This window comes from Theobroma cacao, chromosome 7 (genome assembly GCF_053813885.1).
Source record: "Theobroma cacao isolate CCN51 chromosome 7, ASM5381388v1, whole genome shotgun sequence".
In the NCBI taxonomy this organism is placed as follows: Eukaryota; Viridiplantae; Streptophyta; class Magnoliopsida; order Malvales; family Malvaceae; genus Theobroma; species Theobroma cacao.
Genome location: NC_142645.1, coordinates 8,400,698 through 8,544,876, shown reverse-complemented (window position 1 = coordinate 8,544,876; position 144,179 = coordinate 8,400,698). Strand labels below are relative to the sequence as shown.

Here is a 144,179-nt window from a genome sequence, read left to right as displayed (position 1 = left end):
CTAATTGCCAAAACCAAAAGTTTGAAGGCTGGTAACAGTAATTCTAGGAGGACTAATCCTGAAAAGAAAGATAAAGGGAAGAAAATTGATGAAAAGAGACATGGGGATCATAAGAAATCATTTCCACCATGTTCTCATTGTAAAAGACAAATTATACAGAGAAGTAGTACTGGTTTAGACCGAATGTTAAGTGCAGGAAGTGTCACTAGCAAGGAAATGTAGAAACAGTAAGCAAAAGCAAAGGTAAGAATGCTGATGAGAAAGCAATTGTGGTTGAGGAGCTTCAAACAAAAGATGAAATTTTGTTTATGGCTAAAAAGTTAGATAGTGAAGAGAATAAGGACATCTAGTTGCTGGATAGTGGCTGTTCAAACAACTTGACCGGTTACAAGGAAAATTTTATCAATTTGAATGAGAGTTTTAGAACTCAAATGGAAATAGGAAATGGTGATATGCTTATAATCTTTAGAACTAGTATAGTGGGAATGCAGACACCTGGTGGAATCAAATTAGTTGCAAATGTCTATTATGCTCCTGATGTGAGTCAAAACTTACTTAGTGTAGGTCAACTTGTGGATGAAGGCTTTGAATTAAACTTCAAAGACAAGGTTTGCACAGTGAAGAATTCAGCTAGAATAGAACTCTTCACAGTAGGAATGAGAAACAAATGTTTCCCATTAAACTAGATGAAAATTAAGAACACTGTTTATAGTTGCACTCTGACGAGGCTTGGTCATGTGAATTATGGTTCACTTAAGTTGATGGCATCTAATAACTGGGTTGATGGGTTGCCCTTCATGGCAAGCTTGAAAAAGGTTTGTAAGTTGTATCAGTATGGGAAGCAGAGAAGAGTTTCATTTCCAAAAACTAGAACCTGGAATGCAACAAGTAAATTGCAGCTATTGCATATAGATTTTGGAGTTCTTGTGAAGACTCCATCCTTGAATGGAAGTAAGTACTATATACTTTTTATTGATGATTATTCAAGGTTCTATTGGGTATATTTCATGAAAATGAAATATGATGCTTTAAGTGTGTTCACTAAGGTCAAAGCCTTAGTTGAAAATCAAATGAGCTTGACTGTAAAAGAGCTCAAGACTGATAATGGGACTGAGTACACTGCTAAGGAGTTTGAAGACTATTTAAGCAAGTTTGGCATTGTGCATCAACTGACTATTTCATACAGCTCCCAACAAAATGGTGTGTCAAAAAGGAAGAACAGGACCTTAATGGAAATGGCTAGGTGCTTACTATTTGAAAAAAAGTTGCCAAGTCATTGTGGGTAGAAGCAATTAACATTGCTAACTACTTGTTTAATTTGACACCTACTAGAGCCTTGGTTGGCAAAACACCTTTTGAAGCCTGATATGATATAAAACCTTTAGTCAAACATCATAAAGTTTTTGGATGCATTTGCTTTGCTAAGATTCAAGATGCAAAGGGGACCAAGTTGGATAGTAAGTCTCTTTTAGCTATCCACCTTGGATATAGTGAAGTATCAAAGGGATATAGACTCCTGGATGTCAAAAATATGAAGTTCTTTATAAGTAGAGATGTAGTGTTTGATGAGAATAAGATGTGGAATTGGGAATCTAAGTCTATTGAAGGCATAGAAAATTCTGTGGTTATTGCTAATTTGTTTCTAGAAGATGAAGTTGACTTAATTTTAGATGAAAATTAGATGAGATCTCTATGACAGGAACTAGGAGCTTGGAAGACACATATGCCAGGTGTCATTTGGCAATCACTGAACCTGGTTCCTATGTTGAAGCTATTTTTGATGAACATTGGAAACAAGCAATGGAAGATGAAATGATGATGATTAATAAGAATATGATCTGATTATTGGTAGACAGGCCTAAAAATCACTATGTTATTTGTTAAGTGGGTTTTCAGAACCAAATTAAATCCAGATGGATCTGTCAACAAATATAAAGCCAGACCTGAAGTTAAAGGTTTCGCACAGGTTTATGGTGGAGACTACTCGGAGACATATGCACTTGTGGCCAGACATGACACCATTAGGTTGCTGGCAGCCTTGTCTGCAAAAGAAGGATGGCTTATCTATCATTTTGACATAACATCTGCCTTCTTGAATGGTTACTTGAAGGAAGATATTTATGTAGAACAACCAGATGGATATGTTGAGAAGGGTTCTGAAAGCAAGGTTTGTAAGTTGGTGAAGGCACTATATGGTCTCAAATAGACACCAAGGGCTTGGCATGAAAGGTTGGATGATCACTTGCTAAACCAGGGAATCATCAGAAGCACTACTGAAGCAACTTTCTGTATAATGAAGGTAACTGATACAGTTAAGTTGATACCGGCATTGTATGTTGATGATTTGCTTGTTACTGATCCGAAAACTAAAAGCTTGGCTGAATTTAACTCACAGATGCTAAAAGACTTTGAAATGACTGATTTAGGACTGATGCTTTATTTCCTTGGACTGGAATTTATTCAATATTCCAGTCACATAATCATTCATCAATGAAAGTATTGATCTGTTGAAAAAGTTTCACATGAGTCACTGTAAAGTTGTCAGAACCCCATTAGCCACTGAAAGCAAGTTTTGTATACAAGATGGGTCATAAGAGGCTAATGAGAAACTGTACAGAAGCATTATTGGCTCTCTATTATATCTTGCTGCAACCAGACCTGATTTAATATATGCAACAAGTCTTCTGTCCAAGTACATGCAAGCTCTAACAACTATACACTTCACTGCAGCCAAACGAATTCTAAGGTATGTCAAAGGCACTGCTGATTATGGTGTTAAGTACTTGAAAGTTGAAAGTGGTGAGCTTCAGGGATTTACTGATACTGACTGGGCTGGCTTTCTAGATGACTCTAAAAGCACAAGTGGATATTGTTTTTCCCTTGGGAGTGGAGTGTTTTCTTGAAGTTCAAAGAAGTAGGATGTAGTAGCTCAGTCATCTGCAGCAGCAGAGTACATTGCTATTGCTTCAGTTGCAAACCAAGCACTTTGGTTGCGGAAGATTTTAGTTGAATTGGGTTTTTCACAAAACAGGGGTACTTTATTGGATATAGACAATCAATCTGCTATGGCAATCGCCAAGAATCTAGTGCAGCACGGTTGAACAAAACAAATCAGAGTGAAGTACCATGCTCTGAGAGATGTAGTGAAGGAAAGTGAAATGGGGCTGAAATATTGTCCTACAAAGGAGCAACTAGCTGATATTTTTACTAAATGGTTGAGCACAGATCGATTTGATTTTCTAAGGAACAGACTGGGAGTGATATTTCTAAGGAGGTGTGTTGAGAATTCAGTGATTCCAACTGGTAAAAAAGAAGAGGAATTGGGAGCAAATCAACAGCTTGTTGAAGGAAGAAAGGAGTTAGGGAACGATGTCATTTTAATTCTTGAGTTAATAAGTGACTGAAACACTTAAAAGTCATGTCGTTTTGTTTTCTATTTTTAAGTTGGCTTAAACGCCTAATACTGGTGTTGTTTTGCTTGGTTCCTGTAAGGCTGAAAAGCTACGTGTTTTTTTTTTAGTCTGTTTCTTGTAGCTGTTAGAATGTCCGTTGTAAAGCATAGTATTCCATTTCTAGAATCCTGTGCTCAGCTATTTTTCATCATTGTTTTTCATTCTCCAATGCCGATTTACAAGGCTTATGTTTGTTACTGTCATATAAATACTAATATGAAAATAAGTGAGGGTGGTTTTTTTCACCCAATCTGTTTCTTCCCAAATTTTTTCTTAGCTCCTTTGGTTCTTGTTTTTTTGCTCTCTCTGCTTCAATACCATCCCTGATTTATCAGGAATTTCTACACTCTTTATCTCTCTTTACACATGCACACACTTTTATTAATGCATTCACGTTCATATGCACATAACATACTTCTACTTCATTTAGTTGACATTTTTACTATCAATCAAATAACAAAAATATCAATCAAATGGAACCTTATTAAAACAACACTCCTCTATATCAAATTGAGTGTTAACATTTCCATTTTTAACTATTCTAGTTTGGGTTCTTAATTTCTTTTTTTTTTTTTTTGAATATCTAAAATTCTTGATATCAATTTTTCATTTTTCTTTTACATTTTGGTACTCAAAAACCATTTAAACTCCCATATATGAAAAATCGTGTTATACAAATCGGATAAAAAGGAGAAGAAAGATGATACCTGTCAAATTGTTATACTTTAGATCAAGTAATGTAAGAGAAGTCAAGTGTCTGATAGTTGATGGAATTACACCTGAAAAATGGAATAATGTCTTAAAATTTTAACTAAAATCTGAGCTCGTGAATAAAAATAAATGCCAACTAATCATTTTAATTTGTGTAAAAAGAAAGTCCACAATAAGTGTACCTGTTAGGTTGTTCCAATAGAGAGACAAATAACTTAATCTAGTCAAATTCTCAATTGCTTGAGGCACACTTCCCTCCAAGGCATTGCCATATAAAGATAAAACTGTTAACTCTTGACACTTGCATAAACTGGTTGGAATTCTACCAAAAAGGTGGTTGGATCCCAAATGTAGATATTGTAATTTATGAAGCTGATCAAATATAGTTAATGGAAGTTGACCTACAAGGAGATTATGAGTGTTGAAATCAATATTTACAATAAAGATATATTATTGACTATCAAGAAAGTTATGCAATCTGGATGCTGATTATATCCTGAATACAACCATTTTAAGTTTGCAAGATTTTAGATTGGTATAGGAATTTACCCTTTCAGATAGTTTTCATATAGGAGTTGTTAGATTTTCTCAACATTAAAGTGTGGACTTGCGTTATTTAATTTATTTTATCTTTTATAAAAATAGGTTAAGCTTATTTGGTCTTGATAAAGTGACAATTTTATAGCCTATTATATGATCTAATTAAATGAGTTAGGCTTCAATATTAAATGTGGACTTAAAAGTGTAAGCCTAAATAGGAAATCCGAAATCCAATGATGGGTGGGACTAGGAATTCACTATATGAAGGAAAGGCTAAGTCTCCTCTCTTTTCTACAACGGCATTAAGATCTCACCCATTGGAGAGTCATAAAGAAAAAGAGAAGAAGATCCTAGTGCACTGAGTACCAACAGTTAATCTGACTAAATACTATTTTTGTTGTCAAACCATTGATGAGAAATCAAGTACGCTTTGTATTCTGAAATTCAACTGTGGAGATTTTGGGTTAAGTGTAAATTGCTTATACATAAGATTTTATCATGAGCAACTTCTCAAAGTTTGACAAAGAGTCCACAGAAAATGGATAATGCCAGAAAAGTTGTTACCGAACAGAAAAAAAACTCTGAAGTAGAGTAGAGTAACCAAACCATGATAGGATTTCACCAACGAAGCTGTTGTTACCAAAGTTTCTATATATATATATATATATATTTCAACCAAGACAAACTAGCCAATTCTATGGACAATGAGCCATGAACATGTTTAAACGGGATGTTAAGCTAAGTGAAAACATGATAGATTTCCCAAGTGAGGTGGGATTGTGTCTATAAGACCCATGTTAGAAAGATAAAGAGCGATGACTATTGATGATCGAATCCTCAAGTGGCACAATTTCAATTGCAAATGGAGGTAGCACTAGTCCGATTGTTTGCTACTAGGTTTTGAGATCATGAGTGATGTGGGTTTTTAGTCCAAGAAAGCCAATTGGTCGATGACGATGTTGGTTGATTTCGTAGATGAAAGCCACAGTTTTATGCAACAACACCACAACCATAACATGGAGGAGGAAACCAATGTTTCTCCAAGGCAAATTAAGAAAGAAACAAATTAGTTAATTTGTTTCATAATTTTGCGCTGATTTTCATTCTTTAAATAAAAGTGGATATTTCGAAATTGGTAATTAAAGAAGTAATCAACGTTTTGAAAGCAATCAAAATGAAAACTAAAACTATAAATCAGAACTTATGAATAAAAATATATTGTCAACTAATTATTTTAATTTCTCTAAAAGAAAGTTCAGAATTAACATAGCTCTTAGGTTATTGCCATCAAGATATAAGTACTTTAATCTAGTCAAATTCTTAATTTTTTGAACCACACTTTCCTGCATGGCACAAACTTATGAATACAAATATATATATATATATATAATTAATCCAGAAACCTTATTTTTTTTCAGCTTCATTGTTTTGAAGTAAAGAAGCTACTTCCAAAACTCTTTTAAAACGGTATTCGCAATTCCCTATTCAATCAATCAATCGATCTGAAATATATTGAATCTAAGATTCTAAGATTCAAGAGACTTGGATTGTATTTTGGGGATGTGAAGTACATTTTTGTATTTTTATATTTTATCTTCTTCTTTTTCCATTTTTTTTGAATATTTACAAGTTTTACTTTTCCTACTTTTCATAGTAATTTAATAATTTTTTCATTTGGACATTAATATTTTAAGGTATAATGATTGAAAAAAATTCTTGAACTATTTGAAAAAATTCAAATAAACCCTTATTCTTTTATTGCATTCAATCAAGTTTTTATATTTTTATTTTAACTCAAATAGGTCCTTATTACTAATAGTTGACTAAATACTATTAGTCAAAATATCACTTATCATTTTATACCTATGTGACATTAACGTGGAAAGTGAAATGTCAAATGACCATATCATCATGCCACATCATCATCCATTATAGTATTTTAACATGCTATGTCGCATAAAATGACAAATAACATTTTAACCAATCACAATTAGTCAACCATTAGTAATAAGAATTTATTTGACTTAAAATAAAAATATAAGAGTTTAATCAATAATTTGTTCCTAGGTTTCTTTTCCTTAGTGTTCATAGCTGCCATTTTTTTTTTTTATGCAGCAGGTACTTGTGATTAATTTTTCTCTTTTGGCTATGGACTTCTTTTGCACAAGTGTAGACCTGTTCAACATCTAGAAAATCCCGGAAAGTCGTTCTTTGGGCATGGAACAGTCTCATGTTTTGTTCTTGAGCCTTGTGGCATTCTTTTTGTTAGCCACTGCTCTGTCTCACTCTTTTTGTAAAGCGATATTTTGATTTTGAAAGCAATATATACCTATTATCGTCTTTCAAAAAAAAATTCAAAAGTTTAATTGAATACAATAAAAAAATAAAGACACATTTATTTAAATTTTTCTAAATAATTTAAGGAGTTTTTTATTATTATTACAAATTATAATTGGTCAAAGTACCCCATAGATCTCTGTATTATAAATTTTTTATCAATTTAGTCTCTCTGTTTTAAGATTTTGTGCAATCGAATCTCTCTGTCTAACTTTGTTCAAATTGACTGTTAGTGGTGTTGACGTGTTAGAACAAAAAAAAATCAAAATTTTTTGAAAAATTATTTCCAAAACTTTTTTTTTTTAAATTTCAAAATTTGTTTGCCATGTCAATTTCTTTATGCCACATCATAAGGACCAAATTAAACAAACGGTAGAATATAGCGACTAAATTGAACAAAATTTTAAAATGCAAGGGCTAAATTGAACAAAGCTCTATCGTATAGGGACTAAATCGAGTACTTTTACCATTTTTGTTTAGCATTGCATTTATACCAAAAATATATTTTTATATATTAGAGGCTCTTCTTTAGTAATTAAAAACCATTAACTTTCTATTTACACAAAAAATTTCAGTCAGCAAATTAGTTTCTTCTCAAATTAAAATTTAGATTAACAATATAAACTTTGACTTTAATATTGAAGAAGAGATCTGCAAAAGTCAAAATTATGACTTCTTATAATAGCTAGAGAGATCATGGCAACCTCAACTTAAGGTTCAGAAAACCCCATATTTTCAAAATAATTCGAAGAAATGCTATTGATTATGCCAAAATTAAATTTTGTTTAATTTGATCCCTATGGGGTGGCACAAAGAAATTGACATGGCAAAAAATATTTTCTAGAAGAAAATTTTTTTTGGTTTAATACATCAGCACCACGTCAACACCACTAATGGTCAATTTAAACAGAGTAAGGCAGAGGGAATAGATTGGACAAAATCTCAAAGTAGAGGACTAAATTAACTAGTTTTGTGTAAAGGGATTAAGTTGATAAAAAAACCTACAGTGCAGGGACTTATGGGGTATTTTGACCAATTATAATTTATCAATGTTATAATTTTTTAAAAAAAATTAAATACACTAAAAGTTAAAAATATTTTTCTAAATATTTGCTCCAAGTCAAAATTGGAACAGAAAGAGAAATAATAAAGAACATAAAAACACTAACAATAAGAGAAACAAAGGAATTCAAACAGCTGGGTGAAAGAAAAAAAAAAAGGAATTCAAACAGCAATGCAAAACACGCATATTGTGAAATTGTAGAAGCAAAATTGGATTGGAGTAGTGTTACCACTTCAAAATTAACGAAGACAAACATCCGAATCCCCAAAACCCCAAAATTATGACCATGGATAGATCCAAACTATAATCTTAACAAATCACTATTCATATATCACAAATCATAAGTTGAATCAGAAACTTCTAATGGAACTAAATAATATTCAAGCACAAACTATGGGAAAAAGATTACTGCATTAATTTGTCATGAATTATTTGTCATTATTTAACTTTCACAAAAATTGACAAAAAAAGTATTGAAATATTAAAATTTAATTTTTTTTTTATAAAATTGATGCATTCTGATTTTTAATGTCAGTCTTTTTTAAAAATATCATGAACATATTGTTCTTTCTCAATTAATCTTCACATTTACATTTTTAAACTGTTTTAAATTCAGGTTCTTTCTTATTTTTATGAAAATATAAAATTTTTAATTTTACTTTTACATTGTGGAATTAAAAATCAGCTAATAGAAAATCTTAAAGTAAAAAACGTTTTTTCTTTAATTAAACACACATATGCACGCACGCTTGCACTCACACATGCACACACGCATGTTTGATTGTCATTTTAAATACTTAAAAAGTATTGCTGATTGATATGCATATATCAGATGTAAAGGAGGAGAACGATAGGGGGAGAATGATGGGGGGGAAGGTTTTATCAAGGGAATTGTTTCTTTGCATTTTTGTGAGGGTGACTCATGTGTCCTAAGATTGTGTTCATGAGAGCTAACGTGGGAACTTAAGGAATGAGTGAAAGAGTGACCTGGTCCGTGGGATAAGGGATTTTTCATTCTTTGTTGGTTTGATTTTTGGAGGTGTTAATGTTATGTTTTGAACCTATGTTGAATCAGGACAAAAGGTAGTTTAGGATAGCTTATGTGTTTTTATTTTTCTCAGCTGCCTTCTTAAATGTTTTTCAAGGGGCTGGACCTGCTAAGAACTACTTGGACGGGTTACTTTGAACGCCACTGTTGTCATGGTGGCTGGGTGTTTTTGACAATTGCACAGTTTCTACTTGCCCAGTTCTTGTTTATTCCATGAGAGTCCCTAGCAATATAAGCAAGAGACTTGAAGTGGCATTACGATGCTGAGGATTAATAAATTTTATAATTTTCAAAAAAGAAAAAAAGGAAGAAAGATGATATTATACCTGTCAAGTTGTTGTGCCTTAAATTAAGGTTCTTAATAGAAGTCAGATTTCCAACAGCTGATGGAATGTCACCTGAAACATAAAATTCAATCCGTCAAATTAAGTTAAAATTTAACATGGCCCTTACTTTCTACGTTGAGCACTAGGTATCTATTTTATTTATCTTAATTTTTCAACAGAACAGGTGCACTCATTTTCCTGTTTTTACCTTCTTTAAATCGTACTTTTGCATGGTATTTTACAGCTTAAATGAAGCCTAATTAGTCAGTGGTTAAAAAGTGAAAATGTTAAAGTTTTGTTAAAATTTCTTAAATGAAAATTGAAATTAGGAAGAAAATTTTAAATTACGAATTAATGGATATAAATTTTTAACTACTCATGTACGCCGTCTTAATTATTATGCCATTTTCCTTTTAGGCACACCAAAACGATATCCAATGCCTTGAGCGAAGTCAAATCCCTAACTTCCCGTCGCACAGTCCTCTCTAATTGATTACCAAACAGTTGTATACATTCTAACTCTTTGCATTTAAATAAGCTTGTTAGAATTCCAATTCAAATCAAGTCATTGTAAATAGGAAGGTGATCAAACACTAATTATCTAAAATGTAGTTAAGATTAAATATGGGTATTTGAGAGTGTATAGGCAATTGAATATCAAATTGTCTAAATTGCATTTTAAATTAATCCACCACTTAATGGAGATCTCATAAATCCAACGAATTCAAAATTATTAAGAACGTCCTGTTTTCATAAGTTCTATCATCCACATTTATAGTAAATTTGAAATTTAAATCTTTTCTTCTTAATTCAAGTTTTCAAAGTTCAATCTAAATAAAAACCAAAATCTGAAATATGAACATATGAATAAATATAAATTGCCAACTAATCATTTTAATTTGTCTAGAGGAAGCCCATAGTAAGCATACCTTGTAGGTTGTTCGCACCAAGATACAAGTAGTTTAATCTAGTCAAATTCCCGATTTCTTGAGGCACGCTTCCCTCCAAGGCATTCTCCAATAAATTTAAAGTTTCTACTGCTTGACACTTGAATAAACTAATTGGAATTGTACCCGAGAGATGGTTGTTTCTCAAATTTAGATATTGTAATTTAAGAAGCTGATCAAATGTAGCCGATGAAAGTTGACCTACAATGAGATTATTAATATTAAAATCAATATTTGCAATAAAGATATATTGATGATTGAGAAAGATATGCAACCTAAAAGCTGATTATGTCCCAAATACAAACAATTCAAGTTAGAAATTAAGTGATCTGATTGCTATAGGAATATGCCCTTTCATGTCATTGTCGTATAGGAGCAACTTCTCAAGGTTTGATAAAAGCTCAAAGAAGATGATAACACCAGAGAAGTTGTTACCATACAGAAACAAGCTTTGAAGGTGAGTGAAGGAATCAAACCATGATGGGATTTCCTCACCGAAGCTATTGTTGCTGAAGTTTATATAATCCAACCAAGATAATTTAGCCAACTCCATGGACAATGAGCAATGAAAATGATTAAATTGGATGTTAAGTTGAGCAAAGAAAAGACAGATTTCCGTTATGTAATGTCAATGATTATGCCCCTTTTCTCTTATCCTTGTTCTTGTTAAACGACAAGACTTATCTTTGTAGTCGAACTTTCTCTGCCTTTTCGGATAAATGAAACTTTTATTCATACAAAAAAATTAAAAATAGAGAATACATGATTAAAGTATAAATTAGGAATTAGAACATCATAGTATTGAGGAATGAAAGAAATGTAGATTTGGAATAGGCCGTAACAATATAAATGACTATATAAAATAAAAAATTATAAATAATATTATAACAAAAATTAAATTCATAGTTAATATTATATCATCCCTAACTTAATTATCACTAGTTCTTGATGTTATATCGAGAGAAGAAATTCATCATGTAATATGAACTTCAAATGTAGAAATAACAAGTTTATCATTCAGCAAAAAATTTCACTACAAATTAAAAATGGGTTATATATCATGTCTCAGTTATATTTGTAAAACCACAATTACTCGTATTATCTTTCCCATTCACCTATCTTTGCCATACGAAATATGATAATTTTATCTTTTCTTTCCCCCTACCTCTTTCTTATCATCCAATTATTTTTTAATGGTACCAATAGGCGAGAATGTTTGTTTAATGGTACGGAGTACCACCAGGCGATATCTATTTTCTATTCTTTTTTATACTGTCATGATCCCTAAACTTGGGTTGATCCTCTTGCTGTAATCTTCAGTAATATTGATATGATATTTGATTGGTTGAAAAAAAAATCCCCAAAAAAATAATACTCCTTCTATTCATATATTGAATGTCCACCTTCCTTTTAGTTTGTTTCAAATTCTGTCCACTTCTCTTTTTTAAATATTTAAATTCTTAATTTTTTATATGTTTCATAGTAATTTTTATTTATTTTTTTACCTTTCGATATTAAAAATTAAACTTATTAATGTTATAATTTTTTTAAAAAAAATTATTAAATATACTAAAATTAAAAATTTTTTCTTAATTTTTGTACTAAGTCAAAATTGGAAAAAAGAGAGAGAGAAATTATAAAGAACGATGAAAGCACTAGCAATAATATAACCAAAGGAATTCAGGCAGCAATGTAAAACAAGCATATTATGAAAATATAGTTGTAAAAAAAAAACATGATTTTATGTTTTTTTTTTTTGGCTTCTTTATATTTGCATACACACACACACACATATATATATATATATAAGCATTGTTCTGGATCCTATTGAAGCAATTAAAGCTTTAGCCAAATCCAAAAAAAGGGAAAAGCAATAGTCCTCTTAGCTGTACTTTGCTTGGAAATTAAAAAAAAAAAAAACCTCTTCAAATTCTAATTTGTTCTTTCTGTATTTTTTTTACAATTTTTTTCTCAGAATGGTTGAATGAAGAAATATTGCAGAGGCCAAAAGGTGCAAATGCAATGGAATAGAGTAGGGTTCCCACTTCAAAATTAACAAGACAAACATTGATATCCTCAAAAACCCAAAATTATGTTCTCTCTCATTTTTTTATGAATATCTAAGATTTTTAGTTTTTCTGTATTTGATATTGATTTCTCATTTAGGTTGTTGTATTAAAAATCAATCATTCAAAAATCTTAAAAGTGAAAAACGTTTTTCTTTAATTATGTGTCAAAGCAAATAATTTTTTAACAATTAAAAAAGTATAATGTATATATACATACATACATACGTATATGTATATATATATATTTACGTGTTTAATTTTCATTTTAAATACTTAAAAAGAATTGCAGATTGATATGCATATATTTGATGAAAGGAGAAGAAAGTTGATATAATACCTGTCAAATTGTTATTCGAAAAACCAAGGCGGGTAATAGAAGTCAGGTTTCCAAGAACCGATGGAATTTCACCTGAAACATAAAATTCAATCCCTCAAATTAAGTTAAAATTTTACCTAATCATAATATAAATTAGCCACCTTCATGAGCAATGAGTCGTGAAAATGACAAGTGAGATGAGATGAACAAGAAAAGATAGATTTCCACAAGTGAGATGAAATGGTGTGTATAAGACTCACAAAAAAAAAGAAAAAAGCCAAGACTCTTTGATAATCCGCAAGTGACATCAATCCAATTGCAAATAAAAGTAACACTAGTCCAGTTGGTTGACAATGCGTGGGCTTTAAGTGCAAGAAAAGCCAATTGATTACTACCATGGGCTTTCAGTCTCTTTGATAAATGTGTTGGTTGATGCACATTCTTTAAATACAATTGCATGCTTCAAAATTGTCAATTAAAAAAGCAACCAACATTTCCAAAAGTAATCTAGATGAAAACTGAAATCTTAAATCTGAACTCAAAAATAAAAGTAAATCGTCAACTAATGATTTGAATTTTTTTAAACGAAGACTCACAGAAAGCATACCTGTGAAGTTGTTGAAACTAAGATCCAACTTGTTTAATTTAGTCAAATTTTCGATTTCTAGGGGCACACTTCCCTCCAAAGCATTGTCATATAAAATTAAAACTTCTAACTCTCTACACTTGAATAAACTGTTTGGAATTTTACCTGAAAGATTATTCAATCTTAAAATTAGAGACAATTGATCAAATATATTTGATGAAAGTTGACCCGCAATGAGATTATTAGTGTTGAAATCAATATTCACAATAAAGATATATTGATGACATAGAAAGATATGCGACTTGAAAGTTGATTTTGTCCAATAAACATCCATTTTTGTTCGAGTGTACCCAACAAAAAAATAAAAGATAATAAAAAATATAAGATTACAAAAATTACAAAAAACAGAAAAGGTAAAAAAATTAAAAAAATATTACAAAAAATACAGAAAATTAAAAAATATTTATATAATGTTAATAAAAAGGGAGATTAGGATCGGATTGCAATTCTCTCTTAGCCAAAAAAAAAAAGTCTAATAACTTTATGGAAAGTCATCTTTTTTCAAAAGTCAAGGCATGACAGAGACAGTAAGAGGGCCTGGAACTAATAAATTGGAATTCATTTAGCAACCACAATTAAGTCATACGAAGAAAAATGGGAGCCCTTTTATGGAAGTTACTTATCGTATATATAAAGGCATGAAAATTGCATTTTTTTTTCCATAATTAAAAGTATCCCACGTGGTTGCAAACCTATTAAGAGCCTGTTTGGTTTTGATTCTTTTTAATTATAAATCTTTTATAAAACATAGTAGTTTTTAAAATTAAATTAAAATTATTTGATAAATTTACTTTTGTAAAATCTTTTTTATAGATAAGTTATTTGGCAAAATAATATATATAAATTTTAATTTTAGTTAAAATTACCATAAAGGGTAATTTTGAGATTGTTTTTAAGAGATGAGAATACTTTTAAAACAAAATGAAAAATTTTCTTGAAAGGCTAACGTGTTTTTTTCTTTAAAAAAAAAAAGATTTTCCTAAAGCACTTTTTTTAAAATTTTAGTTTTTTTTTAAATTTTAATTGTTTTAATTTTTATTTTTAAGAAGTAGATAAACTAAAAAAAATTAAGCCAACAGATACTACGTAAAAAACACTTATATTTGTTTCAAGACTTTCTTTATCACTTATATTCATTCATAAGATTTTCTTTTACTTTCTTTCGTGATCAATTTTTGTATATCATTCGTAAGATTTTCATTTACTTGTATAATTAAAACTAAAATTATAAATCTAAATTCAAGAATAAAAATAAATTGTCAACTAATCATTTTAATTTTCTAAAAGAATGTGCCCACGGTAAGCATACCTGTTAGGCTATTCCGATCAAGATACAAGTTTTTTAATCTAGTCAAATTCCCGATTTCTTGAGGCACACTTCCTTCCAAGACATTGCTAGATAAAATTAAAGCTTCTAACTCTTGGCACTTGAATAAACAAGTTGGAATTCTACCTGAAAGATTGTTCAACCCCAAAATTAGAAATTGCAATTTAAGAAGCTGATCAAATATATCCAATGGAAGTTGATGTACAATGAGATTATTAGTGTTGAAATCAATTTTTGCAATAAAGATATAATGAAGATTGAGAAAGATTTACACCTGAAAGGTGATTCTGTTCCAAATTCAAATATTTCAAGTTAGAAAGATCTCCGATTGTTATAGGAATTTGCCCTTTCAAATCATTGTCATGTAGGAGCAATTCCTTAAGGTTTGACAAAGAACCCAAAGAAGGCGGGATAACACCAGAGAAGTTGTTACTGTACAGAGACAGCTTGTGAAGTTTAGTGAAGGAATCAAACCATGATGGGATTTCCCCATTGAAATTGTTTTGACTGATGTCTATATACTCCAACCAAGACAAATTAGCCAACTCCTTGGGCAATGAGCCTCGAAAATTGTTGCTTTGGATGTTAAGTTGAGCAAGAAAAGAGAGATTTCCCAAGTGAGATGGGATGGTGCCTATAAGACTCATGTTAGAAAGATCAAGAGCGATAATTCTTTGCTGATCGGATCCACAAGTGATACCAATCCAACTGCAAACAGAGGTAGTCATAGACCAGTTGGTTGCCAATATGTTTTGAGGGTCATGGGTGACATGGGATTTTAGTGCAAGAAGAGCCAATTGGTCAGTGGTGATGTTAGGTAATTCTGATGACAAAGCAGCCCCAAAGTTACTCAACACCAGCACAAATACCACAAGAGGGAGGAGGAAGCCAATGTTTCCCATTAAGCTTATACTCGTGGTTGAGACAAATTAAAAAAGAAATAACTGAGTTTGTTGCATCATTGCTTTGGCTGATGCTCATTCTTTAAATACTAGTACATGCAAGTTTCAGAAAGTGGTTGAAGCATTCTTTACGAAGCTATGCGGTTGACTCCACGTAATAAAGTATTTTTATAGATTTTTGCACCGTAGAAAGGCCCTACTAATCGATAAAAACAAAAAGAAAAATGGACAAATGGTCGTCTCAGTTAGGAATAGCACATGTTTGAGATGTTAATGAAGCATAGGTCTCCACACGTCATAGAAACCAAGTACATAATGGCTGTATTGATACTTTCCCACCACTAGATTGTTATTGATTGAGCTGTAATTATCAAATTAAAAAATTTTCTATTTAAATATTGTTAAAACTATTTATCATTTCTTCATTGAAAATCTTTGAGAAATTATAATTTAGCTAAAAGTTCCATTTAATTAGTGCCGTCACCCCCTGTTGAGTACCAGGAAAATTGTTGTAAGACTTAATAAAACACATCAATCCTTCAAAACTACTTTTTTTTTTAAAAAAAAAGGATAAAGTTCAAATTTATTACTATACCGTGCCTGAATATCTTGGATTTTGTCATTGTATTACTTCAATTTTATCAAATTTCATCACTAAACTTTTGATTTTTGGAGAAAAATATAAAATTAGAATATTTCACAAAATATTTTATCAATGCAAGTGACAATTTTTATTTTTGTAAATTTTATTACTTTTTGTCGAAAAATCAACAAAATTAAAAAGTATAGCGACAAAATTCAATGAATTACATGGAGTGTTTGTTGGATCACTTGAATCCATTTTTAGTTTCTGCCATCTGTTGTTAACATGTCTATTTCACAAAGAGCATCCACATGACATTATTGCAGAGAAAATCTGCGCAATGTCCCTGTAATTTCAGTGCACTGTTCACACTTCTCGCTTAGCCAAAAAAACCAGAAGTCTAATAAACTTGTCAAGAATGCTTGCTTTGTTCCAGTGTTTACACTTGTGTATTATGCATCTTGCCAAGAAAACAAGCCCTAAGCTGTCCAAAGTCTAACAGAGTTATCTTTTTTCCAAATGTTAAGGCATGAAAGGCACGGTGAGAGGGTCCGGAGCTAAGAAATTGGAATTCCTTTTGGCAATAGTTTATCAAATCAATGTAGACGGACAATGAATGAAGTGAGAAAGAGTGAAGAAATGAAGAGTCAATGGAAGAAATGGAAGCTGCTTATATTCGTCTTCTTTATCAGATATTTTTGTGGATTTTAAATCTTTGCGCCTGTTTCGGGGTTGATTATTATTCCCTCGGTCAGTAATAGAGACTAAGTTTGTGAAGTAGGTGAACCTGGGATTTTTGCAAAGGCTGGTTGACAATTAAGCTTTTGAAAAATTCTTCCGTTATTTAAAAGACTTTTACGTATGACATGGGCACAGACCAAAAGGTCATCAGCTTGGTTGAATGGGCTATTCTGAACTTTGAATTCTGTAGATGACTTGACTTTTGATTAAAAACTCGATTGTAATTAATTTATTTTCAATCATAAAAAATAAAAAATAAATAAAGATTTATTATTATTTTCAATGGCAATACTTAAATGCACCTTAAGTCAAGCCTAATGTTAAAGAAACATCGAGAAAAAATCGTGGGGGCTGGAATGGGTAGGAAAGCAATATCATCTTACACCCAAAATTTTATAATTATAAAACATACACCTATTGTTGTTTGCCTTTTCCTTTAAAATTTTGGGTATAAGGTAGCGTGATTAAAAGTTAAACTTTAGATCTCTTTGCTCAGTGATTTTTTTTTTTAAAATCACTTTGCTCAGTTCTGTATCAATTATTCAAATTTTAATTTAATGGTGTCACAACGTGTGGATCCGAAAACCCGACCGCTAGATATGGAAATTACTAAGAGTTGCTATCAATCTTTTTTTTTAGGTGTGATTAGTCATCTATTGACTCGGTTTTAATCGATGAAATCTTAAGTTAAATTTAAGTCCGTTGAAAAAACGTTAACTGGTCTACGATTTTAGAGTTGGGTATGGGAGTACAGTTACGTATGAGGAAGGATTAACACCCCATGACACCCATTCCACAATGGTACCATTTAATTGTAGGTTATCCAATTGGAGCCTTAATTAATAAATTTATTATATTTCTTTAATTATTATTTATTTATTTTATTTTCTATTTTATTAGCAAATTAAAATATTTTATTTGGCTTTATGAGTGTGAAGATAAGGCGTTTTTGAAAATAACTTTCCTTTTAATTTTAATTTTTTTTAACCAAAAGAAAATATTTTTGAACAAAATTGCTCTTAATGAATTTGCTTATATTCAAGTGCACATGTTGAAAAATATATTGTTACATACCAAGTTGACAAAAAAAAAATACGTGTCATATTTTATATGATTATAGAAAATGTAACAAATAAAGTAACTCCAAAAGCTAATTATCCAAATTTGAAAATTTTGAATAATATCTTTTTGTCCAAATTCATTTCATCTAACATTGACGTTGAATAATTTTTCAATACATCTTACTTTTCATATCAAATTCCATTTTAATTATAAACTTCATTTTTACCGTGAAGGTGTTTAACTTCAAAAGTTTATATCTTAATGAAATACAAAGATTGAGACCAAATTCTACGCTATGTTTTAAAAATATTATTATTATACATCATGTTCAAAAAATATTATTACAGTTAAAAAAAATGAAATACATAAGAATAAGTTACATGTTATGTTTAAAAATGTCTGTTACATTCAGTGTTAATAAAAATTTTGCTATACATTATTTTGAAAAAAATATTGTTACATGCAAACATGTACAAAAACGTGTTGTTACTGTAAGCATCCACTTTTACTACATTATCTTTTTAATTTCATATTCAATTAGGAAATTAGTTTTAAAATGGATTAAAACATAAATAAGCCAAGATTAGGGTAAAATCAAAGAAGAAAAGAAATCTAAAAAAAAGGAAAAAATAAAAAAAATTAAATTGCTGCCATGCGAAAGACTGGACTGTCGTGACAATCAGCAAAGGCTGGATTGTCAGCCAGTCATCCTTTCTCATCTCCCCAGGACCCAGCGCCTTCTTGACCAAAAAACACCATTTCTTGCTAAGGTTTTTACCATTTCATATTTACCCTGGTTTTTTCCCTTTCCCTCGTATGATGAAGAACCAAAAGTCAATTTTAAAAAGTCAAGGGTTTGGCAGCTTGATGCTGCCATTGGCAGCATACAACCACCAAGGCGTTGCCGATGGTAGCAAACAAGGAAGAAGGATTTTGAAAATCCTTCCCATGTTCATAATAGGGCCGAACCAAGGGTGAAAGAAAGGGGAGCAAAGAAGACCTTAAAATATTTCCTTAGCAGCAAGAGCCAATTTTTCAAAAAATTGTAAAAATCCCTATTTCAAAAACCCCTAGAAAATCCCTATTTCAAAAAACGCTAGAACAAAAAATCCTAGCCTTCTATCAGCAATCAAAGCCACAATCAATAGATTAAAGAAAAATCAAAGAAACAACAACAACAAAAAGGGCAACCCAAAAAGCCCCTAGAATCCGAATCTAGGAAGAACATGGGGTTTTTTTTTATTATTCTTTCTCTCCTTTCGGGGTTTTCATATGATTTGAAGGGTTAAGGTTTGATTTTGGAGAGAAGTGAGAGGGAACCAGTGGCGATGAGAGAGATATAAGGGATTGAAGGTTTTGCGGGTAAGGGTTTGATTTTTAGAGAGAAAGAGGAGAAGTCACCAATAGAGAGAGAAAACAAGAAGGGAAAATGAAAGGGAAAGCAGAAATTTTGAAGGCTTTTATACCTAGGTTTGGAGGCTAAAACGATGCCGTTTCATAAGGCAGAAATTTTGAAGGGAACAACGCCTATACGGCGTCGTTTGGAGGGGTTCTTAAAGCACCAAGGGGTGTGCCTTGAAAAAGGCTTGTTGAGCTTTGGTGAGCTGTTGTAACCCTTCATAGCCAAGGTGCACTTGGGCTAGCCCAAGCCTAAATCAGGTAAAGCCCTATCCTTTGTTGTTGGGTCTGGATTGAGTTTATTGGGGCTTGCCCATTTATTTAGTTAAAAGTTTGCTGCTTGAAATAGATGATTTATTTAAGTAGGATGAAAAAAAATACTATGAAAGATTTACATGATGTTTAAGAGTAAAAAAATAAATGTAAAAAATAGAAAGCTGTATACAAAAAAATAGATAAATATTTAGCTATAAAAAAATAGGTTTAATTAAATAAAATATATGTATATGAAGAAAATGCATGTCTAAAAATAATGATAATAATAATAAACTTACTAAAAAAAAAGATATATGGAGAAAATTAAATAAATATTCTGTAGTAAAAAAAGAGATGATTCAAATAAATGATAGATGAAAATATTTAGTTGTAAAAGAATAAATTTAAATACATGAAAAATAAAACAAAAATAATAAATATATAAATGTGTTTAGTTACAAGAAAAATAGAATTTATTTGGGCAAATAAAATAGATATGGGTAAAAGTAGACATCTGTAACTAAATACAAAGAATAATAAGAAAAAGAAATAATACTAAAAATAAAATAGATGTTTAAGGTTACTATTAATAAATAGGAAGGCATATAGGATTGGTTGAAAGGATGTCATAATATTAATCACGGGAATAATATATAAGTTATATAAATTGCTTCGATGATGGAATGTTCATTCGGAGCGCAAGAAGTCACAATTCTGAATGAATTTTCTAGATTAGCGATTTCGATTAAGACCCCACTAGTGTGATGGGAGGGTTTTAATTTTGAGTCCCAATACTTACAATTCTAAGTAAATGAAAAGCGTATTAACTTAATTACTAATCAATCAAAAAAACATAGAAACAAAAAGAAATAATAATAGTGATGATAATAAATATAATAATAATAAATACAATAGGGAATAGGTGAAATATATACTTACAGTTTTAAAGTATATACTATCGTAAAGAATAAGCATCTACACGATAATAAATAAATAAATAATGATAATAAAACTTTTTAAAGATGGTAAGATTATAATAATAATGAACATAGAGAATAATCCATAGTGACCATAGGAGTTTGTAGCATGCCACCATCATCATTGCATTGTTAAATGTCATGGCATGTAGACATATTGTGTACACGAGTTAAAACCCCGATTATGGGACATTTTGAGGGAGCTTGCGAAGGTGAGTTCCCTCGAAAAATTCCTTAGGTGAAAAGATGCTTTTGAGTCCCATTAGTATGATGGGAGGGCTCGAAGAATATCCTCAATAAAAGGCTTCTGCTCGTATTAGGATATGCATTCGTGAAAATATTGTTTTTATGTGCAAACAACCACTCCGATGATGGGATTTACCTGTTAAACTTGCGAAGGTGAGTTTCTCGGGTATTTTCTTAAGTGAGAGAGTATCTCCGAATCCCATCAGTATGATGGTAAAATCAGAAAATATACTCAATAAAAGGTTTTTGTTTGGCATTATCTAAATTTTATGCCATGCATTTCATAATTGCATTATGTGCATGTCACACCCATAAAATCGATTAAAATATTTAATCTGTTAATAAAATAAAGAATAAAATAAAAAAGTAATTTGAGAAACATAAGAATAAAATCAATGGTTTAGCTTATAATAAGATAACATATAATTAAATGGTATCATTCGTGGAATAGGCATCACAGGGTACTAATCTTTTTCCATGTGTAACCGTATTCTTAAACTCCAACTTTAAAAATTTGCAAATCAGTTTATTATTCTTTAGACAGACTTAAAATCAATTGAGGACTTCGTCAAATGGAACAAATTTAATAAGTGACTAATCACACCTAGATAAAAAAAGATTGGTGGTGACACCTTAAATTTTTCATGTCTAGCGGTCGTATTCCCAGACCTGCCCATTACAATAGTTTGCGACTCCACTAGGGGCAATAGAGAGTTGAGCTAGTAATTAATCCTAGATTATCCTAAGCCCTAAATAATTTAGTGTTTCTTTTAATTTTCAGCATTTGTTTATGCATTATTGTTTTGTACGTTATCATCGTCATTATTTTATTGCTTTTATTAATTGGGGAAAATTTAGAATTGAGGGATGTGAGATTGTCCATCAAAGGTTGGTACGTTCCTTCACACACACGACACATGTTGCATTCATGCATAAGCCTTCTTCCTGGGCTTTGTCTTTCATTAGGAGAGAGTTTAGTAGTTACGCTCCCATGATGTGATAACCTCCGTAGGGGCTAGTGAATACTTCGACTAAAATTGAACCTAGTCCGTTTGAAGCCTGTAATGAGTGAGGATTAAGGTGCCTTACTAATCCGAGTGGACGATAGTAAGGAACAATTTGGGAACCTTTAGAATCGTTCAAAACCAAACCTAGCATATAGAATGTACGAAGTTCCCTTCCCTTAGGTAGAGCTTCACCCGTGTGTTAAATAGTATGCCTTTGAATTAGCCACACGTGAAGAAACTCCTTTTATACCTTCTACTTTAAGTTCCTCACCAAAAATAATAGTAAGAATCGTGGAGTAGATTACATCCAACAATGTGATAAATACCCATGATAATAATTACCATTTTTATCTCTAATGCAAGTTAATTTAATTCACCATATTGACTTGAATGTTTTTTTCCTTTTCTTTCTTTCATTTGTCATTTCATATGCACCCATCTACATCCATCGTGTTGCATATAGAGGAAATATTACCTATACAACAACTATTGACTGAAGAAATCTTGATTACATCAATGGCATTGAGTTGGCCTTTTCTTTCGAAACTAATGATGTAAATGTTAATGTGGACGTAATTGGATGCTCAACTTTTATGAATCAGGATTTCTTACAACAATTATTGTTGGATGGCCAATATTTTCAGTCACATCACTTGTGCACAATTTGCTCCATGAAAGCATATAAAAAGCACAACAATTTAACTCTTGTCATTATCAGTTCCTAATTCTTTGAAAACAAATAAAACAATAAAATTAAATTAAATAAAAAAGCTTGAGAATCTTATCCCTTTCATCACATTCATGAAATAGAAATGCATCTAATTCATGTTCATGGTTATAAAAAGGTTTCCAAAGTAGCTCGACCACCTAAGCCTTGTGACTAATGCACTCATAATACCCGTCAACGAGAAAAAAGCACGAAGGAAGAGCAAAGGATCAAATGGATATGATGGAAAAAAGGTTTAATACCTTTTTAACTCTACTGAAATAAAAATGCATCTAATTATTCCAAGAAAGGTTTAATACCTCGAAGAATCCAAGAATTTTTAACTCTGTTGGAATTATTCCTCCAAGCTTATTTGATGAGAGATCTAATGATTCTACCTTAGACAAATTACTTAAGGATGATTGGATAGGACCTGTTAAACTATTATGTGAAAGGTTGAAAACTTTAAGTAATTGAAGTTTTCTAAGAAAAGTTTAAGGATGGCAACCCATTAGGAGGCTATCACCTCCCTGCTACATAGAGCCACCCCTGGCTCTCTCTCCAACCCACCTTTAGCCTAGAACACATGATTACCTCCTCTATCTATTGTCCAAAAATATGGACAACTGGGTTCTATAAGAATCCATAAATTACAGAAAAAAAGGGGAAAAGATGATAGTATTTTTTAAGAAAAAAATCTTGAAAAAAGAGGAAATGATAGAGATGCTATACTTGGAAAAAAAAAAAAGTAAAGACCCTAGCTTCTAGCAACCTCATAACCATAAACCAAAAAATAATATTCTTTTTAAGTCTTGTTTTTCTTAAATCTAGGAGAAAAGAGAGGTTTTTTTGAAAAAAGTAATCCGATTAAAGGGTAGAGGAGATTGAAAGGAATCTTTAGTGAAATTTTGAGGATTTTTTGGTGCCAACGAATGACAGCCTGCGATGACAATGGTGGCCGACGGTGGAGGTGACAACAGTGGTCACTGGTCGGTATTTGTGGTGGCCGGATTTCTTTCAAAAAGAGAAAGAAAGAATGGTGGTTATAGAGAAAAAACAAGGAGAAGGAAATGAGGGTGGAGAGAGAAAAAGAAGTTTAAATAATTAGGGTTGGATTAGAAAGGGCACCAAAACAATGCCGTTTAAGGAAAGTTAGGGTTTAAAAAAAAAGAGCAGGAAAGAGAGAGAAAGAAGCGGGAATGAAAACAAAGAAAAGAAAAAAGAAAAGAAAAAGTGGAGGCTACTAGGGCACAAAAAAGAGAAAAGAAAGAAAAAAAGGGAAAGTGGGCCATCCAAAGGATAAAGCCCAAATAGAGAGAAAATCCAAAAAAGAGAAGTCGAGGGAAAGAATGGGATGGCCCATAGAAAAAGCCCAGTGAAAGAAAAGAGAAAAGAAGAAAATAAAATGGGACCAACAAAAAAGGAAAAAGGAAGTGAAGAAGGCCCAACAGTGGTGAAAAATAATGGACTCTTGCCTTGTACATTAAAGGTTAATTTCTTGGAGCACTTATCTTATTTTATTTTAAGTCTATTCTATTTCATTAGTATGGTTAGGATTAAAATAATGACTTAAATGTACTTAGACAGATGAAAAAAAATAGACACAATAAAATATTTAGTTATATAAAATATACATAGATAGACATGAAAAAGGTAATTATAAAATATTTAACTATAATATATATATATATATATAAAGAAGAAATATGATAAAAAATTCTTTTGGTTATTTTGAATAACTTGATGATAGGCATTCGTTTGGGACGCGAGAAGTCTCAATCCCGAATTACTTTTCCTTGGTGAAGGATTTTGATTAAAACTCCACCAGTATGATCAGAGGGTTTCAATTTCGAGTTACAATATTTATAATCTTAAATAAGTGTAAAAAAATTCTAAAAAAAATATAAAAATGATAATATTGATAATCATAATAAGCACAAAAATAATAGATAAAATACATAAGACAATATAGAGTTTTGCAATGATAAACATAGAAAATTTAAAGGGTAGATACAAAAAAATAATAAAATGTTTAGCTATGTAAAACATTTATAGGAAGAAAAGTAATATAATAAGTAAGTGAATAATTTTTCTTTCTAAAAGATATATGAAAAAGAGAGCAACAAAACCATAAAATAAATTAAAGTTAAAAAAAAGAAATAAAAAGAAAATTTTAAAAATGGTAAAATTATAGTGATTGTGATTAACAATAGACATTGGAATTTGTAGCACGTCACGCACCATTATTGCATCGTTTAAATGTCATGTCATGTAGACATATTGTGTGTATGAGTCAAAACCCCAATGATGGGACATTACAAGAGAGCTTGCGAAGGTGAGTCCTTTCAAAAAATTCTTTAGGTGAAAAGATACTTTCGAGTCCCACCAGTACAATGAGAGGGCTCAGAGAATGTCCTTAATATAAGTCTTTTGCTCATGTTAATGATTTCATTCACGAAAAATATTATTTTTACTTACAAATGACTACCTTGATTATAGGATTTACTTGTTAAACTTGCGAAGGTGAGTCTCTCAAGTACTTCCTTAAGTGAGAAATACTCTCGGATCTCACCAGTATGATAGGCGAATTTGAGAAACTTCCTCAACAAAAGGTTTTCGTTTGTCATTATTTAGATTTTATGCCATATATTTCATAATTGCATCATGTGCACGTCACACCAGTAAAACCAAATAAAATATTTTAATTTGGTAATAAAATAGAGACTAAAATAAATAAGCAATAACTAGGGAAACATAAGAATAAAATCAATTATTTAGGTTATCATAGGATAACATATGATTAAATGGTATTGTTTATGGAACGGGTGTCACAGGGGTGCTAATCCTTCCCTATGCATAACCATACTTCTGAACCCACTCTAAAGCCCGTAAACCAGTTTATCGTTTTTTCGACGGACCTAAAGTCTTTAAGACCTTGTCGATTAGAGTAAAGTTAATAGGTGACCAATCACACCTAGATGAAAAAGGATTGGTGGCGACTCCTAGTGTTCCATGTCTAGTGGTCGAGTTCCCGAACCTGCACGTTACGACAAATGGTACTAACAATCTCTTTCTAAATATAAAAAATAAGTGAATAATTAGCAAGAAAATCATTTTCTATCTTATTATGCAACTTCGTCTTTATAATTTTCTAACTAAAAATGCACGTTCTGTAGTTGTTATAGAAACTAGAAGAGTTAAGATAAGTCAAACTAAACAATCTAAGAATGGATATACAATTGATTTTTCTATTTTTGACATTAACTGGCATAGCTTTGAGGGAGTTGAAACACTTTGCAAATATGGATCTTGCCTAATATCAAGTTCAAAATGGTCGAATTCATATTTCATATGCAATTAAATGATATAGGAGAAGATATACAGCTGATTTTTCTGCTTTTAACATTAACTAACATAGCTTTGAGAGAGTTGAAACACTTTGCAAATATGGATCTCTCTTAATATCAAGTTCAAAATACTATAATTCATGCTGCTTATGCAATTTTTCTTGATGAGTGAAGTCATCAAGATAGAACTTTTGAGCAAGCTTGCAGATGTCATCAATCTTGAATAATTAAATCCATTTTTAGGATCAAAAGATGAGTTAAGGTAAAAAAAGAAAAGAAAAATAATTTCAAAATTTGAGGTCCAGAAAAAAAAGAAAAATAATTGTCATCAATCTTGAATAATTAAATCCATCTTTATGATCAAAAGATGACATAAGAAAAAAAAAGAAAAATAATTCAAAATTTGAGCTAAGAAAAAAAGGGAAAAAAATCTGTAATCTCTGGGATGAAAATCTTAATGCTATGCATGAGGTTGGTCGTGTTAGAGCAATAAAAATACTCACTTGAAAAAGAGAAATATGCTTAGAAAGTTGTGCTGAAACTTATTTTTCTCTAGAAAAAACCTAGGATATTTGGAACAACTTCTCAATCGATTCCAAGGCTTTAATTAATTCAGTGAAATATGTGCGTAATTTGACTGCAAAAGATCGCTTTCTTGAAGGAAGTGACATGCAAAACCAATTTGAGAAATGTATCCAATTTGAAGGACAACAGTGCTCCTTAACTATCAAAACTTTTTTTTTTCCTTCTACATTGAGCATCAAGAGAGTTGAAGTATTAACATTGAAGATATATTGCGCTTAACAAAAGTTGAAGATGTACACACAAAGCAATAACCAGAGAGAGAGAATGCATGGACTCATACTTAAGATAGTTGAAGATATATATCATGTTGAAAATACATACCATAATCTCAAAAAGGTCACATGAAAATCATCTATAAAATAAATAGGATAAGAATAATACAACTGAAATTATTGACTAACAATCTAATAATCTGAAAAAAGAAAAGGAAATCATCTCAAGGGTCGAACAAAAGCTGTGAGAATATATACAAAAGAAAGTTCACGACAATATATAAAATGATAGAACCCGTACCACACAAGGCTTGAAATATCTCCTTGTCAGAATCCTATTTTTGCCAATGTCTTATTGGATGATTTGGCTTCCCTTGGGAGTATTGTCCTTAACTGGAACACATCCAACCTGGGAAATTTTTTAACCTTGTCAAAGCTAAACCTTACATCTTGTTAAAAGGAAAAATGGTAATGGTAATTAAATACTGTTATGCTTTTAGAAGTACTAAAACTCACCTGAGAGCATTAATTATGTCCTTCTAACATATTTTTGCTGAACTCTTTTGGTCATCTTAATGAACCACGACGGTTTTCCAGTTGTGAACACGATGTATCCCATACTCAATCCAAATACTAGCCCACATCCATACCCCATCAATATAGAAAATCTCCAGTTCAATTCTTTTGTTGTATCATCATCATCATCATCAAATATTGTTGGAGGTGGTTCCAAACCCTGATCGTTTCCACAGCTTTTTGATAATGGGAGTCCACATAAACCCAAGTTCCCAATGTAGCTATCATTTGTGAAAGTATCAAATTGTTTGCCTCTAGGAATGGATCCGATGAAATTATTCCAAGAAAGGTTTAATACCGCTAAGAATCCAAGATTGTTTAACTGAACTGGAATTCTTCCGTCAAGCTTGTTTGATGAGAGATCTAATGATTCAACCTTAGACAAATTACTTAAGGATGACGGGATAGGACCTGTGAAACTATTGTGAGAAAGGTTGAGGACTATAAGTGATTGAAGTTTTCCAATTATTTCAGGAATATGTCCACTGAATTGATTATTTGAGAAGTCAACAACCATCAAAGAGGTTAAGATTCTCGCGTACTCTATCTCCAACCCTTTTATTGTAATATAGAAAGATTCATCATAATACACAGAGAAACCGTCAGTGCTACCAGTTCTCATGAACTCTACTTCACCTTTCTTTTCATACCCATTGCTTGTAGCATTCAAACTTTCTAAAAGTTTTGGTGGTAAGCAACCGCTGAACTCATTGTGAGAGAGATCAATGATCCGCAAATGAGAGAAGGAAGATGCAACTTCAGAATTGACAATGTGACCATGGAATCTATTGAATCTTAAGCCGAGAACTTGTAGATTCAATTTACCTAACCAACTAGGAAAGGTGCCACTTAAGTTGTTGTTCCCCAAATCTAGAAGTGCCAAGTCCTTGCAGTTAACCAAGGATTGTGGTATTGGCCCTTCAAGCTGGTTGTTGTTGATGCGAAAACTTATCAACGAACAACTTTTAGGAAACAAAGTTCTTGATAATTTTCCATGAAAGTTATTCATAAATAGATTCATCTGTAAAAGAGAGGAAGTTAAATTTCCAAAACATTCTGGAATAATTCCGCCCAAATTATTCATAGCTAAGTCGAGAAATTGAAGGGAGCTCAAATTGCATATTGAGGAAGGGAATTCTCCAACTAACTGATTCTCTGATGCGCGGAACCAAAGTAATGAAGGTGGTAGAGTTGGAAGCGGTCCTTGAAGAAAATATGAACAAAGGTTAAGAGATTGAATATTTTTTGGAAGAAGTCGTTTTATAAAAATACAAAAAATGATACTTCCTTTTGCTCAATTGGAACTTACTTTAACATCACTCCCCAATCATAAGTTGAATAAGAACATTCTAATGAAACGAGTACAAACTATGAAAACCAATTCTTCATTATTATTTTTTTTTTTTTGGCTTTTTAAGTCAACATCCACTCTTATTCCATCTAACAAAAGGAAACCCTCAAATAAGAAATTACTAGTATTCTACATAGACACAAATAATTTGCTCTAACTAAATGATTTCTGATGCGCACATAGAGTTAAAGAAAATCATACACTCTCTGATGTGTCATTGTTTTTTTTTTCTTTTGTTTAATCGTTGATATATAATTATAATAATCTTTTTATTGTATCGTTTTCTACTTTGTAACCGAGAATGAAAATATTACAAATACTTAAAACAGGATTGCATATATATATATATATATATATATATATATATATATATATATATATATATGTGTGTGCAGAAATAGGATAAAAAGGAAAAGAAAGATGATACCTGTGAAATGGTTAGACTGTATGTGAAAGGCTCCAAGAGAAGTCAAGCCTCTAGTAGTTGATGGAATTACACCTGAAAATGAAATTCTCCCCTTAAAATTTTACTACAAATAAAGCCTTTTTTTCTTTCCTGAGCACTAAGTTACTATTTTATTCAACTTTTAGTTTTTTAAAAAAAGATTATGCACAATATATTTAATTTTTTAAGATGACAAAACGGGTGGTTCTATTTTTATATAGATTAATTATATTATAAGTAGTACTAACTTTTCATTATATATTTTAAATTAATTATTTTGTTTTATAAAAAATTGTGGAAGAGGGGAAATGTGGTGAGAGGAAGAATGGACTGTTTTTAAAGAAGGAGGGTGATAGCATCTAAGGGAGTGGTGCGATGGATCCCTGATGGATGGCTCGACATAAGGTCTTGGATGATGCTGGAAGAGACATCTTGCATATTATGAGAGAAAGGGATAATGAGAACAGTTGAGTTCTCATATTCATACCTTTTGATTGTGTAATATTTTCGTGTGATCTTCATTGTCCTGGAAAATGCTTTAGGGAATGGTTTGTGTACAGTTTTGTGAGCCATTCCAAGTTAAGTGACTGAGGTTAGGAATGTAAAGGCAGTGGATTAACAAAGTCTAATAAGGAAGGAATTTTTGTAACAATGAGGTTTAAGTGGTGTTGCAGTTCTTTTGTAAGTGGCACGCTGATGCAATTGTACAGTGTTCCATACCGAGTAGCCAGGGTCCATATGCCATCAGAAGTCTCCAAGCCCCCTTGGCTAGAGACTTTAGATGGCACAATGGCTGCGGTTCTTAATAAAAATACTTAGGCTTTTCAAAAAAAAACATTGATACAAGTATTTTGGAGGGTATAAGTAATTGGATATCAAATTGTCTAAATCTGATAAATTCTACAATAATTAAGAAAGTCAGCTTTTTCACGAATTCTATCAGCCATATTTATACTAAATTTGGAATTTAAATTTTTTACTTTTAATTTAAGTTTTCAAGTTCAACCAAAGTAAAAATTGAAATCCAAATTTGAACTCATGTATAAAAAAAATGACAGCTAATCATTTCAATTTGTCTAAAAAGAAGGCCCATAATTAGCGTACCTGTTAGGTTGTTCATGTCGAGATGCAAGTGGATTAATTTAGTCAAATTCCCAATTTCTTGAGGCAAACTTCCCTCCAAGTCATTCCAACCTAAAGATAAAAATTCTAACTCTTGGCACTTGAATATATTGGTTGGAATTCTACCAAATAGATTGTTGTTATGAAAATCCAAACTTTGCAATTTCGAAAGGTGATCAAACATAGTCGATGGAAGATGACCTACAATGAGATTATTATTGTTTGAAATCAATATTTGCTATAAAAAAATATTGATGATGGAGAAAGATATGCAACCTGAAAACAAATTATCTCCCAAACACAACCATTTCAAGTCAGAAACATTTCCAATTGCTATAGGAATCTGCACTTTTAAATCATTGTCATATAGGAGCAAATCCTCAAAGTTTGACAAATTAAGAACACGAAGAAGACTAGATAACATCATAGATGTTGTTACCGTATAGAAACAAGCTCTGAAGTTGAGTGAAGGAATCAAACAATGATGGGAATTTTCCCCACCAAAACTGTTGTTACCAAAGTTTATATATTTCAACCAAGACAAACTAGTCAGCTCCATGGGCAATGAGCCATGAAAATTATTAAATCGGATGTTATGTTGAGCAAGAAAAGTTAGATTTCTAAGTGAGGTGGGATAGTGCCTATAAGAACCATGTTAGAAAGATCAAGAGCGATGACTATTTAAGGATAAATCTTTTAAATGAAATTTTTAACGAGGGGTACAAGTGTTAACTTTTTATAAAAGTTTTTTAGAGTAAAAATAATTATGGGATCTTACCATAAGTATTGTCATAAATTATTTTTACAGAAAAGATCTATTTTTATATAATTATCACAAACATAAAAAACAATAAATCATGCAATAGAATATGATGAAATAGTAAAATAGATTTTAATAAATAGAAAAAATTTATAATTATTTAAGGAAAATTATTTTAAATGAAATTTTTAAGGAAGGTTATAAGTGGTAACTATTTTACATATTTCAAAGTAAAAATAATTATGGGGCCTTGCCATATGTGTTGGAGGGTAATTTCATATATTAATCTTACAAAAAAAGGTTCATTTTTTAAATAGTTATTACAAATATGAAATATTAATAAACAAAATGTTTTGTAAATTAGGAATAGAGCCATAACATTCATGTGTGTGTCAATTTAATAGAAACACATATAAATAAAAATTCTCCAATGATGGAATTTTTGAGAAGGTTATAAGTGATAGCTTCTTGAAATTTCTAGGTAAGATATTTTTCTTGAATTTTGTCTAAGTGTTGGGGTCTTCAACGAAAATTCAAATACCAAAGAGTTTTATTTATTTACAAAATGATAAAATAAAATAAATTAACAAAGACAATAAAAATAACAAAATAGGTGAAGAAAATAAAATTAAATGTTGAATTAAACAGGCTAAAAAGACAACCTATGATTAATTAGCTACCAATTAAATAAATGTTGTGAAGGTGCTAATATCTTCCTCATATGTAATACTTTTGAAACTGGTTTGCTTCGTAAACTGGAATCTATTCTTTTTAATGAACCTAAGTTAAGCCTAAGATTTCATTAGAAAAAATAGATTCAACTAGGTGATCAATCGCACCTAAATAAAAAAAAAATGATGGTGATTCTTTTTTACATCAAATAGCTAAGTTTTAGGAATTCCACATTATGCCAATATTCGTTAACCGACACAAACATTAAAACTTAAAACTTTTATATTTGAATCTTAAGATATGTAGAGGACTACCTCTATTTGTATAACTCAAAAGTTTATGGACAAACAAAAAAGTAGAAAAAAATTATTAATATTGTCATAACGTGTGGGTCCGAAAACCTAAACACTCAACTTGTAATGGAGTCGTCATCAATTTTTTTTTATTTAGGTATGATTGGCCACAATCTACTAACATAACAAAGAGAGAGAGAAATAATAAAGAAAGATAAAAGCAATAGCAATAATATAACCAAAGGAATTCAAACAGCAATTCAAGACACGCATATTATGAAAGTATAGAAGCAAAAAAAAAAAAAAAAAGAACATGATTTTTATGTTCTTTGGCTTCCTTCTTATACATAAAAGCTTTAGCCAGATACTATAAATTCTATAATTAAAAAAATTCTATAACTTCTAATTTCTTTCTTTCTATTTTTCTTCTATAATTTTTCCTCAGAATAGTGGAATGAAGAAATATTGTAGAGGCCAAAAGAAGCAAATCCAATGGAATAGAGTAGTGTTCCCACTTCAATATTAACAAAAGACAAACATCCATAAGCTGAAAACCCAAAATTATGACCATGGATAGATCCAAACTATAATCTTAACACATCACTATCCATATATTACAAATCATAAGTTGAATCAGAAAATTATAATGGAACTTAATAATATGCAAGCACAAACTATGGAAAAAAGATTACTCCATTAATTTGTCATGAATTATTTGTCATTATTTAACTTCCAGAAAAATTGACAAAAAAAATATTGAAATATTAAAATTTTAATTTTTTTATAAAATTGATGTATTATGATTTTTAATGTCAAGTTTTTTTTAAAAATATCATGAAAATATAGTTCTTTATCAATTAGTCTTAACATTTACATTTTTAAATGTTTTAAATTTAGGTTCTTTCTCATTTTTATGAATATCTAAAATTTTTAATTTTTCTGTATTAGATGTAGATTTTCATTTTTCTTTTACATTGTGGTATTAAAAATCAATTAATAAAAAATCTTAAAGTGGAAAACCTTTTTCTTTAATTATGTGTCAAAGCATTGCATTAATTAATACTTTTAACAATTAAAGAAGTATAATGTATAATTTTCATCTCAAATACTTAAAAAGGATTGCAGATTGATATGCAAATTACAATTGAAAAGGAGAAGAAAGATGATATTATACCTGTCAAGTGGTTACCCCAAAACTCAAGGTGCTTAATAGAAGTCAAGTTTCCAACAGTTGATGGAATTTCACCTGAAACATAAAATTCAGTCCCTCAAACTAGGTTAAAATTTTACCTTGCATTTTCTTCTATGAGCACTAAGCATCTATTTTATTTATCTTTATTTTTCAAAAAAACAAAATTATTCAAATTCCCGATTTCTTAAGGCAAACTTCCCTCCAAGGCATTGATTTCTAACTCTTGACTTTTGAATAAATTGGTCAAAATTCTACCAGAAAGATGGTTGGATCTTAATTAAACTTAGAGGAAGCTGATCAAATATAGCTGATGGAAGTTGATCTACAATGACATTATTAGTGTTGAAATCAATATTTACGATAAAGAAATATTGATTATGGAGAAAGATATGCAACCTGAAAACAGATTATCTCCCAAATGAAATAATTTCAACTTAGAAAGATTTCTGATTGCTATAGGAATTTACCCTTTCATATCATTACCATCAACATCTCAGTGTTTGACCAAGAGCCCAAAGAAGACAGGATAACACCAGAAAAGTGATTACTGTACAAAGAATAGTAGTGTCAAAAGAAGAAGAAAAAAGAAGAAATTGCTCAAGTTGCGCTGAAGGAAGAATGGTAGTGTCAAAAGAAGGTCGATGTTGGTGCTGTAAGGGTGTCGGAGGGAAGCTGATGGTGACAATGGTGCAATAATTGTTATTCCTGAAAGTTGTCTAAGGCTTGAGGAATCAGAAGACATTGAGATTAATAACTCAGGTGAGGAGTCCAGATTATTGACTACCGAGCACTCTAATAAGGAGACGGTCGAGGAGTCAACTGAGGTTCATGATGTGTTAGCGGGTTCAAATGATACGAGAAATATTGATAATGAGGCATTAGCTTCAGTTGAAGGATCCTTCCAAGAAGCTGATTTGGTGGATGTTCTATTAACTGAACAAGAAGAACGATTAATGGATGCTGGTGGATTTGGTTTATTTATGTCTCCTGTTGCAGAAAGGTTGGGTAAAAACTTTAAGTCTCCTTCGTCTGGTTTTAGAAAAAATACAGGCCTTAGTGTTCGCATAGGATCTGGTGTGAGGAAGAGAAGGAAAATCAGAAGAAATCTCAGGGATATTATGTCAGGTAGGAATTCATATGACTCCCTTTCCGACAGCGACATATTGAGAAGAAACATGATTATTATTCAAGAACCTGAAACAACCTGGAATGTGTCATCTCGATTGGGATTTGTTTTTGAAACCAATAGAGGTGAAGTGGTCTGTGAGTTTTCTAGATTGGAGGAGGAAAATAGGGCGAAAGCAGCACAATAACTTCTTGTGAGTTTTGTGTGTTCTATTGTGATTAAGATTTTTGTAACTTGGAACGTAACAGGTTTAGGCAGAGGAGAGAAGAAGCGAGCAGTTAGAAGACTTGGTAGGACAAAACCGGATGTTGTTTTTTTACAAGAGTCGAAGTTGAGTAGAAAGTTTAGTAGATATATCAAGTTCTTAGTGGGGGCTCAAGACTTTAAATTCAAACAATCAGAGGTGGTTGGAGAGAAGCTTTTTTGAGTTAGATTCAAGTATAGTGGAAAGGCACTACATCCTGTTAGTGGATCGTATCAGAAAAGGGGATTGAAATTGTGGTTTGGGCAACATTTATGATCGAAATGAGGTTGAGGCCAGAAGTGAGCTACGGCTTGATTTGATTGATAAATCAAGGGATCTAAGTGTTAAGTGGTGCATTGGAGGTGACTTCAATGCGGTTATGAACAGTAGGGAGCGTAGTAGTGGTTTGGATGATGATAGGAGCTCTGTGGACTTTGTTGGCTTAATTAACGCCATTCAAATGATCAATATGCCTATGGTAGGGGGCAAATTCACTCGGGGGAAGAATTAGAGGGAGTTCATCCTTCAGCTGAATTGACAGATTTCTGGTGAATCCTATTTTCTTTGATTGGCAAGATAACATGATTCAAAATGCCTTCCAAGATCTTTATCAAATCGCAATCCAATGTGATCTAGTGGAGAGGTGCTTAATTGGGGTCTGAAACCATTCAAAATATTTAACCACTTGTTGGATAATGGAGAGTTCCAAAAAATATTTGAGTTTGCTTAGTAGAATAGTGATTCAGGGGAGTCGAGCAATAGCGGAATTTGGCACAGATTGAGAGCCATGAAGCCTAAAATTAAGGAATGGCATAACAACCTGAAGAGATCGAGAAGCTTGGATTGTCCATTCATGAGAAAACAATGGCTACTCAAGATGGGGGTGAGGATATTGAAATAAGGAATGAATTAGTAATGATGAAATCTAGACCGTCGGAGCTTTGTAAGGCTGAAGAAAGATCGTAGTAGCAGAAATCTCGAATTAGGTGGTTCTTGGGAGGAGATCATAATACTAAATTTTTCATGCAGTAGCTTCTGGAAGAAGGGTTAACTCTATTAATAGTTTAATAATCCAGGGAAGGTTAGTGGACAACCCTGGTATGATTAAAGAAGAGGTTGCGAATTTTTATGAAAATCTTTATAGTGGGAAAAGCGTTGCTAAACTCAAGGAGTTGCACTGCAGCTTTAAGACTTTGTACAAAAATTCAACAAATCAGTTGGAAAAACCATTTTCCATGGAGGAGGTTTAGGAACCGATTGAGAGTTGTTGTGATAGTAATAAAGTTACAGGACCAGACGAGTATAATTTGAACTTCTTCAAGAAGCAAAGGAGATGGATTAAAGACGGTGTGATGTAGCTTGTAGGTAACTTTTCTGTTACAGGGTTTATGGATCAGAAGATCAATGCTTCCTTCGTTACTCTCATTTCTAAGGTATGTGATCTTGAAGGACTGAAGGACTTTTATCCGGTTAGTTTGGTTAGTAGTTTGTACAAGATTATGGCAAAGGTTTTGGCTAATTACATGAGGAGGGTGGTTAAGGAGGTGGTTGGTAATAACCAATTTGCATTCATAAAGGGTAGACAGATTCTTGATTGCTCCTTGATCACAAATGAAGTTGTGGATAATATGCGAAAATATGGTAATCGTGGTTTAATACTTAAAGTTGATTTTGAAACGGCTTTGAACAGTGTTAATTGGGGGTGTATGGATCTTGTTATAAAGAAAAGGTAATTTGGTGATAGATGGAGGAATTGGATATCAGTTTTTGCGTTTCTTGTATTGTTGTCTCGATTCTTGTTAATGGCATTCCTACTCGCCAATTTAAGATGTATAGAGAATTGAGACAGGGTTGCTCAGTTTCTCCTTTTCTCTTTAATTTAGTGGTTGAGGATTTTGGGATTTTAATGTATAAGGCGGTTGACCTCAGACTGTTCAGAGGTGCTGTTATTGGGAGAAATGGTTTCATAGTTACGCATCTACAATATGTTGATGACACACTTGTTCTCTGTAAACCTGATTTCAAGGATCTTACTAAAATCAAAAGGGTGTTAAGATGTTTTGGAGCTGTGGCAGGTCCGAAAATCAATTTTCAGAAAAGCGTTCTTTATGGAATGGGCGTGGATTAGAGCACTCTAAATTCTTGGGCCAACTACGTGCTTGGGCCTCCTATTGGGTTCTAGGGCTCATTCAGTTAATTTTTGGTGTCTGTTGTTGGAGTGTTTTGAAGCCAAGTTAGCAAGCTGGAAATCGAAGCTACTCTCTATTGGTGGTCGTACTACTTTAATCAGAGTTGCTCCATCTGGTCTCCATGTTGACTAAATGTCTTTGTTCCAAATGCCAATCTTGGTTAGAAATGAGTTAGACAAAACTCAGAGGTGCTTTTTATAGGGTGAGTCAAACGAGAAAAGGAAATTACATCTTATTAATTGGGAGAGAATTTGTAAACCAAGGAATTGCAGTGGTGTGGGTATTACTGATCTTATTCTTAAAAACAGAGCTTTACTTCATATATGGGTATGGACATACTTCTCTATTAGCCAAAAAACAAAAGTCTAATAAACTTGTCATGAATGCTTGCTTCGTTCCAGTTTTTACACTTGTGTAACTTGCCAAGAAAAACAAGCTCTAAGCTAGTGGAAGTCATATTTTTTCTAATGTTAAGACAGTACGAAGGGCAGGAGCTAAGAAATTGGAATTTATTTCTCCATAGTCAAAAGTATCCCACACCATTAGAAACCTGCTAAGTCTAGAACACTTATATTCGTTTCAAGACTTTCTTTATCGAATAATTTTGTGAATTTTAAATCTTACTAGTGTTTGAGCCCGTTTCGTCGTATTGTCAATTTTTATATATCATTCATAAGATTTTTATTTACTTGTGTAATTAAACTGAAATCTTAAATATAAACTCACAAATAAAAATAAATTACCACTTAATTATTTTAATTTGTCTAAAAGAATGTCCATGGTAAGCATACCTGTTAAGTTGTTTGAACTGAAGAACAAGTTGTTTACTTTAGTCAAATTTCCGATTTCTTGAGGCACACTTCCCTCCAAGGCATTGTTAGATAAAATTAAATCTTCTAACTCTTGGCACTTGAATAAACTGGTTGGAATTTTACCTGAAACATTGTTCCATTCCGACATTAGAAATTGTAATTTAGGAAGGTGATCAAATAAAGCCAATGGAAGTTGACCTCCAATGAGATTATTAGTGTTGAAACCAATATTCACAATAAAGATATATTGAAGATCGAAAAAATATATGCAACCTGAAAGCTGATTCTGTCCCAAGTCCAACAATTTCAACTTAGAAAGATTTCCGATTGTTACAGGAATCTGCCCTTTCAAATCATTGTCATATAGGAACAACTCCTTAAGCTTTGACAAAGAACCCAAAGAAGATGGGATAATACCAGAGAAGTTGTTACTGTACAGAGACAATCTCTGTAGTTGAGTGAAGGAATCAAACCATGATGGGATTTCCCCAACGAAGTTGTTGTTACCGAAGTTTATATATTGCAAGGAAGACAAATTAGCCAACTGCATGGGTAACGAGCCTTGAAAATTGTTGTTTCGGATGTTAAGCTGAGTAAGAAAAGAGAGATTTCCCAAGTGAGGTGGGATGGTGCCTACAAGACCCATGTCAGAAAGATTAAGAGTGACGACCCTTTGATGATCGGATCTGCAAGTGACACCAATCCAATTGCAAACGGAGGTAGTAGTAGACCAGTTGGTTGCCAATATGTTTTGAGGGTCATGAGTGACATGGGCTTTTAGTGCAACAAGAGCCAATTGGTCAGTGGTGATATTGGGTGAATCTGCCGAGAAAGCAGCCACAAAGTTGAGTAACACCACAAGAGGGAGGAGGAAGCCAGTATTTTCCATACGGTTATATTTGTGGTTGAGACAAATTTAAAAAGAAACACCGGAGTTTATTGCATCATTGTGTTGGTTGATGCTCTCATTCTTTAAATATTAGCACACGCACGTTTCGAACTTGGTTGAAGGCTTGAAGCATTCTTTGCGAAGCTATGCGGTTGACTAGTTCTATAGATTTTTGCACCGTGAAAAGGCCCTGCAAATCAAAGAAAAGCAAAATGGACAAATGATCGTTTCAGGTAGGAAAAGCAAATGTTTGATTGTTAATGAAGCGTCGGTCTCCACACGTTATGGACACCAAATACATATTGAACAAGAAATCTGTAAAATGCTCCTGCAATTTCAAAAACTGTTCCAGTGTTCACACGTTTCTCTTAACTAAAAAACAAAGTATAATAAACTTGTCATAAATGCTTGTTCTGTTCCATTGTTGACGCCTCTGTATCGTGCCAAGAAAAACAAGCTCTAAGCTGTCCAATTCTAACAGAAGTCTAATTCCAAACGTTAAGGCATGACAGACACGGTCAGAGGGGCTGGAAACTAAGTCAAGAACGCTTATATTCGTTTCAAGTCTTTCTTTACATTTCTTGAAATTCTATCATTAATAAGATTTTCAGTTAATTGTATAATTAAAACGCATATGATGTAAACAAATATAGAGTTATACAATTTCTAAATTATTCAAAATTTAATTTCTTCTTAGTTTACCTTTCTTTGTATAGTCAATTACTTTCATTTTTATTCTTTTATATTCCTTTGTTTCAAATTAATCCATGTGTTGGAATAATTTTCTTAGGAATATTTTTTCGACAGTTTGGTGGAAGCTAATGAAAGCAGAGACCAGCTAGAAAATGAGTATATAAGAAAATAAGCAATAATAAAAAATTGTAACTTGTACAACGATTAGAGAGAAAATTGTTGATTATTCCCATTGTTAGCTGCAGTATGTGGACTTGGGAATTTTGCAAAGGATGGCTGGTAATTAAGCTTTTGAAAAATTCTTCCTGCCATCATTTAAAATGCGTTTACGTTTGAAGATGGGCAGAGACTAGAAGGTCTTCAGCCCGGTTGAATAGCCTCGTTCGAACTTTCATTTCGGTCGACGACTTGACTTTTGATCAAAAAGTCGATTGTAATTAATTTATTGTCAGCCATAAAAAATAAATAAAGATTTATTATTAGTTTCAATGGCAATACTTGAACGCACCTTTTCCTCAAGTCATGGGACCCTAATTTATTGGTCTCTTGAGAGAAAATTCTTTCAATAAACTTCACCTCAAATCAAGCATTTTTGTTTTTTCTACTCTTATTATAGACCTTCAGCACCCCCAACCAAAACTAACAAGTAATTACAAAATGACTAAACATTAACTTGATTTACTTGACACAGTATATAGTTGTAAGGTATAAGGTTCCTTTTCCTTTTCTTGTTTGGAATTAATGGGTAAAATTCACCAACATTTTTCTTCCTTAATTCCTAATTACAGGATGCAGTCGAACGTATTCTCTAGAGTCTAGACAGTGTATATAGGAGGATGGAATCAATAATTGATATTATTACCTTCCACACATTCTTTATTCCTTCTTAAATGCTTGATAGTAATATGCCCGCATTCAACATGGAGTACACAAGATTTTAATTTTTTTGGTGATGCTAGTCCTTCGGGGTAAACAAAAGAGAGAACGTATATACTTTTGTTTTTTTCTTCAGCAAATCTTTTTTTATGTCTTCAGTGGTGCATTACTCGATTTCCTTTATGTAATTTCAATGATTATGCCCATTTTCTCTCATCTTTGTTCTTGTTAAACAATAAAGGTAGATTTGAAATAGATCATATATAACAATATAAATGACTATATAAAATAAAAATTTTACACATTATTATATCCAAAATTAAATTCATAATTATACTATATCATACTTAACTTAATTATCACTGATTCATAATATTATATGTCATTTAAATATCCTCGGAAGAAATTCATCAAATGTACAAATAAAAAGTTTATCATTCAGCACAAAATTTAATTACAAATTAAAGAACGGTAATCCTATCAGAGATTAAGTGATAAACCCAATATTTACTAAAAGAAACTACTACCATTTCATCCTTCTGAAATGAAAATATGGAATTTGAATGTATCTTTCTTTTTTAGTTGAAGTGAATAATAATTATTTTTCATTTGAATGAACATGCTGATATATCTTTTTCCAATCAATTTCAATGCATGCAGCCAAAGAAATCAGTCATGTCTGGGATGAAAAACCCAACTGCCAAACTAATACTATGCATGAGGTCGGTCGTGTTAGAGCAGAAAGAAAGGCCTAACAAAACTGAAAAGAGTCAAGAAGAGAAATTAAACTATACTCAAAAACATTATTTTTTTTTTAGAAATAAATAAAAATTTTACACTTATGTCAAAATAACACATGGAATGAAATTTTCATATCGTTTAATAAAATTGAAGCACTAACTTTAAGAAGATCCTGGAGAAGTTTCGTACCAACAGGATATTAAAAAGTCACATTTACAAGAAAATTTATCAAATGATTGGATTAGTATTTAATTCATCTTTTTCTATTTGAATCAACTGTGCAGCAGATTTGTTATATATAGTCAACATCACCTTACGAAATCCCTCATCCCATGCTATCGACAAATTCCAATAAATAGTTCATAATTTTACTCTATATGTAGAACAGCTTTCAAGTTTGATCAAAAAACTGCATTTTCAATTTCCAAAGTGGTCACGAAAGACACCGCTCGCAGTCCACTGATGGCATGGAGTTAATCAGCAGGAAAAAGCAAGACCATTATATGTGTTACAGCTTGAAAATTTTGAATGACGTGCAAATTTTTACCTTTAATTGAGGCTCCAACACCTTGAAGATCAAAATATAGAAACAAAGAACCAGGGATTTTTCTCCATTTGCTAATTGATGGTTCTGTTGCTGAGTCTTCCTTGCCAAAAGCGTTGATCCAAACATCCAAATTTAGGCTAATTACCAGAAGAAAGCAACGGCCATGTAAGCCAATATTTCTTATAATTTGCAAAATTTATTTTCTTCAGTAATCTGTTAAGACAAGTTAATTTCTTAATTAACATTAATTCTCTGTTTTCTTTTTGTTTTTCCTACTTTGAGATTAGAATATGTGCAAAACCTCCAAGAAAGGAAACTAGTTCAGGGCATTCACCCCAAATCAAACAAGTGCCGTCGACCAGGGGTGTAAGCATGACAGAGAGGATGATGTTTATTCACAAACCAAAGAATAAAAAGGAAAGCAAGAAAACTGATGGAGAAGTAGATGACCATGGCAGCACCGCAGAGAAACCTCATCGGGCTGCTGACTAATTAAGGTCGTTTCAAGAGGGGCTCTTATGCCTATAGCATCTTGTAAGAAAGTTATGGTCTGATGAAATTAGTGGTTGACTGTTGTTCTTATTATGGTAATGCAGATGTTAGGTTTGGTTGTTTTTATTAGTGTAATTCAGTGGTTAATTGCATTTGATATTACTTGTAAAAGCTGCAGTTAGTTTAGTTATAGTAAATGCATTTCAGTTTAAATCTTGTGTAATGATATTATGAGAATTGCTGAATTGGATAGACTCGCATACTGGAGCAAGGTTGTACTGCCATGCATGTGTTGTGCTTTGCTAGATATATGATGAGTATGAAAGCAAAGCAAGTGAAAGATAGTTTTTGGAATAACAGAAGCTTCATATTTCTGATATGCATTGACATAGTTTATATACATAGCAAAACTTAACAAGTAAGCTTTCATCAGAAGCTAGGCACAAGAATACATGCTAATCATCACTTAAGTCATTCACTAGATGCATAGCTATCATGATTTGATAAAAGACTAGCTATCTTAATACAAAATGGTCACATATGGTCCTAAGGTTAATAGCATGCACTGATGTGGTTTTCAATGCAAGTCTTATTTCAACAGTCCTCCTTAGGACTTGCTTTGCAAACCACTAGCATCAATCTAAGGTCTTCAAACCTCTCCTTTGGTAATGCCTTGGTGAAGATATCGGCTACTTGCTTATTTGAATTACAATAGCTGAACTTGACTTCCTTCAATTTTTCTGCTTCTCGAATTGCATGGAACTTCACATTAATGTGCTTGGTTCTGCCATGATTTACAGGGTTCTTGCCAATAGCCATTGCTGATTTGCTATCCAAGAACAATTCAGTTGCTTCTTGTTGATCAAACTTTAAATCTAGAAGCAATTTTCTGAGCCAAACTCCTTGGTTTACTGCAGCTGCAGCAGCAATATATTCTGCTTCAGCAGTATACTGAGCTGCCACTTCTCGCTTTCTAGTATTCCAGCTAAATGCAGCACTTCCTAAGAAAAACACATAACCAGAGGTGCTTTTGAAGTCTTTGACATCTCCAGCATAATCACTATCACTGTAACCATATAATTTTACTTCATCCAAGTATTTGAAGTGTAAGCCAAGGTCAAGAGTGCCTTGCAAATACCTCAAAATCCTCTTGGCAGTTGAAAGATGCTAAACAGAAGGACTTTGCATAAATCTTGAGAGATAACTCACTGACAACATGATGTCAGGCCTTGATCCACGTGGATAAAGTAGACTACCAATTAAGCTTCTGTAGATAGAAGGATCAATGAGTTTAGGAGAGTTAGCATCATTGAATTTATCATTTACAACCATTGGAGTTGCAACTGATTTGCATTTCTCCATGTTAAACTTTTTCAAAACTGTAGCAATATAGTTTTTCTGATAAAGGAAGATACCTTGGTCAGACTGATCAATTTGAAATCCAAGTAGTACCTCATTTATCCCAAATCGGTCATGTCAAACTCAATATTTGTGGTTGCCTTGAATTGAGTTATTAGTTTTCTTCCAATGCTTGTAACAAACAGATCATCTACATATAAAGAAATCATCAACTTTACTTGATCCTAGACCTTTAAGACATAAAGTGTAGGTTCATTTACACTCTTGTAGAACCCTTTTGACTCTAGATAGCTATCCATCCAGTTGTACCAGGCCCTAAGGGCTTGTTTAAAACCATACAAGGCCTTATGCAACTGCAGGCCTTATTGACCCTATCATTAACTTTCAGCCCTTCAAGTATTTCAACATAAATATTGTCTTATAGGACTCCATTCAAGAATGCTGATTTGATATCAAGATGATGAACCTCCCAACCAAGACCACCAGCTATTGCAAGCAAAAGTTTAATTGTCTCAAATCTGGCCATTGGTGCAAATGTATTAGTAAAATCAATTCCTGGTCATTGAGCATAACCTTTTACAACCAACCTAGCTTTATGCTTGTTGATTGAGCCATCAGCATGGAACTTGGTTCTAAAAATCCATTTGGTGCCAATGACATTCATAGAATCTGTTCTATCAAGCAAGGACCAAGTTTTGTTTTTGTCAATCACACTTAGCTTCTCCTTCATGGCAGCCTGTCAGTGAACTAATTCTTTGGTTTCTGAGTAACTTGTAGTATCTGTAATGGCCATATTGCATCTGTCATAGATGCTTTCTAGAGTCCCGGTGCCCTTGACGGTAAATTTTTCATCATTAGGATCTTCAAAGGTTAATGAACCAATTCTGGTAATGTCCCTAGACCAATCAGCCTGTCTTTTGAAGCCTCAATCACTTTTGACTTCCAATTCCAATAAGTTTGCTCATCAAATTTAAAATCCCTTGCTACTGGAAACTTTTTGGAGCTCAAATTGAACACCCTATAACCTTTGGATTGCAAACTGTAGCCAAGAAAAACTCTTAACTTGGCTCTTGGTTCCAGCTTGGTTCTTTTGGCCTCTAAAACATGCACATAACAAATGCATCCAAAGACTTTAAGATGGTCAACAGTAGGTTTGATATTATTCCATGCTTCATAGGGTGTCAACTTCTCCAAAGCCCTTGTTGGAAGAATATTTTGTAGATAAACAGCAGTATTTGTTGCTTCTACCCAAAAATGCTTAGGCATTGATTTTGCAAACAGCAAGCACCTAACCATATTCAATATTGTTCTATTCTTTTGGTCACAAACCCCATTTTGTTGAGGTGAAAATGGAACAGTGAATTGATGTTTAATACTAGTAGTAAATAAAAACCCTTCAAACTCATCTGAAGTGAACTCCCTTCCATTGTTAGCTCTTAAAAATTTCACCTTGCACATTGATTCAAGCTCAACAAAGGCTTTGAACTTCTTAAATACTGAAGACACATCAGATTTAAGCTTAATGAAATGAATCCAAGTATCTTGGTGTAGTCATCAATGAACAACACAAAGTACTTACTACCACTGAGTTATTCAACACTCATTGGACCACAAACATCAGAATAGATCAATTCAAGCTTTTCACAGGCTCTCTTAGTGCTTTTCAAAGGAAATGGCAACCTTGTTTGCTTTCTTAGTTGGCAAACTTCACAAATATCAGTGTGTTCATGTATGAAGGGTAATTTTGTCACTAAATTGTTAGATTTCAGTAACTTCATTGTAGAATAGTTTCAATGCCCAAATCTCTTATGCCATAACTCAAACACATCATAACCATCCTTTTCAACAACTTTTAGACTCATGTGATGCCAATCTAGAGGGAAACATCTATTTCTCATCTTGAGAGACATTAAAACATTGCCTAAAGGCTCAATGATAGTGCACACTTTGTTTTTAAACAGCAAGGTATAGTCATTGTCTACCATTTGACCAACACTAAGTAAGTTCTGACATGCTTCAGGCACTAGAAAGACATGTAAGACATACTTGGTTCCTTTTGATGTTGATACAACAACTATACCTCTACCAATGGCATTCAGAAACTCTCTGTTCCCAATTTCTATCCTTGCACATTGATTATGATCAATTATGGTGAACAGGGATGCATTAGGTGATATGTGGCTTGAACAAGCACTATCAATTAACCAAGTCTAATGTGTCTTTCCCGTTTTGCCTTCTGATGCCATAAATAACTTTTTTATTGTCTCAGCTTCCTCTGATACTTTAGCTTGCTGGTTTTGTTGAGTAGCCTTGTATTTGCATACCTTTTCCACATGACCAAGCTTATTACACTTCCTACACTTAACATTTAGCTTAAACCAATAATATTTTTTAGCATGGTTAGACTTTTTGCAATAGGAGCACACTATATTTCTAGTTTTCTTACCCTGTTGCCTCTGATTTGAAGTTGTTGCCTTCTCTTTGTTCCTTGTATCATCTTGAAACTTGTTGTTGCCGTCATGAAGGACATTCTTGTCCTCAAACTTTGCTTTCAAAGCTATCTCAGTATGCTCATCAAGCTTGATTTGTCTCCTTGTTTCAGCAGTTTGAATAGCATTTATCAACTCTTACACTGTCATTAAGGTGAAGTCTCTAGATTCCTCAAGAGTTGCAATCTTTGACTCAAATATTTCATGAATACTCACCAGCACCTTTTCCACAATTCTTGCATCTGAAAGCTTAACTCCCAAAAATCCTAACTTGGTTGACTATCTTCATGAGCTTATCCACAAAATCTTTCACAGACTCATTCTCTTTCATCTTCATCACTTCAAATTTCCTCATCAAATTCAGAACTTGCATCTTTTTGGTTCTGTCTGACCTTTGAAACTCCTCTTTAAGTATATCCCATGCTTCCTTGGCTGTTTCACAAGCCATAATTCTTGCAAATATAGACTCTGTTACAGCAGCATGAATATGAGATAGTGCCTTGTACTTTTTGGCTACTTCTTCACTATGCTATCTTATTTGGTTTATAATGGATTGGCTTTCAACTTAGGGGTTTCTCCTCCATGTTCAACAACTTCTCAAAGATCAAATGCTTTTAGAAAAGCCTTCATTTTGACAATCCATGATGCATAACCCTCACCATTGAAGATTGGTACAAAAAAACTTGTTGTACTGCCACTTGATGCCATACTTTGTTGAATGGAAGGTTGTTTATGTGCTATGAAGGTTTTTTAAGCTTGCTAACAGGCCTCTAAGATCATTAACGCTCTAATACCATGTTATGCTTTGCTAGATATATGATGCAAATGAAAGCAGAGCAAGTGAAAAATAGTTTTTGGACCTGTTAAACTATTGTCTGAAAGGTTGAAAACTTTAAGTGATTGAAGTTTTCCAAGAAAAGTTTAAGGATGGCAACCTGTTAGAAGGCTATCACCTCCTTGCTACATAAAGCCACCCCCGACTCTCTCTCCAAATCACCTTTAACCTAGAACACATGATTACCCCATCTCCCTATTGTCCAAAAATATGGACAATTAGGTTTTATAAGAACCCTCAAATTACAAAAAAAAAAAAAGGAAAAGAGGATAGTGTTTTTTAAGAAAAAATCTTGAAAAAAGAGGAAGAAGTGATAGAGATGCTATCCTTGCCAAAAAAAAAGGAAAACATAAAAAGTAAAGACCTTATGTCACGACCCGGAACCTGCCTCAAGCCCATGACAATCGCCGCGACGTCCCGATTGACACTCATTATTCGGAATGCCAACCAGAACCCCGCAAGGTTTACATATCAGTTTCTTTCCTTTCCTGTGAGCAATCGTTATTAAATATCGAGTTTTTAGAGAATATACACTATTTTAGATCAAAAACAATCAAAATAAAATTTTCGCCACACAGGGGTATTTTGGTCATGTTTTTTTCAAAAATTTCGAAACTGGCTAAAACGTAATATACAAGTACAAAACACATAAATCATATTCAAAATGAGTTTAAAAGTCTAAAATCTTCATTTAAAACGAAATTACGGTTATTTGAATATAATAAGAAAATAAAAGAAATATTAAGGAAAATATTCTATTTTCTTATAAAACATTATTTATAGAGTTATACGTGAATAATTTTTATAGCGTAAAAGCTAAATAAATTTATACATACTGAAATACAGTAAGCCAAAATATTTAATTTAATTTACAATAACAAGAGGGCCCCCGAATAAACAAAAGTAAAGAGGACTGTGAACCTACGGTTTGGAAAATACAGATCCAATGGTAGTCCTCGATGAGATCAGCTATCTACAGTCTATACTGAACCTGAAATGGGTGGAAAGGAGTTGGGTGAGATTTTGCAATCCCAATGAGTAAACAGACATTATCATAAATATCTAAAGGCGAGTAAAATGGAGGCAAGTTTAAACAACAAATTTTAACCTATTTCATAATGTTTTCAATTTGTTTCTTAAACCATAAAATATTTGTAATTTACCAAAACAGTTGTTAAGGCTTATATCTTTTATTAAAACAAGGCTCAAGCCAAAACTAATCTTCGGGGATACCTTGGCCGAGGCATCTAACCGAGTCCGCCAAGGGTGTTAAAATATTCACACGTGAAACACATTTTTATTTTTAAAACCAGTCGTTCCTTGGCGTTGACCGAGTTACACATTCACGTGGGGGTTCGACGTGAAGTGAGCTCTAATACTACCCCGGGAGTTACCCTCCTCTCCTCTACAACCGGAGTAACTATATAACTGGGTTTACCGTGCCCCTCTAATAGGCAGTCCACGAAAACCCGTCACTGCAGTGACTAACCCACCAATTTTAATAAAATTTCGACAGTATAACGTGGTTTTTATTTATTTATCCAGCCCGCATAGTAAAAATAACTTACATAAATTTCCCAATGCACTCACAGAATATAGCCACATATACTCATTTCTCATAAGCCATTCCTAGGAAAATATATATTTTTCAAATCAATTTGCAGCCTCCAATTACTCAATTTCATAATCAATACAATATATTTTTATTTGTCACATTTATTCCTAAAACTTTAAAAATCTCGTTTTAATCTCGTTCTCATTTCATAAAATACATAAAGGGCATTTAAAAATAAACTCTAGATAATTTACAATAATAATAAGTTTACTCACCTTTTGTACAAACTAAAAGCTTTCTAAGCGCCCAGATCACTACTTGTCGGGTACAACTTCTTTACCTTTTCCGGAAGGCTCTCCTCCTAGACACATTACAAAAATTTACACAATTCATCACATTGATGCTAAATCACTATATAATTAACTTAAATCCTATACTAATACATGGTATGAAATGCAATAGCCTAAAACGGCTTAAACGCGGTATTAACCTATTTTTGGCACTTTGCCCAATAAATTGCTAACGCGCTCCATTTTAGCTCTAAATCATCCCATTCTCTCTCCAACATTTCTAACCATTAAATATCAGCCAATAACCTTCTAAAAACAACAAAATCAGCTCACTCCCTTCCTTGGAAAATTCGGCCAAAAATGGGACATTAACTCGGTTAATTTTCTACTTTGTTTTTCTATCACGTTTAATCGTTTTTCATCATTTTCTCTTCATTTCCCCTAAAATAAAATCAATTCATCATCATTGTACAGCATTGAGCATCCAGCCAAGAGTGGGTATTGTGAAAATTTAATGATTTCTTGCCCAATTTAATTTCTAAACACATTTAACTAACTAAAACTATCAATTTAACTAAAAATCAAAACCTAAAAATTTCAATTTCTCTCCCCTAGAATTTCGTCCAGACCTTGATATCACTTTTTGATCTCTCTCCTCAAGCATGCTAAATGGAAATAAAGGCATAGGAAAGGTAGAAATCAAGGTAAAATCGAAAAATCTTACCGTTAGACGCGTAAACGTTCGAAAACCGTGAATTTCCCTTTGAATTTTCTTGTTTCTCTTTGGTTTTTCTTTTTTTCTTCCTTACCTCTCTATTTCCTCTCTTGTTCTTCCTTATGGCTGGCCAGCACTTAAAATTTGGGTTTAAATGGGCTGATTTTTCATTAAAATAATATTATATCATTAAAAAAATGCCACATGTCACTTTCCCATTGGCCCATTTTTAAAATTTCATCCATTTGTTTCCAAATTTTCACCATACACTTGTCTCATATATTCATAACTTAGATAAAATTCTCAGACTCATCCAAAGTCTCGGTGGAGAAATTTTTGAAATTTACACTTTTACCCCCGTAAAAGTCAAAAATTACATTTTTGCCCCAAAAATTGAAAAATTACCCATAGACATATTTTTCATCCCTTATACTCATACCATTCTCAAATTTGTCAAATTTGATCTAAATTCTCTCAAAATCTCAAATTTTATCTGTGGGTGGCAAAATTACGATTTTGCCCCTACACTCCAAAAATCACCAAAATTAAACTTTTTCACTTCCTATCATTAAATTATACTCCAAATAGTTAATCTTGGTCAAAAATTTCACTCCATGATCAAATTATTATCTTAGGTGGCAAAATGACGATTTTGCCCTTGAATATCAAAATTTCTAATTTTACCCCAAATGAACCCTCGAACTCCGAATAATCATTTTTAGTCATTCTTGGACTATAAAATATTAAATTTCATCCTAAAATTCTTATTTGAACTAGTTCGAGGTTAAATCAACTCAAGTGTACCATTAGGTACAATACCGAGTTTCGTATATTCTTAGGTGCTTTTCCTAGCATAATAACATACTACTCAGTGCATGTATGTCATGACATGTATTTATAGGGTCGGGTTTTACACCTTAGCTTCTAGCAACCTCATAACCATAACCCAAAAAATAGTAGTTTTTTAAGTCTCATTTTTCTTAGATCTAGGAGAAATGAGAGGTTTTTGGGAAAAAGTAATCCGATTAAAGGGAGATTGAAAGGAACCTTTAGTGAAATTTTGAGGATTTTTTTGTGCCAGCAAACGGAGGCTTGCGATGACAGTGGTGGCCGACAGTGGTCACTAATACCGATCGGTATTTGTGGTGGCCGGATTTCTTTCAAAAAGAGAAAGAAAGAATGGTGGTTATAGAGATAAAAGGGGTGAAAGAAATGACGGTGGAGATCGAAAAAAAAGTTTAAATAGTTAGGGTTGGGTTAGAAAGGGCACCAAAACGATGTCATTTAGGGAAAGTGAGAGTAAAAGAAAAAAGGAGTGAGAAAGAGAGAGAAAGAAGCGAGAATGAAAACAAAGAACAGAAAAAAGAAAAAACAAAGGAAAAAAGAGAAAAGAAAAAGTGGAGGCGACTAGGGCACCAAAAAAGAGAAAAGAAAGAAAAAAAAGGGAAAATGGGCCATCTAAAGTATAAAGCCCAAATAGAAAGAAAATCCAAAAAAAAGAAGTCGAGGAAAGCAATGGGATAGCCCATAGAAAAAGCCCACTGAAAGAAAAGAGAAAAGAAGAAAATAAAATGGGACCAACAGAAAGGGGAAAAGGAAGTGGATAAGGCCTAAATTTGTGAAGGCCCAACAATGACAAAAAATAATGGACTCTTGCCTAGTCCATTAAGGTGAATTTCTTGGAACGCTTATCTTATTTTATTTTAAGTCTATTCTATTTCGTTAGAATGATTAGGATGAAAATAATGACTTAAATGTACTTAGATAGATGTAAAAAGCAAAAGAAAAGATGAAATATTTAGTTATATAAAATATACATAAACAGACATGAAAAAGGTAATAATAAAATATTTAGCTATATATATATATATATAAAGAAGAAATATGATAAAAAATTCTTTTGGTTATTTTGAATTGACATGATGATGGGCATTCGTTTGGGATGCGAGAAGTCTCAATCCCGAATTAATTTTCCTTGGTGAAGGATTTTGATTAAAACTCCACCAGTATAATCGGAGGGTTTTAATTTCGAGTTTCAATATTTATAATCTTAAATAAGTGTAAAAAAAATATAAAAATAAATATAAAAAATGATAATATTGATAATCATAATAAGCACAAAAATAATAGATAAAATACATAAGACAATATAGAGTTTTGCAATGATAAACAAGGAAAATTTAAAGGGTAGATACAAAAAAATAATAAAATCTTTAGTTATGTAAAACACATATAGGAAGAAAAGTAATAAAATAAGTAAGTGAATAATTTTGCTTTCTAAAAGATATATGGGAAAGAGAGCAACTAAAGCATAAAATATATTAAAGTTAAAAAAAAGCAATAAAAAGTAAATTTTAAAAATGATAAAATTGTAGTGATAGTGATTAATAATGGACATTGGAATTTGTAGCACGTCACGCACCATTATTGCATCGTTTAAATGTCATGTCATGTAAACATATTGTGTGTACGAGTCAAAACCCCAATGATGGGACATTACAAGAGAGCTTGCGAATGCGAGTTATTTCAAAAAATTCTTTAGGTGAAAGGATACCTTCGAGTCTCACCAGTACAATAGGAGGGCTCAGAGAATGTCCTTCATATAAGTCTTTCACTCGTGTTAATGATTGCATTCACGAAAAATATTATTTTTACGTGCAAACGACTACCCTGATGATGGGATTTACTTGTTAAATTGGAGAAGACAAGTTTCCCAAGTACTTCCTTAGGTGAGAGAATATCCTCGGATCCCATTAGTATGATGAACAAATTTGAGAAACTTCCTCAATAAAAAGTTTTCACTTGTCATTATTCAGATTTTATGCCATGTATTTCATAATTGCATCATGTGCACGTCACACCGATAAAATCGAATAAACTGTTTTAATTTGCTAATAAAATCAACAGTTTAGGTTATCATAGGATAATATATAATTAAATGGTACCGTTTATGGAACGGGTGTCACAGGGGTGCTAATCCTTCCCTATGAGTAACCATACTCTTGAACCCACTCTAAAGCCCGTAAACTAATTTATCATTCTTTTGACGGACCTAAAGTCAATTTAAGACCTTGTCGATTAAAGTAGAGTCAATAGGGGGCCAATCACACCTAGATAAAAAAGATTGGTGGCGACTCCTAGTGCTCCATGTCTAGTGGTCGGATTCTCGAACCTGCACGTCACGACAAATGGTGTTGACAATCTCTTTCTAAATATAAAAAATAAGTGAATAATTAGCAACAAAATCATTTTCTATCTTATTATGCAACTTCGTCTTTATAATTTTTCTAACTAAAAATGCATGTTCTGTAGTTGTTATAGAAACTAGAAGAGTTAAAATAAGTCAAACTAAATAATATAAGAATGGATATACAATTGATTTTTCTGTCTTTGACATTAACTGGCATAGCTCTAAGGGAGTTGAAACACTTTACCAACATGGATCTTGCCTAATATCAAGTTCAAAATGCTCCAATTCATATTTCATATACAATTAAACGATACAAGAGAAGATATACAACTGATTTTTTTGCTTTTAACATTAACTGACATAGCTTTGAGAGAGTTGAAACACTTTGCAAATATGGATCTCTCTTAATATCAAGTTCAAAATACCATAATTTATGCTGCATATGCAATTTTTCTTGATGAGTAAACTCATCAAGATAGAACTTTTGAGCAAGCTTGCAGATGTCATCAATCTTGAATAATTAAATCCATTTTTAGGATCAAAAGATGAGTTAAGGTAAAAAAAGAAAAGAAAAATAATTCCAAAATTTGAGGTACGAAAAAAAAAAGAAAAAAAAAGAAAAATAATTGTCATCAATCTTGAATAATTAAATCCATCTTTACGATCAAAAGATGACATAAGAAAAAAAAAATAAGAAAAATAATTCAAAATTTGAGCTAAGAAAAAAAGGGAAAAAAATCTGTAATCTCTGGGATGAAAATCTTAATACTATGCATGAGGTTGGTCGTGTTAGAGCAATAAAAATACTCACTTGAAAAAGAGAAAAATATGCTTAGGAAGTTGTGCTGAAACTTATATTTCTCTAGAAAAAACCTAGGATATTTGGAACAGCTTCTCAATCGATTCCAAGGCTTTAATTAATTCAGTGAAATATGTGCATAAATTTGACTGCAAAAGATTGCTTTCTTGAAGGAAGAGATATGCAAAACCAATTTGAGAAATTTATCCAATTTGAAGGACAACAGTGCTCCTTAACTATCAAAACTTATTTTTTTCCTTCTACATTGAGCATCAAGAGAGTTGAAGTATTAACATTGAAGATATATTGCGCTTAAGAAAAGTTGAAGATGTACACACAAAGCAATAACCAGAGAGAGAGAATGCATGGACTCATACTTAAGATAGTTGAAGATATATATCATGTTGAAAATACATACCATAATCTCAGAAAGGTCACATGAAAATCATCTATAACATAAATAGGATAAGAATAATACAACTGAAATTATTGACTAACAATCTAATAATCTGAAAAAAGAAAAGGAAATCATCTCAAGGGTCGAACAAAAGCTGTGAGAATATATACAAAAGAAAGTTCACGACAATATATAAAATGGTAGAACCCATACCACACAAGGCTTGAAAAATCTCCTTGTCAAAATCCTATTTTTGCCAATGTCTTATTGGATGATTCGGCTTCCCTTGGGAGTATTGTCCTTAACTGGAACACATCCAACCTGGGAAATTTTTTAAACCTTGTCAAAGCTAAACCTTACATCTTGTTAAAAAGAAAAATGTTAATGGTAATTAAATACTGTTATACTTTTAGAAGTACTAAAACTCACCTGAGAGCATTAATTATGTCCTTGTAACATATTTTTGCTGAACTCTTTTGGTCATCTTAAGGAACCACGACGGTTTTCCAGTTGTGAACACGATGTATCCCATACTCAATCCGAATACTAGCCCAGATCCATACCCCATCAATATAGAAAATCTCCAGTTCAATTCTTTTGTTGTATCATCATCATCATCATCAAATATTGTTGGAGGTGGTTCCAAACCCTGATCGTTTCCACAGCTTTTTGATAATGGGAGTCCACATAAACCCAAGTTCCCAATGTAGCTATCATTTGTGAAAGTATCAAATTGTTTGCCTCTAGGAATGGATCCAATGAAATTATTCCAAGAAAGGTTTAATACCGCTAAGAATCCAAGATTATTTAACTGAGCCGGAATTCTTCCGTCAAGCTTGTTTGATGAGAGATCTAATGATTCAACCTTAGACAAATTACTTAAGGATGACGGGATAGGACCTGTGAAACTATTGTGAGAAAGGTTGAGGACTATAAGTGATTGAAGTTTTCCAATTATTTCAGGAATATGTCCAGTGAATTGATTATTTGAGAAGTCAACAACCATCAAAGAGATTAAGATTCTCGTGTACCCCATCTCCAACCCTTTTATTGTAATATAGAAAGATTCATCATAATACACAGAGAAACCGTAAGTGCTACCAGTTCTCATGAACTCTACTTCACCTTTCTTTTCATACCCATTGCTTATAGCATTCAAACTTTCTAAAAGTTTTGGTGGCAAGCAACCGCTGAAGTCGTTGTGAGAGAGATCAATGATCCGCAAATGAGAGAAGGAAGATGCAACTTCAGAATTGACAATGTGACCATGGAATCTATTGAATCTTAAGCAGAGAACTTGTAGATTCAATTTACCTAACCAACTAGGAAAGGTGTCACTTAAGTTGTTGTTCCCCAAATCTAGAAGTGCCAAGTCCTTGCAGTTAACCAAGGATTGTGGTATTGGCCCTTCAAGCTGGTTGTTGTTGATGCGAAAAGTTATCAACGAACAACTTTCAGGAAACAAAGTTCTTGATAATTTACCATGAAAGTTATTCATAAATAGATTCATCTGTAAAAGAGAGGAAGTTATATTTCCAAAACACTCTGGAATAATTCCACCCAAATTATTCATAGCTAAGTCGAGAAATTGAAGGGAGCTCAAATTGCATATTGAGGAAGGGAATTCTCCAACTAACTGATTCTCTGATGCGCGGAACCAAAGTAATGAAGGTGGTAGAGTTGGAAGCGATCCTTGAAGAAAATATGAACAAAGGTTAAGAGAGGAAGAAGTCGTTTTATAAAAATACAAAAAATGACACTTCCTTTTGCACAATTGGAACTTACTTTAACATCACTCCCCAATCATAAGTTGAATAAGAACATTCTAATGAAACGAGTACAATTCTACATAGAGACAAATAATTTGCTCTAACTAAATGATTTCTGATGCGCACATAGAGTTAAAGAAAATGATACACTCTCTGATGTGTCATTGTTTTTTTTTTCTTTTGTTTAATCGTTGATATATAATTATAATAATCTTTTTATTGCATCCTTATCTACTTTGTCACCAAGAATGAAAATATTTCAAATACTTAAAAAAGGATTGCCTATATATATATATATATATGTGCAGAAATAGGATAAAAAGGAGAAGACAGATGATACCTGTCAAATGGTTAGACTGTATGTGAAGGGCTTCAAGAGAAGTCAAGCCTCTAATAGTTGATGGAATTACACCTGAAAATGAAATTCTCCCCTTAAAATTTTACTACAAATAAAGCCTTTTTTTCTTTCCTGAGCACTAAGTTACTATTCTATTCAACTTTTATTTTTTAAAAAAAGATTACGCATAATATATTTAATTTTTTAAGATGACAAAACGGGTGGTTCTATTTTTATATAGATTAATTATATTATAATTAGTACTAATTTTTCATTATATATATATATTTTAAATTAATTATGATATTATTTTTTACCTACTTTTCTTTTATAATAAATTTTCAAATATTAAAAAATTAAAAACAAAATGTAAACAACAAAAATATCAATAAAATGAAACCTGATGAATGTAATACTCCCTCTCTGCTAAACTGGGGTGTCAACATTTCCATTTTTAACTAATCTAATTTTGGTTAATTTTTTATATTTGAACATCTGCAATTCTTGATATTGATTTTTCAATTTTCTTTTACATTTCGGTACTCAAAAACCAATTAAACTGTCGATAATATGAAAAAACTTAGCTGTAGAGAAATAAACAGAAGGAGGAACAACTCTTAAGGCAAGGAGGGAAGGGCTTAAGATGCCATGAAGAGCAAAGGGTTTGAAGCAAAAATTGTGGAAGAGGGGAAATGTGGTGAGAGGAAGATGGGACTGTTTTTAGAGAAGGAGGCTGATAGCATCTAAGGGAGTGGTGCGATGGATCCCTGATGGAAGGCTCGACATAAGGTTTTGGATGATGCTGGAAGAAATATCTTGCATATTATGAGAGAAAGGGATAATGAGAACAGTTGAGTTCTCATATTCATGCCTTTTGATTGTGTAATATTTTCGTGTGATCTTCATTGTCCTGGAAAATGCTTTAGGGAATGGTTTGTGTACAGTTTTGTGAGCCATTCCAAGTTAAGTGACTGAGGTTAGAAATGTAAAGGCAGTGGATTAATAAAGTCTAATAAGGAAGCAATTTTTGTGACAATCAGGTTTAAGTGGTGTTGCAGTTCTTTTGTAAGTGGCACGCTGATGCAATTGTACAGTGTTCCATACCGAGTAGCCAGGGTCCATATGCCATCAGAAGTCTCCAAGCTCCCTTGGCTAGAGACTTTAGATGGCACAATGGCTGCGGTTCTTAATAAAAATACATAAGCTTTTCAAAAACAAATTGATACAAGTATTTTAGAGGGTATAACTAATTGGATATCAAATTGTCTAAATCTGATAAATTCTACAATAATTAAGAAAGTCAGCTTTTCATGGGTTCTATCACCCATATTTATACTAAATTTGAAATTTAAATTTTTTACTTTTAATTTAAGTTTTCAAGTTCAACCAAAGTAAAACTTGAAATCCAAAATTTGAAGTCATATATAAAAAAAATGACAGCTAATCATTTCAATTTGTCTAAAAAGAAGGCCCATAATAAGCGTACCTGTTAGGTTGTTCATGTCAAGATGCAAGTGGATTAATTTAGTCAAATTCCCAATTTCTTGAGGCAAGCTTCCCTCCAAGTCATTCCAACCTAAAGCTAAAAATTCTAACTCTTGGCACTTGAATATATTGGTTGGAATTCTACCCGATAGATTGTTGTTATGAAAATCCAAACGTTGCAATTTAGGAAGGTGATCAAACATAGTCGATGGAAGATGACCTACAATGAGATTATTAGTGTTGAAATCAATATTTGCTATAAAAAAAATATTGATGATGGAGAAAGATATGCAACCTGAAAACAAATTATCTCCCAAATACAACCATTTCAAGTCAGAAACATTTCTAATTGCTATAGGAATCTGCACTTTTAAATCATTGTCATATAGGAGCAAATCCTCAAAATTTGACAAATTAAGAACCCGAAGAAGACTAGATAACATCATAGATGTTGTTACCGTATAGAAACAAGCTCTGAAGTTCAGTAAAGGAATCAAACAATGATGGGATTTTCCCCACCAAAACTGTTGTTACCAAAGTTTATATATTTCAACCAAGACAAACGAGTCAACACCATGGGCAATGAGTTATGAAAATTATTAAATCGGATGTTATGTTGAGCAAGAAAAGTTAGATTTTCTAAGTGAGGTGGGACAGTGCCTATAAGACCCATGTTAGAAAGATCAAGAGCGATGACTATTTAAGGATAAATCTTTTAAATGAAATTTTTTAGGAGGGTTACAAGTGGTAACTTTTTATAAAAGTTTTTTAGAGTTAAAATAATTATGGGATCTTACCATAAGTATAGTCATAAATTATTTTTACAGAAAAGATTTATTTGTATATAATTATCACAAAAATAAAAACAATAAATCATGAAATAGAATCTGATGAAATAGTAAAATAAATTTTAATAAATAGAAAAAATTTATAATTATTTGAGGAAAATTATTTTAAACGAAATTTTTAAGGAAGATTATAAGTGGTAACTTCTTTAAATTTTTCAAAGTAAAAATAAATTTCATGCATTAATTTTACAAAAAAGGTTCATTTTTTAAATAGTTATTACAAATATGAAATATTAATAAACAAAATGTTTTGTAAATTAGGAATAGAGCCATAACATTCATGTGTGTGTCAATTTAATAGAAACACAAATAAATAAAAATTCTCCAATGATAGAATTTTCGAGAAGGTTATAAGTGATAACTTCTTGAAATTTCTAGGTGAGAAATATTTCTTGGATTTTGTCTAAGTGTTGTGGTCTTCAAGGAAAATTCAAATACCAAAGAGTTTTATTTATTTACAAAATGATAAAATAAAATAAATTAACAAAGACAATAAAAATAACAAAATAGGTGAAAAAAATTAAATGTTGAATTAACCAGGCTAAAAAGACAACCTATGATTAATTAGCTACCAATTAAATGGATGTTGTGAAGGTGCTAATACCTTCCTCATATGTAATACTTTTGAACCTAGTTTGTTTCATAAACTGAAATCTATACTTTTTAATGAACCTAAGTTAAGCCTAAGACTTCATTAGAAAAAATAGATTCAACTAGGTGATCAATCGCACCTAAATAAAAAAAATGATGGTGATTCTTTTTTACATCAAATAGCTAAGTTATAGGAATCCCACATTATGCCAGTATTCGTTAACCGACACAATCATTAGTATTCGTTAACCGACACAATCTTTAAAACTTAAAACTTTTATATTTGAATCTTAAGATATGTAGAGGACTACCTCTACTTGTATAACTCAAAAATATATGGACAAACAAAAAAGTAGAAAAAAATTATTAATATTGTCATAACATGTGGATCCGAAAACCTAAACACTCAACTTGTAATTGAGTCATCATCAATTTTTTTTATTTAAGTATGATTGGCCACAATCTATTAACGTAACAAAGAGAGAGAAATAATAAAGAAAGATAAAAGTAATAGCAATAATATAACCAAAGGAATTCAAACAGCAATGCAAGACACGCATATTATGAAAGTATAGAAGCAAAAAAAAAAAAGAACATGATTTTTATGTTCTTTGGCTTCTTTCTTATACATATAAGTTTTAGCCAGATACTATAAATTCTATAATTAAAAAAATTCTATAACTTCTAATTTCTTTCTTTCTATTTTTCTTCTATAATTTTTTCTCAGAATAGTGGAATGAAGAAATATTGTAGAGGCCAAAAGAAGCAAATCCAATGGAATAGAGTAGTGTTCCCACTTCAATATTAACAAAAGACAAACATCCATAACCTGAAAAACCCAAAATTATGACCATGGATAGATCCAAACTATAATCTTAACACATCACTATCCATATATTACAAATCATAAGTTGAATCAGAAAATTATAATGGAACTTAATAATATGCAAGCACAAACTACGGAAAAAAGATTACTCCATTAATTTGTCACGAATTATTTGTCATTATTTAACTTTCAGAAAAATTGACAAAAAAAATATTGAAATATTAAAATTTTAATTTTTTTATAAAATTGATGTATTATGATTTTTAATGTCAATTTTTTTAAAAAATATCATGAAAATATAGTTCTTTATCAATTAGTCTTCACATTTACATTTTTAAATGTTTTAAATTTAGGTTCTTTCTCATTTTTATAAATATCTAAAATTTTTAATTTTTCTGTAGTAGATATAGATTTTCATTTTTCTTTTACATTGTGGTATTAAAAATCAATTAATAAAAAATCTTAAAGTGGAAAACGTTTTTCTTCAATTATGTGTCAAAGCATTGCACTAATTAATTCTTTTAACAATTAAAATTTTCATCTCAAATACTTAAAAAGGATTGCAAATTGATATGCATATTACAGTTGAAAAGGAGAAGAAAGATGATATTATACCTGTCAAGTGGTTATGCCAAAAATCAAGGTGCTTAATAGAAGTCAGGTTTCCAACAGTTGATGGAATTTCACCTGAAACATAAAATTCAATCCCTCAAACAAAGTTAAAATTTTACCTAGCCTTTTCTTCTTTGAGCACTAGGCATCTATTTTATTTATCTTTATTTTTCCAAAAACAAAACGGCTCAAATTCTCCATTTCTTAATGTTGAAGATAATGCTTGACCAAGCGACATGTTTTTTCAGTTTAGATATATACAGTTATTGTGTCTGCTGTGTCTTTCTCTAAACCGTAACTAAGTTATGGGATAATGGATGTTTTATGTTTAGTTTATTAACTGATATTTGTAAACCACGTTTCAGCAAGTGGTTATTTTTTAGGTTCTATGCTATATGTAATATTTATCAGCTTTCTTTAATGAAGATGTGTGTGAGCTTTGCATCCTCTGTTCATCTCTGTTTTATTGTTGTATAACAGAGTTATTTTATAGCAGCCATTTGTTCTTAAAAATCATTCCACTATCATGGTATCAGAGCTCTATTAAGATCTTAAGGGATCACGATAAGGCTTCATCACTTATAAACCTTGTTTAAAACATCCTGCAAACTCATAAATTTTTTTTTTTTTACTTGTTGCCTAACACCATTAAAATGGCTACAAGTTCTTCTTTTTTCTCATCAGGCACCTTCTATATTTGATGGGAGTAATTATCCCATTTGGGCCATCAAAATGAAGGCTTATTTGAGGGCTAATAATTTGTGGGATGTTATTCAAAATGGTACTTTACCTCCACAGTTAAGAGAAAATGCTACATTGGCTCAAATCAAATAGCATGATGAAGAGGTGGCAAAACATTACAGAGCTTTGTCATATCTGCATTCTGCTGTAACAGAAGTGGTGTTTACCAAGATCATGGCCTGTGACACGGCAAAAGAAGCATGGAGCAAGTTGGAGGAAGAGTTTCAAGGGTCTGATCGTACCAGGCAGATGCAAGTTCTCAATTTACTAAGAGAATTTGAGGTTTTAAGGATGAAAGATGCTGACTCTGTCAAAGATTATTTTGATAGGGTAATGAAGGTGGTGAATCAATTGAGGTTACTGGGTGAAACCATGCCTGATAAACGGGTGGTTGAAAAAGTTTTGGTTAGCATCCCTGAACGCTTTGAATCAAAGATTTCTTCCTTGGAAGAGTCTAAGGATTTGTCCAAACTTTCCCTTACAGAACTTGTAAATGCTCTCCAAGCTTCAGAACATAGGAGGGCAATACGTTTGGATGATAACACTGAGCATGCTTTGGTGGCTAAGTTCAAGGAAAAAATAATTGCAGATACTGGAAAGAAGGGACACAACCAGTCAAAAGAAAAAGGAGGCACTCATCACAACAAAACACCCAACAAAAGGAGCAAATTTCCAATATGTCCACATTGTAAAAAAAGAAACCTTACAGAGGCATACTGTTGGTTCAAACCGAGTGTGAGATGTCATGCTTGCAATCAGTATGGTCATATTGAGAAGGTTTGTAAAAACAAATCAGAAAAGCGAGATAATTCACCCCAGAAAATTGATAAGGCTGAGGTGGCAGAAGAACAATTGTTTATGGCATTGAGCAAGACCAAGGTTGCTGATCCAAGCCAGTGGTTGTTGGACAGTGGATGTTCAAGCCATATGACTCCAAATGCAGAACTCTTCACTGAACTTGATCATCAACATAGATCAAATGTTGAAATAGGCAATGGAGATTTTCTTCGTGCAAAAGGGAAAGGTACTGTGGGAATTCAAACTACATCAGGTAACAAGTTTGTTTCTGGAGTTCTACTTGTGCCTGAAATTTCCCAAAATTTGCTTAGCGTTGGGCAAATGGTTGATGATGGTTATATCTTATTATTTAAAGACAAATCCTGCACTATAGTTGATCCCAAAGGAGAGTTTGTTATGACTGTTCTTATGAAAAAAAGGTGTTTTCCTTTGAATTGGAATGATGTGTGCTGTCAAGCATCTGAGAATGGTTTGAATTCTACCTCTCTGTGGCATAAACGTTTGGGACACTGCAATTTCTCTTCATTGATTCATGCTAGCAAGTTGAGTTTAATGGAAAATTTACCATCTTTGACTGAATCAAATAAATTGTGTGGCATTTGTCAATTTGGAAAGTCAACTAAAAAACCCTTTCCAACAACTTGTTCGAGCAGAGCCATTGAGAAGCTAGATCTGGTTCATACTGACATTGCAGGACCTATGAGTGAATTATCACTCAATGGAAGTAAATTCTTCTTAATTTTTATTGATGATGTTACCAGAATGTGTTGGATTTTCTTCCTAAAAAATAAATCAGAAGTGTTTGACTGTTTTCTAAAATTCAAGGCAAGAGTTGAAAAAGAATCAGGAAGAAGAATTAAAATTCTCAGATCAGACAATGGTGGAGAATACAAGTCTTGGGCATTTTCTAAATATCTTGAAAAGGAAGGCATTGAACATCAGCTCACTGCTCCATACTCTCCTCAGCAAAATAGAGTTAGTGAGAGAAAAAACCGAACCACAATGGAGATGACCAGGTGCTTGTTGATGGAGAAGGGATTAGCCAAGAACTTCTGGGCAGAAGCAGCCAACACTGCTGTATATCTACTAAATCTTCTTCCTACAAAAGCCTTGAAAGATGTGACTCCACATGAAGCTTGGTTCGAGAACAGGCCATCAGTAAGTCATTTACGTATTTTTGGATGTTTGTGTTATGTGCATGTTCCTGCAGAACTGAGAAATAAATTGCAGCCTAAAGCACAAAAAGGAATATTTGTTGGCTATAGCTTGGAGTCAAAAGCCTACAGAGTTTATCTGATCGATTCTGGTAAGATTTCCATAAGCAGAGATGTTATTTTTGATGAAGATCACAAGTGGGATTGGGAAGAACCGCAACAAAAAAAAAAATCTGGTGACCAAAATGCTGTTCCAAGTGAACTTGATCTTGACCAGATTATTGATGAAGCACCAGTGAGAGGTACACGTCCTATTCAAGATATTTATGATAGTTGTCAAGTTGCTATCTCCGAACCTGACTCTTTTAATGAAGCTGTACTCTATGATTAATGGAAAGCTGCTATGAAGGAAGAGATTACTATGATTGAGAAGAACAAGACGTGGACACTTGTAGATAGACCGAAACACAGACAAGTGATAGGAATCAAATGGGTCTTCAAGAAAAAATTAAATTCTGATGGGTCCTTGAATAAGTATAAAGCAAGGCTAGTTGCTAAAGGGTTTTCTCAATTGCCAGGGGTGGATTATTTTGACACTTTTGCTCCCGTGGCAAGGTTAGATACAATCAGGCTACTCATAGCACTTTCTGCAGCATTTGGCTGGAAAATATTCCATCTTGATATTAAGTCTGCCTTCTTAAATGGTAGACTAACAGAGGAGATTTATGTTGAACAACCTGAGGGGTTTGAAGCTGAAGCTGGAAAAGACAAAGTGTATAGGCTTCATAAAGCCTTATATGGCTTAAAGCAAGCACCACGTACCTGGAATGCTAGAATTGACTCTTTTCTGCAAAGTCAAGGATTTCAGAAAAGCTTGAATGATGCAACTTTGTATGTCTTAAAAGGAGGTAATGGTGTCTCTTTAATTGTATCATTATATGTAGATAATATTCTGATAACTGGTGCTTATTGTCATGAAGTTGAAAAATTCAAAGCAGATTTGCAGAAAGATTTTGATATGTCTGATTTGGGGTTGATGAGGTATTTTTTGGGACTTGAAGTATCACAGACCAGGAATGGTATTCACTTAACACAGCAGAAATATATTCTTGATGTCCTGAAAAGATTCAAAATGAACAACTGCAAGGCAATAGCTACTCCTCTTGTCGCCAATGAAAAATTACCTACTGATGCAGGTGATAAACTCAGTAATCCTGGTGAATATAGAAGTCTTATTGGCTGTCTTTTATATATATGCTCAACTAGACCTGAGATCATGTTCTCGGTTAGTTATTTGTCAAGGTTTATGCAGCAGCCATGCAAGTCACACTTCACTGCTGCAAAAAGATTACTGAGGTATCTAAAGGGCACTTCAAGTTATGGTGTCAAGTTTACACGATCTGATGTTGTTGATCTTGTAGCATTCTCAGATAGCGATTGGGGAGGCTGTATTGATGATGCTAAGAGTACTTCTGGGTACATATTCACTCTTGGTAATGGTGTTTTCTCATGGAATTCACACAAACAAGAATCTGTAGCCCAATCCTCAGCTGAAGCTGAGTATGTGGCAGCTGCTAATGCTGCAAATCAAGCTCTTTGGTTAAGAAAGGTGCTGATTGATCTTGGCATACCTCAGACTAAACCAACCAAGCTGTTCGTGGATAATCAGTCAGCAATATCCATCTCTCAAAATCCTGTTTTTCACGGAAGAACAAAACACATTCACGTGAAATATCATGCCTTGAGAGACGCACAAAAAAAAGGTGAAATTCTGGTTCAATATTGCTGCTCGGCTGATCAAGTTGCAGATATCATGACCAAGGCACTTCACAGAGCAAAGTTTGAACTCAACCGAGGAATGCTGATGGTTAAAGATGCAAGCATTAAGGAAGGGTGTTGAAGATAATGCTTGACCAAGTGACATGTTTTTTCAGTTTAGATATATACAGTTATTGTGTCTGTTGTGTCTTTCTCTAAACCGTAACTAAGTTATGGGATAATGGATGTTTTATGTTTAGTTTATTAACTGATATTTGTAAACCACGTTTCAGCAAGTAGTTATTTTTTAAGTTCTATGCTATATGTAATATTTATCAGCTTTCTTTAATGAAGATGTGTGTGAGCTTTGCATCCTCTGTTCATCTCTGTTTTGTTGTTGTATAACAGAGTTATTTTATAGCAGCCATTTGTTCTTAAAAATCATTCCACTATCACTTAAGACATACTTCCCTCCAAGGCATTGATTTCTAACTCTTGACCTTTGAATAAATTGGTTGAAATTCTACCAGAAAGATGGTTGGATCTTAATTAAACCTAGAGAAAACTGATCAAATATAGCTTATGGAATCTGATCTGCAATGAGATTATTAGTGTTGAAATCAATGTTTGCAATAAAGAAATATTGATTATGGAGAAAGATATGCAACCTGAAAGCAGATTATCTCCCAAATGAAATAATTTTAACTTAGAAAGATTTCTGATTGCTATAGGAATCTACCCTTTCATATCATTACCATCAACATCTCAGTGTTTGACAAAGAGCCCAAAGAAGACAGGATAACACCAGAAAAGTGATTACTGTACAAAGATGAAGAACGTTAAAGGTGCGGAATCCAGAAAGTTGTCTAAGGCTTGATGAATCAGAAGACATTGAGATTAATAACTCGGGTGAGGAGTCCAGATTATTGAGTACTGAGCACTCTAATAAGGAGACGGTCGAGGAGTCAACTGAGGTTCTTGATATGTTAGTGGGTTCAAATGATACGAGAAATATTGATAATGAGGCATTAGCTTCAGTTGAAGGGTCCTTCCAAGAAGCTGATTTGGTGGATGTTCTATTGACTGAACAAGAAGAACGATTAATGGATGTTGGTGGATTTGGTTTATTTATGTCTCCTGTTGCAGAAAGGTTGGGTAAAAACTTTAAGCCTCCTTCGTCTGGCTATAGAAAAAATACAGGGCTCAGTGTTTGCATAGGATCTGGTGTAAGGTAGAGAAGGAAAATCAGAAGAAATCTCAGGGATATTCTGTCAGGTAGGAATTCATATGACTCCCTTTCCGACAGCGACATATTAAGAAGAAACATGATTACTATTCAAGAACCTGAAACAACCTGGAATGTGTCATCTCGATTGGGATTTGTTTTTGAAACCAATAGAGGTGAAGTGGTCTGTGAGTTTTTGAGATTGGAGGAAGAAAATAGGGCGAAAGCAGCACATTAAGTTCTTGTGAGTTTTGTGTGTTCTATTGTGATTAAGATTTTTGTCACTTGGGACGTAACAGGTTTAGGCAGAGGAGAGAAGAAGCGAGCAGTTAGAAGACTCATTAGTAGGACAAAACCGGATGTTGTTTTTTAACAAGAGTCGAAGTTGAGTAGAAAGTTTAGTAGATATATCAAGTTCTTAGTGGGGGGTCAAGACTGTAAATTCGAACAATCAGAGGTGGTTGGAGAAAAGCTTTTTTGAGTTAGATTCAAGTATAGTGGAAAGGCATTACATCCTGTTAGTGGATCGTATCAGAAAAGGGGATCGAAAATGTGGTTTGGGCAACATTTATGTTCCAAATGAGGTTGGGGCCAGAAGTGAGATACGGCTTGATTTGATTGATAATTTAAGGGATCTAAGTTTTAAGTGGTGCATTGGAGGTGACTTCAATGCGGTTATGAACAGTAGGGAGCGTAGTAGTGGTTTGGATGATGGTAGGAGCTCTGTGGACTTTGTTTTCTTAATTGACGCCATTCAAATGATCAATATGCCTATGGTAGGGGGACAAATTCACTCGGGGAAGAATTAGAGGGAGTTCATCCTTCAGCTGAATTGACAGATTTCTGGTGGATCCTATTTTCTTTGATTGGCAAGATAACATGAATCAAAAATGCCTTCCAAGATCTTTATCAAATCGCAATCCGATGTGATCTAGTGGAGAGGTGCTTGATTGGGGTCTGAAACCATTCAAAATATTTAACCACTTGTTGGATAATGGAGAGTTCAAAAAAATATTTGAGTTTGCTTAGTAGAATAGTGATTCAGGGGAGTCGAGCAATAGCGGAATTTGGCACAGATTAAGAGCCATGAAGCCTAAAATAAAGGAATGGCATAACAACCTGAAGAGATCGAGAAGCTTGGATTGTCCATTCATGAGAAAACAATGGCTACTCAAGATGGAGGTGAGAATATTGAAATAAGGAATGAATTACTAATGATGAAATCTAGACTGTCGGAGCTTCATAAGGCTGAAGAAAGATCGTGGTAGCAGAAATCACGAATTAGGTGGCTCTTGGAAGGAGATCACAATACTAAATTTTTCATGCAGTTGCTTATTGAAGGAGAAGGGTTAACTCTATTAATAGTTTAATAATCCAGGGAAGGTTAGTGGACAACCTTGGTATGATTAAAGAAGAGGTTGCGAATTTTTATGAAAATCTTTATAGTGGCAAAAAGGTTGCTAAACTCAAGGAGTTGAACTGCAGCTTTAAGACTTTGTCCAAAAACTCAGCAAATCAGTTGGAAAAACCTTTTTCCACGGAGGAGGTTTAGGAAGCGATTGAGAGTTGTGCTAGTAATAATTCGAACTTGTTCAAGAAGTAAAGGAGATGGATTAAAGACGGTGTGATGTAGCTTCTAGGTAACTTTTTTGTTACAGGGTTTATGGATCAGAAGATTAATGCTTCCTTCGTTGCTCTCATTTCCAAGGTATGTAATTTTGAAAGACTGAAAGACTTTTATCTGATTAGTTTGGTTAGTAGTTTGTACAAGATTATGGCAAAGGTTTTGGCTAATTATATGAGGACGGTGGTTAAGGAGGTGGTTGGTCATAGCCAATTTACATTCATAAAGGGTAGATAGATTCCTGATTGCTCCTTGATCACAAATGAAGTTGTGGGTAATATGTGAAAATATGGTAATCGTGATTTAATATTTAAAGTTGATTTTGAAAAGACTTTCAACAGTGGTAATTGGAGGTTTATGGATCTTGTTGTGAAGAAAACATAATTTGGTGATAGATGGAGGAATTGGATATCAGTTTTTACATTTCTTCTGTTGTTGTCTCGATTCTTGTTAATGGCATTCCTACTCGCCAATTCAAGATGTACAGAGAATTGAGACAGGCTGCCCACTTTCTCTTTTTCTATTTAATTTAGTGGTTGAGGCTTTTGGGTTTTTAATGTATAAGGCGGCTGACCTTAGACTGTTCAGAGGTGCTGTTTTTGGGAGAAATGGTTTCTTAGTTACACATCTACAATATGTTGATGACACACTTGTTTTCTGTAAACCTGATTTCAAGGATCTTACTAATATCGAAAGGTGGTTAAGATGTTTTGAAGCTGTGGCAGGGCCGGAAATCAATTTTCAGAAAAGCATTCCTTATGGAATGGGCGTGGATTAGAGTACTCTAAATTCTTGGGCCAACTACGTGCTTTGGCCAACTACGTGCTTGGGCCTCCTATTGGGTTCTAGGGCTCATTCAGTTAATTTTTGGTGTCTGTTGTTGGAGTGTTTTGAAGCCAAGTTAGCAAGCTGGAAATCGAAGCTACTCTCTATTGGTGGTCGTACTACTTTAATCAGAGTTGCTCCATCTGGTCTCCATGTTGACTAAATGTCTTTGTTCCAAATGCCAATCTTGGTTAGAAATGAGATAGACAAAACTCAGAGGTGCTTTTTATAGGGTGAGTCAAACGAGAAAAGGAAATTACATCTTATTAATTGGGAGAGAATTTGTAAACCAAGGAATTGCAGTGGTGTGGGTATTACTGATCTTATTCTTAAAAACAGAGCTTTACTTCATATATGGGTATGGACATACTTCTCTATTAGCCAAAAAACAAAAGTCTAATAAACTTGTCATGAATGCTTGCTTCGTTCCAGTTTTTACACTTGTGTAACTTGCCAAGAAAAACAAGCTCGAAGCTAGTGGAAGTCATATTTTTTCTAATGTAAAGACAGTACGAAGGGCAGGAGCTAAGAAATTGGAATTTATTTCTCCATAGTCAAAAGTATCCCACACCATTAGAAACCTGCTAAGTCTAGAACACTTATATTCGTTTCAAGACTCTCTTTATCGAATAATTTTATGAATTTTAAATCTTACTAGTGTTTGAGCCCGTTTCGTCGTATTGTCAATTTTTATATATCATTCATAAGATTTTTATTTACTTGTGTAATTAAACTGAAATCTTAAATATAAACTCACAAATAAAAATAAATTACCACTTAATTATTTTAATTTGTCTAAAAGAATGTCCATGGTAAGCATACCTGTTAAGTTGTTTGAACTGAAGAACAAGTTGTTTACTTTAGTCAAATTTCCGATTTCTTGAGGCACACTTCCCTCCAAGGCATTGTTAGATAAAATTAAATCTTCTAACTCTTGGCACTTGAATAAACTGGTTGGAATTTTACCTGAAACATTGTTCCATTCCAACATTAGAAATTGTAATTTAGGAAGGTGATCAAATAAAGCCAATGGAAGTTGACCTCCAATGAGATTATTAGTGTTGAAACCAATATTCACAATAAAGATATATTGAAGATCGAAAAAATATATGCAACCTGAAAGCTGATTCTGTCCCAAGTTCAACAATTTCAACTTAGAAAGATTTCCGATTGTTACAGGAATCTGCCCTTTCAAATCATTGTCATATAGGAACAACTCCTTAAGCTTTGACAAAGAACCCAAAGAAGGTGGGATAATACCAGAGAAGTTGTTACTGTACAGAGACAATCTCTGAAGTTGAGTGAAGGAATCAAACCATGATGGGATTTCCCCAACGAAGTTGTTGTTACCGAAGTTTATATATTGCAAGGAAGACAAATTTGCCAACTCCATGGGTAACGAGCCTTGAAAATTGTTGTTTCGGATGTTAAGCTGAATAAGAAAAGAGAGATTTCCCAAGTGAGGTGGGATGGTGCCTATAAGACCCATATCAGAAAGATTAAGAGTGACGATTCTTTGATGATCGGACCTGCAAGTGACACCAATCCAATTGCAAACGGAAGTAGTAGTCGACCAGTTGGTTGCCAATATGTTTTGAGGGTCATGAGTGACATGGGCTTTCAGTGCAAGAAGAGCCAATTGGTCAGTGGTGATATTGGGTGATTCTGCTGAGAAAGCAGCCACAAAGTTGAGTAACACCACAAGAGGGAGGAGGAAGCCAGTATTTTCCATATACTTGTGTTTGTGGTTGAGACAAATTTAAAAAGAAACACCAGAGTTTGTTGCATCATTGTGTTGGTCGATGCTCTCATTCTTTTAAATACTAGCACACGCGCGTTTCGAACTTGGTTGAAGGCTTGAAGCATTCTTTGCGACGCCATGCGGTTGACTAGTTTTACAGATTTTTGCATTGTGAAAAGGCCCTGCAAATCAAAGAAAAGCAAAATGGACAAATGATCGTTTTCAGGTAGGAAAAGCAAATGTTTGATTGTTAATGAAGCGTCGGTCGCCACACGCTATGGACACCAAATACATATTGAACAAGAAATCTGTAAAATGCTCCTGCAATTGCAAAAACTGGTCCAGTGTTCACACATCTCTCTTAAGTAAAAAACAAAGTATAACAAACTTGTCACAAATGCTTGTTCTGTTCCGTTGTTGACGCCTCGGTATCGTGCCAAGAAAAACAAGCTCTAAGCTGTCCAATTCTAACAGAAGTCTAATTCCAAACGTTAAGGCATGACAGAGACGGTCAGAGGGGCTGGAGCTAAGAAATTGCAATTCATTTAGCAATCAATGAACTGATAGGAAGTGAAGAAACAAAGTGTAAAAGGAAGAAACAAAGGAGTCCCTATATGGAAGTTACCTACCTCGTATATAAAGGTATGGAAATTACAATTTTTCCCTTTCCCTTATGGTAAAAAATGTCCGACGCCATTAGAAACTAAGTCAAGGACGCTCATATTCGTTTCAAGTCTTTCTTTATTGGATATATATGTGGATTTAAAACCTACGAGATTAAATTTTTTTTTAAAAAAAAATCATCTTTTACAACTTTCTTGAAATTCTATCATTAATAAGATTTTCAGTTAATTGTATAATTAAAACGCATATGATGTAAACAAATATAGAGTTATACAATTTCTAAATTATTCAAAATTTAATTTCTTCTTAATATGTAATTAAAAAATAGTATATATAATATTATAAATTGACAATGCATCAAATATAAATTTAAAATTTAAAATTATAAAACTTTAAAAATAAACACTATAAACTAAAGAATATTTATTTTACAAAACTTTTGAACTTTTATTTGTACATATTTATGAGTTGATATTCCGTTATTAGCTAATAATATATAAATATTAAATTAACAGAATATCAAATATAAAATTGTTTTGCATATATATTTCATTGAGATGTCAATCTTACAATTTCGGTGTAAAAAAAAAAAGCATTAAATCGCAATCATACAATCTCATCAATCTTATTTATTAATAAACGATTTGAAAATTACAGAGCCCAAATCCCCGCCAAATATTACGTGCTGTAGTTTTTAAACGGAAACGGAAGGATCCTCAGGGTTTACTCGGTCCATCGGATGGGGAATGTTAAACGGCATGAACCACCATCAACGGCAAAATCAACGAACACGTATTCCCTTGAATTTGGGGCAAGAAACATACGAAAATATTAATTTGGAACAGTCGATGACGTGGGCCCGATGTTAACCTTCCTACCGGGGGCGGGTCGGAGACATAACCGCTTTGTGGTCGATTGCAAACGTAGACTGTCACAAACAGACAAAAGAGAGATGTTGGTAGTTAGGTTTCGTCTGTAAACGTACGTCTGAGTCAGAGAAACAGAGATAAAAAGAGCAAATCAGATCTTGCGTTTGTTTTTTTCTTTCTCTCCCGGCTCCGGCAACGAAGCCTATATTCACCAATTGTTTTTTTGATTATTCCCATTGTTAGCTGCAGTATGTGGACTTGGGAATTTTGCAAAGGATGGCTGGTAATTAAGCTTTTGAAAAATTCTTCCTGCCATCGTTTAAAATGCGTTTACGTTTGAAGATGGGCAGAGACTAGAAGGGCTTCAGCCTGGTTGAATAGCCTCATTTGAACTTTCATTTCGGTCGACGACTTGACTTTTGATCAAAAACTCGATTGTAATTAATTTATTGTCAGCCATAAAAAATAAATAAAGATTTATTATTATTTTCAATGGCAATACTTGAACGCACCTTATCCTCAAGTCATGGGACCCTAATTTATTGGTCTCTTGAGAGAAAATTCTTTCAATAAACGTCACCTCAAATCAAGCATTTTTGTTTTTTCTACTCTTATTATAGACCTTCAGCACCCCCAACCAAAACTAACAAGTAATTACAAAATGACTAAACATTAACTTGATTTACTTGACACAGTATATAGTTGTAAGGTATAAGGTTCCTTTTCCTTTTCTTGTTTGGAATTAATGGGTAAAATTCACCAACATTTTTCTTCCTTAATTCCTAATTACAGGATGCAGTCGAACGTATTCTCTAGAGTCTAGACAGTGTATATAGGAGGATGGAATCAATAATTGATATTATTACCTTCCACACATTCTTTATTCCTTCTTAAATGCTTGATAGTAATATGCCCGCATTCAACATGGAGTACACAAGATTTTAATTTTTTTGGTGATGCTAGTCCTTCGGGGTAAACAAAAGAGAGAACGTATATACTTTTGTTTTTTTCTTCAGCAAATCTTTTTTTATGTCTTCAGTGCTGCATTACTTGATTTCCTTTATGTAATTTCAATGATTATGCCCATTTTCTCTCATCTTTGTTCTTGTTAAACAATAAAGGTAGATTTGAAATAGATCATATATAACAATATAAATGACTATATAAAATAAAAATTTTATACATTTTTATATCCAAAATTAAATTCATAATTATACTATATCATACTTAACTTAATTATCACTGATTCATAATATTATATGTCATTTAAATATCCTTAAAAGAAATTCATCAAATGTACAAATAAAAAGTTTATCATTCAGCACAAAATTTAATTACAAATTAAAGAACGGTAATCCTATCAGAGATTAAGTGATAAACCCAATATTTACTAAAAGAAACTACTACCATTTCATCGTTCTGAAATGAAAATATGGAATTTAAATGTATCTTTCTTTTTTAGTTGAAGTGAATGATAATTATTTTTCATTTGAATGAACATGCTGATATATCTTTTTCTAATCAATTTCAATGCATGCAGCCAAAGAAATCAGTCATGTCTGGGATGAAAAACCCGACTACCAAACTAATACTATGCATGAGGTCGGTCGTGTTAGAGCAGAAAGAAAGGACTAACAAAACTGAAAAGAGTCAAGAAGAGAAATTAAACTATAATCAAAAACATTATTTCTTTTAGAAAGAAATAAAAATTTTACACTTATGTCAAAATAACACGTGGAATGAAATTTTCATATTGTTTAATAAAATTGAAGCACTAACTTTAAGAAGATCCTGGAGAAGTTTCGTACCAACAGGATATTAAAAAGTCACATTTACAAGAAAATTTATCAAATGATTGGATTAGTATTTAATTCATCTTTTTCTATTTGAATCAACTGTGTAGCAGATTTGTTATATATAGTCAACATCACCTTACGAAATCCCTCATCCCATGCTATCGACAAATTCCAATAAATAGTTCATAATTTTACTCTATATGTAGAACAGCTTTCAAGTTTGATCAAAAAACTGCATTTTCAATTTCCAAAGTGGTCACGAAAGACACCGCTCGCAGTCCACTGATGGCATGAAGTTAATCAGCAGGAAAAAGCAAGACCATTATATGTGTTACAGCTTGAAAATTTTGAATGACGTGCAAATTTTTACCTTTAATTGAGGCTCCAACACCTTGAAGATCAAAATATAGAAACAAAGAACCAGGGATTTTTCTCCATTTGCTAATTGATGGTTCTGTTGCTGAGTCTTCCTTGCCAAAAGCGTTGATCCAAACATCCAAATTTAGGCTAATTACCAGAAGAAAGCAACGGCCATGTAAGCCAATATTTCTTATAATTTGCAAAATTTATTTTCTTCAGTAATCTGTTAAGACAAGTTAATTTCTTAATTAACAATTAATTCTCTGTTTTCTTGTTGTTTTTCCTACTTTGAGATCAGAATATGTGCAAAACCTCCAAGAAAGGAAACTAGTTCAGGGCATTCACCACAAATCAAACAAGTCCCGTCGACCAGGGGTGTAAGCATGACAGAGAGGATGATGTTTATTCACAGACCAAAGAATAAAAAGGAAAGCAAGAAAACTGATGGAGAAGTAGATGACCATGGCAGCACCGCAGAGAAACCTCATCAGGCTGCTGACTAATTAAGGTCGTTTCAAGAGGGGCTCTTATGCATATAGCATCTTGTAAGAAAGTTATGGTCTGATGAAATTAGTGGTTGACTGTTGTTCTTATTATGGTAATGCAGATGTTAGGTTTGTTTGTTTTTATTAGTGTAATTCAGTGGTTAATTGCATTTGATATTACTTGTAAAAGCTGCAGTTAGTTTAGTTATAGTAAATGCATTTCAGTTTTAATCTTGTGTAATGATATTATGAGAATTGCTGAATTGGATAGACTTGCATACTGGAGCAAGGTTGTACTGCCATGCATGTGTTGTACTTTGCTAGATATATGATGAGTATGAAAGCAGAGCAAGTGAAAGATAGTTTTTGGAATAACAGAAGCTTCATATTTCTGATATGCATTGACATAGTTTATATACATAGCAAAACTTAACAAGTAAGCTTTCATCAGAAGCTAGACACAAGAATACATGCCAATCATCACTTAAGTCATTCACTAGATACATAGCTATCATGATTTGATAAAAGACTAGCTGTCTTAATACAAAATGGTCACATATGGTCCTAAGGTTAATAGCATGCACTGATGTGGTTTTCAATGCAAGTCTTATTTCAACAGTCCTCCTTAGGACTTGCTTTGCAAACCACTAGCATCAATCTAAGGTCTTCAAACCTCTCCTTTGGTAATGCCGTGGTGAAGATATCGGCTACTTGCTTATTTGAATTGCAGTAGCTGAACTTGACTTCCTTCAATTTTTCTGCTTCTCGAACTGCATGGAACTTCACATTTATGTGCTTGGTTCTGCCATGATTTACAGGGTTCTTGCCAATAGCAATTGCTGATTTACTATCCAAGAACAATTCAGTTGCTTCTTGTTGATTAAACTTTAAATCTAGAAGCAATTTTCTGAGCCAAACTCCTTGGTTTATTGTAGCTGCAGTAGCAATATATTCTGCTTTAGCAGTATACTGAGCTACCACTTCTTGCTTTTTAGTATTCCAGCTAAATGCAGCACTTCTTAAGAAAACACATAACCAGAGGTGCTCTTGAAGTCTTTGACATCTCCAGCATAATCACTATCACTGTAACCATATAATTTTACTTCATTCAAGTATTTAAAGTGTAAGCCAAGGTCAAGAGTGCCCTGCAAATACCTCAAAATCCTCTTGGCAGTTGAAAGATGCTAAACAGAAGGAGTTCGCATAAATCTTGAGAGATAACTCACTAAAAACATGATGTCAGGCCTTGATCCACGTGCATAAAGTAGACTACCAATTAAGCTTCTGTAGATAGAAGGATCAATGAGTTTATAAGAGTTAGCATCGTTGAATTTATCATTTACAACCATTGGAGTTGCAACTGATTTGCATTTCTCCATGTTAAACTTTTTCAAAACTGCAGCAATATAGTTTTTCTAATAAAGGAAGATACCTTGGTCAAACTGATCAATTTGAAATCCCAAGTAGTACCTTATTTTTCCTAAATCAGTCATGTCAAACTCAGTCTTTGTGGTTGCCTTGAATTGAGTTATTAGTTTTCTTCCAAGACCTGTAACAAACAGATCATCTACATACAAAGAAATCATCAACTTTACTTGATCCTAAACCTTTAAGACATAAAGTGTAGGTTCATTTACACTCTTGTAGAACCCTTTTGACTCTAGATAGCTATCCATCCTGCTGTACTAGGCCCTAAGGGCTTGTTTGAGAACATACAAGGCCTTATGCAACTACAGGCCTTGTTGACCCTATCATTAACTTTCAGCCCTTCAAGTATTTCAACATAGATATCTTTCTATAGGACTCCATTCAAGAATGCTGATTTGATATCAAGATGATGAACCTCCCAACCAAAACCACCAGCTATTGCAAGCAAAAGTTTAATTGTCTCAAATCTAGCCACTGGTGCAAATGTATCAGTAAAATCAATTCCTGGTCATTGAGCATAACCTTTTATAACCAGCCTAGCTTTATGCTTGTTGATTGAGCCATCAGCATGGAACTTAGTTCTAAAAATCCATTTGGTGCCAATGACATTCATAGAATCTGTTCTATCAAGCAATGACCAAGTTTTGTTTTTGTCAATCACACTTAGCTCCTCCTTCATGGTAGCCTGTCAGTGAACTAATTCTTTGGCTTCTAAGTAACTTGTAGGATCTGTAATGGCCATATTGCATCTGTCATAGATGCTTTCTAGAGTCCTAGTGCCCCTAACGGTAAATTCTTCATCATTAGGATCTTCAAAGGTTCTTAAACCAATTCTGGTAATGTCCCTGGACCAAGCAGCTTGTCTTTTGAAGCCTCAATCACTTTTGACTTCCAGTTCCAATAAGCTTGCTCATCAAATTTAAAATCCCTTGCTACTTGAAACTTTTTGGAGCTTAAATTGAACACCCTATAACCTTTGGATTGCAAACTGTAACCAAGAAAAACTCCTAACTTGGCTCTTGGTTCTAGCTTAGTTCTTTTGGCCTATGGAACATGCACATAACAGATGCATCCAAAGACTTTGAGATGGTCAACAATAGGTTTGACATTATACCATGCTTCATCGGTGTTAACTTCTCCAAAGCCCTTGTTGGAAGAATATTTTGTAGATAAACAGCAGTATTTGCTGCTTCTACCCAAAAATGCTTAGGCATTGATTTTGCAAACAGCAAGCACCTAGCCATATTCAATATTGTTCTATTCTTTCGATCACAGACTCCATTTTGTTGAGGTGAATATGGAACAGTGAATTGATGTTTAATACCAATAGTAGATAAAAACCCTTCAAACTCATCTGAAGTGAACTCCCTTCCATTGTTAACTCTTAAAAACTTCACCTTGCACCTTGATTCAAGCTCAACAAAGGCTTTGAACTTCTTAAATACTGAAAACACATCAGATTTAAGCTTAATGAAATGAATCCAAGTATCTTGGTGTAGTCATCAATGAACATTGGACCACAAACATCAAAATGGATCAATTCAAGCTTTTCACAGGCTCTCTTAGTGCTTTTCAAAGGAAATGCTGTACTGCCACTTGATGCCATACTTTGTTGAATGGAAGGTTGTTTGTGTGCTATGAAGATTTTTTAAGCTTGCTAACAGGCCTCTAAGATCATTAACACTTTGATACCATGTTATGCTTTGCTAGATATATGATGCAAAAGAAAGCAAAGCAAGTGAAAGATAGTTTTTGGAGTAACAGAAGCTTCATATTTTTTATATGCATTGACTTAGTTTATATACATAGCAAAACTTGACAAGTAAGTTTTGATCAGTAGCTAGGCACAAGAATACATGTTAATCATCACTTAAGTCATTCACAGATGTATAGCTATCATAATTTGATAGAAGACTAGTTGTCTTAATGCAAAATGGTCACATATGGTCCTAAGGCTAATAGCATGTACTGATGTGGATTTCAATGTAAGTCCTATTTCAACAGCATGTTATTGTATATGTTTCTTTCTAATTCTATACAATAATGGCAGAAACATCAACCATACATGGATGACTGAGGTGATAACTCCAGCTCTGAAATCCACTTTCTTTAATTAGATAGTGCAGCAAGAAGACAAAAGGAAAAAGAGAAGAGGCAAGTTAATTAAAAGAAAAAGAAGATAAAAAAAAGCAATCCCCTGTCGGTCAATTGGGAAAAGCAGGCAATCATTTGGGAATTGTTTGCCCCACAGGCCAATTTTTGTACCATTTTCATTATCGAGCAATAATGCAGACGGCTGCTTTCATTTTGGTCATGATTGAAGACAACTTTTGCAGTAAATGAGCTCTTTAGTCTTCTTCATCATCCGAATCTGCTTAAGTTTGGAACACAATCTTTTCTCTCCTATGCGCCCTTCTAACAAAAAAAGGGTGGACAGTTTAACCAACGTGAATTGTGTGAGAAATACTAGATTTCCTTCTTTGATTTGTTTAGTGTTTATTTTTTGTTACATGTAATAGTTATATTATATATTGAAAGTTATTTAATTATAATTATTATTTTAATTTTTTCATGTTTTGTTTTTTTTTTTAAATATTGTTCTTAAGATTGCAATGCAAAATTTACTGCATTTTTTGCCCAAGGCATGGTGATTGCTGATAGTTTATATTTTGATAAGAACCTTATTACCCTTTAGACCCCTTCCCATAACAAAACAAATCTTATTGATGAATTAGGACAATTAGGCCAGGCTCTTCATTCACATAAAGTTATGATGATGGCAATTGGATCACAAAGTTGTTATTTCTAAATTAACAAATGACATATTTATCTTAGTGAATGCATATTTTTACTTAGGCAGTTCAAGTTTGTCATGCCACTTTGATTTTTCGGGAATAGGAAGGAATGAACACAGTTCGAAAATTATCATTGATTTACATTAAATTAATATTTTGTTTGGTTGATATATTTAATATTTTTATAAAAAAATTAAAAAATAAAAAAATACCATCCAAATGAAGGTAATTAATTGAGTTTGAGTTTACCGTAAAGAGTTTTGGTCAAAATTGACATCACGGAAAAGGAGATGTGAGGAAAGAATATTGATGGGTCAGTGTAATTTACTCATATGGTATAAATTCAAAATCAACACACTATCCCATCAATATGTTTAATATAAGTTACACAATAACTTTATCAAATTAAAGGATGTATTTGGAAAGGAACATTTCAATTAGTGCTGAATGGATCCTCCTTTACTAGTTGAAATCATACCTTCCACACGATGGGAACATCATCTCTCTTTATTCTTTCCCCTTTTCTTTCACAAAATACGCCCACCTTTACATTGAATGCGTCCACTTCTTTGTGCTTGGCTTTTGTGGGGGATTAGTTCGATGATATTTTTTAAATTGTTTATGCATATATACCTGAGCGTACACACATAAATATATATATAATTATTAATTAACTAGTTCTTTTACTCAGCTTAAAATAATTTCTTTTTTCCAAAAAAAAATGTTGTTATATAGAAATGATTGGAATAGTTAAAAGCACAGAATTTTGTTTAACGATTTTATAAAGATTTTTTTATCATTTTTTATTGCAATTCTTTGAGAAACTTTAATTCAGAATTTCAATTTTTGATGTCCAAATCCCAAAACTTAATTTCAGCTTATAAATAAAAAATGAAAAAAAAAATAATGTCACATTAAACCTCCATAATTTAAAAAAAATTCTAACGTGGTATTCACAGAAAACAACATTCAATGAATCTCTAATGAAACAATAATAACAAAAAAAAAAAAAGTAAAACGCCTGCTATTTTATTAGAGTCTTGGTCTCCTTCTTGGTTCCATTCAATGATAGAACCAGCATGTTGTGACTGCGGTGGTCCAGTGAGAAAAAAGTAGGAACTGACAAAAGTAAGTCAAACAAATTAAACAAGACAAAAGACTAGAACTAACTTTAATCTATAACATACTTAAAAGGAAGTCCCTTTGAAGCTTCCTCCTCTAACCACGTGGAAGGCATAAAAAAAAAAAAAAAAGGTAGAAAGGGAAAGCAAAAAACAGATAGAAAGCCACGGACCATAGTCTAGTTGCATTAAAGACTAGCCTATAAAAGTTTAATTTTGTACCACTAGCATTAATTAATGTTCCACTTCAACTGTATTTATTTTCATTTTGGGCTTCCCTTGAAGATCACAAAGCAGAAGGAGAAATTCCATCTCCATGGCTCTTCTCCTGGGTAGCTCTCTTTCTATGCCAAAAACCTGGCTCCAAACACCACACTTCAGAACCTATCAGAAGAAGACATTGGTGATGTAAGCTAATGATTTCTTTCCTCTGATTCACAAATTTCAATGTTCGTTCTTTTCTCTCTCTTTTTACTTCGGTTAATTTGATTGTTATTAGGCTATTAGAAATGAGTAAGTAGATCACTGGTAGTCCAATTCCAGAAGGATATGGTAATTATCTTTTGTGACATATGGTAGCTTAATCTCTTGATTCTGGAACTGGAACATTAAAAATAATCCAAAACCCATAATGATTAACCTTGTTTTGGTCATCAGAGAATGTGCAAAACCTCCAAGACCAAAGACTAGGTCCGGGAAGCCACCACAAATCAACAGAGGGAGGTCCAAGGCCATGGATAGGAGCATGATGGAGGGGATCAACAATTCTCTTCACAGTTCAAGTAATAACATGAATGAAGGAAAGAAAACAAATGGAGAAATAGATGATCATGATGGCACTGCTGAGAAACATAAGGCAGCCGATTGAAGGGTTATTTTTAGTTGGGGAGACTGTGTACTTTGTTCTTGGAGTGTTTTAAGAAAGATAAAAGAGTTTGTCTGTTTTGTGCTATGTTGGTGTTGGCAATGTTGATGTTAGGTTTGTCTGTTTGCATTAGTCTTGTGGTTAATTGTAATAATGTAGACAGCTAATTATCACTAGAAGCTGTTTAGTAAGAAATTGCATGATTACTAAGGTGATTTTAAGTTCGAATTCTTAAGTGGCAAGCCGTTTTTTTTCTTTTTACGGTAAACCGTGTATGAAAGTATAATTTATATAAATATTAGCATACAAATGTGACGTTTTATGACTTGTTAAGTAATTTCTAGGTTCCTTTTGATTCATATTTTTGTTATTTATTTTTTATAAAAAAAATTAAAATTAAATAATAAAAATATCAACCAAATGGAGCCTTGACTTTTGAAATCAGCGCTGTTAAACTTCCAAATCCAAAATTCGTACATAAACCCGAGAATTATAAAATTTATTTTTAAAGTTAACCAAAAAAATTATAATATTGTTATAAATATATGTGTGAATATCCATTTTGTTTTGTATATTTAGATTTGAATGTAGATTAGATTGTATTAAAATTCAGATTTTATCCATCCATCTAATTTCTAAGTATTATCTTTATTTTGTAATTTCTATCTAGATAAGGGGTTATTAGTCTATAAATAAACCCCTCACTTTATTTGTAAATACAACCTTGAATAAAATCTTCTTACTCCCTCTAAATATATACTTGAATAAAATTTTCTTATTCCCTCTAAATACTTTCTCTCATAGTTGTTTTTTCAAATTATATTCTATAGCACGTTATCAACACGATTATCTAATCTCTCGTTCTCTAATATCTCAAGCTTTGGTATCACTTAGGTTACATGATTATCTCAAAGTCGAAGTTCAATTTTTCTTTATTCAATTATTGTCCATTGTCGCTTTATTGTTTTGTCCATATTTTATTAATCTATAATTAGTTAAATTTCTAATTTTAATTGTTTTTCATCAGCCAATTTAGTATTTTGCTTGCTTAAAATGATATTTTGTATAATACTAACGACTATGTTTTTCTTTTAACCTATCATCATGTCAAATCCTACAAAGCTTGAATATATAGCCCTTGATGTTACTCGCAAGAACTATCTATCTTTGATTCTGCATTTCATTTAGATGCTATAGGTCTTGGAGACACAATCAAAAAAGCAAAATAGCATCCAATCAGGATAAGGTAAAAGCAATGATTTTCTTCCGCCATCACCTCCATGAAAGAGTAAAAATTATTTATCTCACAGTAAAAGATATAGTCAATCTTTGAAAAATTTTAAAGGAAAGATATGACCCCAAAAAATAAAAATTCTATCAAAAGCTCATTATGATTTGATGCATCTGTGATTGCAATATTTTAAAACTGTAAGTGAGTATAACTCAATAATATTTAAAATTATTTCTAAACTAAAATTGTATGGAGAAAATGTGACTAATGCTAATATGTTAGTAAAAAGTTATATTATCTATTTTCAACGTCTCAAATGTGCTCTTACAACAGTAATGCCGTGAAAAAGGCTTTAAGAAATACTCTGAACTAATTTTATGTCTTCTTGTGGCTAAAAAAAATAATGAGCTATTGATGAAACATCATGAATATCGTCCAATTGGTTCTACTCCACTCCCTGAAGTGAATGCCACATCATTTTAAAATTATGGTCATGATTATGGTCATAATCATGAACGTGGAAGAGATCATCAAAATTTTTGCAATCGCGGTGGTTGCACTAATCATTATTTTGATAATAAGAACACATTTAACCGCCACAAGCGAATGAACAATAAAGAGATACAAGAAAAATATAAAAGTGGACAAAATAAAAAGAATATAAAAAATATCTGTTATTAATGTAGCATGAAAAACTTTTGGTCACGTACCTGTTGTACTCTAAAACATCTTATTGAACTTTATCAAGATAGAGAAAAAAAATATCGAAACAAATTTTGTTCAAAATGATAGCCAAGTTGATATAACACATTTGAATGTTGCTAATTTTTTTTGCCCATCCAAAAGGATAAATTGATTACCTGATTGGTGATGGAAATCACAAAAATGAAATTTCTTAAATAGTTTGTTGATGTGTTTTGATATAACTCTATTAGGAAGTTGGTATGTTTTAGTATAACTCTATTAAGAAGTTGGTGTGTTTTATCATTAGTCTATTAGGAAGATTTTTTTTACGTGTTTTAATAATAAATTTTATATTTAATGTTCTCTTATATCAACTTGTAAGTTTCTTATTAATAATTTTATTTTATTAAAGAAAAATATGGATATTTTATCTGATCGAATCCAAGATCAATGATGCAAATTTATATCTAGCAGACAATGCTACGACACAAATTATATTTAAAAACAAGAAATATTTTTTTCACTTGATAATGGAAAAAGCTAATGTCAATACAATATTAGGGAGTACAAGATTAATTGTAGGTTCCAGAAGAGCCAATGTTTTACTACCTTGAGGAACAAAGTTTATAATAGAAGATATATTTTCAACGTCTCAAAAAAATTTATTAAATTTTAAAGATATTCATTTAAATGGAAATCATATTGAAACAATAAACGAAAAAGACACTTAATATCTCTATATTATATTTATTATATCAAGTAAGAAATGGGTGTTGAAAATATTGAAACAAAAAACGAAAGAGACATTTAATACTTCTATATTACATTTGTTCTCTGATTTGTACTACACAAATATTAAAATTATTGAAATTTATATTATACTGAACCAGAAGTTTACTAATGATTTTAATATTCGGTGTCACCAATTGGACCATCTCAGATCAATAATGATGCAAAAAATTATTGAAAATTCATGTGGTCATCCATTGAAAAACCAAAAGATTTTCAATTTGATAAATTCTCATGTGTTGTTTGCTTTGAAGGTAATTTAGTTATAAGGCCATCATTAGCAAAAGTTCGGACTGAATCCTTTACATTTTTGAAATGTACTCAAGGTAATATATGTGAACCCATATATCCACATGTGGACCATTTAGATATTTTATGATTTTAATAGATGCATCAACTAAGTGGTCATATGTGTACTTATTATCAACTTACAAATTGGCACAAGATTAATTACTTGCCTAAACCATTCGTTTACGAATACATTTTCCTAATTATGTAATCAAGACTATTCGTCTTGATGATGTTAGTGAATTTATATATCAAGCCTTTAATGAATATTACATATTACTTGGAATAATTATTGAATAACCTGTTGCTCACGTTTATACATAAAAAAATCTAGTAGAATTGTTTATTAAATACTTCCAACTGATTGCAAGGTCATTACTTATGAAATCTAAACTCCTAATTTTTGTTTAAGGGCATGCCATTTTAGATACAACAACACTTGTACACATCAGGCCAATGAGTTATTATAAATTCTTCTTTATACAACTGGTTTATGATCAGAAACCAAATATTTTCCATTTAAGAATTCTTGAATGTGCAGTATATGTCTTAATTGTTCCACCACAATGCACAAAGATGGGTCCTCAAAAGATGTTAGAAATATATATTGGATACAAATCTCCATCTATAATTAAATATCTAGAACCATTAATAGGAGATTTATTCACGATAATATTTGCCAATTATCATTTTGATGAAATAATCTTATCAATATTAAGGGGAGAAAATAAGCAGTTGGAAAAAGAAATTTCTTGGAATGTGTTATCATTATCTAGTTTTGATTCTTACACAAATCAATGTAAACTTGAAGTTCAAAAGATAATTAATTTACAAAATATAGTAAATTAGTTGCTAGACATATTTACTAACTTAAAGAGAATAACTAAATCTCATATAATAACTATAAAAGCTCCTATTAGAATTGATGTCCTTATAAGACAAGGCAAGCCAAAAGCGTGAAAAACCAATCAATTCAAAAGATAAAATCCTCGAAAAAGAAAAAAAATAAATATACAAGATTGTCAAATAGAGGAAACAGAAACTTTAGAAGAGACCTCTGACATAATTAACAAAATTTTGAAAGAAATTCAGGTATATGAAATCATTGAAAATGAAGAGATCTCAATAAATTATGTTATAATGGGAAAAGGCATAACTGAAATAAAATAAACGTCGATGATATTTTTACATATAACGTAGCATTTAATATTATGAAAAAAATGAGGATCTTAAACCTACATTTGTTGAAAAATGTAGACATAGAAATGATTGGTCAATGTGAAAAGACGCAAACAGTGCAGAATTAAATTCACTTGCAAAACGTGAAATTTTTTAACTTGTATAACAAATGGTATAAAACTAGTGAGATATAAATTTGTATTTGTGTGAAAACAAAATAAGAAAAATTATATTGTGAGATATAAAGCATGGCTTATCGTATAAGGTTTTACCCAAAGACTTATATTGATTATGAAGAGACATATTCTTTTATAACGGATGCAATTACATTTCTATATTTAATTAGTCTGACAATACATGAAAAGATTTAAATGTGTCTAATGGATATAGTTATAGCCTATTTATATAACTCACTTGATGTCAATATCTATATGAAAATCCTTAAAGAATTTAAGTTGCTTTAAGCACACAATTCTTGGATTAAAGTAATTTTAATGCGTGTGGTATAATCTGACAATTCCACAAAAATGTCTCTAGTTAGATAACCATTAAGAAATGCTAATTTGACATCTAGGTGGTATATTTTCCATCCTTAGCTAACAAGGCACCAAGCATCCTGATGGTGTCATGTCTTGCCACAAGAACAAATGTTTCCATATAATCAACCTCATACACTTGAGCATACCCTTTAACAACTAGTCTGGCTTTGAACTTGTTCACTGAGCCATCATGATTGAGTTTTGTTTTGAATATCCACTCCAAACCAATCACATTCTTATCATCTGGTCTATCAACCAATAACCAAGTTCCATTCTTAGTGATCATATTCATTTAAGTATCGAATGTAGTTTTCCAGTTGCTGTCAAATTTGGCTTCTTTGACATTAGTAGGTTCTTAAATTGCCATGTTTCATCTTCTGTAGATATCATGTATTGATCTTGTACCTTTGACTACATTGTCATTTCTTTCATCTTCAATATCTGATAAATCATCATCATTTTCAATCTGCACATGATTTTCATCAAACATAACTACATTGTCTAAGCTCTCCACAATTCCACTTTTCTAATTCTAACTTTGCCTTTCACAAAAAACAATTTCTACTTATGAATATCTTCTTTAATTCAAGATCATAAAATCTATAGCCCTTAGATAATTCACTATAGCCAATATATGCAAAGCTAAGACAAATGTAGAATCAAACTTGGATCTCATTTCATTTGGAATTTTAGCAAAGCACACACAACCAAATGTTCTCAAATGAGAAACAGATGGTTTGTATTCATACCACATATCAAAAGCAATTTTCCAAGTTAGGACCTTGGTATATGTCTTATTTAGAATATAAATTGCAGTATTCACTACCTCAACCTAAAAATTCTTTGGTAATCCCATCTAATATAGCAAACAGCTCCCCATTTCTGCTAGTGTCTTATTTTTCCTCTTAGACTTACCATTCTGCTGAAGGTTGTAGGTGACAGTAAGCTAATGCTGAACTCCAAGGTCTGCTAGAAATTTCTTAAACTACCCTGCTATGTATTCAGCTCCATTGTCACTCCTTAATATTTTAATACTTAAACTGATGTAGTTTTTTTTTTTATAATTGGAGGATGAGATATTCGAACCCTACTCCCTAGGTAGGGGATTATGCACCAACCAATAAGCCAAATGCTTGGGTGCTCAGACTAATGTAGTTTTCAACTAGTGCCTTGAATTTTTTGAAATGAACCAAGTTTCTAACTTTTGTTTCATAAAGTAAACCTAATAGTGTCTTGAGAAATCATCAATAAATAGAATATAAAATCTACTACCACTCAAGGAAGAAGTCTTTATTCAGCCATTTATGTTAGTATGAATCAATTCTAACTTTTGAGAAGCTTTCCAATTACTTTCCTTAGGTAAAGGCTTTCTTGTCTATGTACCAGACTGACATGTTTGACATAGTTTGTTCGATTTAGTGATTTCTGGTAAGCCTTCAACAATTTCTTTTGAAGCCATGAGTGACAATGAATTGTAATTCACATGTCTTAACCTTCTGTGCCAAAGTTTAGATGCATCCTTTTCACTATAAAGAGCTAAATGTTCAGTTTTAGATAGGTTCAAAAGGTAAAAATTGTTTTTCATCTCATCTATAAACCACTCAACACCTAAGTGATAAAAAATAATGCAGTATTTACTCTTGAACAATAAGGCATGGTTACTATCTATCAGCTGACCTACACTTAATAAATTTTGATTGGTTTCAAGGACATAATGAACACTTGTGATGTAATTAGTACTTGATACAGTTTCTACAACCATAATACCAGTACTTACAATCTTCATGAACTCACCATTTCCTATTTTGACTCTAGATTCAAAACCAGTATCCAACTCAGTAAACAAAGTTTTGTTCCTAGTAAGGTGATGAGAACAAGCATTATTAATCAACCATATACTAGTTCTACTAGAGTCCTCACCTGTTTTAGCCATAAACAAGACTTCTTCAGCTTCTTCAATTTGTTCAGCTACAGCAGCTTGTCTCCCATTTTCTGATTTCTTAGCTTTACAAACCTTTTCAACATGTCCCATTTGTTGGCATGCCTTGCATTTAACATTAGGCTTATACTAATAATATTTTGCTATATGATTCCTCTTCTTATAGTTGGGGCAATTAAGGTATTTATCTGTTGATTTACCCTACTTGCCTTCACTAGTTTTGTTTCCTTTTGCTTTAGTCTTCTTAAAGTTGTTACCTTTGACTTTTAAACCCTTAGTTTTTGTTATTATGGCATTTTCAAGAAAATCTTCTCCTCTAAGAGCTCTCTTCTACTCTTGGGCTAGTAGAGCATTGATAAGCTCATTTACAAAAATCTTTGTTAAGTCCTTAGAGTCTTTAAAAAGGATATTTTAGATTCAAACCTCTCTAATGGACTTATTAGGAACTTGTTCACAACTCACCTCTAGGTTACATCTTCTTTTAGTAGTCTCAGCTAGTTGACAATCCTTAGAATTATGTCTACATATGCTTAAATTCCTTCTTCATTCTTTATCTTTAGAAACTCAAACTCCATTAATAGATTCAAAATCTGTATAATCTTGGTTTTGTCATTTTCGTAGAACTCTTCCCTCATAGTATCCTAAACAAGTTTTAGATCATTGAAGTTTATAATTCTAGCAAAAATGGTGTCAGAAATTGCAGATTGAAGACATGACAATGCCTTATACCTTTTAGCAACCTCTTTGTTATGTTGCTTAATTTGAGCCAGTGAAGGATTTGCATGCCTTTGTACTGGAATTTCTTTAGATTCAATGCCCTCTCAAAGATCAAAAGCTTTGAGATATGACCACATCTTCATTGCCTAAATTTGGTAGTTTGAGCTTGAGAAAATTAGTGGTGATGATGCAAAGAAGCTTGTAGTAGCCATTAATACTAAATTCTAATCAACAGATGAGTTTTCAAATATTGATTTGCAAAATAGTAAGTCCTTTAAAACTGATGCTTTGATACCATGAAGCAGTATTTTTCAAGAAAAAAAGTTTCTGAAAATAAACTCCATTGAAGAAACAAAGAACCAGAAAGACAGGAGAAGAAGAAAAAAAACTAGTGAATAGGAAGCAACCAACCTATAATTGTTGTATTTTCATTTATATACTCTCCAAAATATTAGCAAGCCCTTTAGATTTAGCCTTAGGAGACTAAATCAAGGTAAGTCGACTAAGCACAAAATACAATGTATTAGTTTTTGTGCAATAGCAATGGTAACAAACACAGAAAGAACAATTATGGCTGTTAAGCTTTTCAATAGAGGAATAAAACGACAGCACTGATGTGTGTACAAAAGAAATAAGAAGCATGAAAAATTGACACAAGGAAGTGCCGCATAACTAAAACACCCAAAACGACTTAAACATTTAACGTTTCACCATAACTAAAATTAAAAGAAGTAAAATGACATATTGGCCAGTGTTTAGACACTTAACATTAGACATAAGACAAACGACACTGTATACAGCCAAGCCTTCTTCAATCTTCAGTTATCAATTGAATCTCGCCATAACTATCTGCTACTGAAATCCAAATAAAGGGCCATTTTTTCAACAAGGTAGCCTCATCAGTTTCTGGGACTATAATGTCAACCTTCATCATGGGCTTATATCTGTTAGGGACTTGAGTTCCAACTTGCATGCACACTTCAACCACAGTTAGAGCCTTGCCATAAAATCTCTTTAATGTACCTTTTAAGGGAGGTCCCTTTGGGTCTCAAAAATGCCAAACATAATTTGATGGGAAAACTTTAGGAACTGTAGCATCCTATTAACCATGTTTCCCATCTCTCCACCGATGCTTAAATTCTTCACAAAGTTTAGCATTGTGACCCCATGGCCCTACATGGACCTCTAACCAATATCCTCATGCTTTTATAGTGTATTTCTTCATCAACTTTGTCACACTAAATCGAATAATCATGTGCATTCATTTTCTCTTAGGCAATGTGTGGAACATCTTCAAGTGGAGGAGGTGGAAATCGCCCACAAGCTCCAAAAGCGTTAAGATCAACAATTGAGGATGAGGATGGATCCATTGAGTGTCATGGCTAGAGATATCATTTTTTGTAAATTTATTAGTAAGATATTGTTCTTTTCCAACTCAAGACATTGACATCAAATTAAACATATAGTTCAATATCTGCGAGGAATACTAGACATGTGTTTATATTACTCAAATGTATCAAAATCAAATTTAATTAGTTATGCAAATGCAAAACAATTATCTGACCCATACAAGGCTCGATTGCAAATAGGTTGCTTATTCACATGTGGAGGTATGACTACTTCATAATATTTTGTAAAACAAACAATATTTGCTACTTCTTCTAACCTTGTAGAAATTTTGGCAATTTATGAAAGAAGTCGTGAATGTGGCGGGTTATGTTCTGTAACTTAACATATTTGAGGAACATGTGGGCTGTGAATGAAGAAAAAAATTCTAACAACTTATATGAGGATAATATTGCTTGTATAACATAATTAAAGGAAAGATACATTAAAGGCTATAGAACAAAACATATTTCACCAAAATTCTTCACTCATGATCTCCAAGAAAATGGTGATATCAGTGTTTAACAAATTTGTTCAAATAACAATCTAACAAATTTATTCATCAAAGCCCTTCCATTTGCAACATTTGAAAAGTTGGTATAAAATTTTAGAGAGCGTTGTTTTAAAACTCTTAAATAATATAGTCATTAAGGGAGTAAAATACGCACTGTATTCTTTTCCCTCATCAAGGTTTTTCCCATTAAGTTTTTCTTGAAAAGGTTTTTAATGAAACAGTATTTCAAAAGCATATTTTTGAAAAAAATTATGTACTCTTTTTCTTTCACTCGAATTTTTCCTATGAGATTTTTTTTTAGTAAGGTAATAACGAGGCATATATTTAATAACATAGATATTCAAGGGGGAGTAGTATGAATATTTATTTTGTTATATATAGCTAAATTTGAATGTAATTAGATTGGATTAAGATTAGGATTTAATTCATCCATCAAATCTCTTAGTATTATTTTTATTTTGTAAATTCTATCTAGTTAAGGGATTATTAATCTATAAATAGACCCCTCACTTCATTTGTAAATATACATTTGAATAAGATCTTCTTACTCTCTCTAAATACTTTCTCTAATAATTGTTTTTTCAAGTTATATTTCATAACAAATATGAAACAAATAAAATGATTCTCTCTATGCATAATAAATAAATTATAAAGAAAAAGTTATTCAAGCTCAGCAAACCCTAAAGCCAGCTGAAAATTATGCCTAATCTAGGCCCGAATAAGAGAATATAGATGCCCAAAAGTGTCAAAAGCATATTTGGCTTAGCTTTTTTTTAGTTTAAAAGCTATTATAAAGCTCTTATGAAAAATAATAACTTTTAAAATTAAGTTAAAACTATTTAATAAATTTACTTTTTATAAGCTTTTTTTTTTATAGATAAGCTGTTTGGCAAAATAACTTATATAAACTCTAATTTTTGTTAAAATGATTATAAAGGGTATTTAATAAATAACTTTCTATTAATCATAAATTTCTTTATTCAAAATAGAAAAAAAAGTTAACTTTCTTTTTTATCTATTTAAAATATATTTTTGAAAATATAAAAAGCATTTTTATATAACATAAAGTTTATAATTAATAATAAATCATAAAAAAAGTTTCACAAATAATTTATAAGTAACACATAATTTATAAATAACTCATAAATTAACGATAAGTTCCATATCATCTGTTAGATACTGTTAGCTTAAATGTGAAATTCATTATTAAAAAGTTCAGGGATTTTATAATTCCTATTGTCAAAGGAATTAAATTCTATTTTAATTTTTTTCTAGTATCTCCTATTGTTATATCAAAAAGAAAAATTTCTTCAAAATTGAGTTACCACAAACAGAGTACATATATTGACTTTTCAATTTTCATTTAATTTATCTCAACAACCATTAACCTGTTTGATTAATTATTTCAATAATAACAAATAAATATTACATATATTAGAAAAATATTAAAAACAAATAAACATCACATATTATTATATCAAACAATAAATTAAGATACATCAAACAATAAAGAGAGCTTTTAAAGCCCAAAAAAAACATAGAGAATAAAATGAAAAATAAAATAAAAAGAAAAAAAAATAATATCTGAATGCAGTTTTGAATTTTGAATCTTATTTTTTTTTAATTTTAATAAGAATAAAAAAAAACTTTAGAAGAATGATTTGCATAAAAGAAGAGAGGAGAGGGAGATCAATAGGGAGAGAAGGAGGGATTTTTTTATAGAAAAGATCTTTTCGAAAAAAAAATAACTTTCCTATGAAACTGATGTGTTTGTAAAAAAATGAAAAAAGAAAATTCCCATTACAAGTTTTTTAAGCTTTTTTTTTAGATTTTTTTTAAAAAATATTTTTTAAAAGTTTTTCATAAAATATTATTTAGTCTAACTTATGTTTTTAAAAAATAAATAAGTTAAAAATATATCAAATCAAATAGACACTAATAGCATGTTTGGTTGGGGGAATGGCTAAGCCATTCCCCCTTTATTCCCAAGGAATTTTTATTCCTTTGTTTGGTTGTAAAATGATTCAAGGAATAGCCATTCCTATGGAATGACTATTCTTCAAAATCCTTCAAAACCAAGGAATAGCTAATACCACCCTCCCCCATGGTATTAGCTATTTCATGGTTGAGAAATAAATTTAAAAATTAATAAAGACAAAAATACTCCTTACAAGTTTGAAAATTTACAACTTTATTAGTATAAAATATTATTTTTCTCTCTCTCCTCTTTCTCTCACTTGATTCCAATTTTTAATAAAATATTAATATTAAATTATAAATAAAATATTAATATTTAAATTATCAATTATTAATAAAATAAATTATAAATTATTCCTATTTAAAAAAAAAATAAATTAAAAATAAATAAACATAATATCATTTAAATTAGATAAACAATATTAATAATTAAATCATCAATTATTAATATTTAAATAAATTACCAATTATTAATATTTAAAAAATAAAATAAAAAATTAATCATAATAAAATTTAAATTAAATAAAATATTAATATTTAAATTATTTATTATTAATATTTTAAATAAATAATCAATTATTAATTTTTAAAAATAAAATAAAATAAAATAATTGATCATCATAATATTTAAATTAAATAAAATATTAATATTTTAAAAAATAAATAAATATTAATATTGAAATTATCAATTATTAATATTTTAAATAAATTATCAATTATTAATATTTTAAAAATAAAATAAAATAAAAATTAATCATAATAATATTTAAATTAAATAAATGTTAATATTTAAATGATTTATTATTAATATTTTAATTAAATTCTAGATTATTAATATTTAAAAAATCTAATAAAAATAAAATGTCACATAAATAATAAAAAGTATTTTTATCTTTTTATTTTCTATTCCTTTCTTATTCCAAAATTATTATTACCAACCAAACACTACAATAAGTCATAATAATTATTTCTGTTCTATTCCCTTTGTCATATCAAAGTAAGTAATAACTATTCTATTTTATTCCCACCTCATTCTATTCTCACATAATAACTATTCTATTCTATTCCTGTCTATTCCGCCAACCAAACGTATCATAAATGTTAGACAAAATATGGGCCTTAACAGGCTTCTTAGCCCATGATCAGCCACTACTTGATTTGTTTAACATTTTGACCGGACACACTCCTTTAGCTTGTCCAAGAATCCTCGGCTCCCGATTTTCGAAATCTATTTAAATACATAGGCGGGTAGCGAGGAAGGAACTGGGAAGGAAAATAACCCAAAAACCCCTTCAAAAACCCTTCAAAGAATTTTCATCAACAATGGATTTGGACCCGGAAGATGTTTTCAAGGATGAAGAAGACGGCTCAGACAACGAATTCTTCCAGGTTTCCTCTATTTTTCTGTTCTTTTCCGCTGTATTCTTCTGGATGGTAAAGAAATGGGAATTGTAGTGCTTTATTTTTGTCCTATTTTGCAGCAAAGTGCGAGCTCTAAAGAGTATGTCGTTTACTTGGTCGACGCTTCTCCCAAAATGTTCAACACTACCTGTCCTTGTGTAAGTTTTCTATATTATGTATATAAAAGGAAAAAAAAACCCATTTCCTTTTCAATCTCTTATCTTTCATTCTCTTAACATTTTATATATAAATAACTATACTCGATTGGGTTTTCTTTTGTTTTTAATCTCCTGGTTTAATATGGTGGTTAAATTGTTCGTCAATGGTTATATTATTTGGTTAACATGTGTTGCTTTTTTCTATTTGAAATGCAATGTGACTAGCAGTTCTTGAATTTTTATTTATCTTATTTGTTTAAATATTGACAGAAAGATCAAAAGGATGAAACTCATTTCCACCTCGCCGTCAGCTGTATTGCAGAATCACTCAAGACTCAAATCATTAGTAGATCATACGATGAAGTTGCAATTTGCTTCTTTAACACTGTAAGATTCAATTCTAGCTAACTCTGCCATTTAGCGGACATTAATTACTATTTTATTTGCTGTAGTTAGAACCTCTACTCCTTTTATAGGAAAAAGGCAGAGCAGGGCTTTCACTTAGGGCATAGCGTTAAGAATTTTGATTTTGATTTCTAGGAAGAATTGCGCAGTTACAGCTAACAATTGGCAATGCATGCGACTTTAGCACATTATACTTTTTTCTATACATGCCAAAGGGTAAAGCAGAAGAATAAATAAAGAAGATTCCATGTTCTACAATGACCTTAGTTTGTATTTTAACTGATTCAATGTGGTAGGAAGATACATGATTTTAGTAGCATACAGAAGCATTTCCAAAATATAATCATGCCTTGTCATTGTTTAGTTGGAAAAATGCAGGCTTGGATACCTATTATATCACTTGCTTCAAAATAGGATCTGGGGCAATTGTCCCATCTTCTTGGCTTTGAGGTACCAGTAACTATTTTAAAAATTCTGGCATTTGGCTTGAAGATGCACCTTGTCTATACTATTTCATGCACGGATAGTGATGAGCAATAGCAGAATTCCTTACAACTCTCACTTAAACAAAGTTAAAAAATAAGAAATGCAAGTTTTTGTCATCCAATAGGACAAATACTAATACCTTACTTGAATCAGTTAAGATCAGATCTCATTATCAAAGTCTGATTGTTTGGTCTGATATTGCAAAACCATTCATAAACAGTTGCATAAGTGATGAATGCTAGAACCGGATCTAAATGTTGTTAGATAAGTGGCCTGTAATATGAGGACTAGTTATGAACCTAGTAATTAAAGCTCAAGTTCCCATCAACTGATGATTATATCAATAACAAATCAGGTAGTCAAGAAGTGATTTTCCTAGGACAGGTTATTTTTCTGTCAACTCTCCTGCCGCTTTCGTTTATTTTTCTCTTCCCTTTTAACATGAACTGTTATCTATGAATATACTAGAGGAGATGACTAAGTTTTTTAAGGGTAAAGTTTTAAAATCCTTGCTTTCATCCGACTCCCCTCATATTCCCCAAGATTTGAACAGGTAAAGTATCTTTTGTATGTACCCCTTGTTTAATGTTGTTAATCTGTCATTCTTTATTTTGGTCTAGCCTAAGTTACATCTTTGTCTGTGTCTATCCTACAATGAGGTTATGGTCATATTAGCTGCTCGTACTAGTCAATAGTTTGCTAGAATGTAGGATAACTCCTCTTAGTTGGTTTTCGTATTGTCTGCTATATGCTCATCATGTGTGCTGCCTATGATATAGTTTCTTACCATCTTTGTTTTCTGAATGCAGAGGGAAAAGAAGAATTTGCAGGATTTAAATGGTGTTTTTGTTTTTAGTGTTGCTGAAAGGGAGCACCTAGACAGGCCAACAGCAAGACTTATAAAAGAATTTGACTGTTTACAAGGTAAATTTTGTTCAAAATGAATTTGTGTTTTATGGAGATCAATGATGAAAATCTGATTCTAAGCATGGGTCTGCCGTCTTTGACTCTGCATTGTTTCTACAATACCTTAAACCGATGTTTAAAGTACTAGATTTTTAAAGTTCACTACATTTTAATTTGATTCAGTGAATGTGATCTTTTATATTAAAAATTTGTAGTTACAAAATTTTAAGTCACCAACATACATCTTGTTATGAGCTAGTGCAGAATCATTTATGAGAGAAATTGGGAGTCAGTATGGTATTGTGCCTGGATCTCGGGAGAATTCTCTTTACAATGCTCTCTGGGTTGCCCAAGCTCTTCTCCGTAAAGGGTATGCTTACCTTTTGGATTTTTCATATGACTAAGCATGGAATTTTTTTCTTCTTTTGTTTCCCAAGGTTCCTGTGTCTGGCTTTGTAATTTTTGACAGCACAACTCTTTCAGGTCTATTAAGACAGCTGATAAGAGGATTCTTCTCTTTACTAATGAAGATGATCCTTTTGGAGGTCTCCAGGGTGCTGCAAAAGCAGATATGACAAGAACTTCATTGCAGCGAGCTAAAGTAAAATAAATATAAGTTGCATATGCTTTACGATTCAGTGTTCCATGAATGCAATTTATCAAACAGAATTTCATTACCAGATTATGTCATCAGCATTCTTCTTTACCTCTCTTGTTTTTTCTTTACAGGATGCACAAGATCTTGGAATCTCAATTGAACTTCTCCCCTTGAGTTGTCCAGATGAGGAGTTTAATGTTAAAGTTTTCTATGCTGTATGTTTATTCTTTCATGTTGTGTTTTCTTGTGCAGATTCCATGGCTGATTATATGTATTTGTGTCAGTTACCAATCTTTATGTCTTTCAGGATTTGCTTGGTTTAGATGGTGAAGACCTTGTTCAATTTATGCCTTCTGCTGGCCAGAAGTATGTATTTATGGTCTTATATATTTACCTTATCTCTTTTGTGCAATCACTTATATCTGTTAGGCATTATACTTTTAAGTGAATGAACCAGCTATGTCCACAAATCTGACATTGTTTGAATAAAATAATTTTCTGAGTTGTGCAATCAGTTTCACTCATATTACATTTGAGTTGGAAATTGAAAGCATGTTGTTAAGCACTGTTTATGAACTCTTTCCTCATGAATAGAACTAATATTAACTTTCAATGGATATTTCTAAATTTAATAATCTTTATTGATTTTTTTCTGGGCCACCAGTTTTTTAATGAAGCAAAGATATACCTGGGAACAGGTTCACTGCTAAAAGATCTATATCTAAGTACATTCACAATTCATCTAGTTTCAACATTTCCATTTTATGAAATTGCCCATAATCTAATTTCAGATTGGAAGATATGAAAGATCAACTGAGGAAGCGTATGTTCACAAGGAGGATTATTAGAAGGATCACATTTGATATCACCAATGGATTGTCAATTCAGCTGAATACTTATGCCTTAATTCGTCCAGCTGTTCCAGGTAGACAGTACTCCATGTTCTAATTAAACTTTGGATATCACCTAGTACCATACTTCATAACTTTTTTTTCCCTATATTCCTAGGGGCAATTACATGGCTTGATTCTGTCACTAATCTTCCTTTAAAGGTAACTACAAGTTGTTCTTTATGTCTCAGGAGTGCATAGGCTCTTATATTTGGTAATTCTGAAAAGGTTCATGCTGTGTGACAACCGAAAATGATTATTTATACAACTATAAACATCAGTGATCTAATTTGGAATGCTTCTCTATTTTAAGCTTTTATATTCTTGACATTCCAACCTTTTCTCCCACTTACAAATTTTTTACATATTTCTGTCTGTCTCTCACTATCCTGCCCCACCCGTCCTTTTTTCTTGGGATATCTGTGACTGATTTTAGTTAAAAGATTTTTCACAATTTAGGATGTGACATGTTGATACATTTTAGCATATTAGACAGTGCTTGTTTTGCTTTATACATGTATTATGGAGTAAGATATCATTGTAGAGTTTTGTATGCATGATTTATATTTTTCTCAATGGAGCTAGAAGAGACAGTGGGCTATTAAGCAGTGTAATTTGATAAATGGTTTTTGTGGTATCATTTTCCTTGATGAAATCCTTGCTTCTCTGTATTGTGAGATATTTTAATGAGGGTAAGGTAAAAAGAAATGTGATCAAGAAGTTTACTGCTTGTTTAGCATTTGTGATTTTTATTTATTTTTCCATATGTGGAAGTGAAGCTGTAGTTATACATTTGAAGTTTGATTATTTAATGATATGGTGCAGATTGAAAGATCTTTGATCTGTGAGGATACTGGTGCATTGATTCAGGAACCTCCTAAACGCTTTCAGCCCTATAGAAAGTAAGCACAGCTATCATCCATAGTTTTTCATCTGATAAAATTGGGAAAGAGATTATGCGTGTAAATTATTGAAAACTCCATGCATATGGCCAGTTATGTGTAAAATATTAGTCACTTATTGGATATTGGTCTCAATAGTGGATTCGGTATATTGTGACATTGTGTTTCTTTTCTCAAGGAAAATCGATAATGTAAAGTTTTCCTTTTCCTCATTTATTAGAATTATCTCTGATATTGGGATGATTCTTGGGGACAATTTTATTCAAGAGGCAATACAAGATATTTTTTATATTTTCTTTAATAAAGACCAAAAACCTTTTTCTAATAGAAAATAATTCATCAAAAGGGTAAAGGTAAAAATGTTATTTCTGTTAATTGCTCATATCTGTGATGCATATTATGGGGCAGACATGGCAGCTTACGTCCTTGATTGATGAAAGAAGTTTTCCAATGTACAGTATCTTCCTGTCACTGTGATGGTTGTGTTGTTGGTCCATCAGGGCCAATAAAAAAAGTTCTCTAATTTAGAAGGAACTTCCAGTCATGATGATGTTTGGGTTATTGATTCATCAGGGAATCACATAGTTTTTGTCTTTAAGACATGCATTTGAAACCTTTCCATATGTTATATTTGTTAATATTTCAGTTTAGTTTTCTATAATTTTTTCCTAATCAACCCCCCCGCACGAACCTGCTTTACAGTGAGAATGTCAAGTTCTCGATGGATGAAATATCTGAAATGAAAGGAATATCAACAGGATGCCTTCGTCTTCTTGGATTCAAGCCATTAAGTTGCTTAAAAGATTATCACAACTTGAGGCCATCGACGTTTGTGTATCCTAGTGACCAGGTTTGTTTAGTATTTCCTCATATGATATAGACGTTTATTTTCTTCAATTTTTTGCATCTTCTTTGATCTTGATCTTGTAGATTTTCCTATGTCAAAACTTATTTGTTTTTCAGATGTCTTTCTTTCTCAGTTATTGAAATTAAGAAAGGGAATTGTAATGTACTACAATCATTTTACGTGAATGATAATTTTGATTAGGACTACTTTCTTAAGACATAGAATACAAGTTTAGTGGAAGTACAATTGTATGTCTATTACTTGTTTTATTTTTTCTTTCGAAACTTATTGAACTATGCTGCAGTCATGAGAAAAAGAAAAATGAGTTAACTTTAGAGATGGCAGATGCATTTGCTTTCTTGCTTGTGCAAAAATATATGTTGCTGAGATAGTTAATATTTTTGTTATGAGTGTTGATCCTTTCTCTATCCATCTGGCTGACCTTCAATAAACACCCACCTCTCCTCCTGGAAGATATCATTGTAGAGTTTTGAATGCAACAGTAATCAAGAGAGTTTTAAAAGAACCTATAAAAATTCCTTGTATAATAGTGGCCCAAGCTCCTTTGCCTCATTCAAATGTAAGGTGTCACCTCTGAGTCCTTACCATTCTGATAACCTCCTGGGTTGTTTTATTGAAGACATCCTCAAATGAGGACCGAAGATCACAATACGTATTCCTTATAAGGCATATTAACAACATCTGAGAACATATTATTGAACCATGGGTGGTCCAAGCTCAACTCAATTTTTATGCAGGTCTATGTGTCTTTCTAGTTGGCCTTTTGGTATTTGATTGAGGTTAAATTACCATCTTAAGAGGCCAAAATCAATCTGTTCATATTCAGCTTAGTTGCAGCAGATGATGTTGTATCATGGTTAATCACTGATATTATGATGTGGATACACCTATGCAGGCCGCTGTTTGTTACTTAGTGTCCTTAGGTTTAATGAACCTCCATATCTTTTTTTTTAGAATTACTAAACTTTTTCTGGTTGTCCAATATAGGAAGTGGTTGGTAGCACCTGCATTTTCATTGCCTTGTACAGATCTATGCTACGGCTCAAGCGGTTAGTTCTTTGCAACTCACCTTTTATGTGCTGGTCTACTGTTATTCTTCAAACTAAACTACTAAAGGTGTCATGAGCATTGTTCTCGTTGTGAGATATAACATATGATTTAATGTAATATGGTGTTTTTCTCATCTCAGTGAACATTAGTAATTCTTAAATTGGATTTCAGGAATTCTTTTCTGCATGTGTAGTATCCTTTATAGATTTTGTCATTTTGATCATCACATTGCACATGGTTACTAGTCATCTCATGGGTTCTCATTTGCAAGGATAAGGAGACGAAGGGATAACTTCAAAAGTTTCTTGTAATGGATGACTGAAGTAAATCTGAGGCAATGAAATGATTGAGAGGAAATGGAAATTAAAACCATTTGCCAGTTTTCTTTCACTTTTTGTGTTCAGTTTTCGAGAAAATACCACTTACTATGCAGCATGCTCCCATACAAAAGCATTTCCTTCAACCATTCCAACTGTAAAAAAGGAAAGTTTTTATGACTTGCCTAATTTTTTGTAGATAAAACTTTTTCAAGAATAATATATTCTTTTTCTTTTACTTCGCTTCTTCAAAGTGTTTATTTCTTGCGACACTTTATGGACAACCAAACAGAATCTTAAGTGGCAGATGTCATGTTGAAAATGTACATTTAAATCTAGTTTTTTCTTTATCATCATGTTCATTATAGCTGACCTAATTGACTACATTGACTAAATCACCAAATTTTTATGAAAAATATTAGTCTAGGTGATAACACCTAAGAAACCTTATATTCTCCTTTTCTCTTTGTTGCTTTCTGATGAATAAGTGTTGTATATATTTGCCTGGAATAGTATGCAAATCTCTATTAAGTTGGTCTTCTGGACAGGAACAAAGCATGTGGTAATGATTGTGTTTGGTTGTTGATTGGTTTGCATTGATATTTTGATCAAAGCCTGGCTTTATTATGATTACTTCCATAATTCTGATATTGAATGGTATTTAAAGTTAAGCTCTCAGTTAACACATTACAAATAATGGTGAATATGTAGTGGGTGTGTTTGTGTCATTGCAGTTTTGCAGTTGCATTTTATGGGAGCTCATCTCATCCTCAATTGGTTGCCTTAGTTGCGCAAGTAAGTTACTTTTGCACTTTCAACTAAATTATTACCTTGATGCATCTGGCCTTGTTATTAATGTGAGGTCTGTTTTTGGGAAATTATACTTTGCTGGTTGTCTTGTTTTGTGTTGTCAACTTGTTACTTCTCTCTGTTTTCCCTTATATTAAAATGCCAACGTAATAGAAGCACCTTGGTGGACTTAAGCTCTCTGATGTATGACTCAAATCCTTCAGCTTTTCGGTTCTCAACAGTGGGAAATATGATACAGAAATGTGATGGAAATTGAAAGCTTCTATCACAAGTTGTAAGAGTTTTAAGCTTTGTAACTTGATATGCCATATAAAGGAAGGTGCTAGCTAGCTGTTCTGTTAAAGTCCTTTGGTTGTTGTATGGAGTTTGAATTGAATCTCTGCTTGACCAAGGTTGAGGGAAAGAAATTCTTAAGGGAAGGGGATGGACAGAAGGCTGCTCAAACATTTCTGTTTGAAACTGAACAAACTGTGTCATTTTGATTGAGTAGACTAAGTGGTATGCATAAATCAGAGCAGAACTTCAATGTTGTATCATTAATTGATTTAGGATTATCATGATGTTAAAATATCCAAACTCATTAGGGAAACTTGAAGGCATCATTGTATCTTTGTGTCGTTATTAATTGCTTGCTGATGACCTGCATTTCCCACTGAATCTTGGCGCAGAGGTGCTGTACATCAAAGGACTCTATGAAAGAATAATGCACATTATTGATGCATTTGAAATTGTTTACCTGTTCTTGGCATGTATAAACATAGTCTGGACGAGGTTTAGTAAGCTACATGTGCTTATATGTTATGCAGTTTGTTTTACTTCCTCACGTGTGTAAAGCAATTAAATTTGGTTATGCAGTTTGTTTTACTTCCTCACGTGTGTAAAGCAATTAAATTTGGTTTGCGAGAAACTTGGAGGAAAGTACTTTGCCTTTCTCATTGATCATGTTGTAAAAATGACAATTCGAATTGCATATTATGCTAGTTGAATCAAAACATGAGTCAAATTTTTTGCCTCATGTTTATGTTTATGTAGACAATTTTGAAAAAGCTTATCAATCTTCTTGAAACTTCACAGGATGAGATTGCTAAAGCTGGTGTTCAGATTGAGCCGCCAGGAATGCACATGATATACCTTCCGTACTCTGATGACATCAGAGATGTTGAAGAGGCAAGGAAATATTCATGAGTTTATGCAAAAAGATTTTCAAGTCATGTTATCACTGATAACATTGGTGATGTTTCACAGATTTTTCCAGATACAGATGATGATGCACCTCGAGCGGATGAGGATCAAATTCAGAAAGCTGCTGCTTTAATAAAACGTATTGACATGAGGGATTTCTCAGTTTCCCAATTTGCTAACCCTGGTAAGTTGTCATGTTAAATACTTAAACACTGTAATTCAATTGCTTAGGCATTCATAACTGGTGTTATTTCAGTTATGAAAATTAATGAATCATTAAATAGCGCTTTATTGTATAATGACATATGTTTGTATTTGTGAGCTTTAGATTTGGCCAGAAATTTTAGAATGGTTTCAAGTGTGTGAAAAGTATTATTTCCTTTCAATATGATTGAACTTTTGTTTGAAATTGAGACCATGAGCCTGTACAATGATCATAAACATACATCACTTGCTCTGGAGTCATATCAGGGAACCAAAATTAGTTTGTATACAGAATATAAAAACATATGGGTACAAGGTTAAACCTGTGATTTGATATAGTGTCAGTTGTTTGCATATTCTTCTTTACTTACAAGTTTATCCATTTATTACAGCTTGCCAAATAGTATCAGTTTCCATGTTTTCAAGCAATATGGGTGCTTTTTAGGTTTGATTATAATGATCTCTGAGGTGTAAACTACTTTTTCGTTTAATTCTGTGTCTATTTTTACATCCATTAAAGTGTAGTGTCAAGTTGACTAAATCTCGTTCTTGCTTTAAACTTTTTTGACTCCATGATTATGTCTTGATATATCTTTGCAGCCTTGCAGAGACATTATGCTGTACTGCAGGCTCTAGCTCTAGAAGAAGATGATATTCCAGAGACCGTTGATGAGACACTACCTGATGAGGAAGGTTTGGCTAGGTAATAAAAATGTGGCTTGTCATCTTCAAATGCTTCCATCCTTTTCTGGTCTTTTGTAGAATCTTTCAACATATCAACTGGTCATTGTGAGGTGATTTGTTTTACACAGACCAGCAGTTGTCAAGGCAATAGAAGAATTCAAGCTTTCTGTCTATGGGGACAACTATGATGAGGAAAGGGACTTTTTGGGTAAAGGAAAAGTGGGTGAGGCCTCTAGGAAGCGTAAAACAATTGTGGAAAATGCAGTTAAGGAGTCTGCAAATTATGATTGGGCTGACCTTGCAGAAAATGGGCAGGTGAAATTAAGTGTTTTGGCTGTGTTTCAATATGCTTGTAATTTCTCTTAGTCATAAAACGGATTCTCTTGAACTAAATTTGACAGAGAAATTGTACAAATTAGAATTTGTGGCTAGGCTAAATTTGTTCAATTAAATGCTATTTCAGAGTAAAAAACAGAACTTCTAGCTGTCACGATATTTCATTCCTCAAGTTTTTTAAAAAGCCATGTCATAATTTTCCTAGCATCTTAGCATTCTGTTTACCTAGAGAAAGAGGGCTTACAGAAAAAGAATTTATAGGCTTCTTGAGACATTTTTCTGCTGGAAATCTGGACTAGGAGAAATATTCTAAGTTGGGTTTCTGATTCTTTTCTTTTTATTTTTCCTGACTTTGGAACTGATGTGGTATGAAACCTTGATATTTTTGTAGTCAGTAGTCCTTACTTTAAAGAGAAAATTGAAACCTCGGGTCTCAATCCCAGTGCAGCATGATTGCTGCTAATTGGGGTATTGAAATGGCTACACTGTCTATTCTTAGGAAGTCTATCTCACTTGTCGATTCCACGTTTTGCAGTTGAAGGATTTAACGGTAGCAGCTTTGAAAACTTACTTGAGTGCACACAACCTTCCTGTCACCGGAAAGAAGGAAGCTTTGATCAGCAGGATTTTAACCCGCATGGGTAAATGAGCAAAGTTGAAGCTGATGAAAAAAATCAAAGACTGGTATTGGATATTGCCATAATGTCCCAGTGATTGCGGCATATTATAGGCCTCCCATTGTTATGCTAAAATTAGCTTGGCATTGCATGATGCAACTGTATTTTTCAAGGCTAAGTATCCCTTTTTGCCTAAAGCTTTATTGGACAGTAGGGTCAGCAATATATGTTCTTGATCGTCCCTGCAAAACTAAGACGAGCTTTCGCGCATTCTAGGTTTTTTTGGCATATCAGAATTTGGTTTCCGATGCTGCCTTGTTGTTCTTACAGAGTATGGACAATGCACATCAACTAGTCTAAGTATCCATAATCCATTTGTATATATATTGGAAAAATTTTGCATCTGGAAATGAAAATGGCATTCATCTGCTAGTTTCTTCCTGGTTTCTTCTAGGAAGATAAGACCATGATGTTGAGCCTATGTTAGAAAGTGCAATCAGGTATGGGGTTTATTGGTGAAACCATATCTTTTATGTGTGTGTGTGCATGCAGGCATGTGAAATATTTATGTATGCTTTCAAACCCGTGCAATGCATGGGAATTCAATTATATTATCAATAATTTCATTTAGAAAATTAAATTATTAAATTTTATAAAGAAACCATAATTTAAACCTCAAAATCTTTTATTTGGTTTATCTCAATCAAGTGAAGAAAAGAATTAAAAATTAGATACTGAAGATAAATATGTAACTTTATCTTATTTAAAAATTTATAAAAAACTAAGTACATGTCATGTATCTCTAATTAGATTCTTTTAAAAATTAAATTTGGTTCCATTGGTTATGCCATGCTCTGCTGGGTTTTCATTTAGAATATCATTCCACTTTTAATGGGGTTTTTTTATAATAAGTTTTCACTTATTTTTCACATTCCTTTAGCTGAATTCTTCCACAAGAAATTAAAAAATATCCCTTATTACATTATATTTTTCAAATCTCCACAAATAAAGGATAATATTTGAATGATCAAACAATTTTAAATAAAGTATAGTTAAACCATATTTAATCCCGTAAATCATGCTTCGTAGAAAATCAATGTTTCTTCTAACTAAATATTTCAAATTAAATCAAGTTCATTAATTAGAAGACACATGACACTTATTTAAACTATTCATATTAGAAAGATAGACTATGACAAAAAATAATTCCTTTGTAGTCAAAGCTTTTGTCTCTTATACATTACAGTAGATATTGAAAATAACTGCTATTCTTAGTTTATCAAATATAATTGTATAACATACTTTTTTTTAAAAAAAATCTATCCCTGTTGCAGTTTAGAACCTTTTCACAAGTTAATTTGAAGAGTTTGGAGACCTTATCAAAGTCAGTATACTGATTGATTTTCTCCTATTATTAGTTGGTGTTAAAATTTAAAACAGTTAATGATTGTAAAAGCCAATGGTGCCCAATTGGGACATCTCCATCAGCATTCTGTTTGTAGATCAAAGTGTGGAGTGACCCATGATGATTCAAATTTCCTCCAAAGGTAGGCACCTCCATGAATTGGCAAAGATGAATCTGATGACTAAAGACTAATCTCTCTCTCATTCTTTCTTTTGCTTCTTTTCAACATAACAGCAAGTGGGATAAGTTTAGTCATTGGAATAATATATAAAATAATATATATATATATATATATATATATAGATAGCACCCAGTTTTGGCATTTAGTTTTTGAATTTTAGGGTAGAAATTGCAGTTGACGTTGACCCACAATGGAAGGTTGTTCGTTCGTGGTACATCAACTATATTTTGAATGAGACTTCAAAGAATGAAAACAGTCCAATCACTATTAATGAATGTCCAATGGATTATTATTTTATTTATTTTTTACATAAAATCTTTAAACTTCACAAATGGGATTAAAAGATTGCTATAAATCACATTAAAATATATTTAAAAAAAATAATAAATTAATTTTGTAAATAAAAATATATATGACAATATTCATAATATAATCTCTCATCTTCCTATTGGCATCATGATGAATTTGTGTTCATCTTTCTCTCTCTCTCTCTGTTAAATTTTAATTAGTAATTTTTGCATCCTCTCTTTCCTTTGTTAACGCAATAAGGATTCTCCATTTGTCTATGTCTAAGACTCAAATAGATTAAAAGATTATATATTATAATAAGAGTTTAAATTTAACATATTGATAACATATAATTTCTATATACACAGTTAGGTTTTCAGATGATATCATTTCATTAAAAAATGATTTTAAAATTTTAATAGTATTTAAAAATAAATATTATTTTAAAAAAACTATATTCAATCTAGATAATATTCAATATAGATAACGTAATTGACAATATCATAAGGTACCAAAAATTATTGTCTTTTTGTCATCCATTTTCTTGCTGCAAAATAGAAAGAGAACAGTTTTCAAAATTGTACATCAAAGAAGAAGAAAATGAAGAATCGATGAATTGACAACATGACATCATTTGATGATCTGATGTAATTTATCAAATATAATTACAAATATTTAACTTGTCGAGCATGTATCTAAAAAAATAAGTGAAGATAAATATCTTCTTGTTCAAAATCCGAATTGGAATTATTTTACCTGGAAAAATCAAAGGAGAGAGAAAAGAAAAGCGAATCTGCATCCCCCGTCCTGCAATCTCACCTACAGTATGTTCAGTGTAGGCGATTTGTCAATTTACAGAGTCATGCCACAATCATATATTTACATTGAAGTAAAGGACGGGAAGACATGACCCAATCCTCATCGTCTTTCTTTAGTGGGGGATGGCGGGCATACCAAGCCATGGTATAGTATCACTTTATAACATTGAAGCCCCCAGCATCATCATTACCAACCACAACAACCCCCAGTCCGATAATTAATAAATAAAGGAATATTGGGAAACTTGTATGTTGCTTCTTTGAAGTGATTAGAGTCATTAAATACTTCTTTAATCAGCCAAAAGTCTCTTAATGATGTAATATAATTTCTATGTGTTCCTTCCCTTGGTTGGCTTGGCAAGTCTTCTAGATACATCAACTTGATAATTTTACTTTAGTCAATTGATTATGAAAATGGTGAGAAACAGAGGTCAATCCGCTGCATCCATTTGCCAAATACTTTACATTGATAACAATGGAGGATTCTCTCATATCCCTCTGGAAATTACTATCTCCCAACCGAAATAGCTCTCTATCTCTCTGTCTCAGTATGCATCTCTGTATTTCTGCATCTTCATCAGCCCTGGTTTTTGTCATCTTTATCCTTTTATCAGTCCAAGTTCCAACATTTTTATGTGCAGGCAATGATACATATGAGGTATGCAGCAAGCCACTCCGGTGTGGAACCTTCCAAAATGTTACATATCCTTTCTGGGGAGGTGATAGGCCAGAATACTGTGGGAATCCTGGGATGGAGTTAACTTGCCAGGGAGATGAAGAACTCCAGATTACAATCATGTCACTAAGTTACAAAGTTATTGAGATCAACACGGATATACAAGCTTTCACTGTGGCTAGAACTGATTATCTGACAACGCTTTGTCCCCAGCACCTTGCCAACACCACCTTGGACTTCAACCTGTTGAGTTATGCTTGGAATCTTGAGAACGTAACATTATACTATGATTGTCCTAGTATTGCCAACCAGTCTTCAGGGTTTCCAAGTCAGTTTAACTGCACCAGCAATGGAACAAATTACTATGTCATAGCATCAGCTTTTGGCAACCTTTCAGCTGAAGCAAAGGGTGGCTTGGGATTATGTCGGAGCAATGTCATTGTTCCAGCTTTTTTTACAGCAGTTCAGACTATAGTGAACAATCCAACTCCAGACACTCTAGTTCTACCACTTCGTAATGGCTTTGGGCTGAAATGGGATGCAAATATTGCTTCCAAGTGTGCGGCATGCAGTGCTTCCGGTGGGGTGTGTGGTTATAACAAGACTCTGAGTGAATTCACTTGTTACTGCTCAGATCGTACAGATCCATCAACCTGTCTTCCACCAGGTATGCGCAAAAACAGACAGATTATTTTGATTAATTAGAGTTTGTTGATCAAATGAAGTTTCTTGGACAAAATTCTATAGAAGTAAAGGTTCCTAACCATGATCATAGGGATTTCATAATGATTTTTGCAGAAAATTCAGTAAGGTCAATCTCATATCAATCAGTTTAAGAAATTGCTTGGTGTAGATTTTGTTGTTTTTATTTCTTTCATCAGCTCCATTTTAAGTCTAGAATTCCAGCCATACATATTTATCACTTTCACCCAAGTTCAAGCATTTTGCAAATTCAAGAGTCAGGGCAAGAATTCACCAAACTCTTTGGTTTTTTTCTGGGTTTTGCTTCCCTCACCCCTTGTTTTCTTTTTCCATTAAAAAATGGAAAAAGAACCTGTAGAACAATTTCTCCCAAACCTCCCAACTTTTTCCAACCGTGTGAGTCATGGTCTAGGTGATCCCACCGTGGGATCACCTTCCACGCTTTTCCCAACCGTGTGAGTCATGGTCTAGGTGATCCCACCGTGGGATCACCTTCCCCGCTTTTCCCCGACATCGGAATCGCGAGTTTCACATGGATTTTTTGGCCTGGCATGACTTTTTGTATCACTAATTGCTTCTTTTAATATATTTGAAGGTAAGTATTCAATTAGCTGCCAGCCTTGTTTGTCACTTTGAATCAGCTTTAAGTTGACAGCTGATGCGCATGTTATTATTCTAATGTGGTAGTGCTTTTTGATATGAAAAAGCTGGAACAAGGAAATTATTTTGAGTTATCTAAATAGTCAAACAACTTTATCTTTACTGCCAACTTTAAGAAAACCAGCTTGACATTTTCAGAGTATGAAACTGGACACTTTGCGATTGGCTTCATATAATGTTAAAAACCATCTGCAAATTAAAATATGGTGAAGATGACACCTCTAATCATCTGAATTAATATATTCTTTATTGCAATATTCAAATCTTACAGCGACTTGGTTACTTTCATGTGGCAATTTCCTATGTCAGAAAGAGAAATTATTAATTATTACAAAATCGTTTCTTTATTCCTTTTCTTTTGGTGTGTGTTACAGGGTCATCTAATGGTACCAGTTTGAAGATTAAACTAATCATTGGTACCGTACTAAACTCATTTCATAAATTTTAATATGCATTTACTCACATTTTTAAGCTGACTGGCCATTCTCTACAATCAGGCTTGGGTGTGGCTGGGGCTGCTATTGTGGTAGTTTGTGTTGTGGTGTTTACCTTGAGGCATAAGAGATCATCATTGTTAATCTCAAGTGGAATACTGATGAATTTCCAGCAAGGTAAAAAGAACAGTGAAAGGATTGAGGCATTCATAATGAAGTATGGTTCTGATCTTGCTCCGAAACGATATTCTTTTTCAGACATCAGGAAAATAACCAAGTCCTTCAAAGATAGGCTTGGAGAAGGGGGATTTGGCAGTGTCTACAAAGGTAAATTAAATGATGGTCGTCTTGTTGCAGTGAAAGTCCTTAGTGAATCAAAGGGGGATGGAGAGGAATTTATCAATGAAGTGGCTAGTATAAGTAGAACCTCTCATGTCAATGTAGTGACTTTTCTTGGTTTCTGTTATGAGTGGTCAGTGAGAGCTCTAATCTATGAATTCATGCCCAATGGATCATTGGATAAGTTCATCTATCGTGAAGGATCCCCAGATAAAAGTCATCTACTAGAGCATAAAACATTGTTTGAAATTGCAATTGGCATTGCTAGAGGACTGGAATATTTACATGGAGGTTGTAACACGAGGATTTTGCACTTGGACATAAAACCTCATAATATCCTCCTAGATGAGAGTTTCTGTCCCAAGATTTCAGATTTTGGTCTTGCTAAATTATGTGAGAGGAAGGAGAGCATTCTTTCTATGATAAGTGCGAGAGGAACAATCGGATATATTGCTCCAGAACTGTTTTGTCGAAACTTTGGAGGAGTCTCTTACAAGTCCGATGTTTATAGCTATGGGATGATGGTCCTTGAAATGGTTGGAGCAAAGGAAAATGTTCATAATGGACCGTCTGTAACCAGTGAAATGAATTTTCCTTTATGGATTTATGAGCATCTCCAACAAGAAGCATATTTCAATCGTCAAGGAATCACAGTTGAAGAGGAAGAAATAACCAAGAAGATGATTGTAGTGAGCTTGTGGTGCATTCAAACTAATCCAGCGGATCGACCATCAATGACAAAGGTGCTGGAGATGTTACAAGGAAGCCTTCAATCTCTAGCAATTCCACCCAGACCTTTCCTGTTTTCTCCTCCAAGATCGCCCCAAAACTCCTCACAAATAGCATTATTTTCATCAGCCACTACCATGAATAGTGAATTATAAGGGATCATATATTTCATCACTGTCTGATAGTGTATTAAATTAAAGATATTTTATGTGTGTCTGATTGATAATTTTCAACCTGTCACAACTAGTAGTGAACTTCTTCAACCACATTCTGTACAAAGTTCATGGGTAGTTAATGTGTCATACTGTTGTTAGAGAGCTTCATTTGCAGTTACAATTTATGTTGTGTTTATTACTTCACTGTATGTGGTACTGCATATTGACAGAAGATAGTTAAGACAGTGCCTCAATGGTAGGCATCCTTTCCTCTCAAATGGAGGCTCTAAATTCAATTTTCAAATATGTTCCCCTCAAGTAGAAAAACAAAGAAATAAATGCTGATTGTACTAAATGACTTTTCATTTGTAAAAAGCTCCTTGAAACTGTGATTTTTAATAAACAAATGGTGTATATGAGGCCAAACCTTAACTAGAGTCATGCAGAAAATTGTAGAGACATTTCCCCTGGGGAGCATATATATCCTCCGTGTCAGTGGAACACCAGAAATACTAATTTTTGACAGGGTTTACATTTTGATGTCAGAGCCTCAACCTAGTAGTAAGGCCAAGACAGCCAGCCAGTTGCTGGAAAAAATTAAAGAGCGAAGTATGGGCAAGCTAGTGGAAGACATTCCCCAAATGAGGGAGGTTTGTAGCTCCTCAACCTCCTTGGTTCTGTAAAGAGGGGTTCTAGCTAGAAGTTAACAACATAAATGCAACCAAGACTGTTGATGTGAAGGATTTACCTTGATTTGGGGCAGACAAGGTGCAACTTTCTTTGCATTCAATGTACATCAGTTAAGAGGAAAGTATATACTTTTAAGCTCATTCTTCATAATGAGTAGGAGCAGGGGCGGTGCCTCCTTATGGGATGGGGGCCAAAATTAAAAATTTTGTTTACATATTATATAAAGTTTTTAAATTTTTTTATAAATTTTCTAATGGCTCCCCCAAAATCATTTTTTGTTTAATAATTAATACAAGTAAAAAATAACAAAATAATTTCATATGCTTGATTCAATTTTCAAGTTTTTTTTTTTAATTTATATTATTATTTATATTTATTTATTCATATATTTTAAATCTTTACAGATTTTCTTTCACAAATTTTTATGAACCATCAATCATATTTTTTTCTTTCTTTTTTATTATGTCAAATATACATTTTATGTTCTATTTGTCATATTCTTTTTTTTTCTGTTATATAGATTTTATTTTATATGATTTTAATTTTTAAAAATAAATAAATTATTATATAATTTTCAAGTATAAGTTGCATTGTTGCGTTGTTTTTTAGAATTTAATCAATATATCATTTTTTTATTCAAAATAATCAATGTGTTCTAGCATGTATGTTGTAAAATTTAAGTAACAATGATATATATACAAATTGATAGAATGAAATAATTATATTTTTTTTAATATAATTTTATTTTTTATATATTTTTAATGGCTTGGGAAATAATTTTTTATATAATAATTATTTTCATTACTCAAACTATTTGATAAAATTAGAGTCATTATGGTTAGCATATTGTCAGTTAAGCCCAACAAATAAATTCTAAATTAATATGTTAAGCTTGTCAAATTTAAAAAAAAAATGAGTCTAGTAATCCAAGCTCATTAAGTTTTAATATAAATCTAAGTCTATCATAACATATTATGTGTTAGTAGTTCAACTTAATAGTCTATCATAAAATATTTTATTTCAATAGTTCAATCCAATAACTTAATATGTTAATTAGCAAATTAAGAGACAAATAGAAAATAAGAGAAAGTTAAAACACATAAAGTAAAGAGACAAATCATTTGAGTTTGAAAAATTATTTTCTCTTCCACTCTTGCATGTAGAGAGTGAAAAATGCTCTTTTCATGATTCCATTCAATCATATGAATTTTATTGTTTTTGATTATTTAGTATTTCTTTTTATTTAGTCCCGTTTTTAAAAATGCTCTAGCTCCACTCTTTTGTGGGAGTGCAGGGGATCTGATTCAACTATATGGGAAGACTCGTCGAGTTATCATCATACAACATGGAATGATTTAGAGCAAACTGCTTATGTATTTGGTTTGTACGGGAAGAATCTTTTCATGGCAATCAAAAAGACAGAGGAGAGCAACATGATGCAAAAATTTAGCTTCATTAATAACTACATAAAAAATTACAGCAACTAGTACCTTATTTAACACCACAGGCGTACTCAGCACTAAACACCTGAAGAGTTGTGTCAACTTGAGGCGGTGTGGCGTTCTTGCTCTGCTCTGCTGCGGTAGTCTTGTCTTGAGAGTAGAGAAAAACTTGAAGCAGAGGCGGTGAGTGTGATGACTGATGAATGGGGATGAGGGAGGTTGGTTAGGTTGAGTCTGCCTCTGCCGTGGGATGAGGAAAGGGAAGGGCTGCTTCCTGCTTGCTTGGATGGGGAAGAAACAAATGTGCACTGAAGAGGCATGGGGATTATCATATTATTGATAAGAAGAGAAGTCTACAGAACATGAGTGGGTGCACCAAGGAATTCCCTGTTCACTGTTCTGAATAGTCTGTTGTGAACTATATATAGCAATCCGTTGAATGGATCTGTGGCAGATATTGTCCTTGGAGACTTCTCTCGCTCACTGTTCTGAATTTGGCAAAAATAAACAAGGATCATTGCCCCAATATAGGAGTCTAACAAATAAAATACATAATTAATTGGTAATTAATACTAAAGAAAGAGTAATAAAATTGCTAAGTTAATAAATTATTAATTTTTAAGAGTACTTTAATCAATTACTTTTAGCATTTTTGAAATTGACACTTTTATATAAAAGTAAAGAAAAAAAAAAAGAAAGATATAAAGAATATTCGGATTAAAAAAAAAAAAGATAGTAAGACATAGTAGTTTTCTCTCATTGCATAAAAATCTCAGACTTCTCACGTCTCAGAGTTAGAAGTTTCACTTTTAACTAATAGTCATAAAAAAATTTTCCAAACTTGCCTAAGAGTACGAGAGAGCTTTATACTCATGTATTCTACCACAAAATGGTTGTGGCCAAGGTAAATATATAGATATTTGAGTGATAGCTTGCCATGGCAAGGCATACCTACCCTCTATTTTGCTAACTCAAATCTTAAGCCGTGTCTAACGAGAGTAAAACAAAAAAAACAAAAAACCAACCAAAAATTAAAAAAAAATCCCAAACCATATAATTTATTGATTTAAAATTCGAGTAAATATTTCTGATTCAACACCCAAGAATGATTAACCTCTAGACCAACAAAAACATGATCTAATATATATTTGCAATTGGGGCCAACCATGTCGGAAATTTTTCTAGTCAATGTTTTGAGATGATGACAAACACAATTATTTAATTGATTCATGAAATTGTTCCAAAGCATGCATAATTTGTTAATGGTTTTTTTTATAATAAAATACTCAAACATCTTTAATTTTTAATTATAATTATACACAAGTCTAATAGTTTTTAAAATTAATACTCCATATCGAGTGTAAATACCGTTAACAGAAATTGTGAAAAAAATAAAATATGATTTCTTTTTTTATTAATTTAAAAAATTATTATTATATTTTTAAATAAAAAATAAAAAAAAAAGAAAAAAGCACTGCTCCCCAAATTGAGAAGATTTTTTTTTAATTAATAAAAAATAATAAATTTATATAATAATAATTATAAAAATTAATCAAAAGTAAAATTATCAGAATTAAAAATCTCAAATGACCTTGAAAAATTCAACATTTCTGGAGATCTGGTAACAATCTGGCTGACAAGCTGGCCAAAGATGGTATTGGAAGGGAGGGTGATCTCTTGATCATTAATTCTTTAATTGTTGCTGTTGACTTGGTTGTTGCTGTTGCTTGATGTTTTGTCTCCCTCGCTGTGCTGCTTGATGATCTGCTATTCTTTTCTTGTTCGATTTTGACCTCGGCTTTGTTGATCAAGGGCCTCAAGGGATCCTGATGTTTCTCTCCTGTTTTGGTTCTCTCGTTTTGTGGTCCTTGGATTATGCTGTCACTGATTGAGCAGATGGTCTTTTTTGGATTTTTCTATTTGTTGTTTTGCCTCCTTGTTTCCTGCCGTTGTTTTTTATCTTTGGCAGGTTTGAGCTTTTATGTGGTCTCAATTTGTTGAGGGCATGCTGCTGGTCCTTTTTATGCAGTGATGAACCTCCTTTATTCTGGCTTTTCTTGCCATGTTCGGTTTATGGTTAATAATTTCAATTTAAAAAAAGAATCAAAGGTGAAATTATGTTTTTATTTTTATCATGTTAACGAGTTGATAAAAATATTAATAATTAACTAATGATTAGATTTACGTGTTTAATAAAAAATATTTTTTCTGATAGTGTTTAATGAATCTCCATATAATTTCGATCAAAATAAAAAAAGCAAGAGTATTCGGTCGGGGAGTTGAAAAGTCTCTTAACCGGTGTTAGGAGAATTCTCACTGTTCACAACAAGGAGACTGTCAAAATCGATCTCCAACGGTTTTGGCTCTTTGTTAGGTGTAATAGTTAAGGATTTGGTTGTTTAGAATGGGAGATTTAAGTGACAGATGGAAGCAGTTCCGATTATCAGAGGAGGAGAACAATCCAATAGTGATTGAAAACAAAAACGATTCGGGTTCCTTAAATCCCAGTATTTTCAATCTCTTAAGAGCAGTTTGGGACAAGAAAAAGATCAACAGAGAAGCCATGGTTAAAACCTTGGGATCAATATGGAATCTGAAAGGAAAATTAGTGGTGAAAGAAATCAGGGAGAATCAATTTCTTTTTACATTTGATGAAGTAGAAGATTACAAGAAGATCATGGCAGGGAAGCCCTGGTGCTTTGATAGATGCCTACTGGTCCTTAAGGAATTCGATGCGGATTTTTTTGAACCAGAAACAATTGATTTTGAAAGGGAGGATTTCTGGATACATGTTCATAGTCTTCCATTGAAATTGATGACAAAAGAATTAGCTATTTTAATCGGAAATGCGATAGGAAGTTTTGTTACAGTGGATGGGGAAGATGATGATTTAAAAGATAGATTCTTGAGAATAAAGGTCTCTATTAATCTGACAAAACCTCTACGAAGAGGAATGTTGTTATCAATGGATGAAGGTAAAACCCGATGGCTTAGCTTTCAATATGAGAGATTGCCTCAGTTCTGCTTTAAATGTGGATTGATTGGGCATACCTCTATCAACTGTGATAGCTCCTGTCACGATGAGCAAGGACATGAGGTGCCTGATCAATATGGAAATTTCTTGATAGCACCGTTATGAAAGAAGTCAGCTGCTTTTGTTTTGAATGGGAGGAACAAATAACGTTAGAACAATGAGACTCATAGTAGTTGCGGGCAATCAAAGCAAGGTAGTGATAGTAACGCCGGGGATTATCAGTTTACGTCCAAAACTCTTCAGGACATACTAATCTAGAAGAATCAAAGATCTGATGATGAGAACCATGCAGGGGATGAAGAGGATGTGCAGTGGTCAGGAAACAGAATCGCAAATCACTCAATTTCAGATGAAAATGCAGGTCAGTCTAAATTCTCCCATGACAAGAAAATATCGAGTAGTTCTTCCAGGAATGATAGGATAAATGAAGGTGAAGTGAATGAGAATAAAGCAGAGGATAGGAAGAAGAAATCTATCTTGTTGGGTGATATACAAAGCAAGTGCAATGACAGTATGGAGAAAAGTGATTCATCTGGAAAAAGGGTACAAGATCAAAGTCTAAAAAGTTTATTAAGAGAGTCAACTAAGTTGAAAAGGAAGGCTGATTCTAATAAAAAGAAAGCACTGGAAAGTGGAAAGAAATTCAAAGTTGCTGCCATAACATCCCTTGAACCAGCGTTGCAGAAAGGTCAAATCGACCAGCACCGCTTGGATAAATGAGGATTATATGCTAGAATTGTCGAGGACTCGAGAATCCTCGTACAATTCAAACGCTCCTTGATTATAATTGGAGCAAAAATCCCGATGTAGTATTCTTAATGGAGATAAAAAAGAGTATTCAGGAAATGGAGACAATAAGAATTAGGCTGGGTATGGATGGATGTCTGGCAGTTGATGCTAACGATAGGTCGGGAGGTCTGGCAATGGTATGGAGGAAAACAGCTGATGTTACGGTGACTTCTTATTCTAGATATCATATGGATACAGAGATCATGCTGAGAGGATCCAAATGGAGGTTTATTGGATTTTATGGACACCCTAAAGCCAATGAAAGACATCAGAGTTGGAGTTTACTTCGACAGCTTGAATCTAGATCGCAATTATCGTGGCTATGCATTGGGGACTTAAATGAAATACTCTTTGCTAATGAAAAGGAAGGCGGAGTTGACAGGAGGGAAATACAAATGCAGGCGTTCCGAGAGACATGTTCTGATTGTGCTTTACAGGATATGGGTTTTATTGGACCAAAGTATACTTGGTGGAATAATAGAGAACCTGAAGTCTTCATTCGTTGTCGACTGGATAGGGCTCTATGTACGAAAAGGTGGCGAGAGATTTTTCCAAGAGCTTCAGTTTTTAATGAATTTATTGGAAGTTCTGATCATTTGGCGCAAAGATTGGATTTATTCCACATTCGAAAGGTACGTTGGCGTAGAAGGTTTCATTTTGAGGAGGCATGGCTATTGGATGAAGAGTGTACTAAGGTTATAGGGGATTCTCTATCCTCGCGGGTTGATGAATTTGATGGGCTAATGAATAAAATGGAGAGTGTTAAAAACAGACTACAAGCTTAAATTTCAAATCCTTTGGCTCAGTTGTAGGTGAAGATTTGGAAGAAAAAAGAAGAGATTCAGGAGATGCATTTGACAGGAATTAATCTGCAGAACTTGGAACAGTCTCAAGCAGAACTTAATGACTTGAATCGGGAAGAAGAAGTTATGTGGAGACAACATTCCCAGATTAAATGGTTACGAGATGGTGACAAGAACACAAAATTCTTCCATCAGAGAGCAAAAGAAAGAAGAAGGAAAAATACAGTATGGGCTTTAAAGAAAGAAGATGACGCATGGAGAGAGTCGCAGGAAGAACTTCTTCAAGAAGCAAGCAATTTTTTCTCTCACCTGTTTACCAGCTCGAACCCAACAATGGAAGATGCAGAACTGTTGTCTACAATTAAACCAAAGGTTACGTCTGAGATGAATGGACAGCTAAATGAAGAGATTACGAAAGAAGAGGTAAGAATTGCTCTGTTCAAAATGTATCCCACTAAAGCTCCTGGACCTAACGGATTCCCTGCCATATTTTTTCAAAAATTTTGGAAAAATATTGGCAATGATGTTTATAAATATGTTGTTGAGTTTTTGGAAGAAAGGACATAGGATCCGAACTTTAACCACACACATATTGTCTTGATTCCAAAAGTCAAACAACCGGAGTAAGTGACACCCTTTTTCGGCCAATCAGTCTGTGTAACACCCTCTACAAACTAGCCTCCAAAGTTCTTACAAACAGATTAAAACCTTTTTTGCCTTCAATCATTTCAGAAAATTAGAGCGCGTTTGTTCAAGGATGGCAATTAGCAGACAATGTCATTGTGGCCCAAGAAATCATTCACAGTTTACATAACAAGAGATTGGGGAAGGTTGGCAATTTTGCTCTTAAACTTGATATGAGCAAGGTTTATGACAGAGTGGAGTGGAACTGTGTTAAAGGCATTATGCGAATGATGGGCTTTGAAGGAAAGTTTTTGGATATGATTTGGAGATGCATTTCAACTGTGCCTTACTCGGTTTTAATCAATGGGGTACCAGGACAGAGTTTTGTTCCATCAAGAGGTGTACGTCAAAGAGATCCTCTTTCTCCTTTTCTCTTCGTTATCATGTCTGAAGCTCTTTCTTGCCTTATAAACTTGTCGCAGGAGACAAACATCATCTCAGGATTGAAGATATGCCGTAGAGGGTCAAATATCACCCACCTTTTGTTTGCTGATGATAGTATGATTTTTGGAAAGGTCAAAAGGCAGGAAATACAAGAATTGAAAGGAATTTTTGAAAAATATGAAGCTGCTTCAGGACAGAAAATTAACAAGGACAAATCGAGCTTGCTTTTTAGCAGAAACACTCCAACTGAGGAAAGAGTAATGGCAAGTCAAATTCTTGGTATCAATGAAGCTCAGTGGGGAGGAATGTACTTGGGTATGCCTTTAGTTGCAGGAGGGTCCAAAAAACAGATGTTCCATTTCCTCAAAGAAAGGGTTGTTAAACGCATTTCTAATTGGAAAAACAAAATGCTATAAGCAGCGGGAATAGAAATTCTTATAAAATCCGTGGCGCAAGCGATTTCAGCCTTCTATATGAACTGTTTCAAAACTCCGGATTCTTTGTGTCATGATATTGATTCGGTTATTGCACAATTTTGGTGGGGTGGAAATAATATGACTCAAAAATTCCATTGGAAGAATTGGAGATCTATGTGTGTATCAAAATTTTTAGGCGGAATGGGATTTAGGGATACAAAAAACTTCAATCTAGCCATGCTTGCGAAACAAGGATGGAAACTTCAGTTGCAAGTGCCCACACTTGCCTACAAAGTGCTCAAAGAAAGATACTTCCCCACAACTGATTTTTTGAATGCTCCAATTGGTTCTAACCCAAGCTACTTATGGAGAAGCATTCGGGAAAGCCAACAGCTGATTAGAAAGGGTGCAATTTGGAGGGTAGGAGATGGACAGAGTATTAGTGTCTTAAATGATGTTTGGATTCCGTATGAATCTCCTAGGCTTCTATCCTTTCCTAATCAATTGATTGATGAAGAGATGAAGGTATCGGAGCTGATCGATCAAAGGACCATGACATGGAATGATGTGAAAATAACAGAGATTTTTCCTCCTTATGAACGTGACAATTCCTTTGAGCTACAGGCGTCCCAATGACAAGCAAGTGTGGTTCTTTAACAGGCATGGTCACTACTCAGTGAAATCTGGGTATAGAATGGCTCAATCTTTATTAGACTTGCAGGTAGCGGGCAGTTCAAGTTGGAATATGATGGCCTTCTGGAAAAGAATATGGCATCTGGAATTACCAAGGAAGGTTATTTTATTTTTGTGGAAGACTTTAAATGGTATTCTACCAACCCGCCAAGCCTTAATTTATAGGAGCATCATATTTGAAAGCAATTGCCCTTCTTGTGACAATGAGTTGGAAACTGATTTCCACTGTCTTTGTTGTTGTCCATTAGCAAGAGCAGTTTGGCATTTTTCTAAGCGGGGTTTTACTAACATAGAGGTGTTTTTCTCTTCTATACAAGATTGGATATTTTATATTTTCCAAATGATGGAGAATGAAGAGATTGAAGAAATCGGATGTATCCTATGGGCTTTATGGAAAGTTCGAAATTTGAAAATTTTTCAAGGAAAGAGCTTTGAGCCGCTGCAAGTTATTGAGTTAGCTGGCAATTTATTAGAGCAATACAGGCTTGTTAAGGGAGTAAGGTCAAGAAGGAGGATCTTGCAAATTAATTGAACATGTGAATGGAGAGCTCCGGTTGAGAGCAAACTGACTGTGGTTGCCTCTATTTTTGAGCTTTCAGGTGTAAGGCGGATGGGAGCTGGATTTATTGTTAGGAATGCAATAGGAGAAGTTGAATTGGCTGGAGTAAGAAGAATGGTTATGGGTCAATCGGTGGAGGAAGCTGAATTGTCTGCTTTAGCTTGGTCTCTTCGCTGCTGCCAAAGGGAGAATATCATGGTTAAGGAAATTGAAACGGATTGTAAGGTGGTGGTTGAATGGATAAAAGGAAGACATTTGCCTGGTATTCTAGGTCATATTGTAGAAGACTGCCTCAATATGATGGAGAGTATTAATTGTGTTGATATCCTCCATTGCTCAAGAGAAGGTAATGAAGTAGCGCACATGATAGCTAAAAAGGCAAAAGAAATGAGAGAGGAAGCGATTGCCTGGTTCAATATTTCTCAAATGTCGGAGGATTTTCAACAAGCTACCATTAAAGAGGCTGGAAGCTTGGTCGGAGGAGATTAGCAGTGTTGAGAAGAATGTTTATTGAAAATGTTGCTTCAAAATATATTTGTCTGTTGTTTTTATTTAGTGATGATAATGAATTTATATTTTATTCCAAAAAAGAAAGAGTATTTTATTTTATATTTTTTTTATATAAGTGCATGGGTCTTTTACTCCATATATGAACTGAAATGCTTCCAAATCAATGAAATATTTTAAGCAAATTAACAATAAAAAATCAAGGTGTGGAAATCCACGTGAGAAAAAAACAGAGGGGCTAAAAATGTTGCTATCCTGAATTTACTACACCAAGGAACTGTAGACATTGACGTTCTGGTGAAGTTGCTATAAAATCTGCCCTTTGGAACCAATTGGAAACCACATTTGCAGAGCTATTTGAGCTTATTGTTGAAACGAAATCATATTTCTCCTTCACTTTTTGCTCATGGCTCTAGTTGGTAACTTTCTTCCAAAGCCTATCATGCTCTCCATGCAGATTTCCATGCTCCAAAAACCAAAAACTATGATAGTGTAAGTTAATTATTCTCAGCTTCTGCTTTTTATAGTTTTTTTTTCTAATCTATGATGCTATTAAATACTTATCATAAAGTTTCTGAGTTTTTAAAATGATAATGATTTTGGGTTCGAGTTTTGTTGAACAAGTATATATAGCTAACTGTATTGTTTATTACCTCCTGGATGATCAGATGTGCGACACCAGAGAGGCCAAAGACCCGGAGCGGGAGCGGCGGAAAAATCAACAGCACCCTCAGACTCTCGACGAGGACCATAGTAGGGGTGAAGGAGGTTACTCCTAACACTACCCTGGATGTTGGAGAATCAAACCAGAAGAGGAAAGCAAATAATGCTGATGATGATGCTGCAACTGTTAATGGAGCTGAAGCAACTGATTAGCTATAATAGATTTTAGTTAAGGAGAGAGATAGCTTTCAAGATTGTAAAGCAATCTTTAATTTCTAGTATAAATAAATCGCTCCTCTCTCTTTCCTTCTCTTCCTCTTCTTGTTAAAACATCATTTCTCAAGTTCAAGTTCCTTAAGCAAATATGCAGTTGATTAGTTTCTGTTGGAATATATAATTTCTGTTTAATCATATATGCATTAGAAAAGTGCTGCAGCCTTGGCAATTCTTTATCTACTTGCCAGACAAATTACATATAGAAAAAAAAAAAAAAGGTACTGTATATGAAATTTAAATCAGAGATAATTGAAGAAAAAAATCACAAAAGTAAGTATAAATCCTTCAAGATAAAGATAAAAAAAATAAAATATTTCAACAGTGACATAAGTTACAATATTTAGGCATTTATTCCTATGATAATAAAAATATATCAACAATTTAAAAGTAAAATTTGAATATATTTCTTTGTGTGCATGCGCATACGCATACTTGCGTGTGTGAATGTGAATTATTATTTTATATAATATCAGTAGAACTTTTAGACTCTATGATCGAAATTAAAATATTATCACATATTCTTGTTTTATTTATATTAATTTAGTAATATTTTTAAATATACCTTAATAAGATAATTTTTTTTGCTCAGTACCATAATAAGGTGTGGGATAATTAACACTATAACTCTAACAGTGACCGTGTATGAGATAATTCTTTTATATAAATTATATTAACTTGATTCCTCTTAAGGCAACGTACTTTCTATACATCTTACATGCACTGATTTTCCAAGGACCTGGCATGTCCACCAACCCCATGCAAATAGCAGCCTCACCATTTGTTTCTCGCCTTTTCTCTTGCCTTTTCCAGCTTGCTAAAATTAATTGTTTGTTGGAGTACAGTTTGAAATAGTGAGAATTGGTCCTTTTCTTTTGTTTTTAGTTATACTTGGAATATTTTGATTCATTTCAAAACGATTGTGATCAGAAATTGAAGATAAGGGAACCCTAGGTGGTTGTTGGAACCAAGACTTGTGACCTTGGCTTAGTCCAATTGATTTAAGGGTTTATGTCAAGTTCATGACTCAGTCATGAATAAGTCCAAACAGCACTATAAAACAAATAGGGCTCACTTCCACCAAAGGCTAACACATTAAAGTTGATTGTGATCACCACCAAGATGGGGAGGTATGAAGTACCTATCAACTTTGTGGGGCAGAAGCATGCATGCATGCTTTTAAGGAGGAGAATATTTTAAATTTTGTTTGGTTAATTTTTTTTAAAAGGATATACGGCATTTTTAATCATCTAATTAATCCTCTAAATACAAATATCTCTATTTTAAGTTTCTCATAATTAACATTACCTTTAATCAAATGTTAATTATTGTTTTTACAATAATTTTTTAACTTTCTTTTATGATACGTACAAATAATCTCTTTTAACTTTAGTATATAGTATAATCTTCCAACAAACTTTTCACACGTTTTATCATAATCATTCATCAAATAATTCCATATACAACTAATCAATCAAAAGTTAGATGAAAGTCATTTAAGTGTGAAAAGGATTAGTATATATATACATATGAAACTTACATATGCATATTCCATCCATTGACCTACCTACCAAGAGTGCATATCATAATCACATGGGCCAGCCAAGACGAGGGCACCTTTTCTAGTCCATACATTGCTAGATGATGAACCAAGATTAAACCAATTAGATAGATATTTACTTAGTATTTACATTTTATATTATTTGGCTTTTCTAGGTTATATAATCCAAATAAAGTATACTGGCGATTTAAGTCCACAAAAAATTCATATATTAACTAAATAATGACAAATCGACAATATGAATGGGTGTAGCTCAAACGAGTCAAAGTCTTTTAGAAAAGGAAACCTATAGTACTAGCTCACCAAAATTGACTCCTGCTCAATGCTTTTGCCTCTCGCCCAATTCGCTGGGTATAAATCTTCCTATTCTTCAGTTGAGAGAACCACAAAGCTTTTGATCATTTCCCCTTTAAGTTAGAGCCATTGAGCTTATTGAAGAGTAAGTAATTAAACTTTGAGATTGTGCTCATGGCTCTAATGGGTAGCTCCCTGAGAAGAATGTTGGTCCCTGTGCACATTTCCAAGCTGCAACAAGTAAAAACTCTGATAGCATGTTTGGTTGGGAGAATGGCTAAGCCATTCCCTATTTATTCCCAAGAAATTTTTATTCCTTTGTTTGGTTGAAAAATGATTTAAGGAATAGTCATTCCTATGGAATGACTATTCTTCAAAATCCTTCAAAATCAAGGAATAGCTAATACCACCCTCTCCCATGGTATTAGCTATTCCATGGTTGAGGAATAAATTTAAAAATTAATAAAGATAAAAATACCCTTTACAAGTTTGAAAATTTACAACTTTATTAGTATAAAATATTATTTTTCTCTCTCTCCTCTTTCTCTCCCTTGATTCCAATTTTTAATAAAATATTAATATTAAATTATAAATAAAATATTAATATTTAAATTATCAATTATTAATAAAATAAATTATAAATTATTCCTATTTAAAAACAAAATAAATTAAAAATAAATAAACATAATATCATTTAAATTAGATAAACAATATTAATAATTATAATAATCAATTATTAATATTTAAATAAATTACCAATTATTAATATTTAAAAAATAAAATAAAAAATTAATCATAATAAAATTTAATTTAAATAAAATATTAATATTTAAATTATCTATTATTAATATTTTAAATAAATAATCAATTATTAATTTTAAAAAATAAAATAAAATAAAATAATTGATCATCATAATATTTAAATTAAATAAAATATTAATATTTTAAAAAATAAATAAATATTAATATTGAAAATATCAATTATTAATATTTTAAATAAATTATCAATTATTAATATTTTAAAAATAAAATAAAATAAAAATTAATCATAATAATATTTAAATTAAATAAATGTTAATATTTAAATGATTTATTATTAATATTTTAATTAAATTCTAGATTATTAATATTTAAAAAATCTAATAAAAATAAAATATCACATAAATAATAAAGGGTATTTTTGTCTTTTTATTTTCTATTCCTTTCTTATTTCAAAATTATTGTTACCAACCAAACACTACAATAAGTAATAATAATTATTCCTGTTCTATTCCCTTTGTCATACCAAACTAAGTAATAACTATTCTATTCTATTCTTACCTCATTCTATTCTCACATAATAACTATTCTATTCCATTCCTGTCTATTCCGCCAACCAAACGTATCATGATAGTGTAAGCTTAGCTAGATGATACTGTAAACTTCTTGACAGTTGATTCTTTTTTTTTTTTTTCTTTTGTTCCTGGTCTAAAACAATCCTTTGACAATGTTAATTTCTTCATGTCTCCTTAATTAGGGATGCTATACCAACCAGGCCAAAGACCAAGGAAGGAGGCGGCGGACAAATCAACTCCAAGCCTAAAGCTTCAACGACGAATACCACTGACCAGGAGGTTGCTCTTAGGACTGATACCTTGGATGTTGGCAACAACGCTGACAAGATTAGTATAACAAATGTTGATGCTGCTGTTACTGTTAAAACAGCTGAAAACAACTGATGTCTAGTACTGTTTCGTATGGGCACATGGCTTTGGCTATATCTTAGGACTCAAATCTTGTCTTAACTTTATAATAGGCCCTGTAAAATTGAAGTTCTCGTATTTTCAATTCAACAAGAGATTTGGTTTCTATTTGACCACATTGTGTAGTTAATTACTTCAAGATTTTCTTGTCACTGTCTATAACAGCTGTTCCAAGGACGAGGTGAACTACTAAAAAAATCTTAAATTCGAGTCATAATACTTTGCTTTACTCTGCCAATGGAGGTCCAAGTCTAACACATGTTGGTAAAGAAATCAAATCCATGATCTCATCAACAGGTTATATATGCACACATGGGAAAGTTTTGTCATTTTTGTGGTGCAAATAGATAAGTTTGCATGCCTACCATGCAAATTTATTACTTAATAGGCATTGAGCTAGATGCATTCTTAAAATGAACCCACACCTAAGAATCCAACTTTTCAACATTTGAAATCTTTGTATATGTGTGTGTATATATATACACATACACACATACACGAACATATATATGTTTGTATCTCAAAATTAAACTATGTATATATATATGTACATACATATGTATATATATATGTATGTATCCCAAAAACTATGTAGATATACTTCATAATCCCTACTCTTTCTTCCAATCAAAATATGAATTGATTTTTCTCTTTTTTATAAAAAAGGATTTGCCTTTATTTCATCTAGCTTTGAGCATTGACTAGGTCAACTGCTATCCTCTTTTTCATTCGAAGGTTCCTTCTTTGTTATACCAAATGAGTTAATTTAGAGCAACTTTTCATTATAGTTTTGCAGTATCTAAAATCAACCATTTCTAATATGATGTCCAACATCAAAACTAGATGAAGTACTCATATATTACAAACTTGTAAATGATCAATATTTTAAATTTATAGACAATTAACTTTTTATGATGTGGTCCTAATTGAATGTTTAGGCTTGCTTCATAAAAGAACAATTTCATGTCTTTAATAGTTTATAGTTTTCAACATAAAGTCCCATATACAAAAATAATGTTAAAGAAAAATACAAAATCAATATATACTAAGCACATAAAAAGGGGTAATTTTTCAAATTGGGCCGCCAAGATAATGGCCCAGTTCAAGGCTTAGGCAGTTAGGATGCAGCTTTACTTCCCTTCCTCCCTTAAACCCCTAAAACCCCAGCTTCCCCATTTGGCCATTTCCTCCACTGATCTCCTCTCTCTTTCTCTCAAAGCTCTTTGATGGCATCATCTGCAGAGACCCCATATCTGCTTTGAACCTAAAACCCTTCTAAGTGCCCTCAATTTCTAAATGTCTCTCTTCAAAACTCTCCTCCTCTCTAACCATACAAAAGTTCTTCTCAAAACCCAAAACCCTCTTTACAAAAGCCTCCCTCCTTCACCAACCTTCATAATCAGAACCCTTAATTCCTCTCCCCATAAACCAACCAAGAAGCCGCTTTCTCTATTGTTTCAAGATGCAGTTGGTTTAACTGAAAATACTGGTGGAAATGAAAGCCAGAGCGAAAGTGAAGGCGAGAATATTGAGCTAATAAGGGAATTAAGGCAATTGGAGAGAGAAGTTACGAAGTTGAAAGAAAACCCAAAAGGGAAAAATAAAGAAAAAGAGGGAGTAGAGAGGGGAAAACCCAATAAAGTTAAGAGTTTGGTTGAGTTGTTTGGGGGTGAAAAGGACGAAGAGGTGGAAAAGATTGTGAAAGTGAGGAAAGAAAGGGAAGAGGTAGTTTTCAAGGATTTTTCGCAGTTAGCTGAGAATTTCGTTAGGCATTTGTATGCCAAAGGGTATTTTAACAAAGCTAATTTTTTGGAAGATAACAAGTTAGATTTTGGTTATTTTGATAATAGTTATGGCAGGGATTTCATCAAATATGCTGCTTTCAAGTTTGGTAAAGATCATCAAGAGATTGCAAAGTGAGAAATTTTTTTCCCTTTTGTGCTTTTTACTTTTCTTGTTATTTGAGTTTGGCATTGTTTGTTAATGTTTATATTTATGTTGGCTAATTGATGTTTTTCATGTTATGCTTGGCTGTTGAAAAGATGGTGGGAAAATGGCTTTGAGGATTGTAGTTTTTTTCAGTTTTGGATATTGAAAAGACATACACAGTAACCAGGCTGCTTGCTTGCATTAGGTTTTTACTTTATAGTTATCAGAATAATGAACAATGTGGGAATTAACAAGGAATTACGGTTTCTTTTGTCAATGGCAACTAGGTCGATTGATTACAATAGGTTTCTACTTTATAGCTTTCAGAATAGTGAGAAATCCAGGAACCAACTCTTGTTATCGTCTTTTTGTTATTTTCTCCACAGCTAAATGGAGCATTAGTTTTCTCTATTTCTAGAGATTTTATAGTGTTCTTAAGGATTGTTATATCTTTTTAGGGTCATTTTAACGAGTCATTTAGTAATCCCTTCTCAAATTTAAAAATGAGTAATTAAGTTGGTTTTGTGTACTGAAATCTGCTGATGAATATCTCAAGCTAATTATATGAGGGTTTTAATTTCTGGTGAGTTGTTTGGTAGGTATAGCATATTTGGTAATGAAAATTCTTGTGTTGATTGTTCTTTATTTTTTAATGAGAATTTGAAACTCAGTAAATAGTTTAATTTGTCTAAATAAATTGGTTTCCGCAATCCATGAAAAATGGCTGAAGTTCTGCTAAAATGTTAAAAGAACAGAAGGCAGTTACTTACTAAGAATACTGTCATGAGGATTTATTTTATGATCTTTGTTCTTGACAAAATCATCTTTGATTCCACCTGTGTATTTGCCCAAGATTGTACCAATGTTGGAGATTGGCCTGAAGTTCCAACTTCATTGATGCAATAAGACAACAGTAACAGTCTTTGATTTTCCAAAGTATTTTAGTTAATATTTTAAATTTTATTGATCCATAAAGTTGATTTTTAGCCCAGGTTCCTTTTCTAATAAACCAGATAAAAGCAGTTATTTGTCTATGACCAGCCAACAAACATGGTTTCATCAATTATTAAGTTCCAGAAACAAGAAAAACAGGAATATGCAAGTGCATAGATACATGCAAAATTATGGGCTTTTATATACTCAAGTGTGTAGTTAAGTATATCTAATTATTTGGCATCAAAATTTAACGAAATTTAATTAAAACTTACCAACACTCTCTCTCCCTTCTCTCAAAAGAAAAAATCAACTGAAGTAATTACCCTTCTTCACGCCCTTTTCTGTCATTACATAGGTTTCACTTAAATGAATCATTATGTGCTGTCAGCATGACAATCAAATGGAACATCTGATTCTTTTTCTTAGTAGAACATTAGATGTATTTGAGAATCTCTTTCGAGTTCTTTTATACCTGTCATTCAAAAACCATCATGAGGACCAATATAATTGAAATTCTTCATCTTCTTCTGTCCAATTGTTAAGGAGATCTTATGACTTGTATGTTTTGGAAGCCTTAGTCTAGCCATTATCAAGTGTATGGGGCTTTTGTTACATTGCCATAGTGTGATGTAGAATACAAGGCCTTAGATTTAACTACTGCGAAGCTGGTGCTCATGGACTTTGTGTACCATTTAATAAACAAGGACAAAAACACTTAATTTTCAATAATTCCATATTAGTATTTTTTCATAAATAGCAGCATGTATTTTTCATAGGTACATGATATGAACAATTATGTGTTCTACAATTGTGCAAGTTGGTTTATATAAAATGCATGCTAACGACATTTTTTTTTCAAGTGTCACTTTTTTTTTTTGGGTGCAAAAAAAGGAAGTATCTCACTGATTCCTACATAATTTGTTTTGACTTGATATGCTATGGACAATCCTATTGTACACCAATGCAGTTTTTCTATTATTTTATCATGCTTTTATACGGTTCTTCTCCTTGCCTTCTTTAGTGTGAATCCTTATTGTAATGAATGTCTCTTTTTGCTTCTTGTGAAAGAAGATAACCTTAAATTTTGTATTTGCAGGTGGTTGTCTGGCAATCACTTGAAAAAGGTGGTGCTCTTTGGTTGCCCTTCCCTTGATAAAAATAATGTCTTTGCTGCCAAGAGATTGCGCAAGTTCTTTAAAATTGAAGAAAACATCGTAAGCTGTTATTCCAATACTTCTACCAAGAAATATCTGTATTGTTTATTGAGTATAAATATTGTAATGTTCATTGTTTTATTAATTTGCAATCTCTTCAGGTATGCAGTCAATGCATGTTAAAGGATTCATGCAAGTATGTTAATAAAAGTGTATGGAGAGCTGGTACCAAGAATTTGCTTCTGGTTGATGTAATGAAGGTTATTGCTTTGTATGCTTTAGACCAAGTGCCTCCAAAGCTCACAGTTCCGGATGAAGTAAAGGATTCAGTCAGCCGATTGCTGAAGGAGGTTATAAAGCTAAGTCAACCTACATAACAAGGCTTCCAAAAATGTTCCTACAGGTACTTAACAGTGAATTCAGCTGTAACAGCTTCACAATTATCATGTTGACAGTTCCCATTTGATTTGTTTGGTTCATCATAGTACAGATTATTGATATGATCACAAGAAACATGGATAAAGTTTTTACTGGTAATGATCTTATTGGCAGACCAGCACATGTCTAGAGAAGGGTTTTTGAAGTAAAATATGGATGGCTGATGTCCCAGGAATGTAATTTATATTCATGAATGATGCAATTCCTTTGTTGACTGCTTGCAAAGCTCTAGATTATACAGGTTGGTCAACTCCAACATCCATTTGGAAATTTTCTTAGGTTGCAATCTCATATCCATGTCTGAATTTTGCATTAGCATAGAATTTTCTTTTCATAATTGTTAATCATATATTTAATGTTGTAAATATAACTCATAGTAATCCTATCACCATATTAGATCATCAATTCATTCGATTTGCGTGAGGCATTTTAATCAAGTCTTTCTTCCTTCAGTTGGCCAAACATTTGATAATACTTTTGACTGGTGCGCGCTCTCTTAAAATCTGTTTGATTTTGTCAGGACTACCCACCTATAAGATTTTGAATCAGATTTGCATTGCTGATGCATACATGCAATTCAACTGGGGATATGTTATCTGGAAATCGAAACGTAGAAGTTCCGGCATAGGAAAATTCAAATAGTGAAGCAATTGGACACTTGGTTCATCCAAGTAACAAGCTAGAAGAATAGATTTTCTCATTGACTAAACTTTTCTTTATGGGTTATGTGTTTCTGGCATTCACGCATAGGATTTGGGGTAGTGGAGTTGTTCAACAGTTTCTTCTTTAATGTCTGGCAAGTCAAACTTTGGGATTGTAGACATGCAGCCAGCCATGAAAGCTCTTTGGAAGTTTAAGTTAAAACTTTGAGGACATGCTTGGTTGGAGGGAATGGAATAACCATTCTTTTTTGATTCTCATTCTTAAAATAAAACTGAATTTGATTCAATGGAATGACTATTCTTTAGAATAACCATTTCAAAAGAAGTCTGAATAGCTATTATCAAGGTCTCCATTGGTAATAGCTATTCCAAATTGTTGAGAATAAGAAAAAAAGTTGATTAGATAAATATACCTTTTACAATTTAAAAAATTACTTTATAAAAAATACTAAACTTATTTTTTTTCTCTCTCTTCCTCACTCCTCTCTCTAAAGCACAAAAGGCACAAAATTTTTTACTTCATTTTCAAAAAATGGGAAATGAAAATATTTAAATATTATTTCACTATAATAAATATTATAAAGCATATTACTTAATATTATTATTTGAATATAATAAATGTAACAAAAAAATTATTTAGTATTATTTAAATTTAATAAAGAATATATTTTATTTTTTAATATTAAATATTATTTAATTATACTAAAAAGTTTAATTATCTTCTAATACAAAATATTATTAAATTATAATAAAAATATGTTTGTATTTTAGTGAAAATATTATTTAATTATATAAAAGTTATTTTGATTTTATTGCTCAAAATATTTTTATTTTTTAACAAAATAAATTTTTTAATTTTAATAAAGAGTATTTATTTCTCATCATAGTTCTTTTTGTTTTTTAATTAAAAAAATTTTAAATTTTAATAAAGGGTATTTTTATCATTTACTTATTATTCTTTAACCATTCTTAAAATTATTCTTACCAATCAAATAATAGAATAAATAATAATAATAATTTTTATTTTATTCTATTTTCATGAATCAATTTATATAATAATTATTTTTTTTTATTTTATTCTTTTTAAATAATTATTCTATTTTTATTTTATTCTTTCGAGTGAACTAAATATGCCATGATATGTTTGCCAACAGTCATTGTCAACAGGATTTGAAAGATTGGGTTTTATCCTACCCTACTTACCTTTGGTCAAGGCAAAGATAAAGTTTCACTTTTGGAACTAATTATTTAGTAAAGATAAAAAAGATATATTTAACCTTACCTTCATCATTTTCACTCCCATTAAAGAAACACCCTTTTCACAGTTTGACAAAGTTACTTGCAATGACAGTTAGATAAAAAAATTACTGTATCTCAGCTTCAAATTGAGATAAAAAAAAATTGATAGCAGTCTAATTCAAACGAAACTCAAATAATAAAAAGTCGATGAAATTATACCAAACATGAGAACGTGACATTATTTAATTAAAATTTTTTAAAATGTGACTTGCATTTTTGCTATTAAACATTATTTTAAATTCAAATCGTGATTTTATTTCACGTATATTAACAAAAAAAAGGAGATTATGAAGGATCGGATCAACCAAGTTGAATTGAAAATTGGTACTAATTAACTTTTCTCTTATCCAGTTAGGTAAAACTTTGGACTTCTTGTCCCAAAAAGAAAATAGCAATCAAATGCAAAGAAATTTCTTTGCATTAACAGATTTTATTTTTATTTTTACGGCTTCTAATAAAAGCTATAAAAAAAATAAAAAAAAGGATATTGTTAGACAGAGAGCCACATATGTTTGACTTTTGACCAATCTGTTTCTTTTTGTCTTTTTCAACCAAAAGTTTTATTCCCTTAAAAGTACAAAAAAAGAAAAAGAAAAAGAAAAAAAGTTTTTTTCTTTGAAACTAGATTCAGAGCAAAGGAAAGTGATTGCATTACACGCCCTCCATCTGAAGCGCGTCACGGAAAAAGAAAGCAACCGACTGGGGGCCCACCTCGTCACGCTAAGCTGCATGGTCACGTGAAAGGGGGCAGGGGAAGGGAAGGGGTCCCCGAGTCCGCATCATCTTTTGCTGGACACGCACATATGGAGACACAAAGACCGATTTATATTATTCTTTTTTCTTTTACATGATTTTTTTGAGCCTTTTAGAGAGCGAGATCTGGCACGTGCGCCGAGCTTTTGACACGTGTGATTTCACCTTCGTTTCTCATTGGACAGTCATCGACAGAGACGGTTACTAAACCGATAGCGTGCGAAGACAGTGGCCACGTGGCGAGCTAACGTCACAGTTTGGTCACGCACAGAGAGAGAGAGAGAGAGAGAGAGAGAGAAGAGAATTCTTAAAATAACGCTTAACGTGCTGCTTTGGCTTGTGTACTTTCGCTTGACTTCTCCAATTTGTCCCTCGAATTATCTTTCATGTTCTTTACTTTTCTTCCAATGAAGCATTTTAATTTGAATTATAAACTTGCAAATTGCAAATAAATTTCGTTACATTTATCTGGATAATCTTCAATAAACATCATTATAATAGAAAAATTAATAATTAAATCGAGTTAACAAATTGATCTAATTTAATTCTAGTCAAAGGAATCAACTTATTCAAATCTTGATTGTTTCAGTTTAATTGATCCATCTCCCTTCTATATATTTAATTTATATTATATAATTTTTTTACCTTTAGCTACCCCGACTAGATATGCCATCGTCTTTTTTAATTGTTTGACAATTTTATCACGCTCTATATACCCCGATCTGCAGTAAAAAGATGAAATGAAAAATATGAATTATCAGTGGTAAACTTGTAAAAAAGAGGTCAGGGGCAATGATATCCAATCAGTGCCGTTTTTGCTGACAAATCCCCTCTTAATTTACAAGCTAATTCATTTCAAAGCTTCCTACTCAATTCATCTTTTTTTCCTTTCTGCTTCCCGGGTTTTCTTCTTTTCACCACCCAAAAACCCCAAAACCCAAAGCCACTCTCCGGTTCCCCGTTCGGTTTCCGGTCCACCATAAATCCGCCGATCCAAGTCCACCTCCATCTAGATCTCCGCAGCTCATCTTTTACAGTTTCCGACCAATTCCCCCGCCAACTAAAAGCCATCGTTTGTGTATCTTCATTCATCGATCTAAAACTTAGAAAACTGTAATCCTTCTCCAATCATTTTCCGTTCAAACGGCGCCGTTTCAGCGTGACTTCCATCACTTTTAGCCCATCTTCCGTATAGTTCACCAAATACTCGATTCTTATTGTTTTGCCCTTTTCTTTTTCATTCATTTTGTTTTTCATCCATTTTTACTCAAATTCTATTTATTTTTTATTTATTTTTCTTTTTTAATTAAACAACCAAATTTGCTATATATTCAACAAATCTAGTCTAGCATCGATTTTTTGTTCGTTTCGAAATGACGTCGGGGACGAGGCTGCCGACATGGAAAGAAAGAGAGAACAACAAGCGGAGAGAGCGGCGTCGGAGAGCTATAGCGGCGAAGATCTTCTCCGGACTTCGGATGTTCGGTAACTATAAGCTTCCGAAGCACTGCGATAACAATGAAGTTCTTAAAGCTCTTTGCAACGAGGCCGGTTGGACTGTCGAGTCCGATGGCACTACTTACCGTAAGGTAAATTACTATTCTCACCGTTAACCTTTTTATCCTTTTTGTTTCTTGTTGAAAAATTCTGACATGGAAAAACAATGACGATAATGCAGATGGAACAGTTAATTTATTGTTTGGAAAAGAAAATTCGCTGAAATTTTTGAATTCATTATTACTAGTTCGTTTTAAGTTGCTCTGATTTTATTTTATTTATAACTTCTAAAGTTTCGGAAGGAACCGGAAAATGCTTTTTCTGGTGTAATTAAGTACGAAGATGATCGTAGTCATTCAAAAATTTACTGTTTTTGATCGATTTCTTTGGCGTATTTTAGCACAACGAAGATCGTAGTTATTAGTGTAGTAATAAAAACAGAAAAAAAATCCAATCAAATCGTGGTCTTTGTGCCAAATTTGCGCCGCTTCGTGCGGTCCATCTTAGTTTATGGAAGTTCCCCCGTCGTGCTAGCATACGCCGCTTCCGGCGGTCGGATTGAAATCAGACCAGCAGGCCTGATCTGGCGCTATCATGCACGGCTCGTGCCGACGCACGTTAGCAGCGCGAGTGATTTTCAGCTGACCGTAGTATAAGTCAGTCAGAGTTAGATTCTTTTCACTGCTTTTCATTTTTAATTTTTTCTTTTCCCTTGAGGTATTTTTTCTTGTACGTTAGATCTGGTCAGAAGTGTCGTTTTACTCTTCACCCATCGTACATTAGATCTGGTCAGCCCTCTTCTTCATTTTCATTTTTATATTTTTTTTACTCACCACTTTACCCAACGCGTGAAGCACCAAAGAAAGATTCTTTCGCTTTCTTTGATGACTTATACTCTGGTAGTATAATCGCATATGAGAGAACATGGGACGGATCCTCAAAATCAAAACAGGCATTGATCTCGAGAAAAAGACCAAACTACCCTTGTTAAAATGATCATTGATGAGGGCGGTTTTGGCATGGCATGAACTTTGTAGTGAGGTCTGATATTTTCTTAACATTTTTATTTGCTAGGTAACAAGGGTCCTTTTTCGGGGATTTTGCACAGTTTCCCAATTGGGCGACAGCTTTCATTTTCAATTGCTTGTGAATTGTGATTGGCTTTTCAATTTTTTTAGCATACGTGTTTTTTTTTTTTTACTAGTGGGTATTGGAGTTCAATTATTAGAGTTTTAGTGGTAATTTTCAGTTACTGGGAAGGTTATTTTAGCCTTTCTGGTTGTTCATTTATGAGTCAAGTTTTAGCAAAATGAAAGGGAGTAGTAACATGGTAGTATCCATTAACGGTCTCCTAATATTGAGTCAGTTTAGTAGATGTGTAGCTACAGGGGAGATTTTAGATTAGGTTGTTTAAATGGGAAAATGTAGTGCACAGTCAAAATTCAGTCTTCTGAAATATTAGATAGTGTCGTATATATGGGTTAGCAAGTTCCCTTGAGATGAAATCTTGACTGAACCATTTTAAGATAAGAGGGAAAGGAAAAGGAAATCTGGGTACTCACGTGCTATGTTAGGAGTTTACAAGTGATTTAGCTGGCAACCTGAAAGGTGGTCCATCAACCTTTTTCTTTTCTTGGTTGCTTGCCTGTATTTATTACCACCTCTTAGCCAATTCATTACCTCATTTTACTATTTTAGCCTGTTTTTATGTTCTTAGCTTGATTAACTATACTAAGCAAAGACTACAGTTAATAAGGCCGGCCTACTATTGTATAGAGGTTTGACTGACTTTATGCCAGTCCTGAATCATGTGGACTATTTCTAAGACTGCAGCTTAAAGGGGGAAGTAGAGGTTATTATCATGTATAAACAATTAAAGGTTTTTGTTTCTAAATAAGTATGCTTTGTTCATCAAAGCACACAGAGATGAGGTTTGGGGGGAGAAATGGTCAGTCTGATATGTGAAATGATGGAAATGGAGTAACAATATGCAGCATGACACTAGTATCAGCTCAATTCAACAAAAGATATTCATAGTTCCCATAAAAAAAATTAAGATATCCATCATTGAAATGATTTAAGATGGAAAATAAGGCTATTGAGATGAAAAAGAAAAATGACGGGCGAATACAATGATAGGTAGTTTGTTGGAATACACAACAACGTTCATAAGAACTCAGGTTATATGTGGAATCAAATGCTGGAATGAGTTATGGTTTTCTGAGCTGCTATTTATTTAAATTTCATATTGCCAGAATTGAGCCTACTAGGCTTGGATGAATGGTATTTGATCTGTTGCACCTGCTTTTAGGGCACTGATAACTATCTGATTTCTGCAGGGTTGCAAGCCTGTGGAGCGCATGGATATAGTGGGTGGATCAGCAACAATGAGCCCCTGTTCATCTTACCACCCAAGCCCTTGTGCTTCTTACAACCCAAGCCCTGTGTCATCATCCTTTCCGAGCCCAGCTTCATCTTCGTATGTGGTTAATCCCAATGGTGATGGGAATTCTCTTATCCCATGGCTCAAAAACCTATCATCTGCATCCTCGTCAGCCTCCTCTTCCAAGCTTCCCCATCTTTATATTCATGGTGGTTCCATCAGTGCTCCTGTCACTCCTCCATTGAGCTCACCAACTGCCCGAACCCCAAGAATCAAAACTGACTGGGAGGAGCAGTCTGCCCGTCCAGGTTGGAGTGCACAACAGCACTCTTTGCTACCTTCTTCAACTCCACCTAGCCCTGGTCGTCAGATTTTTCCTGACCCGGAGTGGTTTGCCGGGCTCCGAATCCCTCATAGTGGGCCAACTTCTCCCACCTTCAGTCTTGTCTCCACAAATCCCTTCGGCTTCAAGGAGGAAGTTTTAGCTGGTGGGGGATCCCGCATGTGGACTCCGGGGCAAAGTGGGACATGTTCTCCTGCAATAGCTGCAGGATCAGATCATACTGCTGATGTTCCAATGTCTGAAGTTATTTCAGATGAGTTTGCATTTGGAAGCAATGCAACGGGGCTAGTAAAGCCATGGGAAGGAGAGAGGATTCATGAAGAATGTGGATCAGATGACCTAGAACTCACTCTTGGCAGTTCAAGGACTAGGTGAGTTTGTAACCTTATTGAATAGATAGCTAAAATTAACTACTTTTACTTGAGTCACATTGTCTTGCAGATAAAGCAATCTGAGTGAAAAGTTTCGGTGTTCTCTTAGTATGAACTTTGATTCCATATTTGTGCTCTCAGAAAGAGGGAACAAAAGGGATCAAGGTGACCATGAGCAGTTTCTCAGTCTTGTTTTAGTTTTTGTTTAATTTTATAAAATTTTTACTCTAAAATTTGTTGCTAAATTATATATAGTTAGTTCTTCAATGGCCCGAGGCGGTTTCATAGCCTTGTGTTCAGCCCTTCTCTATTTAAATCTTAATTTTGCTGAAAAGAACTGTTATTCTTGTACGATTGTTGTCTTGTCTTTAGTTAGGTTTGCCATTGGAAGAAATGCCTCAATGACTGATCACATGTACCGTTTCTCAGTGGCCAAACCTTTTGTGAAAATCAGGATAGGTTGGACTTTTTACCATTTTCCTTTTGTACATACTTGGCATTATTATGTGACATGCTTCGTTATCAAAGTCCACCTCTTCTTTTGGCGTTTTATTTGATTATTTTTCAATCATTTCTTTATTACTATGCTTTCTTGTTTTATAGACATATTGGGGGGCCTAATTCCCATAGAGACTTGGTTAATATTCTAAGAAAGAAGCGCTTTACAGACAAGGAAATTTCTGTGGACCGGACCACTATCGACTTTTGCTAATGGAGCTCTTGAAATTGGGTTGGGGCTATAGGTCTATATATGCTTCCTTTGATTTGAATGGCTCTTTTTTACTATCTGTTGACCAAAAACCTTTGGGGTTGGGTCAAGGGTTTTACTATGATGATGACACGTGATTCAATCCAAAAACCACTAAGGATATGGGCCCCCCCATTTCCCCTTGGCAAAGTGTCAGCCAATGCTGCTTAATCAATGCACAATTTGTGGGTAAAATGTCCATAATCTGGTTGTCAGTTGGTTCAACCATCAATTTTAACACCTGTAGCACTTTTTGGAGTACGCTGGTGAGCTTGGCATAATTGGTTCAGTAAAACAAAGAGTAGCAGACGGACTTTGTGCGGTCAGATCTCTCAGTTTGGTCAGACTGATTTAATTAATTAATTAATTTATTTATCTTTTTTGGGCTCCAAATATGACCAAACCAATAAATTTGGTGACCACTGCAATGAGATCCATTATAGGGAATACTTTGATATCGATGCAGCGGGCATCGGATGGTATTTACTATTGTTTGATATTTAACTACAATGTGAGCTTTTTGTACGAGGAGATGATTTATAACTGGATATGTTAATTCATGAACCAAGTCCAAGCTCTGTTCCATTCTCCCTTCTGTCATAGGTGTCTTCTCAAAAGCCTTCATGAACCATTCTTCTCTTTTCTGGAACGTAACAATTCCAGTGCAAACTCCAATCACTACACCAGCAATGTCCCATCGGAGGCAATAAACCATATCGAATCCAATTTATTCAGTACGGAATTATTCTTCTTCTCATGTTGCTCGGAACTTCTGAGGTCTGTTTCAGGGAGAGACTCACAAGGGGGCAATGGGATTCCGCATAACCCTGGATTGTTTTCATAGCTGGATGCTGGAAATGTAGTGAGTTGGCCTGCTGAAGGTATAGTTCCAGTGAGGTTGTTGTCGGAGACATGACAGTCTGCCAGAAATGAGAGTGACCCCAATGATCTTGGAAGCATGCCTTAAAGATGATTATGCGACAGGTCAATGAAGCCCACTTCTTTCAAACTTCCCAAGGTGTATGGAATAATTCCAGTTAATCTGTTGTGTGCCAAATTTAAAGTTTGCAAGTAATACATTAAGAGCCTGTTTGACTTGATTTTTTTTTAGTTTAAAAGTTATTACGAAATTTTTATGAAAAATAATAATTTTTAAAATTAAACTAAATTTGTTTGGTAAATTTTTTTTTATAAATTATAATTTTTGTTAAAATTATCATAGAAAGTAATTTTTTTTAAAAGATAATATTGTAATTATTTTTAATAAATAAAGATATTTTTAAAATAAAAATAAAAATACTTTTATATTTTAAAAAAAAGAGAAAAAAAAGTTCCTTTTGGAGTTTTTTTTTTAAAGTTTTTTTTTAAATTTTGTTTTTTAAAAAAATTATTTTTTTAAAACTTTTTAAAAAATTATGTTTAATTTGATTTTTTTACTTTTTAAAAGATAAATAAATTAAAAAAAAGTTAAGTCAAACATGCACTAAGCCTAGCCTTTGAGGAATAGATCCAGACAGGTGATAGCTGATCGTGCCATTGCCTCTGAACCTGTGAACTGGGAATCCACTATATAATCTCACCGTTGGACAAGATTTCAAGTCCAAAGCATCCTCCAACCTTTCTCTTCTGATTCCATCATAATAAATCAAACGACTGGTCGTTCTACAATCACTTCTACTTATGTTTCTCAGGAATGCATACTCTGCCTCGTGAGTAAACTTGGGAACCAAGCCTGTTTGGTTGGCAAGATCTGATGGAATGCTACCTGTAAAGTAATTACTTCTCAAACCAAGCCATATTAAACTTTGACAACCGCCAAGCTCGGTTGGAATGTTCCCAGAAAGGTTGTTGGAACTTAACTGCAGAACGCTGAGTTTTTGAAGATTTCCAATACCAGCTGGAATTTTCCCACTTAGCTGATTAGATGAAAGTGACAACCAAACAAGATTTTTGCAGTTGGTGACTGATGTCGGAATATTTCCACTGAAGAGGTTGTGGGCGAGACTAAGTTTCTCCAAATTACTTGTGCCAAAGCATATGTCTTTTGGAATTTCACCGGAAAAGTTATTCCCCCACATGATCATATCAGAAAGATGTGGTAGCTTCCACACCTCCGATGGAATGCATCCACTTAAATGGTTATGTGCAAGATTGATTGTCCTTAGGTTCTGACAGTTTCCAAGATCTGAAGGTTTTGTTCCTGAAAGAAAATTGCTTGCAAGTAGTAATTTTGTTAGAGAAGTTGAGATGGGTGAAGAGAAGCAAAGCCCGGAGAGTATTTCTCCAGAGAAGGCATTGGAACTAAGGTCAAGGACTTGAAGCTGAGTACAGTTCCTTAGAGATAGAGGTATTGGAACACTAATGTTGTTGAATGGAATTTGGAGGATTTGGAGACTCGGAAGAGTACTTATAACTGAAGTGAGGAAATTTCCTGACAGCTGATTGTTTCCGAGGTTGAGGCTTTGCAAAGAGTTACATAACTTAAAAGATTTAGGAAACCCCCCAGAGAGTTCATTTCCAGAAAGATCAAGCTCAATTAGAGTTCCACAAATCCAACCCAATTCTGGGGGAATATTGCCAGAGAAGTCATTATATCCCAAATTTAGACACTTCAAATTGCCTAATTTTCCCAAAGCAGCAGGAATTTTATCCTGCAGCTTGTTATGGGAGAGATCAAGGCTCTCGAGAAGTTGGCTGTTGGTCAAGCTTTGAGGAATTCCGGTTGCCATAAAGAGAATTACTGGACAGGTTTAGTACCAAAAGCTTGGCACAGTTTTTGAATTCAAGCACTGAGAAATTTCCAGATAAGTTGTTATAAGAAAGGTTTATAGACACAAGGGACTTAGATAAATCAGAAAAAAGAAAAGTTGGGATATCGCCAGATAACATCATGTTAGAGAGGTCTAAAATTGATAAATTCCTGCAGGATGAGAGGTTACCAAGTTTCCCAGACAATTTGTTATGTGGAAGATTCAACAGTTTCATATTCTGACAATTTGAAAAGGAGTAGTCCAATATTAAGGAATTGGAAATGAGATTGCTCGAGAGATCAAGCTCCAGGAGAGAAGTTCCAAAGTTGAAACCACCTCCTGGGATGGAGCTATGTGAAAGATTTAAGGAAGTGAAATGATCACTAGAATGGAAAAACGTATTAGAAATTGGCTCTGATAAATTTTTAAATGACAAATCCAGTGTCTGAATGATGCAGGGATAAGAGGTCTTATTGTGGAAGAGATTACCAGAGAATGAGTTTCCACTCAAGTGGAGATGTTTGAGATTTCCCAGGACTAACGGGTCATCAATATGCAAATTGCTAATTACACCAGCTTGTGTGAGATTGAGTGCCCTAACTTGTCCTCTAGGAGAACAGGAGACCCCTTGCCATGAACATGGACTCGAAGATGCAGCACTCCAATTGTCTAGGAAACCTTTGTGGTCAGCATCGACAGATTTCTGCTTGAAAACAAATAATGCCATTACTTCATTGCTCTGATTTTGTTTCTGCATAGGCAAGGTGTGCTCATCACTGGCATCCAAAGATCTAAAACATGCAAACAGGAAGATGAACATAAAAGAGCACAAGAAACGCACTCATCGCTCCTCAAGTCTACTCGAATTTCTCATCTTCACTCTGGTTGAATTTGGATGAAGAAGCGGTCTTGGTTTCATCACTGTTGCATGCTTTATGGACTGCAAAAAAACTCTTCCTGTTGAATGTACCAAATCCATTTGACTTCCTGTAACTTTATTTTTCTAAAATTGTCATTATCAAGTGGCTCAAGAACTAGTAAAATTATCTTCTTCATTAGTCAATTTACTAAGTCAGGCATATCAAATTCAATCAATATCTGCCAACAGAGAGCATCAATTTTTTGTCTCCAAACACGAAAGAATACCATCCATTTTCCATTGCACTTCTTATAAAATGCATCAAGCTTAAAGTATATATACTCTACTTTCCACAACAAATATTTTGACTCCATAAACCGATTGACTTGGAAAGTTTCTTTAGAGACAAAGCAACATAAAAGCAAATAAACCAATTTCGGACTCATTAATTAAGATAAAAAAAAATGGAAGAAGAACAAGAATTGGACTCTTGATTTTTCAGTCTTCTTGATATTTTTTGCCATAGAAAGATGGTGAAGCATTGACCTTATACCTCTTTGAATGTGAATAGGGTTAACTATTTATTAGATACCTTTATACTATAAAAGAAAGAACAAATCTATTAGTAGGAGAAGAAATAGTCAGAACCTTAGATTGAGGCTTTGCAAAGAATCACATGACTTAAATGTCTTAGGAAAGCCACCAGAGAGATTATTTCCAGAAAGGTCAAGGTCCACTAGAGTCCCACAAGTCCATGCCAACTCTGGGGATGTTACCCGAGAAGTTATTGTATGCCCAATTCAGATGCTTCAAATTTCACAAAGTCGCCAAAGCAGCTGGAATTTTATCCTGCAGCTTATTATGGGAGAGGTCAAGGTTCTCAAGAAGCTGGCAGTTGGTCAAGCTTTCAGGAATTCCAGAGCCATCGAGAGCATTATTGGACAGGCCGAGATTCAAAGGCTTATCACAGGCCCAAAACTCAGGCACAGAGAAGTTACCAGATAAATTGTTCGGAGAAATGTCCAAAAAGTTGAGAGACCTAGCAACATAAGAAAAAAGAAGAGCAGGAATATCTCCAGACAACATGTTGTTAGAAAGGTCTTAAATTGATAGATTCGAGAAATTACCAAGTTTTCCAGACAATTTGTTATGTGAGAGATTTAGTAGTCTCAGAATATTCTCACAATTTGAAAATGAGTAGTTCAATATTGAAGAATCTGAAATGAGATTGCTTGAAAGATCAAGCTCCAATGTAGAAGTCCCAAAGTCAAAACTACGTCCTTGGATTCAGTTATGAGAAAGATTCAAGGAAGTCAAATGGTCACAAGATTCAAAAATTGTTTTCGGGATTGCCTCTGATAAACTATTGAATGACAAATCAAGTGTTTTTATGGTGCAGGAATAAGAAGCCATATTATGGAAGAGGTTACCAGAGAATGAGTTTCAGATGCTCGAGATTTTCCAGGACAAGGAGTTCATCAATATCCAAATGATCGATCAGACCAAGTATTAGTGAAGTTCAGTGCATCAACTTGTCCACTACGAGAGCAGGAGACTCCAAGCCATGAACATGGACTCAATGATACAGGGCTCCAATCATCTAGGAAACCATTAGGGTCAGCTTCAACAGAATTATGCTTAAAAGTAAAAAATGCAATTACCTCATTGCTTTGACTCTGGTTCTGTGTAGACAGTAACTGCATATTACGAGCCTCCGACGGAATAGAAGAGGCGGAGGGAAATAAAACAGTGGATGAAAGGAAACCGATAATTAATTGCTTTCTTCACTTAGATTAATGATTTGATTCCACAACTAAATTTCAAATATATTAGTCTATAATCAAGACAAGTCCAAATCGGAGCAGAAGCAATTGGTAGCAATAACCTTGGTGATTGTATAATTGTTGATTCTTGGAAAGAACTCTTTATAATAGCACAATTGTTGATGTTTGGGACGTGTTCTTTATGATAACACAATTAAAAATCATCATGGTATACTTCAAGGACTATAAAAATCAACTTGTCATTCTTTCCAAGAAAGATGAAGATATGAAGAATGGGTTATTTCTTCCCACAGTGAGACCTATATCTGGTTGAATTTTGCTATTTCAATGATCATCTAATACTCTTACAACTTTTGGAGGAATGGACTTCTAAACTGATCAAAATTTCACAATCTTCTTCAAAAGCACGATGTCTTAAATCCTATCTTAGAAAAAATGACAAGTTGATCTTTATAGTCCTTGAAGTATACCATGATGATTTTTAATTGTGCTATTATAAAGAGCACCTTTTAAAGATCAACAATTGTACTATTATAAAAAGCACCTTCCAAGGATCAATAATATGGTGCTATTATAAAGAGCACCCTTCAAGGATTAATAATTGTACACTTATCAAGGCTATTGTTCCCAATTGCTTCCACTTCGATTTGGGCTTGTCTTGATTATAGACTAATAAATTTGAGATTTAACTGTCGAAAGGAATGCACTCAAGTGGAGATACCAAAGATTTTCTAGAACCAGGAGATCACCAATATGCAAATGACCAATCAAACAAGCATTGGTGAAGTTGAGAGCAATAACTTATCCACTAACAGAGCATGAGACTCCAAGCCATGAACATGGACTAAGAGATGCAGGACTCCAATCATCTAAGAAACCTTTGGGGTTAGCTTTAACTAAATTATGTTTGAAAGTTAATGCCATTACCCCATGGCTTTGATTTTGCTTTTGTGAAGATGTTGAAATGTTACTAGTCTCCAAAGGCATAAAAATATGTGTAGATAGGTAGAGGAAAATAAAACAGTGGATGAGATGAAATGCATCCATTGTGCCATTCAAAAAAAAAAAAAAAAATCCATTTTCCATTAGATACCCTCGCAGTCTTCATCTTCATTATTCTGGAAGATTTCGGATGAGGGTGATAGCGAACATAATATGATTAACTTATTGTAGTCTTAAGTTACTGAAAACTGTTAAACACATACCTGTACCTTAAATCATTGCATAAATGGCTTAGTAATAGCAAGAAGCTTGGGTTGAAGAAAGTATCAACTGCAAGAAAGGAACAAGTTTAGCAACAAAGACACATCGTTTAATAAAGAAGACTCAAGCAAAAGAAGTAAGCCATAAAGGACTTCACAAACACACCGTTTCAATAAAAAGAGCAGGGACCTTTTGTCATTTGCCAATACACACCGTTTTGACTAACACCTTTTTTGAAAATTAGTTAAATGCTAATGATTAGTTAGTTAGTTAGTTTAGCAGCTTTACTCTTTTTGGTTAACAGCCAAAACCCTCTGTATATAAACTCTTGTATTCTTTATTTTTTCCTTTAATGAGAATCCCTCCCATATTACTGTGTCGTCTTCTTCATTTTCTAATATGGTATTAGAGCAGGTTACAGTGCCTGCAAATCTTGTCCCATAGATGACACATGGAGTATGTTGATTGGTGTTAGAACTCATTTGTGTTCTCTGTTTTCAATTTATTCAGTAAGTCCTTTCTTCATAAACTAAGTCTTCTTAGCTAGCTTTTGTTGAATCTAAACAACCTTATCTTCAAACCTGTAATCATGTCTGAGTCTAGAGAAACGAGGTCACAAACCTCATCACAAAGTCAAATTGCTCAGAATCAAACTTAGGTCTCATCAGTAGAGGACCCTCTATCAACCTATTACCTTCACCACACAAATCACCCTAGCTCAGTAATAGTGAATCTTAAGCTTACCACCAACAATTATGTGGCATGGAGTAGATCATTTTTACTAGCACACTCGATTAAGAACAAAGTGGCTTTATCAATGGAACAATTACCAAGCTTGCAATTACAGATCCTTTCTTTCCTTTGTGGACCAGATGCAACAACCTAATTGTTGCTTGCTTGTTAAACTCAACGTCACCACTCATAGCCTTCATAGTATTTTACATGGACTCTGCGTCAGATATT

At 32.8% G+C, this 144,179-nt stretch overlaps 8 protein-coding genes, 3 long non-coding RNA genes and 1 pseudogene across 18 annotated transcripts in view; 6 read left to right on the top strand and 6 right to left on the bottom strand.

Annotated features, from left to right (window-relative positions):
- The window catches only part of LOC18608173 (uncharacterized), an 18,968-nt gene extending 3,243 nt beyond the window's left edge, over nucleotides 1-15,725 (bottom strand). Inside the window, exons 1-6 of the mRNA XM_088807891.1 lie at nucleotides 15,057-15,725; nucleotides 14,765-14,908; nucleotides 13,417-13,560; nucleotides 12,831-12,902; nucleotides 10,407-10,625; nucleotides 4,160-4,231 (exon numbers count right to left, since the gene is read on the bottom strand). Coding sequence (XP_088664017.1) covers nucleotides 4,160-4,231; nucleotides 10,407-10,625; nucleotides 12,831-12,902; nucleotides 13,417-13,560; nucleotides 14,765-14,908; nucleotides 15,057-15,684 — 1,279 coding nt within the window. The 5' untranslated portion in view covers nucleotides 15,685-15,725. The remainder of the gene's footprint in view (nucleotides 1-4,159; nucleotides 4,232-10,406; nucleotides 10,626-12,830; nucleotides 12,903-13,416; nucleotides 13,561-14,764; nucleotides 14,909-15,056) is intronic.
- A 9,687-nt stretch (nucleotides 15,726-25,412) lies between these two features.
- On the bottom strand, nucleotides 25,413-38,749 carry LOC18507034 (receptor-like protein 33). 4 transcript variants are annotated; one of them, XR_016027600.1, is made up of 8 exons: nucleotides 37,859-38,749; nucleotides 37,565-37,708; nucleotides 33,197-33,268; nucleotides 30,280-30,498; nucleotides 29,158-29,229; nucleotides 27,320-28,582; nucleotides 27,105-27,212; nucleotides 25,413-25,696 (listed from the first exon to the last, which is right to left on the bottom strand). XR_016027600.1 is itself a non-coding variant. In XM_088808520.1 (7 exons), the coding sequence occupies exons 1-6, from the start codon at nucleotides 38,472-38,474 to the stop codon at nucleotides 27,333-27,335; spliced, it is 2,373 nt and encodes a 790-aa protein (XP_088664646.1). In that variant the 5' UTR covers nucleotides 38,475-38,749; the 3' UTR covers nucleotides 26,918-27,212; nucleotides 27,320-27,332. The 4 variants fall into 4 exon arrangements, 3 of the variants coding, with proteins under 3 accessions (XP_088664646.1, XP_088664647.1, XP_088664648.1); XM_088808520.1 differs by lacking the exon at nucleotides 25,413-25,696 and having other exon boundaries at nucleotides 26,918-27,212; XM_088808522.1 differs by lacking the exons at nucleotides 25,413-25,696; nucleotides 27,105-27,212 and having other exon boundaries at nucleotides 28,298-28,400; nucleotides 28,528-28,582.
- Nucleotides 38,750-51,928: 13,179 nt separating this feature from the next.
- Nucleotides 51,929-69,959, bottom strand: LOC108662761 (uncharacterized). Of its 2 annotated transcripts, XR_016027601.1 has the most exons (8): nucleotides 69,162-69,959; nucleotides 68,868-69,011; nucleotides 59,924-59,995; nucleotides 57,045-57,263; nucleotides 55,562-55,633; nucleotides 53,882-55,144; nucleotides 53,666-53,773; nucleotides 51,929-52,238 (listed from the first exon to the last, which is right to left on the bottom strand). XR_016027601.1 is itself a non-coding variant. In XM_088808523.1 (7 exons), the coding sequence occupies exons 1-6, from the start codon at nucleotides 69,775-69,777 to the stop codon at nucleotides 53,895-53,897; spliced, it is 2,373 nt and encodes a 790-aa protein (XP_088664649.1). In that variant the 5' UTR covers nucleotides 69,778-69,959; the 3' UTR covers nucleotides 53,495-53,773; nucleotides 53,882-53,894. The 2 variants fall into 2 exon arrangements, 1 of the variants encoding a protein (XP_088664649.1); XM_088808523.1 differs by lacking the exon at nucleotides 51,929-52,238 and having other exon boundaries at nucleotides 53,495-53,773.
- Nucleotides 69,960-70,918: 959 nt separating this feature from the next.
- On the bottom strand, nucleotides 70,919-71,694 carry LOC148761621 (uncharacterized). The gene is made up of 2 exons (XR_016027527.1): nucleotides 71,442-71,694; nucleotides 70,919-71,338 (listed from the first exon to the last, which is right to left on the bottom strand). It is a non-coding gene; the product is annotated as an uncharacterized LOC148761621 (long non-coding RNA).
- A 7,697-nt stretch (nucleotides 71,695-79,391) lies between these two features.
- Nucleotides 79,392-80,077, top strand: LOC18594302 (uncharacterized). The gene is made up of 2 exons (XR_016027407.1): nucleotides 79,392-79,672; nucleotides 79,922-80,077. It is a non-coding gene; the product is annotated as an uncharacterized LOC18594302 (long non-coding RNA).
- Nucleotides 80,078-92,572: 12,495 nt separating this feature from the next.
- KU70 (ATP-dependent DNA helicase 2 subunit Ku70-like protein) lies at nucleotides 92,573-103,664 on the top strand. The gene is made up of 19 exons (XM_007021813.3): nucleotides 92,573-92,761; nucleotides 92,854-92,931; nucleotides 93,202-93,318; nucleotides 94,632-94,746; nucleotides 94,993-95,098; nucleotides 95,212-95,329; nucleotides 95,458-95,541; nucleotides 95,634-95,692; nucleotides 96,118-96,251; nucleotides 96,335-96,378; nucleotides 97,042-97,118; nucleotides 97,821-97,968; nucleotides 98,974-99,035; nucleotides 100,088-100,148; nucleotides 101,238-101,330; nucleotides 101,409-101,529; nucleotides 102,150-102,252; nucleotides 102,362-102,548; nucleotides 103,105-103,664. Exons 1-19 carry the CDS (start codon nucleotides 92,696-92,698, stop codon nucleotides 103,216-103,218), a joined length of 1,887 nt encoding a protein of 628 aa, XP_007021875.3. The 5' UTR covers nucleotides 92,573-92,695; the 3' UTR covers nucleotides 103,219-103,664.
- Nucleotides 103,665-106,052: 2,388 nt separating this feature from the next.
- LOC18594300 (LEAF RUST 10 DISEASE-RESISTANCE LOCUS RECEPTOR-LIKE PROTEIN KINASE-like 2.1) lies at nucleotides 106,053-109,735 on the top strand. Its single transcript, XM_018125263.2, has 3 exons — nucleotides 106,053-107,221; nucleotides 108,291-108,332; nucleotides 108,414-109,735. The coding sequence occupies exons 1-3, from the start codon at nucleotides 106,354-106,356 to the stop codon at nucleotides 109,571-109,573; spliced, it is 2,070 nt and encodes a 689-aa protein (XP_017980752.2). The 5' UTR covers nucleotides 106,053-106,353; the 3' UTR covers nucleotides 109,574-109,735.
- Nucleotides 109,736-111,700: 1,965 nt separating this feature from the next.
- LOC148761620 (uncharacterized) lies at nucleotides 111,701-113,802 on the bottom strand. Its single transcript, XR_016027534.1, has 2 exons — nucleotides 113,297-113,802; nucleotides 111,701-112,193 (listed from the first exon to the last, which is right to left on the bottom strand). It is a non-coding gene; the product is annotated as an uncharacterized LOC148761620 (long non-coding RNA).
- Nucleotides 113,803-115,584: 1,782 nt separating this feature from the next.
- On the top strand, nucleotides 115,585-116,313 carry LOC18594299 (uncharacterized). Its single transcript, XM_088808666.1, has one exon. It carries the CDS (start codon nucleotides 115,585-115,587, stop codon nucleotides 116,311-116,313), a length of 729 nt encoding a protein of 242 aa, XP_088664792.1.
- An 8,887-nt stretch (nucleotides 116,314-125,200) lies between these two features.
- Nucleotides 125,201-129,476, top strand: LOC18594296 (craniofacial development protein). 3 transcript variants are annotated; one of them, XM_088807920.1, is made up of 5 exons: nucleotides 125,201-126,023; nucleotides 128,069-128,186; nucleotides 128,288-128,529; nucleotides 128,679-128,805; nucleotides 129,085-129,476. In XM_088807920.1, exons 1-3 carry the CDS (start codon nucleotides 125,404-125,406, stop codon nucleotides 128,501-128,503), a joined length of 954 nt encoding a protein of 317 aa, XP_088664046.1. In that variant the 5' UTR covers nucleotides 125,201-125,403; the 3' UTR covers nucleotides 128,504-128,529; nucleotides 128,679-128,805; nucleotides 129,085-129,476. The 3 variants fall into 3 exon arrangements, with proteins under 3 accessions (XP_088664046.1, XP_088664047.1, XP_088664045.1); XM_088807921.1 differs by having other exon boundaries at nucleotides 128,617-128,805; XM_088807919.1 differs by having other exon boundaries at nucleotides 128,288-128,805.
- A 2,650-nt stretch (nucleotides 129,477-132,126) lies between these two features.
- Nucleotides 132,127-136,399, top strand: LOC18594295 (BES1/BZR1 homolog protein 4-like). Its single transcript, XM_018125172.2, has 2 exons — nucleotides 132,127-132,867; nucleotides 135,115-136,399. The coding sequence occupies exons 1-2, from the start codon at nucleotides 132,652-132,654 to the stop codon at nucleotides 135,874-135,876; spliced, it is 978 nt and encodes a 325-aa protein (XP_017980661.2). The 5' UTR covers nucleotides 132,127-132,651; the 3' UTR covers nucleotides 135,877-136,399.
- A 1,693-nt stretch (nucleotides 136,400-138,092) lies between these two features.
- LOC18594293 (receptor-like protein kinase BRI1-like 3 pseudogene) lies at nucleotides 138,093-141,089 on the bottom strand (annotated as a pseudogene). The gene is made up of 3 exons (XR_016027640.1): nucleotides 140,878-141,089; nucleotides 139,848-140,310; nucleotides 138,093-139,412 (listed from the first exon to the last, which is right to left on the bottom strand). The product of XR_016027640.1 is annotated as a receptor-like protein kinase BRI1-like 3 pseudogene (transcript).
- Between the last annotated feature and the right edge of the window lie 3,090 nt (nucleotides 141,090-144,179).

Excerpts from the sequence above, each read along its gene's own strand:
- LOC18507034 (XM_088808520.1), bottom strand. The coding sequence starts at position 38,474 with ATGGAAAATACTGGCTTCCTCCTCCCTCTTGTGGTGTTACTCAACTTT. Across the intron at positions 30,499-33,196 it reads TTGGGGTAACCACTTGACAG|GTCATCTTCCATCGACTATG; the intron begins GTATAATATCAT and ends ATCTCATTGTAG. Across the intron at positions 29,230-30,279 it reads CGACATGAACAACCTAACAG|GTGTAATTCCATCAACTACT; the intron begins GTACGCTAATTA and ends TTTCATTTTCAG.
- LOC108662761 (XM_088808523.1), bottom strand. The coding sequence starts at position 69,777 with ATGGAAAATACTGGCTTCCTCCTCCCTCTTGTGGTGTTACTCAACTTT. Across the intron at positions 59,996-68,867 it reads CAGTTCAAACAACTTAACAG|GTGAAATTCCATCAACTGTT; the intron begins GTATGCTTACCA and ends TTTATGTTTCAG. Across the intron at positions 57,264-59,923 it reads TTGGCATAACCACTTGACAG|GTCATCTTCCATCGACTATG; the intron begins GTATAATATCAT and ends ATCTCATTGTAG.
- KU70 (XM_007021813.3), top strand. The coding sequence starts at position 92,696 with ATGGATTTGGACCCGGAAGATGTTTTCAAGGATGAAGAAGACGGCTCA. Across the intron at positions 95,542-95,633 it reads ATGTTAAAGTTTTCTATGCT|GATTTGCTTGGTTTAGATGG; the intron begins GTATGTTTATTC and ends TATGTCTTTCAG. Across the intron at positions 102,253-102,361 it reads GATGAGGAAGGTTTGGCTAG|ACCAGCAGTTGTCAAGGCAA; the intron begins GTAATAAAAATG and ends TGTTTTACACAG.
- LOC18594300 (XM_018125263.2), top strand. The coding sequence starts at position 106,354 with ATGGAGGATTCTCTCATATCCCTCTGGAAATTACTATCTCCCAACCGA. Across the intron at positions 107,222-108,290 it reads ATCAACCTGTCTTCCACCAG|GGTCATCTAATGGTACCAGT; the intron begins GTATGCGCAAAA and ends TGTGTGTTACAG. Across the intron at positions 108,333-108,413 it reads GAAGATTAAACTAATCATTG|GCTTGGGTGTGGCTGGGGCT; the intron begins GTACCGTACTAA and ends CTCTACAATCAG.
- LOC18594299 (XM_088808666.1), top strand. The coding sequence starts at position 115,585 with ATGGAGACAATAAGAATTAGGCTGGGTATGGATGGATGTCTGGCAGTT.
- LOC18594296 (XM_088807920.1), top strand. The coding sequence starts at position 125,404 with ATGTCTCTCTTCAAAACTCTCCTCCTCTCTAACCATACAAAAGTTCTT. Across the intron at positions 126,024-128,068 it reads GATCATCAAGAGATTGCAAA|GTGGTTGTCTGGCAATCACT; the intron begins GTGAGAAATTTT and ends TTGTATTTGCAG. Across the intron at positions 128,187-128,287 it reads TTAAAATTGAAGAAAACATC|GTATGCAGTCAATGCATGTT; the intron begins GTAAGCTGTTAT and ends CAATCTCTTCAG.
- LOC18594295 (XM_018125172.2), top strand. The coding sequence starts at position 132,652 with ATGACGTCGGGGACGAGGCTGCCGACATGGAAAGAAAGAGAGAACAAC. Across the intron at positions 132,868-135,114 it reads ATGGCACTACTTACCGTAAG|GGTTGCAAGCCTGTGGAGCG; the intron begins GTAAATTACTAT and ends TGATTTCTGCAG.